At 38.5% G+C, this 121,896-nt stretch overlaps 4 protein-coding genes across 5 annotated transcripts; 1 reads left to right on the forward strand and 3 right to left on the reverse strand.

The window, feature by feature from the left end:
* Positions 1-53,089: 53,089 nt before the first annotated feature.
* Positions 53,090-67,724, reverse strand: CAAP1 (caspase activity and apoptosis inhibitor 1; the record flags this gene model as incomplete). The annotated part of the gene is made up of 6 exons (XM_079548957.1): positions 53,090-53,433; positions 58,508-58,578; positions 64,518-64,593; positions 65,450-65,534; positions 66,993-67,193; positions 67,611-67,724. 6 exons carry the CDS (start codon positions 67,722-67,724, stop codon positions 53,090-53,092), a joined length of 891 nt encoding a protein of 296 aa, XP_079405083.1.
* Positions 67,725-69,816: 2,092 nt separating this feature from the next.
* PLAA (phospholipase A2 activating protein) lies at positions 69,817-87,197 on the reverse strand (the record flags this gene model as incomplete). 2 transcript variants are annotated; one of them, XM_079548193.1, is made up of 14 exons in its annotated part: positions 69,817-70,382; positions 71,739-71,903; positions 72,893-72,988; positions 74,241-74,312; positions 75,762-75,830; positions 77,596-77,815; positions 78,722-78,879; positions 79,835-80,004; positions 80,534-80,669; positions 82,586-82,753; positions 83,054-83,174; positions 83,267-83,367; positions 85,125-85,318; positions 87,049-87,197. In XM_079548193.1, the coding sequence occupies 14 exons, from the start codon at positions 87,195-87,197 to the stop codon at positions 69,817-69,819; spliced, it is 2,385 nt and encodes a 794-aa protein (XP_079404319.1). The 2 variants fall into 2 exon arrangements, with proteins under 2 accessions (XP_079404319.1, XP_079404320.1); XM_079548194.1 differs by lacking the exon at positions 74,241-74,312.
* A 551-nt stretch (positions 87,198-87,748) lies between these two features.
* IFT74 (intraflagellar transport 74) lies at positions 87,749-118,897 on the forward strand (the record flags this gene model as incomplete). The annotated part of the gene is made up of 19 exons (XM_079548928.1): positions 87,749-87,865; positions 89,299-89,434; positions 89,955-90,003; positions 90,793-90,891; positions 91,048-91,108; positions 91,586-91,645; positions 92,617-92,678; positions 100,562-100,700; positions 101,612-101,674; positions 102,602-102,745; positions 103,407-103,447; positions 104,562-104,641; positions 108,171-108,224; positions 109,010-109,107; positions 110,024-110,150; positions 113,606-113,769; positions 114,353-114,478; positions 116,790-116,850; positions 118,782-118,897. The coding sequence occupies 19 exons, from the start codon at positions 87,749-87,751 to the stop codon at positions 118,895-118,897; spliced, it is 1,797 nt and encodes a 598-aa protein (XP_079405054.1).
* Positions 93,856-99,400, reverse strand: LRRC19 (leucine rich repeat containing 19; the record flags this gene model as incomplete). The annotated part of the gene is made up of 5 exons (XM_079548929.1): positions 99,332-99,400; positions 96,590-96,682; positions 94,863-95,373; positions 94,471-94,677; positions 93,856-94,181 (listed from the first exon to the last, which is right to left on the reverse strand). The coding sequence occupies exons 2-5, from the start codon at positions 96,671-96,673 to the stop codon at positions 93,856-93,858; spliced, it is 1,128 nt and encodes a 375-aa protein (XP_079405055.1). The 5' UTR covers positions 96,674-96,682; positions 99,332-99,400.
* Positions 118,898-121,896: the final 2,999 nt, after the last annotated feature.

A 121,896-nucleotide genomic window follows, 5' to 3' on the forward strand; every position in this document is an offset into this window, starting at 1 on the left:
GTATAAATTACAGAAGTAAAAGGAAAGAAAGATGGTTAGAAGGGGAAAAAAAGTCTTCAGGAGGGGAAGGCACTCTTCTTTCTGTTTATTCCTCGTCTATCCTCTGCTTCGTCAGAAAACATTTGAAGCACTCCTGATGTTTCTTTGTCTCTTCATGCACCCAAAAATAAAGATGGTAAGTACTGGTGGGAGTCCTCTCTTGGGCTAACTGAACACTCATACTCCATTCTCCTTGGCCCCGTGTAAAGGCAAGTGCCCACAACAGGTGGCAAGCACTGCCAAACACCACTGGAAGAAGTCTCACTTCTACCGGAAGAAGGGAGAACCCAGACCTTTTGTAGAGCACAACTTTATGATGTTCAGAAAAGAAAACTTGTTTGTTAATTAGCCAGCCAACAAATTCTGCACAATCTGTGGCTTCTGTGTAGATGATGCTCCATGAAGAACTTACTGCTCTTGGCAGACAAGGTGACACTGCCACAGCTTCCCCCAGTCTGGATGGCTAACCTGTCATCTGATGGCTGCAAGATATGAGCCATCTCACAGTGAATCTGTTTCTAATTTTCAGCTTTTTAAATTATGTTACTTGTTTTGATCCTTCCTTCTCTCATTTTTTTCCAGTCCCCAGCAATATTCACACACCATGGCTGAAGCCATTGGAGAGCATTGCCCTTTCAAGTCAGAGAAAAAGAAATCCCTTTTACAACCTCTCTTTGGAGCAAAGTCTCTTACAACCTAGATGCACACCTATAAGCTTCCTTCACACTATTCAACTTGAACTTATCTTCACATTGATGAGACAGCCTGAGCTTCATACAGTGTACTATGATAGGTCTAGTTATTTTGGTGGCATGGGGACAGAATATTAAAAAGCCTGAAAATGAATGCAGTCCTGAGGCATTAAAAGGTGTTTGCAACAAAGACAGCAGTGATAGAAAACAGGAGATTTGAAGTTTTTGTCACAAGCAGTGAATACTCACAAAAGAGAGCTCTGATCTTTCAAAAAGCTTGCTGAATAAAAACAACTCCTGAGCCACCTCTGGCTTCATCTCAGCAGAAAAATTGCAGGCTTTATTTTCAAACTAGCTGAAGTTTATTTACACAGAGGAAACAGCAGGTTTAACTTCTTTGATGTCTGAAGTACGGAGATGATATTTTAGCCATTGTTTGGGTAGACTGAGCTAAGGAGTACACTCACACTATCTACTGAGAAACCAAGCACTCAACCTAGCATCACTGCAGTGAAAAATTCCCAGAGTCATACAGCCACTGGTGCAAGACAGAATACATTTGAGGCTGGGTTTTTCTTTTACTGGCATGGAAATCAACTCCATTCTGAACCAGAAGACTGTTCTAAAAAGTTCTAAAGGATTTGCTTCCTTTTTAACATCAACAAGAAGAAAAAAATAAAAAGCAGTTAAAAAATGTTTTCATTTTTGAAAGTAGGATTCTCTGGGTCATCAATAGTAGATGAAGGGAGGGTGGAAGGAGACAAACAAAACAAACCAAAATATGCATTGACTGCACTGCTCAGCTTGGTGTCATTTACAAACTTGCAGAGGGTGGAGTCGATCCCATTATCTATGCCACTGATAAGGATATTAAGGAGTACCAGTTCCAAGACAGACACCTAAGGGACACCACTCATGAAATCTCTCCTCTCAAACAAAGATGTCAGCAGAGAAACCTGAAATTGCACTCATGCATATTGCTATTGTTGGCAGTGTAAGAAAGGTGAAAATCAAACTCCCAGGTCTTTTCAGGCACAGCTAGTTTCTCAAAGCATCCGTATTTTCTCACATATAGTGAAGGTATAAGACATAGCTGATTAACAAATGCATTATAGCTCTCAGGTAATTCCTCTATTCTTGTTATTTGTATACAAGATACTCTGCGTTTTCTAAACACTCTTCTTCTTCACTGGTCACAAAAGAATTTTACAAGATCTTTTCCACTCATCTATACACATCTTGACTATAATAAAATAAAATATGGTAAATTATATCTTTTTCATTGAAACTCATTGTGCCATATTCCATATTCCATACTCCAGCAACATCCATCACACACAGAACAGTAACAAACTGATTTGCTGTCACGCAAAAATTATTTTGAGGCACCCTCTCTGAATGGGAAAATAGCACAGAAGTGCTACGTAGAGCAATAACACAAAGAAAAAAATGGAAAAACGCTGCCCAAATCCGGTCAAGTCATTTATCCTTCCATTTTACTTCAGCATATGCTTTCAAGTAAAGAAAAAAGGGTTAAATAAATCATTATTCTGATTTCTCATCTGAGTCATTCCATCAGCAGTGTCCACAAACCCCCCTGCCCCAATTCTTCTGCTTCATTATTTGTATTCCTGTATGAAAGAACATTATTGTACTCAATCATGTCCCTCAATTAAATATTTTTTCTTTATCCCTTACTTTGTTTGTTTGGGTCTCCTCTGAATTGTTGGCTGACAAGTCTGTAAGTATTAAATGCTACACAATTTTTACAAAGAAATTATTTAAACATTAATATAACAAATATATTGCCAGTTCTGTTGTCTTTTGAATGTTTAGTCATGTAGTTGAGGGGGAAGTCTTCACAAAAGTCTGTCCACTACCTCTTTACCATAGGAAAATGATCTCGGGAAATTAGCATTTACCCTTTACAGCCTCCTTTGAAATACCTGGTCTCCCACCACAGAGCAGTCTGCTGCTCACTGTCATCCACAGAGCATGAGTCAATTGGAAAGAAACTTCATCAACTTATAGGGTTAGATTAATTTCCACCCTCTTGGGGCTGGTAGACAAGTTGGATAAATTTGCTCAGGACTACAGGGTCTTTCACTTATTCCCTCTAAAGAGAATCTGTTTGTTCATGTCAAGTACATGAAATTACAGACATCTTCTGCCTAGCTTAACACATCAAATCTTGGCCAACTGATGCCTTAACTGCCTGCTCAGCACAATGTGGTTTGCTTATGGAGAAGTACTCAGTGCAAGTATTATCCCAAATTCTCCACAAGCATGGATAGACATGACCCTGTGAAAATAAAGTTTGGCTACTAATAATAAAAATACAAACATCTTTTTTTTTTTTTTCCCAGAAATAAGAAAAATTCACATCATCCTTAAAGTGTCCCCACGTTGTGTTGTAAAGCTAGTTTTAAAAATGCTAGCAAACATAGGGAACTAATTAAGAAGGCAGCCAAAATTTTAACTAAGATTTATTACCTGATAATTGATGTAAGAATGTACTTCTAGAAAACAACAACAAAAAAAAGTGTCTAATTACAACTTAGATATTTTATCTGAATCTCACTGCTAATTAAATTCCATGCAAAACATGACAAATTTACCCCATTTGCACAAGAAAAGGAATGCTGCTTAACCATAACAACATGGCTCATTCACAATTTGGCCACATAGATGCATAAATTAACAGTGAGATGTTCTGTAATTAAATCCTACCATTTGAAAGTGATGTCGTTTTGTTGGGCTTAGTCAAGTTCTCTTTTTGTTTTTTTTTTTTTGGGTTTGTGACAGCTTCTGCTAATAAGGTCAGTTGTCATCAAAGCAAGACAAAAAATACTGGATGAATTTTTCTCAAGTGGGAAAATATTTCAACAATTATGAATCAATTTAAAGACATAGGTTGCTTGGAAAATGTGTGGGATAAAGTTTGTGATATGGCTGAGCTGCTACATAACAGTTCATTTTCAGAAACTATTTTTCATGTTGTTTAGTAGTGGAAGATAAGATATAAAAAGCTTTTGTTCCATATAAAAGGAAACTTTTGACTGACCGAAATAAATAAGAACAGTAGCTCTAAACAAATCATAGAATCATAGAATCATAGAATCATAGAATCACCAAGGTTGGAAAAGACCTAAGAGATCATCCAGTCCAACCGTTCACCTATTCCCAATAGCTCCCACTAAACCATGTCCCTCAGCACAACATCCAGCCTTTCCTTGAACACCCCCAGGCTCGGTGACTCCACCACCTCCCTGGGCAGTCCATTCCAGTGCCTGACCACCCTTTCTGAAAAGTAATACTTCCTCATGTCCAGCCTGAATTTCCCCTGGTGTAGCTTGAAACCATTCCCCCTGGTCCTATCACTAATGACACGAGAGAAGAGGCCGACCCCCAGCTCACTACAACCTCCCTTCAGGAAGTTATAGAGAGCAATGAGGTCTCCCCTGAGCCTCCTCTTCTCCAGGCTGAACATTCCCAGCTCCTTCAGCCTCTCCTCATATGGCCTGTGTTCCAGACCCCTCACCAGCTTTGTTGCCCTCCTTTGAACACGTTCCAGGGCCTCAATATCTTTCTTGCAGTGAGGGGCCCAAAACTGGACACAGTACTCGAGGTGCGGCCTGACGAGTGCTGAATATAGGGGAACAATCACCTCTCTGCTCCTGCTTGCAACACTGTTTCTGATGCAAGCCAGGATGCCATTGGCCTTCTTGGCCACCTGGGCACACTATCGGCTCATGTTCAGCCGAGCATCAATCAATACCCCCAGGTCCGTTTCCTCTACGCAGTCCTCCAGCCACACCGCCCCAAGCCTGTAGCGTCGCCTGGGGTTGTTGTGGCCGAAGTGCAGGACCCGGCATTTGGCCCTGTTGAAACTCATCCCATTGGCTTCAGCCCAGCTCTCCAGCCTGTCCAGATCCCTCTGTAGGGCCTCGCTACCCCCAGGCAGATCCACGCTTCCAGCCAATTTGGTGTCATCTGCGAATTTACTGAGGGTGCACTCGATGCCCTCATCGAGGTCATCAATAAAGATATTGAAGAGGACAGGCCCCAGCACCGACCCCTGCGGAACACCACTCACGACCGGTCGCCAGCTGGATTTGACTCCATTCACCAGCACTCTCTGCGCCCGGCCCTCCAGCCAGCTCCTCACCCAGCCAAGAGTGTACCCATCCAAGCCTCGGGCTGCCAGCTTCTGCAGGAGAATGCTGTGGGAGACAGCGTCAAAGGCTTTGCTGAAGTCTAGGTAGACCACATCAACAGCCTTTCCCTCATCCACCAGTTGGGTCACTAGATCACAGAAGGAGATCAGGTTGGTCAAGCAGGACCTGCCCTTCATGAACCCATGCTGGCTAGGCCTGATCCCCCGCTCATCCCGCACATGCCGCATGATCTCCCTCAAAACAATCTGCTCCATAACCTTCCCTGGCACCGAGGTCAGGCTGACAGGCCTGTAGCTCCCCGGATCCTCCTTACGACCTTTCTTGTAAATGGGAGTCACGTTGGCAAGCCTCCAGTCTTCTGGGACCTCACCAGTCAACAAGGAGCGCTGACAGATGGTGGAAAGCGGCTCGGCTCTCACCTCCGCCAGTTCCCTCAGCACTCTCGGGTGGATCGCATCTGGCCCCATCGACTTGTGACAGTCCAGTTGGAGCAGTAGGTCTCTGACTGTTTCTTTCAGAATCACAGGGGGAATGCTCAGCAACTTCAGTGCTATGAAATTTTCATGTGATGCTCTGTTCTGAACCAAAGCACTGTTTTCAAAAGTTTGGATTTTGCACAGCAGAGATAGAGAATAACGTTTTCTCATACCAGATGATTTTGGATTAGTACTTTTGCCATGACTTTGGTCAGCAGGTGAAGGTGAAGTAGGAAATGTAAATTGGTGCAAACATAAAATTAGTGACTCCTTGGTGTACTTTCCCAGCATCATTGATATGTGAACAAGGAGAGGATTGGAAGAGGAACATAGTTTTAGTATAAAGATTTCCTAAGCACACTCACTTTCAATAGCTTGATGTAAGAAGAGATTTACATAACAAGGGTCAGATACACAGGTTGACCCGTGTATTTTGAATCTTAGAGCTGCATTTCAGGTTCAGAGCAATACAAAACAGCCAAAGGACGCTTGTGCTGCTTATCTTAGTGATTTCCGAAGGCTGTGCAGTAGTTTTCACAGCTTATTGCACCCTCCTACAAAACTACTGAATGCTTTGCAAGTCCCACTGTTTTCTCCCATGGAAAGAAATATTTGTTGCTTTTTTTAAACACTGATAAGTACCAAGCCAAAATTAAGATGGTAATCAACCAGACCTGTTCTAGGCCCAATACAGATTTTAGAGAAGATCCTAAAGATATTAAAAAAGATCATGATTTCTTTAGTTTTGTTTTCTACAGCACCTTTGAACGCAGCATGGGATTTGGAGGTGGATGGACTTCAGTCACTACAACCTGAAGCAACACGGAAATAATAGCTGTGGGAGACACCTTTTGTCCAGTAGGAAAATTCCCTGCTTGCACTGGGAGTGATGCCTGGTGTTGAGCATATCTCTTCTCACAACGTAGGCTTTTTTTCTGAACTAAATTTTGCCTGGTGATTTTCCCTTACTGCTTGCATATTCAAGAATCTACTGCAGGGCACACTGTCTCCATATCTATTACAGCAGTTCTAGTCCAGATCCAGATTCTTAGCTATAGTAAACTCTGGATTTTCATACAGATTAATATAATCTGAGCAAATGTTAAATCATTACAGTGAGGTCCAGCACACATCATGTGGAAACTGCGTAAAGATGTGTCTCTTTTTAATCGAAGGTCAGCCGCAGGAAATCTGCACTGCTGGCTTTAAGAAAGGCTGTGAAGAACCATGCTTTTTGTCTTGCAAATGACATTTCTCGGGTGACGAAGAAGGATGCCTGTTAAATTTCACAGACTAGAAGGGAACCGCCGGGCTGAGGAAGTGTTTGGAATTGCAAACACATCTAGCAGCATTTCCTAGAAGCGCAGCACTTGCATCAGAGACTGATTAGCTCCTATTCATAACGTGTTCCATTAGAACTTAAGGGAAAATGCACTTTTCAAGGAAGAACAGCAGATGAGTAACACCGTGCCAGTCTGACACCAAAAAAAACAGCACAAAACACACCAAGAATATCCAGCTTTTCAGAAAACAAGCTGAACAAAAGGCTGTAACATGCTAATTCCCTCTGCATGGATATAGCTCTGTTTTACCTGGAGGAGGTAAACCTATTTACAGCACAAAGACTCCTCCATTACTGCAGCCACCTGTGAAGGAGAGGCCCACAAGCTACATGCAGTGCCCTGCTGCTGGAGCTGCAGGACATGTCATGCAGCCATGGGAGGGAAGAATTAGCCAAGATGGGTAGTCCTCTTCTTTCTCCAAACGTGACCTGAATGGTGTGTTAAACCAGAGGCTGCTCTGCCACTTGCAAGTAGAAGATAAAAAAAAATTCTTGGCCTTCATACTAGAGTTCTTGGCTTAAGGTGTGAAATTTGGAGGTGATATCTGAAATGTACACAATCATAGAATCACTACAGCTCATCAAGTCCAGCCCCAACCCAGCCCCACCATGCCCACTAACCACATTCCTCAGTTCCACATCTATGCATTTCTTGAACAGTTCCAGGGACAGTGACTCCAACAACACCTTGAGAAGCCTGTTCCAAAACTGGATCACTCTTTTCAAGAAGATTTTCCTGCTACCTAATCTGAACCTTCCCTGACACATCATGAGGCCTCTCACCCTATTTTCAGGAAGTTATGAAAGCAATGAAATCTCCCCTGACCCTCCTCTTCTCTGGACTAAACAGTCCCAGAACTGTAGACACAGGGGTGTCACAGTGAAGCAGAATGGGAACCATTCACTTCTGTCTAGCAATCTCATAGCAAAGAAAGCACTGTCCTGGGTTACTGTGACCACCCAGAGAGCTTTGCTGTGATGACGAAGTTTCAATCCCAGTCTCAGAGTAGGCACAGGGGCTGGCAGTAACTCCTGTGCAGTTACGATTTTAGTGCATCATGATTCCCTCCTGTCAAACCAGCCCTCTGCACACCATCAACCAGTTTCTTCTACTGATCCAGGGCAAAACTGTTGTCCACAATCAGCACTTTGTGCCACAGAGCCAGTGCTGAAAAGATACACACGTCCACCTGGTTGGAAATGATGTGAGCTCACTTTTCAGTTTTAAGAGCAAAGCCTAGTCAATGCAACAGCAATGCACAAAGTACAGGGGAGAAGAAAATAAGGAAAAAAGCTCAGAGATAAATAGGCTGGAGATGAGAACAGCCTTCCTGCTTAACAGTTTACTTTTCAAAGGCAGCACAAGGACAAAATGTTTTGTGCGAGGAAAATTAGTTTCCAAGGTGTGTGCTTTCCACACAGAGTCAAGTTAATTATTCAAAGCAGAAGACCATGAATTCTCACAATTCAGTCATTCTGTTCTGACACATTCAGGCTCAGTGAGCTGCTTCTTATCACCAAGACTTTGATAATTAGCATAGACATACGAAATAAACTTTCTGGAGAATTCAGTAGCAAGCAGGTATGACATCCTAATGGGGGTTTTATTAGGCATTTTTCTGCACAGTAATGTATTAGCAATCACTGTGACAATTTCTGCTCTGAGGGGTTTTGGTCTTGCTCATTTTTTATACTTGCAGGGAAATAAATTTATTCATGGTAGAGATCTAATCCAATACACTACTTTGTTTACTCTGGTTTCTAAAGTAGCAGTTCTCTCAGAATTAATGAGAAGTGACATATACATCATGGAAGAAAACGCAGTGTCTTCAGTCTGGCATCACTGAATAGCAATGATCTCTTCTGAGTCTGCAGACTGTCAGAAAGCAGTCCTAACTACTTGGCCCTCACATCACAGCTGACATCAGCACAAAACAGTTGTGGTTCCTCCTTTCCAACCAAGCCAAAAATTCTGAAAGAGAGGAGAATCAGCTACTATTATTATTATTATGGATATTGCTCCCTATCTTCAGAAGAGCACTCAATACTTTCCTAATTAAAAAATGCGCAGTACTAACAATATGATGGGACCTGCTGTGCTTTTCTTAATCTTTTCACTGTAAGCTGCTACAGAGTTAATTGATTCTCCCAAAAGGAGACAAAAGTGTAATATCTCATTAACCTATTTCAGCCTCACATGTACTAGTAGTGCACAATCAATCAACTTGTGTTCAGTGTGATATGGTCCTTCCAGCTACTCCTTTATGGTACTCCACATCCAGATGAATGTTTGAATTTACACTTCTGGGACTCCATATGCTAACAGTGAGATTCTGCTATATTTATCACTAAAGCAGTTTTGTCTATGTTTGAAATAGTCCTTTGAAGTAAACACCTGCCATTATTGCTTAGCAAGAGGGGAAAACCAAGGTAATAGTGACACTAACATATCAATTTGTAGAGACTGCCCAGTTGAGGGTAAGGCAGAGAAAGGTATTGTGTTGTATTTACATTGCCCATTATGATACCTTGAGTAGAGGAGAAGACAGAGCCAAAGGAATCAAACAAACAGACATAAATGCTATGAACGCTCTTTCTAAAGGATAAACAAACACTTTAATATCCCTTTTACATAATGCTCTATACAGAGGAGTGCATATAATTTGAATTTTTGACCAGCCAGACCAAGTAATATTTCACTTTCAGGTGACATTCAGAGCAGGGAAAAACAGATACAGGAAAGTGTAACGTCACCTGTAAGGATGATAACGTTAGTGAGCTATCAGGTGGTTCAGCTATCAAAAGGTGTTTAATTTTAGAACCCTTTTGTCATGCAAGTAATACTGCTCTCTCAGAAGATTTTCAGTTTTTGTATTTTCTGGGGTTTTGACTGAAATGTCAGTCATAAATGTGTACATTACAAAAAGGTAATTTCAACAAATAATTATAATAGTTTAGGTATTCATTGCAATGACATCCTAAAATTTGCAACATTCATGGTCTCTCTTAAGCCACTTTCATGCTAACTTTACAGAAGCTTTCCAACCTGGATGCTATATGTGCTCAGCTGTGTGTTTTCACGAATGATAAGAATTGAGTTAATCATACTGTATTCACCCTCCATAATAACCTCAAGTGCTTTTGTGAACACAGCTGCTCTAGGACGATTTACAGTATTGGCAACCCCTACCACCTCACTTGTGAATTAATTTCCTTTCCTGCTATTCATGATGTTTCCCCACCTTCTTTGCTGGTGGCTCAATTCAAGAAAGGTGTCTCTTTCAGCTGAAGATCAAGAAACATAGGTGATCTAGAGATTGCTATGAAACATTATCCAAAATTAGCAACTGGAAGACATTTGGACATCTCACTGTGGATAGACATTGTCACAGAAAATGTTATTACTTCAGTGCCTTGAAAAATGGAGGAGATGGCTACATGTTGTTTTGGAGTCTTTGTGTTGATTAAAGTGCTCAGAAACATCTGACTTTTTTCACCCATTATTCTGGTCCAATGGCATGGATGAACAGTACTTCATTCATTTCATTACTTCAGTCATTTAATAGCTAATTTTGAATAGGCATTGTTCTACCTCTACTAAAAATAAAAGCTATTAATACACTCAAACACTCTGACAGTCATGGTTGTTCGTAATAGATACATTTGTAACTCAGAATTCTTCAAAACTGCAAGACCCCTACTCATTTCTTTCTCACTCAAGCCTGATCCATAATGGAATTAATAGTGCTGCCTTTAAATTTGCACAAGCACTGTGGAAGACATTGCATAAGGATAAATAGATCATATTGGTGTCTTATATGTGTATATATGAACATAGATTTGGTAATCAAAAATCCTGCTATATTGCCATATACAATAGAAAACACTGCATTACTTTATTAGTACTGTACTAAGGCCATTTTTCCAACTTTTCAGAGAAGAAACCAGATTTCTTCTTCCAGAATCAGATTTCTTATGTGTTCTCCAAGAACTCAATGAAACCTCACTGTAGTAATGGCCTCAATACAAGAACAGCTGACAACAATTCGGCTACCAAGGCCTTTAAAGTGGCAACACTACTATGTGAACTGATGTAGCATTTTCTCCTTGAAGCTATCAGTCAGGGAATGCATGTCTCTTGCTCTTGCCTTTCTACTTTTTCTGGAAGTTTCCTCGGGTGGGAGCCATTCTTGTGATGCGATCACATGAAACAATTCAAGAGTAATGGGCACGTGAGTACAACAGTAATAGCAAAAAAAAAAAAAAAAAAAGATAAGAAAGAAGTAACAGCACTTTTGCACACAGTGTACCATATCCCTTTGTTAGTGGTGGAAGACATTAAGTTTCACACATCCTTAAATCACCAAACACTAGACTACCTAATATTTTCTTTTTATGACTACCTTTGTAGCATCATCAGCTTAGAAACTCTAAGCTGCTAAGTGTGGATTATTCTAAAATTTCAGTACAAGATTTATGGATCGTGTCAGGGCCAATTGTGTTCATCTCTAGACCAGAATCATGATATCTAAGACAAATATCAGACTTCAATAGGTATTCACCCATTTAGGGTCAAAAGGTAATTTTCCCAAAAATATATATGCTTTCAGGTTTTAAGGAAGTAATGCTGTGTTCATTCAAATTTATATAAAAACTCAACTTTCTAGTGGTTACCACTAAATAATATTTATTGGTTAACCTTGTGTCCTTTGTTGAAACTGACAGTGTAAATGCATTTTAGAATAGTGCGAGGCTAGAATTAAGAATAATAATTAAGAAGAACATAGCAAGGTTTTGTAAAGTACTTAGTTTGGCAGTTCTTTTGGAAGTAGATGTAGTGTCTTGATTACTTGTTCCTGTTTGTTTATGTATTTACTTACAGTCCTAAATTAAAGGTTATGGAGTGCCTTTCCTCCTTATTGCACAGTGTTTAAGAAGTTGCTATACATAGTTTACATCAAACAGCAGTGATAGCAGGCAAAGGAAAAGACCCAATCTCTCTTCACTTTTTCATTGTTGAGGAGGGCTTGTTTTATGATTGATGGCTCAGTTCCCTCTTTGAAGTGTTCTGAGTCTCCTCTAAGCCAGTTCAGACCACATGTTTGTATGATAAGAAACATGGGACACCAATCAGCAGTTCAAACCTGCAGTGGAGCCAGAAGTGCCACTGGAAAACTGAAAGTTCATAGACTAGGCCATTTAAGAGGGACAATAAAAATATCTTTCAAAAATACCTCTCATTTCAACTTCCCTGGCCTCATGTATTTTCTGAGACATTCAGTTCCTTTAGCTCCTTGCTGCTTTGCCCAGCAAAATCATAGTTAAGTCATGATATATGCCAGTCTCCTTTTCTAATGAAAACAGGTTCATCTGAAATAATGAAAAATGTTTGAGGACTCACAACATACAGACATTCAGAAGCAAAGAAGTGAAAGATCATCAGACTCATGGAGGTGCTGAAATGATGAATATCTTCATAAATCTCATAGTACATGACTTGTCCAAAGTAATACAGGAAGTTTGCAGCAGAGCAAGAACTGAATTTTTATTTCCCAAGTCCTTTATTATCACCCAGCCACTGAATCTTAGTAATTTTTAAGTGATCCCTAGATAGGCTGGATTCAAACTAATGACCCAAATGTGAAAAATTCTTCACCCCTATCCGTGGGTTTGTCTCATTAATGATCTCCTAAGCCATCCAGTGTTCACAAAAATATTTAGAAAAACAAAATCATATGTGGATATTGCTGTCTGATGAAAACCTTCTCATCTGCACCTACAAATTTCCGTGGAAAGATCTACACACAGTAACCTGGCAGGGAGAGGTTTCTATTTGCCAATACATTTTCTGCTTCACATGGCACAAGAAAGCTTTCTTAATAGAATGTGTCTTCCTCTGTTGCTGCAGCATTTGTTTATGGAAATGAGATAATTTGTAAAAGCATTCCAGAAAGTCCTAAGTAAAGGCAGAGGCATCTCTGAAATTGAGAAAAAAAAAAAAAAAAATTGAAAAAAAAAAAGAAAAAAATGACAGAGCAGAAGAATACGAGAGAACTAACAATAAACAGCAAAGCTCTTACTTGAGCATTTAGTGTTCAAAGTAAATTACCCTGACTTGTTCACAGTACATCCAGATTGTAATATTATAGAACACTCGATTCCAGTCAAATGCCAATAGGAATAGCAGTTGTTTGTAATAATTTTTACAATCTAATAGTCATGACAAATCTAGGACTTTTTTTGTTCTGTGGATGAAATAACAAACCCAGAAGAAGATGTACCGGATCAGAAGAAGAAAAGCAATAATAAAATGTCATTTGTACTACAGAATATGATGATTAAAAAAATAGGGCATCTAATCCTGTATAATGGACACATATAAAATCTCAAATTTTACTGTGGTTTTGTCTGAGTAAGGACTGAAGGAGCAAGACTCACAGTCTGTACTTTTCAGGCACCTGAGATATCTATGGTTACAAAAAGTATTCACTCTTCATCTAGAAGAGGTAGTTTCTTATGATGCAGTGGCCAAATATCTGCTTAAATCTGTATGCATCCTTTTCATTTGTCAGCAGGTAAACTGGCAAAATGACATTTGAAATTCCCAGATGTATCATCACTGAGTTTTTAGGCACTATATTAATATGTACTAATTTGAAGTACAGTTTCAAATGGTTCAAGGAAGCTGAGAAGTAGTCATGGATGCAGGAAAAATAGCCAAAACCAGATACTCTGTGCCATCTTCGCATATATTCAGGCACAAGACCTTTGTCTCCATCCTGGTTATCAGTATCCTCCATGAAGTCCTGGCACGAAAACCTAGTTTCAATAGCAATTGCCACATACAAGACTCACTAGAAATCACATTAATAATGGTGTCAACTTCCAACTCCTTTCCTAGGAGCAATCTCTGAGCTGCATGTGCAAGCAGGCAAAAGGTAAATTTAAAGATTTAAAAACTACAACAGAAAAAAATCTAAAGAGCTGAATTCAATCTAAAGCTGAAGAAATTGTGCTTTGGGAAGAAATCACTGAGATACAGACTCCTGTATGGTGCAAAATAGCAGCTGATGAGGAGGTCAGTATTTTAAAGGAGAAGGAGATTCCCTTGGCAAAAAGAAACTGGAAATCAATAGCAGAATTACTAAATGATTGAATTTATCTGTCTTCAGAACACATAATTATAGCAGCAAGGCAGTAAGCATGTATCGTTGTTTCTGTGCTAAGCACTGAAATGCTAAAGCAGTAGTGGGGAATGATGAAGAACAGAATGTTGTCAGCAAGTAACTAAAACAACAGATGATGAATTTCACCAGACTCTAACAGGAGCTCAAAAATAGACTAGATCTGTTATCCCTCACAGCAACCATGGAAACTTCCCTTGCTATAAGGAAATTATACTACTACTACTACTACTACTACTACTACAACTAATAATAATAATAATAATAATAATAATAATAATAATAACAATAATAATAATAACATAAATTTAAAAGGAAAAAAGGAAGCAAGCTAGCTTTGTAACACATAGCAATTCAAACAGCAAATGTGATCAGAGGAGGAGAAAAAAAAAGTGAACTCTTTTCTCCATACGGACCACACAGGAGCAAAATTAAGAGAAATTAATGCTCTCCACTGCCTACAACAGAGACATCTGGAGTGAGACACCCGATACAGGACGAGACACTTCAAGGTCAGTGCACAACAATGCAAAAGTGAGCATGACTACAGATATCTGACAGCAAAAATGTTGGTGCCTTACGAGAGATCAGTATCTTACATTTTAGGAATCTAGACTTCAATTTTAGGTTCACTGTATCCACTACAGAGCATTCAAAAACAACTTCTACTTCCTCACATCTAGATGCTCCCCCTACTTCAACATAAGGGCTAAAACGGAGAGCAAGTGAAGAGGAACCTATTGTCTCACCAAGCAAAGTCTAACTGTGTTGTGAATCAGAGTTACAATCTATTTATATTATGGTAGATGAACAAATCTGGAGTCAACACTTACTTATCAGTAGAATAAGCAATGTAACTATAGAGAAAGTGAGGTATGGCTGGTGTTACTCATGCACAACACATGCCTACTCATCACAATCATTTGGGAATACACTCCGCAGAATAAAAAGCTGTATAGTCTCTACGAAGTTTTTCTTGCAAGAATACATGAAGGAGAAGATATGTGATGCTGTGTGATACCTTCCATATATAATTTCTCAGCCAGAAGAATGCATTGTATTTATGGAAATTAAACAAGAAATGTGCAATATATGTGTGGATTCAATTCTTATGTCCATAAATATCTTTCCTTTTTTTCTTCTGAAATACTTTAGACCAATTTCTTTAATTCTAGAGGTTTGTTGAAACATTAAAAAGGCTGACTATGGCACAGGGAAACATGAAGAATAGATACATGTCATGGTTCTATGGTTTTTTTTTGTTTTTTGTTTTTTGGGTTTTTTGGGGTTTTTTTGTTTTGTTTTTGGGTTTCGGACATAGATTGATCTGGTCAACTCCGTGACAATACATCACCTAAACTAAATTCTAACAGTGCACATAATATTTTTGCAGGTTTGTTTGTTTGTTTGTTTTTTTCTACTGTGGCTGCAGCAGTTGAAGTAGTGATAGCAAAAGCAAAGTCTCAAATTAGCCTGTAAAGTCCACAAAAGTGTACCTCATTTGCTCTATACAGGTTGTAATAGATCAGAAAGTTCTAAGGATTAGAGCCCAGTCTGATAGATGAAAGCTTAATAATGTCACGGGACATCTCAGAGGGGCAATGGTTAGGTAACACAAAACATTTTTTCAGTAAAATAAATAGCTTTGTTTAGTCAGCAACAACCAAAATTACATTATGTAGCTCGCTGTCACTAACATTTTTCTGTGTTCAGATAAAGAATAAAGGTTAAATTCCTTATATTTCATCTTGCAGTTTTGTTGCCAAATGTAAAATATTTAATCATTAAGCCCGTCATTATTCTCCTGCTGTTCTGCTCTGATTAATTCTTATAATATTAAACAGTAATTCATTTTATCCTTCCATATCACAAGTCCAGCTGAAGGAGATAAGTGGCTGATAAAAGATCTCCAAGAACAGTTATAAATGATTCTCTTTACAAGAATAATAAGGCAACTATGTAGAGCTGAGTAAATCCTCCATAAGTTATACATAACTAATTTTGTTAGAAAACCTCCGCAAATTGCAGTCAATAATCTTCACTTTTAACCTGCTGTTCTCAAAACTTTTGAGCAGAAACTTCACTCTGAAATGCAAGTGTTTCATTACTTTTTAATGGTGAGCTTTATTTTTGCTAAATTCTGTCATCTGTCTCAATTATTTTCCTCAATTTTTTATAGTTAAAGTAATTGTCATTTCAGAAGATTTATTTACCTTTATTTCTGCTCTGCATTTTATTCTTTGCAAAAACAGACTTCAGTGGAATTGGTGTTCCTCTGTTTTAAGTTTTCCCTGTAAGTCAGCACACTCCTTCTCTAGAGGGATCTGCTATAGGGACATTGTTTAGTGACCAACCACAGGACCTCATCACAGCCATTTCATCCTGGGACATATGGTTTAACCCAGCAGGTAGCTGAGCACCACACAGTCATTTGCTCCTGTCCTTTCCAGTGGGATGAGAGAGAGAATCAATAGGAAAAAAAAAAAAAAAAAAAAAAAGTAGAACTCGTGGGATAAAACTATTTACAGAGACAGAGAAAAGGAAAAGGACAGTAGTTCTGACAAAAGGAAAAAGGATAGCAGCTATGACAATATATGTATGTATATATGAATGTTTATAACAAGTGATGCATAAGCAATTGCTCACCACCCCACAACTGATGCCCAGCTCACCCCCAGAGCAGCGGCAGAGAGAACACCCATTGCCTGCAAAACTTTCCTTCCAAGGATATGGAATATTCCATACAATATGGAATATTCCTCTGGCCTGTTTACGTCAGCTGTCCTGATTCCATTCCCTCCCAGCTCCTTCGGCCTCCCCTCATTGGTAAGACAGCAGGAGAATGTGAGAAAACAAAGTTGTACTTGGCTCTTTACAGCCCTGCTCAGCAACAGATAGAAACATCGTAGTATTATCAACGTTCCTTTTCCTACTAAAACCAAAACATGGCACTGTGAAGAAAAGCTGTTCCAGCTGATTTTAGACAGACAAATAGGCCAAACTTGAGGAATGAGGATGAGGAAGGAAACTGGTTCTAAGCTGGATCTATGATACATTACTGAAATAACTACATAAGTGAAAGGTAATGAATCATGTTATTTTGATAAATAATAAATTTGTAAATAACAGATGGCAGAGAATGAGAAGTATTGGCAAAAGAATTTAGACATTTTATGAGATGTAAGAAGTAAGATACGTGCTGTCATGCTGGGCAAAAAACAAGTGACACGTCCTTGGTAACTCTGAACAGCAACAGTCTATGCATTTGTTTCTTATGCTGTGCTGAAAATAGTGTTCAAATTCAGAAATAATTATAGAGACAATTACTCACCCTACACATATTTGCCTCCTTAAAGTATCTAAGGAGTGTGATACATCTGAAAAGTTCAGAAAAAAAATTACTGTTTGTTTCCCTTTCGCTAGGCCATCACGAAACTGAAATTATTTGAAGAAATATGATTTCTTTCTTCCTTTATATTTGCTCTAAATAGAAAAAATATTGCGGCATTATTTACTGAATTGTTTTCTAACATTGATTAGTTCATCATCAGGCAGATACTGTCACGGCCTATGTCTGAGATTTAATTCTTAATGATGTGAGCACTATATCTGGTACACTGGCAGTTTACGTCCTAAACCTAGAGTCTGAGATCAGAGAACTGAGAGGTTTCTGTTCATCTGTCCATCCCCTTCGTGTCCATGACTGTCTGAGTGAGTTTGTTTACAACTCACTAGCGTCAGTAGTAGAAGAGTTCTTTATACCGTGAGACCACTCAAATGCTCCTGGGTCAATTTAGAAGACTATGACTCATTTGAAAGCCTCTGGTTCTTTCAGACAAGTGCAAGGAAATTTGTCCAGCAAGCCTTTTCCACCTGATCCTGCCAACGAGAAGAAGGATCTTGAAGTTTTTATAACACAAAATTATCAAATTGTTCTCATCCAATTATCTTTATTGAATGCCTCAAACACCACAGGAACCAAGATAGAAAGGCAGACTCAGGCAGTTGGGTACTGTTAGAGGGAAAACGTGGGAGACAGGCAGGCTATGTCCCACCAAGGCCCCAGTCGTATGTTAATCCTGTTCTGTTACCAGCTGCAGCGGTTGCTGTGGTCACAAATGCCAACCAACCAAACAGGGCAAAGAATTTGTAGAAGCTCTGTGGAACACAAAGCCTTTGGCACTTCATGAATCAGCTATCTCTGTCTCCAAGGGAACACTATTACAGTGTAACAGTCAGTCAGTGCCTGATTTTGGCTTAGCCTCTTAGTAAGCAACTGAAATATGTTGGAAATTAAATAAAAGCAATTTAATTAATTTAAAGAATTAAAAAAATTAATGGAGAAAAGCATCATATTGAGTTTTTTCATTTTAAATTTAGATACTAAGTCCATGAAAAATCTGTAGTAGAGTTATGATATGACACAGTTTGGAGTATGCATAGGTCATATGCCTAATTTATGTATTAGAATGGAAGAATTACTCCCCCATTTGATACAAACATGCACTGAATATGAAAAGAACACATCCATTTCACATCAATCAAAATTCATCTTCCACCTTGTAAATGTGATCTTCAGCACAGCATTCAGTTACCATGGGGATGGGTGATATAGAAATGAAATTGTATGCAAAAACGAGTTGGTGGTCCATGTCCATTTACATTAGAAAGATGTCCTGCTCAGATATAGCTGTGTTTGGCATTTGTTGCCAGTCTCACTGGGCAATAACAAGAGCTGGGAGGGTGAGCAATTCCACCACTCCCAACAGCGATCCTATCAAAAGAATGTTTGTTCCATACAGACCTCCTGTTCTGCTTAAGCAGTCGGCTTCAGCTTCAAATCACGTCAGTTCATCGTTGTCCCCAGTAGCACATATACACATATGCTGGGCGGGGGGGGAGGGCAGAGGGAGGGTTGTGTCATGCTTGATTTCAAGAAATTGAACTTCTGCTATCAGTTACAAGCAGTCAAGTCCAACAGGAAGGTCTCCAGATAGGCACTGAGGAGGCCACAGCTCCTTGGCAATAGAGCTCTCTGATAACCTTTGCTCCCTGGAACCTCTTCCTCTGGACCTGAACAGAATTATTTTGTGTCAGAAAGTGACTAAGAGGATCTTTTTTAAAAATAAATTCTGAAATTTCTGGATTCCTGCACTGGTGGCTCTTTCAAGCAGTCTTACTTCCACAAGGCAGTTTCCCAACTCCAGCTCTTACAGCTTTCTTGAACTGTGCACTCCAAAACCAGATAGGAAGTAAATTCAATCCTGTTATAATAGTGAAAGAAACTTCACTAATCTCACACAAGAACATCTGCGAAGACAGTCATTATCCCTATAGTTGTATGATGCTGTATGGATTGCAGAATTTTTTGCTCTTTGCCCTTTCCATCTCTTCTCATTTAATGCAACAACCACCATAAACACAAAAAACATTTTATGTTGGTTCCTGATATGTAACATTTAATATCCCATAAACATGTTATCACAAAAGAGTTTATGGGGCAATGAATCATGCTCTTGAAGTGCAGTGATTTACAGGTATATGTGCCAGTCCTTCTGGGAAGGACTCTTGTGAATTCTTGTACTACCAGCATTTGAAGGTGGTGATTTACTGAGTGCAGCTGTATTTGTCAGAACACTGAGCCCACGCTCCGTTCCTTTGAGATGTCTCATGGGACCTTTCAAATACTCTCCATGAAAATATCAATAGGAAAGAAAGAAAGAAGAAGATTATACATCTGTCTTTAAGGTTCTTCCTCTCAAGTATTCTGACAGGATGTTTCCAGAAAAGACAAGAAAAAAACCTCATATAGTAGATACCTTGTAAAGGAATGGCAAGATAAGGGAATTAATACATCACAAGAGGAAAAAAATGTTATGTTTTTTTAGCTTATAAATATCTCTAGATGTCATTGAATCAATGCTTTGTAGAATGTGTTCTCCATTAGTTTTCCAGTCAGGCAATACTACATAGAAGATTAATTTTTTTGCAGCGGAATGCATGAATCAGACAAAGAATAACATGTTATGGAACATTATGCTTCAGTTTCTAGCATGCTGTCTAGTGAGGTGCAGATTTTAACTTCAGGCTGTGATTTTTGCAACTAGCATTTACCTTCACAGAGACAAACAACATTAAAAAGCATTAATGGTATGAATTTTGCAATACAAAAGAGGCACTCTACAGATAGTCCCATTCGTCTCCATTTCCTATAAATACTCTTCTCCAGACTAATGCTTCTTCCCCAGTTTCAGCTTATGAGATGTTGACTGCTTGTTGAGGTACAAAAAGATGTGTGGATGTGAGTTATTTAAAGAGTTTCAAGTAAGCTGATAAGGTCTTCTGCATTAGATTGGAGGTCTCAAGTCTTAGACTTGAGTTGCTAGGCTGCCTTCGTAGATGTAACATTACAATTATTATGTGAAGTCACTGAAATTCGACAGTAACTGGCTATGTAAATTAATAGAGGAAAATTAACTATGGTTTCATATTTAGACAGAAATATAGCAGAGCTACAAAAAGATCCCTCAGTTGTAGGAAACAAGCTAAATGCACTAGATATAAAGAAGCCTCAGAGACTCAGGAATCTCTATATTCCCAGTTCATACCAATATTTTGTGCTGATGATCAGCCAACATGGAGAAGATGTGAAACTGAGAAGTGATAAATTCAACCTTTTGCGATAATGACTTCAAGTGATAAGAACATTCCTTCTCTTCTCTGATTATTTCCAAAGGCAACGAACAGGTTCAAGGCCTTACATTACTGAACTTTAATTAGGAGACAAGTTTGCATACATTTTAAATGTTAATCACTGTTTCAGCAAACTGGTGAACTTTGACAGATCACAGCCTGCTCACCACTGGAATAGTCTGTAGCTCTCACTGCCTGTTGGTGATGATGCCAGAAGCTAAATAGTGGAAGTTATGTGGTGGAGAGCATATCATCCTTTTTAGAAATGCAAAATCATTACAGTGGTAAAGGTATTAAGAAGAATTTAAGTGATTTGAAAATGACTTACTTCTGAACTGAAATGGCAAGTTGCAGCAGATAAACTGTGCAGAAATTATTATGTTATGCTTACAGTGCGTAGCAATGAGTAGCAATACCGACAGTGCAACTCAAACTGTGGAGTAAAAGCTGGAGAAATTCAGTGTCACAATAAAAATTTATGGGCAGCTTCAGTTGCTCTTGCCTCCTTTTATTTTAAAATTAAGTAAAATAGCATTTAAAATGACATGTTTCTATGTTTTGATACAGCCAGGCTGACCAGGAGGGACATACACTTGAAAAGGGAGGTTACACGAGGTGCTTGAAGATAGAAATTATTTCCTTAAAGTGTTTAATCATGCTTTCCAAAACCATTTCCTCTGGTGACCTAATCACATAAATCATAGCAAAAGGTTAAAGATGAAGTTCGATTGCACCAAATTATGTGTGATAGTTTCTCTGAAAAGAGAGATTATTTTCCATTAAGGAGTGACTCATTCCAAATAATCATGTTCTTTGCACAGCCGCAGGGCTGGTGGTCAGTACGTTCTCACACAATTGCACGGATGGACTACATGCCTCCTCAAAACTCTGCTGCATGGGAAAATAACAACCAACTTGTGGGCAGGGTTCACATCTGAGATAAACTTTCTAATCTCAGATTTCCTTCCATCTGGTGAATAGCAGTTTATTGGGTCAGATAATAGTGCGCGCTTTTAAAAATGCATGCCCTTTACATGTATTCTGTGAAGTCCATGTGCTTTAATCTATATTTAAAAAAAAAAACAGGGACAACTTACAATGTTAATGAGGTGTTTGAAATAATACTTTTTTTTTTATAGAAAACTTCACTGAATTGCCACCATGAATTACAATGTGAAACAATCCTAGGACAATCTTTCTGAAAAATCAGTAACAGATTGTTGCAATATATAGAGAAAGAAATACTCCCAGAACAACAGACTTTTCAGGCCAAATTTAGCTGGAATTTTCACCATCCAAACAACCCAAAGAAGCTCCACTGCATGTGAAAATCAAGCCAACACATTGGCAGGTAACCAGGTCTCTGCTGGTAGCCTCCTAATTACAAAGTAGTTTCAGTAGAACACTGTAATTATTAACAGTTAATTAGGACTTTATAATGTAGCTTTGATAGCACTACTTGAACTTAATTAAGAAAAATGTAAGAGGCTTGTTCCCATAGTAAAGAGAGTAAATACATCATTAAAGAGGAAACCACATTAAGAAATAAACTAAATATAATTGTCATTCAGATAGCAAAATTAATACCAAAGGTAACAAAGGTCATGACAAATTAATAATATAAAAAAGATACTTGAACAGCCCACCACTGAAAATACAGTTGCAAAACATGCAAATCTTCTATCTGAGCAACTCTGATCACAGTTCTGTTTATTCCCTAGAGGAAGCTAGATCCAGCTATGTGTGCTGAGTTGATTTGTTCAAGATAGCTGAAACATTTCCTAGAAGCCTAAGCACTTTATGGAGACACAATTATTATTTGGACCAGTTTCCCCACTTTCAGGGGAAGAAATGTTCTTTACTTTTGTTTGGAGACATTTAGGGGAGGTGGGATGGGTGTAAAAGAGAAAGAAAATCCTTACTCAGCTCCAAAGCAGGCAGACCAGAGATTTGATTCCGGTCTCCAAGGCACTATCTTAGCTTTGAGCTGAAGAGTCCAAGAGCTGAAAAACAGATACTTTAATAAAAGTCTGTGTTCTTGAAAGCTTTTTAAAGCCCTGTATTTTGACTAATGCTGAAAGAATACAAATTATAAAGATGCTTAAAATAGATTTTTGTTGATCACATCTGAGCATTTTTTTTTATAGTTGTGTGTCTTTCGTCTGCTGTAAGAGCCCATGAATATAACTGTATTTTCATTCTAGAAAACAGTAAAAGCCAGGATTTAATTCATCTTTGATGTGCACCAATAGTGTCAAAGAAAGGCTGGAATAAGGATGCCTCTGGATGAGGCTGCTAATACGCCCTTAACTTCTGTGTCTACAATGGGCAGAGTCAATGAATTACAGGTTTGTTTGTTTGTTTGTTTGTTTTTTAATGTAGATCTTTTCTTTGAGGTCTCACTGTTTCACTCATGGAATTTTTGATGTCATTCCAGTGTTCAGAGTTAAAAGTTTGCATCCATCAATACCCAAAAGCTGAAAACAACCCAACCATAATTAAAAGATTCTAATTAGAAGATCTCTGATTATAAGATGATCTCCCCAAAAATACTTGCTATATATTGAACAGACACTAAGAACCTTTTCTGTACTCATTTGAGGAAAAGCTTATTGTGCTCCATTTTACTGGCCTCTTATTATGCTTTCAGTATAGTTTCACTATAGATTTCCTGTAGATGCAGCCCAGGCAATAGCTGAAAGATAAGGGAAATTAAACCTTTTGGTACTGGTATCGGAAACATTTTCAGTACAATTTCCTATACCCCATTTATGTATGAGTAAGTCTCTCTGAGTGTTGAAAAGTACCTCACAACCCCATAAGATCATAAAAACTCTGTCAGTATATCACACTTCAGGGAATGTGAGTTGAATTCAGGCTTCTGTAGGGATATTTTTTCCAAAATTTCCATACATACTAATAAAATTGAACCATTTTACCCTCTTTTCAGTTTGGCTGAGAAGGTTCCATAACACCTAGCGAGCTTTTAGCACATGGAAAAAAAGTGGGCAACACTTGGCTCGCTGGTGGGATTAAAATTAAATATAGTGACAACATGAAGTGTGACAGTGAGTATTTCCAGTCTTCCTAGCCAAGAGGAAGCTTCAGGCTTCTGCAGCAGAATAGGTAAAGTACAGTGTGGCCAGATGCACCAAATCCTGGGTCTACTCCAGCACTATGACACTGTGATCACCTCTGAGCTCTGGATTTCTCAGCTGAGTTCAGGAATTTTAAGTAAGTGTGAACCTTGAATTTCAATATTCAGTCTTTCAAGTGCAGCTGAGCAGAGTAGAGATTGCTTTTCAGAGACCTTTTCTTCCCTGACTGATGAGACAGCTTCTTCCAGTGACAGTTTGATGGTGAAGAACATTGGATAGTAGGCTAATCACACTGACAACTTTCTCTAGAAAATAAGAAGTAGTACAGAAAGCTGTTGCATTTGACCCAACTGTAGCTGCCTTCACATAAGGATTATAGTCTTGAATTTACCTGGTGTTTCAAGCAGAAAAATTTGAAGTATCAGTGCATTCTGAGCAGCTGGGCTTCCCTATTGACTTTTTGCATCTGATAGCCTTTACGGACAAACCCATGCTCATATTTTTTGCAAACAATTAGGTGGTCATTTTGCACCAATTTTTACAGGTCCCAAAAATACCATGCTTAAGGTAAGACAGAAAGGTTTGCCAAAAAGACCATGTCAGGCTAATGAGGTGACACGTCTTTCAGACTGGTATTTATTACTATCAGTTGGCAGTGAAGGTAATCACAGAGAGCGTGAGAGAGACTGCAGCTGCCAATGAGGGAAATTGCCAGCAGCTCACAGTAAGCAGTGCTAATAGATGTATCCTTCCTTTTGAAATAGACTTTACGCGAGTTCACATGGCCAGCACTGACTTTCCACATAGCACAGCCTTCTATGATTACCAGCGAGTAGTCCCTATTGTATTCACAGCCTCCCTTTGTGACTAAAAGCTTTTGAGCTTATAGAAAATTAAAGGAGACAACCTGAAAATTTGGCTAAAAATTCTCTTTTTCAAACAGCCTTAGGTCATTCTACCCTAACTCCAAGTGAAGCAATGCAGATGATGACAAGCACAGCATACACTGTGCACTTTTCAGACAATTATAATGCCAAGTAGGATCAAAACAAATGAAAGAATCCAGTGAAAGAGGATTCAGAAGGAGTTTAATGGAAGGTGCTTTGCCTCTGTGCTCCATTTTACTGGCCTCTTATACCCTTTCAGTATAGATTTCCTGTAGCTGTGGCCCAAGCAATAGCTGAAAGATAAGGAAAATTACACCTTTTGGTACTGGTATCGGAAACATTTTCAGTACAAGTTCCTATACCCCATTTATGTGTGAGTAAGTTCTCTCTGAGTGTTGAAAAGTACTTCACAGCCTCGTAAGATCATAAAAACTCTGTCAGTTTACTGCCATGACCCCTGCCCTGGAGGTTATTCCTGACTACTCTTCAGTGAAGAACCCTTTCCTAACATTCAACCTGACCAGCACTGTGCCATTCCCTCAGGTGCATGAGAAGAGCTCGAGGATGCAAAATTTACAAGCATTCAAGGTGACAGACACACACCTGTGCATTCACATACCCCGTCATGCAAGAGCAGAATGTGATTCTTCCATCCATACCTCTCTATTTCTGTATTATCATGTCCTTCTTTCTGACCACAGATACAGCCTTCAGCCTTACCAGGCACACTGTTTCCATGAGGAGCATGACAGTTGGCTCTGACTGGTTCATTTTGCCTTCAAACAGAAAAAAAAAGAGAGATTTGTCCTTTACTCACCTCTTTGTCAAGTTCGCATGTAGCACTCCAGCCTGGAAGGGTATTTCTCTAGTCTCACCAAATTTACTAGCACTACACAAAAACCACATTGCTTTGTTGCCACTTTGGTGTGGAGAACTGACCCTACAAGTGTTTCACATGTCAGTCAGAGTACATAGAAATGGCCTCCGAGCACATGAGAAGAGCTCTTCGGCATATGTGATATTCTGCTTCTCACCTAGTGCTGCTCCATGCAAAGAACTGCATACCCACAGAAGATCCAATGTGCTCTGTGTGCATCAGACCAAGCAAACAAACCAAACAAAGGCACTCACATATGTGTGCTGCAACTGGTCTTTCAGTCATGTATGTGCTCAGATCAGTAAGTCCAGTGATGGGATCATATAAAGCTTATTGTTTTCGACTCAACTAGCTGGGACTAATCCTTACGTTTTGTGTGCTAAATCATGATGCACTCAAAATCTAAAAATACAACATTGGCAAAAGTAATATGCAAAATCAGATGCTACAGAGAAAGGAAGTTCTTGGGAGAGCTATTTGTGCTAAGAACTTCTTGAGGAAGCATAACACTCTCAATTACTGTCAATTTCACTTTTTTATAGCACTGAGCATCTTTATACTCTTTTTCTGCTGCTATCTTATGTTACGCTTGTCTAGCAAACCTTTCACCACAGAATGTATATTTTTTTTAGTTCTGAGTCTAACACAATGAGTACAGCTATTGTCTATGCTGACAAGACACTGTTAGTTGTAACATGAGTAGTGATGATTTTGGTGCATACCTGTGTGTTACTTCGATTTTCCTGATTTATAGCAGCATAAAGGTAGTCTGAACTTGAAAACACTATACCCATTTGCATCATCTCAAGATCTGGCTCAGGAGATCATAGAACCATAAAATCATTTCTGCCAGAAAAGACTTTTAAGATCATCAATTGCAACCACCAGCCTGACCTGTTAAGTCCCATAACTAAACCTCATCCCTTAGTGCTATATCCACACATCTCCTGAATGCCTCTAGTAATGGGGACTCCACCACCTCCCTGGGCAGCTTGTTCCAAATCTTCTCTATTCTCTCTGTGAAAAAAAATTCTTCCCAGTATCCCATCTAAACATCTTTTGTTGCAACTTGGGGCCATTTCCTCATATCCTATTGCTCGTCACCTGAGAAAGGAGATCAACAACCAGCTTGCTTCATACCTCTTTTAAGGAGCCATAGAAAAAAGATGAATCTCTCCTCAGCTTCCTCGAGAGTAAACAAATTTAGTTCCTCCACAACTCCCCTTCAGACTTCAAGATCCCTCTCCAGTTTCACTGCTGTCCTTCTCACACACTCGAGCAACTCAGTGTCCTTATAGTAAGGGGCCCAAAACTGAACACAGTACTCAAGGTGCAGTCTCACTAATGCCATTTTCAGAGGGACAATCACTTTCCTCATCCTGCTGTCCACAGAAGACACAAACCAGGATGCCACTGGCCTGCCTGGCCTTCTGGACACACTGCTGGCCCACTGCTGGTTCGTGACATCTAAGACAGTGCTTTCTACCTCTTTCAGTGCTTTCCAGCTTGTCTGATCACCACGTTTTTCAAGCTTTTAATTCCTATGCCATTGCTGTGGTAACACTTGAAACAGTTTTTCTTTGTTTATGGATGTCTGTCAGTGCTACCTCTCGTGCTACAATGCATCTGAGAGGATATTCAGCGCATGGTAATGCAGGGGAGTGGAAAAAGATCTGTGTCTCAAATCGCCAGAGTAGGTCATAATTAGGTCACTATTAAATTGAGCAAATTCTGATCTTTAACTCTGATTGACTTCAGTGAACTCTGCCACATAACTGCTTTGAAGCACTGGAAGGAATGACTGGAACCTACAGACGTCATTCTGTGACAGAGGAACCAAGGAGAGCTTACGTCATTAGAAGAGTGAGAGCCCAACCAAACTCCAAACAGCCCCCCTGAGGTAAAGAACTGGAAATCAGATCCTTTACACTTCTACCTCAAACTGTAAACAACTGAAAGAAAAAGAAAAAAAAAAGTGAATAAGTGAATGTAAATCGAAGAGCTGTAACAACTGAAATAGATAATGGTACTTCATGTGGGTAGAACATAATCCAAATAGTGCAGCTTACTTCCTGGCTATCCAGAGTACTTTTATGAAATGTTTGCCTTCTGGAAATACATAGCTTGTAATAGCTGAGTGGGTGTGACACAAATGCTAACATCACCTTTGAAATCATAATGTGCTGCTTCATAAACAAAGCCTTTCTACCCAGTTAAGAGTAAGGATTTTATTACAAAAGAGGTGTGTGCTTTTCTGATTTCAAAATGTTACATTTAGAAATATAAAAGGGAAAGAGATTACCCTGTAGGTACGCTCCAGTCTCAGAAGAAAAATGTCATGCCAACTCATTCTTCTTGGTGTTATTAGGTTAGGAGATAGCTTCTAAGTGAAAGGCATCCACCTGTAATAATCACATTACAGCAGAGTGCATTAATTAAGGATGAAGTCTGTTTTTATTCACTTGTGGTGTCAGATGAATAACTTACGGCATTTCCATAATAAAACCAAACTTCAGAAAAAGAAAGATTTTTAAAAGTTAATTTTGGCCTTTTATAATTAAAAAAAGAAGAAGAAGAAGAAGAAAAAAGGCATGCACTATATACTTATATAAACATAAGTCAGTATGGCTCCACTGATATTCTGTGTATGATGCTTCTTTCTACCTGAGGATAATCTGCTCCAAAACACAGGATCGCCTCATTTAATCACAAAGTCTTGGATGTCAGGAAGTCTTTTTTACTATGAGAGTGGTGAGGTGCTGGCACAGGCTGCCCAGAGAGGTTGTGGATGCCCCACACCTCTTGAACCAGGTGTTCAAGGCCAGGTTGGATGGGACCCTGGGCAGCCTGGACTAGTATTAAATGGGGAGATTGGTGGCCCAGCCTGTCACGGGGGGGGGTGGAACTTGATCATCCTTGGGGTCCCTCAAACCCAATTATTTTATAATTCTATGAAATACTTCCTCTAAATAATTTGTTTTTAAAAGGAGTCATCAATTTTCAGAGTTTCATAGGAATTTAGACTTAAAATTCTAGCAGTTAGAAGGTTTAAAATGCTGCCCCTAGTTTCATTTGATAATTTTTTTTTAATAAAAACATATTTTCAGTCTTATTTTAAACTGTATAAGCACACATTTTTCCTACAGAGATTGTAACTTAAAAATCTCTCTTGCTTCTGTAGATAGATAATACTCACAGACAAACTGAAAGTCAATTTCAAGTTTGTTTTACTGCTCTAAGGGAGAGGTACATGAAATAGAATTTTCAGGTCACATACCACTCTTCCTGATATAAAATTCAGCATAAAGAAATGACACTTTTTGAATTTATAGCAGCATTCATGGAACCAAAGAGGTTTACTGCTACTATTTGAACAAGAATAACTACGAATTTAAAACTAGATCTAAAATCCCACCAACTGTATCTTCTAACCCCATTAAATAAGTCCACCTCCAACATATACATTCCGTATTCTGAATCCTGGAGAAATGGTGTAATTTTGATTTGACCTCAGTGGTTTAACCTCATTTTAATCACAGGCAGTCTCATCTTGCTACAGACTGTACTCATTCCTAAATCTGCTCACCACCTACTTTCTTTATTTACTGCAGCACACTGCTCCCTAGCTGCCTCCTCCAGTAATAAGTAGCTCAGGCACAGACAGCTATAACTGATACTGCAGAGATGCATAAATTAAACCAAGTATTGCCCTCTGCTAGCTTAGATAAAATACTTTTCAGAACCAAATGGAAGGTGCTTTTCTGATGGCCTTCCCACTCCTGCAATGGGATTATCCCAGTGAGGGTTTTCATTTTCTAATGCCTCAGTCATTGTGTCACTAATGCACCTTCTGTTTTTAAAAAAAAAAAAAAAAAAGATCTTAAAACATTTGCAAATTACTGCAAAAAAATCAGTAGCGGGGTCTATTAGCACAGTTCCATGCTTTGGCATGTCAATAACATCTGTATTAAGACTGATTTAAATCTGTAGGTAGATATGAAGATCAGTTGATAGTCAGGTATACAGGAGTATGTACATATTCACTTGGCATTTTTATTTTGCATCATATCAGCTGGGAATTGTATGCATTTAACAGTTTAATGCAGCTCACTGTCATCCATATGGAGAAATTCATGTGAATGAAAGTAAATTGCAAATTATACCCAATAAAAAGAGTATCCTAAGTGCCAGGTGTAACTCGCTACTGCAAGCAAAGCACATTAGCGTCCAAATCTCACAGAAACTTTGGTGGATTCCCCTCTGATGCTTCACAACCAGTATTTCCAGATATTTTTTCAGTAGGACAACATTACCTTAGAGGGTTCAAAAAGAAAATACTGTAGGAAACCACATCATTTTCCATTAGCCGTCTGCCAGCCCCTGTACACGTGTCCTGCCTCTGCCATATTGTTTGTTGGAAGGCCAGTGCCTCTAAGGGGTAGGTCACTACTGTCGTTCACTAGAAGAGAAAATGAAGCTTTCTAATCTTGAAACTGGGATGCAGCTATGATGGACAATGGATGTTACTTTTATTTTCCCAGTGTTTTATTGTTTTTTTTTGTTTGTTTCTTTTTTTAAATACAAGGTGCTGTCTTATCTAAAAGGACAAGTTCAATTTCCCTTCAGTTCAGCTTTGTTAGTACGGCCCTGAGCAGAATTTATAAATCCACCTCTAATTTATTAATGCCTTTAGCAACCCCTTCCACTGGCTCACACGGCATGTACTTTTAAAAAATGATTCTATCATCTGGAATGAGAGAATACAAATAATGGAGAAAGCAGGATCGGTGACTGCATTTAATGGCTGGACTTCCAAGAAGCTTTATGGCAGGCATTACAAATACCCTGGTGTTTCACCAGAGCTGCAGTAAAGCACTGACTCGCCTGTGATGGCTCGTCTTCATCTTAATTAGCAACACCTTTAAATCAGAAGAGCTTCATCAAACAAGGGCTCTGCACCTCAATTAGTATGTGTAACTCTCAAGAGAGAGCAGTGAAGTGCTATGATCCCAAATCTGCTACTGGAGTCAAAAGAGGAGCAGAAGCACAAACTACATCCTTTTGCTACATAATTTTGTATGGCAGTCTATCACTGAAACTATTCCCAAGACACCCCTTATTCTGGGGCACTTTGCACCAGTCACATTCTTCTCCTTGAAATTTGGACCTTTAAGAACATGGCGTCCAATTTATTCAGCCTTTACATTGCCAAGAAAAAAATATGAAAATGAAAAGATAAAATAAATATGATAAATATACAGCAAAATTCTACAATTCTACATTTCTACAATTCTCCATTTGGGATCAGATGCTTTTCTTGTACAGTAGAATGAAGGGCATGAAAGCAAGCATCAGCAAAAGGGAGAAGGTTTTTGGAGAGCAGCACAGATCAGAAGTGAGCATGTTTACCTTGTGTTTGAGCTAACTCACAGTGACAGTAAGGTTAATGTATTGCGGGTTCAGTGACTGCTTTTCGCATTCCGCATAATGGAGCTGGCTCCCTTTGTGCTATGTGCCATAAAAACAAGAAGCAAAAAGAGAAAGGCTCAATACCTTTTAAAATGGGGTGCATCACATGCATTGTGTCTGCTGGAAGCATCTTCTCACCTTCAGGAATAAGAAAATAAAATCCAAAGTCACTTTTTGTATACATTCATACTGCAGAAGATTATAATATATTAAATAAAAAAGGAAGAAGAAAATTGTAAAGGTGCCTGCTGTGTCTTTGTAGCTAAAGTGTATTGAAAATAGACCTCAGTGTCCAATTAGCTTGAAATGGCTTTCAGAAGAATAAAGTAGGTCCACCAATCCAAAAGCAAATAACAGGGCATAAGTGTTAAACTTCAAACTGTTAGATTTTCATCCTATGCAGCAAAATGACAGCTATGTCACTGCTGGGGCAGATGTAACTGTGAGTGAGTCACCAAAGAGTTTATCAGACTCCTTGATAGACCCGATCACAGTGAAACCTTGGGAGACTGGAGTGTGAGACAGAGAGCAAAGGTTAAACAGGAGATTCTTCTGTATGCACTGCTAATCTTGTCACAATTGAGAAACCTTTTATCCTTTATCACCCCTGCTTGGGGGTAGCTAAGGGCCAGTTAGAGGAACTGTTAGAGGAATAGGAACTTCTTGTTTGTGAGTGAATGGTATAAAAGATGTATGTTGAACAAAATAAAGGAGAACTGTTCTGATGCCACAAGAAACTGAGAGGGCTCTCTATCTTGACTGAACTCTGACATGTCATGCCAATTACGTTTGCTTAAGAAACCCAAAGTGAAAAGTAAAATCAGCTTTGACTGTAGGCTGTCCCTGACATCTCCTGTTTAAACAAATATAGGCCTCTTGCCCTTATTTAAAAATAGATGGTGTTCATTAAAGTGACTCATTTGCATACGTGTTTGATCTCTATTTATCTTGGAAATTTCAGGAATAAAAATATATCCCCCTTTTTATCATTTTTTTTTCCTGTAGAGACTACACTTCAGTTCTGAAATAAATGTTACCGTTAGGATTTCTGTCGGATTTTAGCATTTGGGAAATTTTGCTCTAAATCCTTTAATTTAGAAAATAAAAAATCTTAATGACCAAAATCCAGTCATGCTCTTTTTTTCATAGGCAAGAAATGGATGTTACCAAGAATCACAGGATCACAGCAGGACTGAGGCTGGAGGAACCTCTGGGGATCACCAGCCCATCTCTCCCAGCTCAGAATAGGGCAAGTGAGCAGATCATCACCCACAGTCCCATGCAGTTGGGTTCTGAGTATTTCCAGGGATGAAGAATCCACAAGATCTCTGGGAAACCTGTTCCGTTACTTGAATATTCTCACAGTGAAAAAGAATTCTCTTCTGTTTAAATGGATTTTCATCTTTTCAGTCTTTCCCCATTGCCTCTTGTCCCACCAGAGAGTACTGATCAGCTGGCAACACTCCTGCTAGTGCAGCCCCTGGCATTGGCCTCTCTTGCCACAAGGGCATAATGTTGTCTCATGTTCAACTTGGTGTCCACCACAATTCTCGTGGGACCTAGGGATACTGGATGCATTAATTCTATCCTTCCACTCCACCTCTCTGTCACAACTGTTTTCTTCCCTCACTGTTGTATTTCGAAAAATAAAGTTAGGAATAATAAAATGAACTTAGTGACCATCTTTTCATTTTTATGAAATAAGTGTGGGTTTTTCTATGACGGTACAATATCTTTGCTGTAGCCATAGGAAAAACTTTAGAATTCATTTTATTCACCTGTTACTGCAGGTCACCAACTGAAGTACCTTCACCTCTCTGAACATTCTTGCTAAGTTGTGAGATGAGAAAGCAAGTATACACAGGCAGTAACAAAGCCAAAATGAATACATTCACAATTTCTTTATAGGATTTGATTGTGTTAGGGCTTTTTTAGCAGGTTGTTTTGTTGTTTCTCCCCTCAAACACATACTTTCCCACTGTGACATCACAGTGTAGATCTTACGAAAGTATTGAGGAACTTCTAACTTCTGAGCATCCCCCATGGTTCAAATTGCAGAAGAGAATTAAATAAACTTGAGTTTATGGTCCTGCAATGCAATGCTTGGATTTGGTTTTGTATTCCTTTTAGAGAAAAGATAGAGAACTATTTTGGAAGCTGATTCCAATATCCCCTAGGGCTTACAAGATAGAGAAAAGAAAATTAAGATACTGGGATTTAACTTCAACCCATGTCTACTCTCTTTTGGCATTGTGTTCTCTCCTGCATCATCCCAAATAAGGTACAGATTTATCAACCCAATTACTAATTTATATTATTCTCCATTGCATGCTCAGCTGTGCCTATCAGACTATTAACAGTTTAATAGGGTCTCTGTATTTATCATTACTAATTTCAAGCAGGAACAAGGACATGTCAAGCCATAATATTGATGCATTTGAAAATATGTTAATTGTCTTCCTCATTAATCATCCTACTTAGCTACTTTCCACTATGATTTTTCTAAATGCATATCATGAGAGATATTTAACATTTTAAAAACCTTTTCTGAATTCCTTTCAAATGCCAAAGTTTTGCTGTTAATTGAAAACAAAAGTATTGTAGGGATTTTTATGGAGGAATCACCAATCAGAGATAGAAGTTAATGTACATTTGGTACATGTTATCAGCTGCTTGTCAGCCCTACTTACTAATGAAAATTAGCTATCTGAGCTCAGCTGAAGTGCTAACTAGCTTTCAGTATGAGTCGTTCTCATCCTGGATCCAGAAGAGCTGCAAACATCTCGGTCACTCTTCTAAAGCAAAATGTCTGGGGTAGATGTGAAACAGAAAATGGCAAACCTGAGTAATTGCTGCTAATGCTAACACAGGCATGCCTCTGTACAATAATGACTGTGTTTTCCCCTCAGACTGCAAACTGACAGTCTTACAGCGTATTGGGGTTTATAAGGAAACCTTATGAACATTCACTGTGACTTAAGGCATCACTTCCTATTCTCTGTATGGAAATCTGAAACGTCAAATGGTCCAACTCCATTTGGGCTTTGAGGGGGACACAGAGTGGATTTCTGCAGAGGTGGGTGGAATAATGGTTTTTTGGCTTTCTGACCTCGAGTTCTCTGTTCTGATATGCTGATATTCATTGGCTGAAATATCTTCAGGACCACATGAGATTTTATCTACAAAAATTATATTTAGAAAAGTTCCGTTCAAGTGATTAAGAGAGACAGCAGCCCTTTGACTAACAAATCAATAAATGTCACATTATAGTGAATGCAAGCAACATGGGAGAACAGGGGGCTCAAAGGGGCAAATCTCTTTAAAATAAGCAACAATCATCATGCTAATTCTTTGTCTCCTCTACAAGTTTGTGTACCTTTTCCCATCTCTGACACTGTGGGGATTGATTCATTCAAGCTGTGTAGAAAAATCTAGTTTCTTGGCATACCAACCACACTAATTTTGCACATACTCATGTACACAATAAGCCAGTTAAGATGACAAAGAACTAAAAAAAATCATATTTCAAAGAAAAAATGGAAGAGGATGGTGTGGGTTCAGGATTTAGAATGGAGGCAATATTGCTCCTGCAAGCTGTCCTCAGATAAGCAGTATCTGCCACCTACAATTTCTCTGTGACCTAGGCAATTTAGCCTGAGAAAAGCTCAGGGGTCTGGTCTGGTACTCAGCTCCTACCAAGTTCCATGGAAATTCAACCTCAGGACATGACAGCCAGCGTTAACAAACCAATGCCTGCAGGATAGCAGTGTGTTCAGGGGCAGACCAAGGCTGGTTGTTTGTATGTAGATCACTCCAAAAGTAATGCCTCCTATTTATTTGTGTGGAAACCACAAAAGATACAAGGAGCGCAATAACACTGTCAGTAGAGCAAATTCTCATAGCTAATTTTCAGCTGTAACACAATTAGCTATGCATTTTCACCAGTGATGAAACAGAGTGACCCTCTGTCACTGCTGAAATGCAGCACCCAGCACCTCACCAAAGCTCACATCCACTGATTGATCTCCATAAATGTTTGCAAGTGCCAGAGAATGTCAGTGGCTGCCATTTTTTCTACATGGAGGAATTCAGTGATGCACCTTTGTTCTATATGCACTTCCATGTCAGACACCATTCTGTCAGATTCCCCTTCTGTTGCTATCTGCCACAAGGCAACAAAATGAAAGGGAATAGTGGCAGGAAGGACCAACCTCTGTTGCCAACATCCACCTCTGGTGTCACAGGGCAACATCATAAAGTAGGAGGCATTACTTTTGGAGGAGTCCTCATATCTGAAATGCTGCACTATGATTATATTGATTACCAGTAGTTGTACTCTCTCCATTCTACAGAAAATAAGAGTATAAATGACAATTTCTCACTTGTTAAAGATCAAAAAATCTGCCTCCATCTGAATGCACACATGAGTTAACCTCACAGGGAAGGTTGCTGGGACAGTCCTTGGACCTCATTCCTACAGCCATGTCACACTGGCAGACACATTTTGCTGCAAGCCCTGTCTCCAGTGAAGAAGTGAAAGATCTGTCCCAGGTTTCACTAGTGCCAGGGCTTCACAATCTTAATTTTGATGGCCTCTGCCAAGCACATTTAGTGTTCCACCTGCTGCATTCTTTACTCAATTTATAGGCTGCAATTACATTTAATCATGGCAAAGAACAGTAGCGGTGTTGCACTAGATCCCCCCAAACTGATTCAGCTACTGTTCAGGCCAGTTGTAATGTCATAACAAAGATGTGTGGAAGACAAAGACATTGCAAAAGAGTGCTGCAGACTGAAGGAGTGAAATGAAGACATGAGGACAGTGAAACAGGAATCACAAGAACTTGAGGGATAGGAGACAAAAATACAGATCATATCTCATCTCTATGCCACACAAAATGAAGAACTAATGACAAACCATCCCTCCTTTATTTCCTTGTGCACCATATACTTGAGCAGAAAGCTTCAAGTTCCAGATTCTTGAGCTGCCTGGACCATGTGCTTCATTTTGTTATTCCCTCCTCTATCAGTGATACCATCTGAGGACGTTAGCACTCAGGGCACAGGGCAGAGTCTTGCCTTTAGTCACTTTCCGATTCACCTGCAGGAGGAACCCTTGCTACCATTTACTGCAGAATTCTGAGCTAGAATGAGCCTTTGCCCTGTACTGATACTGAATGCACCTTGTTCTTAGCAGAACAATATCTTCTATAGGTCGCTCTCCAAGGAGCATGCCTATCTTTGGACAGAACCATGTACTGGGGCCTCAAAGCATTGTTCAGCTTTCAGATTTTACTTACTTACAGATTTTACTTACTAAGCATGTCAATAGCCTTGGACTGCAGAATTTCCTTCCATCTGCATGCAAAATATCTGAGATATTGTGTACTGATCTAACACATACCGATTTGAACTCAAAGGAATCAGTGTGGCCTGTTGTAGCCTCTGAATCACTGACTTTACTGTCAGTCTATAAAAGTATTAGAGCTCTTCTGGGTATTTTCTACATTTCTTTCACTTCTAGTTTAGCTATAGTAAAAAGGTTTCTGGTGGTACAGTGTAAGTTCAAGGTACTGTGATATAAAAATAAACACGTGTATAGAAAGGCATGCAGCTCCCAGAATATTCTGGAAACAGAGCATTTCAATCTGCAGAGTGCAAAATCCTTAGTAATTAGGAGCGAACAAACTCCCCAGTCTCTGGCCTTGCATTTGCCTCACTGTGCACCAGGGAGCTTGCAGTGATATTTCACTGCACACAATCAGCAGTTCTAACAGAACCAGAAGAGTTTCTGCAAATGACTGGGGAATAAAATATAAAGAGGCCAGGGAGAAAGTAAGGAAGGGGGAAAGAGAGAGAAAACATCTCCAAATGTCACATTTGGGTGCTACTGTAGGACCTGCATTAAGAACCAATATGACTTGCTATTGATATGGGCATAGAAATAGCTACAGAATGGGCCATGTCTTACCTACATAGAGCAGCAACACTACAGTGACATTGATTGATCTTGTTCTACCTGCGCTACTGTAGGGCCAGGACCCCCAAGGGTGACACAGGTCCCACAGCATTCAGTAGCATGTAGGAAAGAAGTCTTCCATGTCCTACTGCCCCAAGGGCCATCAGTCAGAAGAAAAGATCTATCAGATTTCTCCAGTTTTCCGGGAGCCAGGAGAGACACCAAAGCACTAAGGCAGCAGTTGCAGAGGCAAAGGATGTGGGCTGCTGCACAAATGCTCACCCTGCAGATCTGTGCTTAGCACAAAGCACAGCAGCAGCCAGGGAGCAGACTTGTTCCTTGGTGACACCACCTATGGTTGCTTCCTAACTGCAGGAGAAAGGAGAAAAGCTTGTGCTTCTTCATTTAGACAGACACAGACACAGAATAGTTAAAATAAGACAGACTGAATGTTTAATCTGCCAGAAACATACGAAGAGAGCAATCAAATCTGGGATAAGTAGCTCCAAATGAGGTATGCCTGATTGCTTTAGGCCATGCTGTTTGTCAGTCTTTTAAAATTCAAGTCATTACCAGATGCTGATCTGCTATAATATTGTGATATTTTATCTGATTACACTTATCTGATTGTGCCGTATCTGCTATTTGCCTACCCATTTTTCCATGTATATTAAATGCAGGTGGTTTTATTATTCAGAGAGCTAGAAAGTCTTGACTGCTCTGAATATAAATGGGGAAATTATATCATTACCCTGTTCTCAAAGCAGAGCCATTCAGCGTGTAAATCATATGCAAGGCACCTAGTGGAGACACAATAAACCATAATGTCTTGAGAGAGAAAGCAATGAAAAAGGGATAAGGAGATAAAAATTTAAGGCATTGTTAAAGAAGGATAATCTTCATAAACCTATTTAGTTCTTCCAAACCACCATTTGTTGATAATATAACCTTTATATTCAAAACTTTTTTAAAGTTCATAAGTATCTCTTGGTGAAGTTATTGCCACATGGAACATTATCAATAACAGAACTGGAAAAAAAAAAAACCAAAATAATGCCAGCCAAACACACATTTTAGCAGATCTCTAAAGGATCCAGGAGGCCTCCATACAGTTCTGCAGCAGCTCTGTGGATCCTTTCTCTCCCCAGCATAGTACTTGCACTGGGTCTTCGGGATTCCCAGGATAAATATGCATGTTCCACTTAGAGCAGACCAGAGCAGCAGGATAAAGGGATTGCATCTAAGATCAATAATAAAAGGTTATCTGGGACCACTTTTTGCTTGCTGGCAAAACTCCTTGGTAATTTCACTATGAAAAATTGAGAGCATGAGTAGTCCAATGGTGAGGATGCATAAAAGTGTAACAAAATAATAGTTTGGCAGAGGTTGGATGCAGCTCTGGAGATTGCCTAGTCCAACTCCCTCAATTAGCTTAAGCAGGTTGCTCAAGACAGCATGCAGTGGGATGCTGAGTATCTCCATGGACTAAAGACCCCCCATCTTCTCTGGGAACCTATTGCTATGTTCAAAATCCCACATAGTAGAAATGTGTTTTCTTACATTTCATAGAATCATACGATCATAGAATGGCTTGGGTTGGAAGGGTCCTCAAAGATTGTGAATCTCCAGCCTTCTGTGACAGGCATTTAAACGGTCCTTCTCATATTCCAGTTTCTGCCCACTGTGTCTTGTTCTGTCAAGAGGCACCACCGAAAACAGCCTGGCACTGTCCTCTTTGCACCCTCTCTTCAGGTATGCATGGACATTGAGGAGATCCCCCTGCTTCCTCTCCACCAGGCTGAACATTCCCATTTCTCTCAGCCTCATAGGAAAAGGTACTCCAGTCTTTTCACCATCTTGGTAGCCTTGTTCTGGAGTCTCTCCCATGTGTCCATGACTCTCTTGTCCTGGAATTGTCCGGAACGAATGAAAGCTGCAATACTCACTGGTAAGGGAAGATTTGCCCTGAAAAAAAATCAACATGAACTCTCTGCAGACATCTGCCATTCTCCTACAGAAAAACAAGGTTCCCACCCAAGCATGAACTATACAAGCAATTGCTAAATTCAAGATATTTCCTGTTACCACATCATTCCTAAGAACGCCATGGCTTTTCTTCAAGGTCTGCCAACGCCACTACCTGTTCTGTGTACAAAGTAAGACTAACTTCACAGCAGACACGTCTGTTGCTTATGAGCAGCATATCTGCTCATTTTGCTGGGCCTGTGACAGATACGAAGCAGGAGGGCAATGTTTCTTCTAGCTTCTTGCAAAGCTGAAGTGCTGGGAAGCAAAGTGCTGGTAAATTTTTAAATATAACTTCAGTAGCATAGAGCTATTCAGGACTGTTAGGTGTTGCCTTGGTTTAACCTTGTTTAGAGCTGACATATACAGTGGAGAAACTACCTCTGGAATTCGCTGTGAAAATGATAACTCGGAATATTGTTCACCAATGCAAGGAAAAAAGAAAAAAGGAAAAAAAAGAAAACAACCACAAAAGGATAGATCTGAAGGAAAACTGAAGAACTGAAGACAAATCTCCTGCCCAAGAAATTAAAAACCAATGTCTAAAAAACTCAAAAGCAAGGAAAGCCAATTTCTCTTTACACATTCTTTTCACTGCTTGGGAATTCTCTAGAAGAATTTAGAAATCTATTGCATTTATTATTTTTGCCTGGATCTTCCAAGACATTCAAAAACCTAAACTATGCCTAGGATTGCTGCATGAATAAGACCACGACACAGGGACAAAAATATCTTATAGAACATAAGACTTGGTGGTGATGCGGGATTTACAATGGTCCTTTTTTTTTTCAATTACATTATAATTTTTCATTATAGTATCTGGATCTTGTAATATTTTTATTCTTCTCTTAATGCAATTTGTGATATCTATGATGACTACCAGATTTCCTTAAGAGTACACCTTCCAATGCTTTCAAAGAGCTGCAGATTTTGGATGAATGTAGTCCCAAGTAGAAGGCTTGCTCTACTTTTTTGCTCTACTTTTTTGCGTTTGTTTGCTTGTTTTCCTTGAAACACTCTTTCCTTCAATGGCAATCTCACTCCCAGATTCCAAATGAGCTAATTCAGACCTCACTGAGTGAATCTATAAACCAGTATTGTAGAATCATGGAATGGCTTTGGTGGAAAGAACCTTAAAGCCCACCCATTTAGTGCAAAGTATGTCTTACTCCTGCAGGATCACAGGCTTCTCTGGGATGCAATCATACCAGAATGAAGACCTGAGAATCTGCCTCAGTTAATCTGCCCTTGGCTAATCCAGGTTAATCAGTGAGTAGATTACACAGGAATTCTGTGTGTTTAGAATCCTACTCTAAATTTCCACTATCCTGTGTTGTTTCCAGTTTTTCTTTCCCAGAGATGGCCTTCATTACTTCCACCTACTGGTAAAAATAAAAAACAGACTCTTCCTATTGATGTACATGCATGTGTACATGCTTGTGCATATACGCACACACATAAAATAATAGCAGCGTGTTCCAATTCTCTTTCTTCATCAGGAAACACCCTATTAAACACAGCAAAACCTTCACAAGCCAACAGTTTTGCTGCATTTCTGAGTTAGAAGAATATGCAATCCTGTAGTAACAGTAGGCCTAAAACCAGACAGAAGAAACCACTCCTCAGTCAGATTTTGCAATGCAACTGGCATACAAATTTAGGCAGACTAATAAATTATTTAGAGAGCTGCTCTTCATTCTTTGCAGATGGCCCAGCAAATTGCATTCAGGCATGACAGCAGCGCATTCATGAGAAGTGTTAACAAAATAAATATTTTCAGTAACTAAAATACATCAGATGAAACACAAATATTGAGCCAGAGCCTCATATGGTACAAACAGGCACAGCACTGTTCAGGCAATTATTTTTACTTTATTTGATAATATATGCACACAAGCTAACTTGCAAATCTCCTTGTTAAATGTCCAGAATGGAGAGTGATATGGTAGTCATTCAGAAATAGATCATCTCATGGAGCAACAGGGCATGCTGCGGGGAGATGACATAATACAGAAACTGTGATGTGGAGCACTGCAGATCTTCAAAACGAAGGGTGCTTAGCAGCTGTAGAGACACTTTCACTTTTCGGATCTTTAGGAAAAGCAATGTGGACCCTTTGATAGTAAAGAGATTTTTAATGTCATTTATTCCTTGTGCACTTCATGATTAGCTTTTCTTCAGGCTTGGAAATTTGCACCCTTTGGACAAAATACTGAGACATTTGTTTTCAGTTCTGTCAAGTCAAATATCAACTGCAAGCAACAGAAAAGTGACTTCTCTATACTGGAATCTAAGAAGAACTCTTTTGCCTTAAGGGGTTACAAAAGTATATCTTTCCAAATGTAGATGCATATCAGATGTTTTCAGTTTTGCTATAGGGACAGCATTATATCAATACACCAAGAAATGGGATTACCAGCCTCACTGAATGCAACAACCTCAGTCATGAAACCAACAAATTCTCTGTATAATATATATCCTCATTCTTTCCTTTTACAACACGTATAAAGCACCTGTTCAATTCCATTTTCCCCACAGACCAAAAAGCACGTTAACAACCTTTAGTTGCTGCCAATAAAATACTTGTTTTCTGTGAACAACACAAATCCTTTCTGTTCTCATTAACTGAGGGAAAGATTGGGCTCATTACAAATAGGCTGTGCTTCACAATGAGAGGGGAGAAAGGCCAATAAAGGGAAAGGGACAGGGAAAATGTTTGGAAGGTAAGGAGGTTATTTGTAGTTATTTTCCTCCACGGGAGCCTCAGGATTAGCACAAGAACTGTCAGAAATGCCAAAGACAAAGGAAAGATTTCTAGTTATCTAGGAAGTCACCTCAGGCAGACCAGGGGAACAGAGGAGTGCTAAAGGTGCTTTCACAGAAGGACGGACCCATAGCTTAAAACTAGAGAGATGGGAGCAAGGAGGTCAGATAAACAGGAGAAGGAATGGTAAAGAAAAGAGCAAACACTGACTTGAGCTCGGGGCTGGAGATAACAGCACTGCGTTGGTGCATGAGTTCCATCTCTAAAAAGACCTCATTAGTATTTCCTGTACCTGCTGCCGCATTGGAGGCAAGCCTGCAAGACCTAAATTAATGTGTTGGACTGAGAAGCTGTATAGATTTCAGTTTGCTCAAAAAAGAGCATCATTTTCTCCCATAGATGCAAAAGAGATATGTTCAGTTCTACTAAACAGAAAAAGAGCACAGCAGGAAATCACACAAGGAACAGTAACAAGGACATCCCAACCTATTTGATTGGGAAAATGAAAAGTAAGATGAGGTAATGCAGAGTAGCATCTAAAAATCTTATCAGTCTAATATTCAGAGTCACAATGCCCAGGAAGTTTCACAGATCAAACTTCAAATCTCTAAGCCTGCTGTAAACAAGATCATAAGATTGTCTTGCTCTGCAAATCAGTTCATTAAGATTCATGCTCATTCTAAATGAAGTAGGAAGAGGGACATTTTCATTATAAATCTAGTTGATACATGGGCAACTCAGAAGGAATGGCCTTTATATCTCAGTACACCCAAAAGCTGCCTCCCTCTTTCAAGGGCTTCTGGCCCCCATTGGATAAAGCCCTAATAACCAGGTCTGACCCCAGGGCTGAGCCTGCACTGGGCAGGGGTTTGGCTGGAGACCTCCCCAGGTCCCCAATAGCCTGAGGTGCAATGATTCAATGTTAGTAAATCACAGTTATCAAAATTCTGGAGATCATTTACGGAACGCTTAATGACAGATGAATGAAGTAACTGGAAAAGGTGCAGAGCAGGGAAAGATTTTAAGGATTTCAATCGTTTTACCTCATTAGAAGAAGGGCACTGATCATAGTCCGTATGTTCAGCTTAAGAAGCACAAGCCTAGTAATAGAAACAGACACAGAGAAAGTCTCAGATGGAAAAAAACACTAAAACACAGTCTTTTAGAAAGGTGAACATAATTATTTCATTTGTGAAAATCCTCCAGTCTCAACAGAATGTAAGCAGGTTCAATTCTAGTAACTTTTATTTTGGGAGCCTCAAGCAGTGAATAACATCTTTTTCAAGAAGAATGAACAGAAAAAAAAAAAGTAAAATAAATGAAAGATGCTTACCAGTCTTTGAATAAGAAGATGTAAATACAGAGTGTAGGAAGAAAGTCTATGGAGTAAAAGAAGCTTATGCCCAAAAGAAAAAAAAGAACATTTTGTACTTGTTCAGCTATAAACTGACATTGTACTAAAGATTTGTTCAGAGAGACTACATTAATACAATCCATTCTGGTTTTCCTGTGATACAAGTCTACCGAGATAACAAAAACACAGATCATCAGCAAAACAGGCCTTGCAACTCCGGTTTTGCAATGTATAACAAGAGAGAAATTTACATGGGTCAGAAACCATCTTTCTGTTTTAGAAAGGTGCTATGTTGTTAGCACTGCAGCTTGTCAGTGTCACTGTAGGAATAAAATTTGTGTTTGTTGTCAAGGTACTGCAGCAGCATCTCCAACTGACTGCATGCATAGCAGTCCTTAATTGTTTCCCTGTCTTAAACCAATTATTTGCAGAGCAGAACTGCCCTTCACAGCTTCACGACAACCAGGTGGAAAGATGAACTGAAAGGTTAGATAAGTGCGACAGGCAGATAACAGCTCTAAGAATTACAGACACGAGAGAAGAGAGCAATAATTATCTGAAAATATGGTACCAATAACTGTAGGTACAAAGCACAGTCATTTGAGGGGAACAGCATGGTTAGTGAGGTGCTAAAGTGTGTGAAGTTCTAGTGCTGAGCTACAAGTAGGAGCCACAGTCAGCACTTGTCCTAACAATGCAGTGGCATTAAGAGTAAGATTCAGTCTTTAAATTCATTGAAAATAAGTATCAAACATCTGTCCTCACATCATAGCCTATGTTGGATGTTTTTGTGGTTCTATTAGGAAGCTTAGCATGGCAAGCAAGTGCAGAAATGAGTTCTGGCAAAGGAAACTGTAGAGTTGATCCAAAATAATTAATTCCTCATAGGCGTGGTTTCTATTATGAAAAACCCTGAGGATGCCTTCTGAGCATTTAAAATCCCTTCCGTAACATTTACACAGACATCTGGGAAGAGCAGCTCTATCTTGAAGGGCAGGTATGTTTGAGTTCCCCTCTTTTGGTCAGTGTTTCCTGTTTCCTAAGAACTGTGTGCATTCTGAGCAGGTACAAGGCTGAGCTGCTCTGGAGGTCTGGGAGGTCAGTCCCTAGTGTTGCAAGAGGTCAGAGTAAGCAAAGATTTTTGCAACAGGCCACCAACCATAAGGGCAACTTGTGAAATGCCAGCCTCTCCTCTGCAGGGGTACTATACCAGCTGCTCCAATTATCTTTGATGGAAAATAGTCTTTTGACCAGATAGCCTATTCAGAACCACAGGCCTGAAATGAATCCAGTGTAAGAAACAAGCAGAATATCAGCACAGTGAATGCAATAAATCCTTCAGCCTGAATTAGGAGTGCAAGCTACAATCGCCCCATAAATTTCACTGTGGCTTTATCTTCAAGGCTGCTTTACCTTCCTGCAACTGGGCTACGTGATGAGAAGGTCAGAAAAGCTGGGTGTGCCCTTGAAGAACTGACCTATCTATTTTGTAAGTGGGTATACATCTGACAGCAAAGAATTTTAGTGAGAATGTGGCCTGTACTCATCCTGTCCTTGAATGATGAGTGCCAAGCAAAAGCCTGCTGAGATCATGGACACTACACATGATTCAGTATCAGCAGTTTTTCTTCTGCAAAAGTAAAAGAACTTTGCCTATCAGCTGGGTTCTCTTCCTATAAAGTACACTGAGTCACAGCTAGATGCCTCCTTGATAACTGATTTTGCAGAGATTTAGTTGGTTGGCTTTGTTTTTGTTTTTGTTTTTTTTATAAGTCAATGAGCAGCCCAGGTTTTGCTCAGTTGCTGCATTTTTATTTGTACTAATTCCTTGCATTTAAAAAGGCTGTGGTGACTGGAATAGAAAGAAGGCTGTTACACTATCAAATACTTCTCCTGTAGGCTGACAAAAGAAGCTGTCTCTTAACCTGATGGCAATGCGAGACAGCAAATGAATCATTGTTTGAGGAAACCAATTTATTTAGTCACTCTGTGTCACTGTTATTTATTACTTGTCAGCACAAGCTGTTAGTTCAATTAAATATAAAAACCTGAAATTCTCTCCCAGGCCTTTCCCTACCCCCATTTTCTAAAACATAGAGCAAACAAGAAAAATGACATAAATCTGTAGGGCTAAATCAGACCTCTTTGGGTTTCTTGTGCTTCTCTTGTTTTAATTAAGCTTTATTTATTAAACTACTGCAGCTAACATATGTAGATTATTAATCTTCAGTAGCTGAAAATAAAAGTTGGCAGAGAGAGAGGACATTGTAAAAATACTGTTTAGAGTTTTCTCTCGAGATACATATTAAGAAAGAAAAAAATAAGTAGTGAGACAAAGTGTTGACTATAACATTTTGTCAAAAAAAAAAAAAAATAAAGGAAGCAGCAAACAGTAATCATTTTCTCTCTTTGGCACACAATGGAATAAGAAAGTAAAACTAATTTTTAGATCTGGGCATGTATGTCATTTATCAAATTAGTGGGAAGTGTACATTGCAAGAAAACCCTTCCATCCTATCTTGCCTTCTGGGTGCCACAATGATATTTGAAAAGGAAGTCCCGTGAAGTCCCAAGTGAGTGGAATAAGGGCAACATTACATCCATTTTTAAGAATCATAGAATTACAGAATCATAGAATCCTTAGAGTTGGAAAGAAATTTTAAAGGTCATCTAGTCCACCTCCCTGCAGTGAAGAGGGGCACCACAGCTAAAACAGGTTGCCCAGGGCCTGATCCAGTCTGGCATTGAAAGTCTCCAGGCACAGGGCATCAACCACATCTCTGGGCAACCTCTTCCAGTGCCTCACCACCCTCACAGTTAAAGACCTTTTCCTTATATCCAACCTAAATCTACCCTCTTTAAGCTTGAAACCATTTCCCATTTTCCTGTCACAAGATACACTTCTAAAGAGCTTGTTCCCTTCTTTCCTGTAGCTCCCTTTTTCGTATTGAAAGGCCACTGTCAGGACACCTTGGAGCTTTCTCTTCTCCAGGCTGAAAAGTCCCAGCTCTCTCATCCAGTCCTTGTAGGAAAGGTGTTCCATCCCTTGGACCATTTTTGCAGCCCTCCTCTGGATGCACTCTAACAGGTTCATGTCTCTCCTGTACTGAGGTCTCCACATCTGGCTGGACACAGTGCTCCAGAAGTGGGGCCTCACCAGCATGCAGCAGAGGAACAGGATCACCTCGCTTGTCTTGCTGGCCACACTTTTGATGCAGACCAGGATATGGTTGGCTTTCTGGGCTGCGAGGGCACACTGCTGGCTCCTGTCCTGCTTCCCAACCAGCAATATCCCCAGATCTCTTTTGGGAGGGCTGCATTCCATTTTTACTTCCTCCTGCTTGTATTGATAGCAGGGGCTGCCATCAGCAGGTGTAAGACCTTGCACTTAGATTTGTTAAATCTCATGAAGCTCTCCTGCATCCACTGCTCAAGCCTGTCTAGGTGCCCTGTATGAAATACTCTTAAAATAGTGGGAGCACATAATTGCTGCAGTGTTTGTTAAACCTCTCCTGCAAAGCAGTTACAACCATCCCATTTTTGGAAGTTGTATGCAAGTTGGTCAGTGAAACAACTGATGTTCTAGTATTACGTGACCTGGCACCAGTATTCAGTAAGAATAGACAAGTCTGAAAGGCCCAAATAACCCCCAGATTTTAATACTATTCCTATTAGTAAGCTCTAGGTCTTAAGGCACACCCAAACAACACAAAACAATAGGCTCAGGAATTTAAAAGGAACTAGATTGTCTAAATAGGGCCCTACTCTGGTAGATGGTTTGGTAGACATTTTAACTTCCATTGAACAATATTAACATTTCTATGGTATTTAGTAAAGACTTAAGCTCCTCAAGAAACCTATTTCTTTAAAATGCCCTTTTATACACAGTTAAACAAAAAGTCAGTCCTCTATCTCTAATCTTAGGTTGGATATTAGAAAGCACTCTGTACAGAAAGGGTTGTTAAGCACTGGAATAGGCTCCCCAGGGAGATAGTTGAGACACCATCCCTGGATGTGTTTAAAAACCATTTTGGATGTGGTGCTGAGGGACATGATTGAGCAGAGGGTTGTCAGAGTTAGGGTAGTAGGGTTAGGTTGTTGTTGTTGGACTCTATGATCTTTAAGGTCTTTTCCAACCTTAATGATTCTATGATTCTAATTGTGCTGCTTAGATCCACTAAGTATTTAAATGGTTAGTTGAAATTAAAGATAGAAAAGACTTTACATGCTTTATAGTTCAAGAGGTTCCTTCTGTTCATTTTTTAATTCTGCATCCATTCTAGTTTCAGTATCTGTCATTATGAATGTTCTGACGAGGTCTGGCAAGTAAGAGGGAAAAGATATTAACTACTAATATCTAATACTAAACAACTAATCTTAATCTTGCTTGGGAGATAGAGCAGAGAGCTTCCTAAAGGATCGCCTGTGTTTGCAACAGAGCAATATCACAACACTGCGGGGATTGAAAGAAACTGATGCAGGTCAGCACCAAGCTGAGCTCTGTGTCCTTCATCTCAGGGACCACTTTAGGACCGAAGCAACCAGGATTCATTCATCTCAAGTCAGGACAATGAGTTCAACTATTCATCCTTAAACTTCAATATCTCATCTAAGCATATATGTAGTAAAATGTCCTTTCTCCTACTTTATGTTTCTCAAAATTGCAAATCATTCCCTTTTATTCCTTTCCAAACCCTTTTTAAGCAGGAAATAAATGTGCTTATAAGTTGTTTATACAGCTCTGGTTCTGCTCTCGATATACAGCATTTTGAAATTGACATTGTTAAAGCAACACAGCCCCCTAGTGTGGACACATTTTAAAAGCTTTATTTCCATCCAACCATGAAACATTATCCACACTGCACATGGTAACAAATACAATTACTCTGTTTAAAAACACACGAATAATCAGTAAGTAGCACATATACTGGGAAGTTCAATAGAAAAAATAATCTAAATTTGAAGTGGTTTTTGCTACTGTTCTCAAGTGAATATATCACTCCAACAAGACAGTATTAAACTGTGGACTTTATTTCTGATGCCTCAGATTTCAAGGAGTGGAAGAAGCTAGACTAGTTATCACCCTATCGTGAGGCAACCTAGTGCCATTCTCAGCAGTTAGGTTTTCACACAGGCTGTTGAAACCCCAGATCCCAAGCCCACACAACACACAAGCCCACACAGCACCAGGGCTGGTTATGCAGCCCTGGTTCTGCTTCCGCCTTCAAGCCTATCATTTCTTTGTGCCAATGTAGCAAAGTGGATTAAGGTGCTGACCCTGGTGGGGAGCAGTAAGAAAACAGTTAGGTCTGCTTTCTGATGTGGATTCCATTTAAACACTAGGGGCATAATAATGCTATGGGAGGGAGGAGATGGAGCAATCTAACTAAAATGCCTTCATAGGCACATTATAAGCATTTGTTCTTCACCAACTTCACATTCAGATTAAACACACTCCCAGTGTTCTACTTCTTCCTGTGTTCTTAGACAGGAAATACATTCCCTCAACACTTCAATATTTTTCTTACTGACCTATCTTTGGTGGTCACGTGTCACGTCCTGTGTTCCTCCAGTGACCTTAGAAGTCTTTGCATTTGTTCCAATGGATACATCTTCAACACAGACATGCAAAACTGCACCAGTTGTATGCAGCGGGTCAGGGGAGTAAAGCTGGGATTTGACAGATACAAACTGATTGACTCAAATCGCAAAACGGAAGGTGGGATGGAAGATCATAGATTCAAGAACAGTTTTGCAGTCATGAGATACAGAATAAAAAAATTTAAAAAAAAAAAAAAAAAACCTCGTATTTGAGTCTGGCAGCAATCAAGACAGATCCCATGGGAAAGGATTAAATTTTTCAACAGTTAAGAAAGTGATGGTGCACTGAGATGATTACTTATGCTCTACGATTTGATAACATTGTAATATTTATAGTTCTGTTTTCCCTACAGTTTGATCAACTGGTGGAAGACATCTCAGCCTTTACTGACCTCAGATTTTTCTAAGCCTCTTCTATATCTTGTTAACATATTTTAATGTTAATGGCAAAAAGAGGACCAGAAAACAAACAAACCTAAGAAAACAAACCTGCAGCATTTTTACATTTTAGCATTTTTGTCATAAAGAAGGTAAACATTTTTATCACCATGTCTTGCAGATTGATTTCGCAATAAGCATTAAGTGTTATATTACTGGGACTCAATTGGAGGACTTCATAATCAGTTTTTAATTTGGTGTTCATGCTGTGTTTGTGATGATGCTGCATGAATTAACCACTTCACCTCCCTTCCTTAGTAAGGAATGGGTTTCTCAATTCATTTTAAGTACCTCCTGTGTAAGGGGCATGTCTACCTTCTTCAATGATCCTATAAAGCTGTATCAGTACTTATGAATTTAACACAGGCGTATAAAATGCTATATAACAACTTAGCATGTATTCATGGGCACAAGAGTTTTCTTCATTACCTATTTTACAGAAAACCCCCTGTAAGTTTTATCCGCAGATGAAAATGAAGTGCTTTTAGTTAAGAAAACCTCTTCTGTAGACTACCTTTAAAGACTAATGCTAATGAACAAGCAAGTGGGCACCCCATCCCTGGAGGTGCTCAGGGCCAGGTTGGATGGGGCTGTGGGCAGACCGAGTGGATGGCAGCCAGTCCACAGCAGGGGTTGGAGCTGAGTGAGCTTTAGGGACTCTTCTAAACCAAGCCATCCTATGGTTCTCTGATCTTTGTAGCTCTGACTGTACAAGGACCCAGCTTGCTAGCAGATATTCTGTCCCATTGGAGGGTTCTCGGATGGTGGCTGCTCCTTCTCAAACCATACTCCTGCGATTACAGACAAGGCTGGTGATCACAGCAGCGTGATGAGATTCACAGCACAGTTCTACACTGCTCGTGTTTAAGACAGTAATTGAACTGTTGGAACGAGAACATCTTAAATCATCTACACAGTTGATCTGACATCCTATGAGATACCCTTTTATCTGCTTAGAAGTAACTTGAACTCAGCGATCAAAGCCTTTGTTCACTGTGATTAATAATTAGAACCACTTTAAACAGAAAAATTAAAAAAAAAAAAAAATTATGGCAGAGTCTTAAAAAAAACGTGCAAGGCTCTCAGTGGGTCGGGCAAAACATTTTCCTGAGAGAGCAAATATTGTAATGAAAAGTGTTAGCAACTCTACTAAATTTTTCTTAAGAGAGTGATTTGTCACTCCAAGCTGGCACCTGGAAGTCTAGTTATTATAGAAGCATATATACAGTGAAAGAAAGTTTGGCATTCTAAAGGGAGTCACACCAAATAGAAATACAATCAGCCCTTCTCCCCAGAAACACACAGAGCTTCCTTTTATAGAACAGACAAAACCAGATACAAACCATTTCTGTTCCAGTGCAGAATAAAATCTTTCTCCTTATGCTGACCAGCATAAGTGTACAACCAACCAATTGCCAACCAATTGGTTGCTCCTGTAAGATTAAGAATTCATACATAATTCACAACTGCATACTTTACATACAAATTGCCTTTTCCTCCAAGTGATGCATTAATCTAAAGGAAATAAAAAAATTAAAAGGGATACGTAGCAGTGAGCAACAAACAGTGGCATATTGTTTTTGATACACCAGCTTTCTTACTGTTATATTTTACTGCAGACTGATCGGTTTGCTGTGCACACAATCGATGCAGGAAGCACCTTGAGTCAGCTGATCTGATTTGCAGTCTGAGCAACAATAGTACAAAACCATAAACACGGATTAGCACTTCTGCCATCACTCGTACGAGGTCTCTCTGAAGGCATACACACATGTGTATTCATATACACACACGTGCAGCTTGCTCCAAAATTAATGCCTCCTCTTCATTTCCATAAAAGCTACAACTGATACGAAGAGCACAATCAGGCTATTTGATAAAGGAAACTCAGCTACAAATCACTCCTTCTCAACGCATCGTACCGTTAGTTCTGCATTTGCACCAGCAATGAACAGAGACTGCATGCCACACTTTTGTAAGCCTGCATCAGTGGATGAGACCCATTGTGATCACTGCTGAAAAGCACCACCCACCACCTCACTGTGCTCACACCCCCTGGTTGGACTCCATAAATATTCACAAGTATCAGTGAATGTCAGTGGGTGTCACTTTCTCCACACAGAGGAATTCAGTGACACAGCTTTGCTCCATATACACTTCCATGCCAGATGCCATGCTGCCCCTCTGCTGCCAGATCAGAAACACGTACCTACAACAAGTTTCCAGCAGACCTATGACTTCATTTATCATTACTTAAAACAGCAGCAAAATTCTAAGAAAGCAGTACTTAGTTCCAAATGGGAATCCATCATTCTGTGGCAACACTGCATGTACTTCTGGTGTATGAAAAAGAATTCTAATTAAACTGGATTTATACAGCCTTCCCAAGATGCTCCAAGTTATGCCTTGCTGAGGACTGGATTTAGCATGAAGTACTTACTGCCTACTGGTTGGTGGGAATACATCAGAGATGCACAGGAATCAAGGAATCACCTTTGTAGGACAAATTGACAAAGAAACCATAGGTATCAAAGGATCACATCCACAAGATTCATACCATAAAAAAATTGTTTTCTGTACATAAATACACACAAGTTAATAGGATTTTGATTAGCAGCCAAACAGAAAAATGGCGCTACTTCTCAGAGATCAGAATTCTTGAAATTATGTCATGAAATCACAGCAGGAAATTTTATTCTATGGTACAAGTTATTTACAAACAAATTCATTTGAAGTCAAAAATAAAGAATTACGATTTTGTATATAACAGTTACAAATAAATGGCTTTTCTAAGAAACAAGTACACAAAAATTAGATTTTCCTGTTTACAGGGAATGTGAAATGGCTGTATCAATTTAGTATCAAAAATAAAGGGTCTTCAAAGTAATCTAATGTACCACACTCTACCAAATATTATGCCAAATATTTAAAAAACAACACTGTCGAGAAAAAGACTCCATTTTCTTTATTTCAGTTATGATACAACACAAAAGTGGAAAAGAGGAACATAATTAAACAACCACCAATATAAAAACCCTGGTATTTGTCACTTACAGGCACTTTCAAAACTCAGAAAATAAGAAAGTTCAACCGTTTATTCCAAAGCAAACAAACAAAAAAACACAACAACATGTTTAGCAAATCAGCTTTCTAAAGCCTAGCCACACTTTTAACCTTCTCAAAATGAATCGCTATTTAATTTAAATAGAACATTTGCATTATCATGACTTGGACCCAAGGAGAAACAAGCACCTCAGATCACAGGGAAGAATGCTGAAGGATGTCACACCACTGCAAAAAGAGTACTTCTAATAAGCAACAGACAACTCAAGTTTCTCAACTAAAAAGATGCAAATAAATAAAGCGGTTATTTTCCAGCCGTGAAGATACACAGAACTCACTTCTTCTATTTTGTCCTGAAGGCACCAGGTTCTTCATGGCATAGCTCCATACACACTGTGCCTCCTTAACGATATAACCATGCACAGAGGCAGCTGGGTGCTCAGGGCAGCATCAAACCAACTCACTTGTGCTGCAGTTCATCTGTGCTGGGCATGAAGCAGCACACCAATGGCAATGGAAGCAGTGAACAGTATCATCAATATCTGAATAAGGAATGTCATACCCCAGCCCAAATACACTTCAGCACCAAAGAGAACAGAGCATTGGAAGGTAAAAGGGCCCACTGGAAAGTAAGAGTTGATTGATACTCAAGCACCACTTCCTCCAACCTCAATATCAGTGCATCTGCAAGAGCAAGAAATCAGACAAAGGTGGCAGAAGGCCTGCATGAATTAGCTAGGAGCTTATGGAAAAACTCAAGATAGAAAAAAAAAAAAAAGGTAGTGGAGTCTCTTTCTCTGAAGATATTCAAAATACTCCTGAAGACTTGGCTGTGCAACCAACTGCAGGGAACCTGCTTTAGCAGGGGGTTGGGTTCATTCCAACCCCTACAACTATGTGAATAAACACAACATCTTTCAAAAGATACTGAGAATTTATTGTAAACAATCTTAGTGCTGTTTTTTTACATCACCAGCCTTCATTAGAGCCTTAATAGCTCTGGCTCTCATTTCAAGCTCAAGGAGCTCTAGCTGCTGTGCTGATGGCTGAACATCTTCTAATGGAGGAACAGCTAAGCTTGCTGCTTTAGACTCCTTTGGGCAAGACTCTGCCAACCCCAGTATCTCATTCACACTTTTCTCAATGTCCTTCTGAAGGTCATCAATCTGACCAGCTCCACTCCTGACAGTGTCTTCTTGCACATCTGGGCTGCCTTCTTCATCACATGGACCCTCTATGTCACTATCATACGCATCTGCATTTATGCTGAGGACATCACTATCTTCTCCTTTACCTGCAACACAAATGCAACAGTTGCAGTCAGACAGCCAACAGCGATTTTTCTTTCCCCATTAAAAAAAAAATCAGTTCTGCTCAAAACACTCCTCACGGAGTGTATAAAGGGCAGCAAAAAAATCTACGAATTTGAGACAACTAATTCCCTTTGTTTTTCTTACTCATCTTTAAAAGCTGATCTAATTTACACAGGTGTAAATGCATTTTTATGCCAATAAAAGAATGTACAGTATAGCAAAGCTGCACTACTAGGGAAACATATTCCTTCATATGGATGAATTTTACCAATTAAAATGCTATAAGGTTTTATAATCACAACGAAGCAGAACTGATTATTGTTTGTTATCTTTAAAGTAAGCTTAGTTTTCAAAATGCAGTTTTAAAAATAACATTTAAGAACTATTTTATTTAGTTTAAAAGGAATTAGGCACTATGTCAAGAAAAGTACTGAAAGTTCATAGAAACTCCTACTACAGCATATAAATTCAAAATCTACCACAAAAGTATTTCAAACATATTTAACTTACATCAGTAAAAACATAGGAAGAGCTATGGTATTCACTTTTAATGTCAGCTAAAAGACATAGCTCATTAAGAAAATGAATTACAAGAGGCAGCGCAATAAATTAAAAGATAAAATAAAAGCCAAACTCAGAGTGTAAATGATCTCAGAATTTGGCTGTAGAAAAACTATTGCTTTGATACTTTGGCCTCAGAAATCATTAGTCTGATGCCAACATTTGTATCTTTGCAAAACTACCATTCACTGCTTCAAATAAAAAACATATGGCCAGATGATGATAATTACTGATTCTAAAGGCTTTTTAATTGCACAAGGCACAGCTATGTTCCCTCTTAATGAATAATGGGGATTTAGCCTCAGTGTTTTTGAAATATATATAATTTACCATGAATATTCTAAAAAAGTTTTCATTCCTGTATAAACTACTGTAATCTATAATGACTTATATGTAGCAAAAAATTGCTTATTAAGTATTTAGACAGTATTGCAAACCTGGTTGTAAAAATTTCTCAGCTCAGTAGAGCACACTAATGACAACATAGCAATGGCCAAATAGTAAAACACATGAAATTCCACATGAACACAAAAAAGCATTATTTTATATATATATTTTTTAACATGAGGGTAGCTAAACACTGGCACAGGTTGCCTGAAATAGTCATGAAGTCTCCTGTCATGGACATATTCAAAGCCCACCTGCATACAATCCTGGGCAATCTGCTCTGGCAGCAGGAGGATTGGGTGCAGATGACTTCAAAAGGTCGCTTCTCTAAACCACTCAGTGACTCTGTGATCATTAAAACTAATGTCTGCACATCTGGCTTTAAACGGTTGTCTTTCACCTAACTTTTAGTTTGGAGGAGAGCTGGTGGTTGGGGTTGCTAGTTTAATCCATCTGTAAATTTGGTTCCTGAACATTTATCTGTAGGGCTAGAAGAATCATTGACTGTATGCATCATATAACAACAGAACTACTGACACAGACAAAACCCAAGCAAGTGATCTCTCTGTGATTGTTGCCTTCAAATACCAGGCAATTACAATTTCTTAATAACCTGAGTATTACTAACACTGATAGTAAAGGTGTTTAAGTCATCCAACTGCACCTGAAGCTCCATCTCAATGAAGGTGTTTGTGGAGGCAGTTGTCGGCTTGAGCCTGCAGGAGTTGTGTGAGGGCAGCACTGTCAGGCAGCAGTCGCGTGACTGAGGCAACATCTCCAGCTGCTCTCACCTGCTTCTGAAACCAGCATGTGGTTTTCTGCACATGAAGGCAGGAGCCCTCACAGAAGATGTCGAGGAGGCTGCCTCCTGTTTCCCCCTCAGCTCATCCTGAGCATGGTAAAGAAAGCAGAACCCCCAGCAGCTGCTCTCCTGCACAGGTGCACTCCAGTTCCACATGCAGGCAAGACATCCTTGCTGGCACTTCCTCTGCATCATCCAGCTCCAGGTGGAAGGTGTGCCCTGAAAAGGCCTCAGGGGCTGAAGCAGGAGGTAGAGAACATTTTCCCCATGGTCACTCCACCTTTTGTAGGTGCAGGCCACTCCAATGACCCTCTGCAGCTGGGGTGTGAAGCTGCAGGAGCTGGGTCTGTGACAGGTCCAAAGAAGACCATCCACCAGCCCTTTTACTAGATAGCACTTGTCAGCCATGTGTGGTGCTACTGGGTGCTCTCTGGTAGCATTACATGTCTCCTCAGGTGTTATGGCCTGAACACATCAAGCATTTAGAATTTCTGTGTGGAGACGGAGCTGGACTCAACGATCCTTGGGGGTCCCTGCCAAATTGGCATTTCCTATGAAATAAAGAACCCTGACTTTGGCCACTCCAGTATCCTTGGACTGTGCTTCTGCTCCCAGCCCTCCAACCACAAGGGACATCTGATGGCATCCTCCCCTTACATACCAATTTGGAACACCTCAAAATATTCTCAATAAAGGGGTGAACTAACATCATTTACAGACCAAGTTTCTCATGTTATGCACAGAGACAGTCCAAATGAAAATAAGATGACAGAGAGAAATACTCAGTGTGTCAACTACAAACCAATACGGGTAGTTGTTACATGGTGTTCATTAAATGACTGGAATAGTACTGCTGCTGATTAAAGAAAACTGTTTCCTTACACAACAGGTAACCAAAGGTGTACCACTAATTTACCCACTTTTGCACTTTCTGTTCTGCCAATCAACACAGTGCCTGTGTCTCCCACTGCATTTTTGCATTTAAAAAGGAAAAAAAATACAGAATCATGCCTCAAAAAGATGAAAATTAAGGATGCTTGCATGCATCAAAGATTCTTTCAGCAGAGGATGGTGTCACGATAGGACATGACTGCCATTTGCAATGAGGCAACAGTGCTTCATCACGGCAGGGACCACTGAAGGCAGAAAAGAATGATCCCAAAACCTCTGTAAATTTTACATTTGGGGGCTATGGGAAGAAGAAATTATAGTTTAGAGATTCTAGATTTAGGATTGCCACCTGTATAATCTCAACAGGTAAGTTTGCTTCCTGCCAGGGACAAACATCAGAGACATCAATAATAGCTTAATCAGGCCTGATAAACAGGTTGACTACTATCCACTCCTTCTCATTCAAATTGGGTCCCAGATGGTTGTTGTAAGGAAACCACAAAACATTAAAAGAGACTTTACATCCCTTGGAAGGACAGTGAAGGAAATAGGAATGTAAGCAATGTTTCTCCTCTGCCCTCTCATTTGGAGGCTGGGACCCAAGAAGAAGGAATAATATAGGTCGGGTAAATGACTAGCTGCATAACTGGTGTCACAGTCAGAGATTCAGTTTCTACAATCTTGGACAGGCCTCTGAAAGACCAAAAACGTGAGCATGAGACAGGACAAAAATTGAACAGGAAGGACAAGAATATTCTGAAAGCCAGCTGGACAGATTAATAGAGCTTTAAAGCAGATTTGATGAGAGAAGGGGACGGAATTCTATGTGAGCAAGAAGGGAATGTTGTCACTTTAGGAAACAGTGGGGGGAAAAAAACTCAGAATTGTCTCAAGGGATCAGATGAGGGCTCCTCTGAGAAGGTAACACTGCCGACAGCCTGTCTTAAGTGCATTTACATGCAGCCTGGAAAATAAGCAGGAAGAGCTGGAAGCCACAACACAACTAGAACACTACGATCTAACTGTGATTACAGAAATGTAGTGGGATGATTCCCATGATTGAAGAATAGTAATCAAGGGCTACAAGATTTTCAGAAGAGAAAGACAGAGAAAGAGGGTCAAGGGAATTGATGTCTGTGTTAAAAATGGATGGAGTGCAAAAATCTACCTTTGAGAAACTGCCATGAGCAAGTTGAGAGTTGGTGGGTGAAAATGAGGGATGAGACCAATAAAGAACAGCTGGCAACCAGAGTCTACCACATGCCAGCTGAGCAAGGGGAGCCTGTGGATGAGCCTTCTTGCTTCATGCCAGGCTGCGAACAATCCAGGACATTCCTGGAATGAACTGAGGACAACTTCCTGGTCCACATTAGACCAACCAGAAGAGAGGTGTTATTGGAACTGGGGCTCTCATCAGTGCAGAGGAGCTCATTAAAGAGATTAAGATTGGGGCTATATTGATTATGCTCCGGGAGAACAATTGGGTGAAATCCCCTGGGAAGCTGTCCTTGCATAAAAAGGAGAGAAGGAGAACTGGCAACTCTTTAAGGATGCCTTTATGAGAACACAAGAGCTCTTTGTCCCATGGTACAGGAAAACAAGCAGAGGAAGCTGGAAACTGGCATAGCTGAACAAGGACCCACTGGTCAAATTGAGAGAAAAGAAGGAGTGGGAGCAGGGACGTGCAGCCTGGGAAGAATACAGGAATGCTGTCTGGAGAAGTAGAGGTGGGATCAGGAAAGCCAAGGTGCACAATGAACTGATTAGACAAGGGAAGTGAAAAACAACAAGGAGGGGTTCTACAGGTACATTGTTCAGAACAGACAGACCAAGGAGAGCATACCCCCTCTGATAAATGAGAAAACTGGCTAGAACAGACACGGAGAAGATATGGAGAAGGATATGCAGAACAAAGCTTTCCCTCTGAGAGATCTGAAGATTTGAACACTTCTGAAGGCAATGACTTCAAGTAAAAGATAGCAATCACCACTCCTCATGACTGCTAAGCAGCATTTCCATAGAACTCAGCTCTCCATAATCATTCAAAGCAAAGTATCAAAAAGACTGAACATGATTAAGTTACAAGCAGTTCTTCAGCAGTTATCATGTTCTTCTGTGAATGTCAAAACAGACTAATGCAGTCTCACAATACAAAGTAAAACCAACTATCAAATGGAATAGATGGTAAAAGCAGTACTAGCCACCCCCTGCATAAAAAAAATTGAAATAAACCGTGTTCCTCTTCAGCTGAAACATGAGATGTGAAGAGTCAATGAGCCTTGCAAAAGCATTCAGCCATTTTCTGGAGGCCAAACTACCAAATTTTGAATAGCCACAGTTTGTTTGTAACCAGAAAAACATTTTAAAATCTCAGTCTTACAGAACTGAAAAGACAAATTTTCTACTCTACATACCTTGTTTTGATTCCTGACCTTCCAGCTTGTCTTCTCGCAAAGAAGAAGTGGAGTCTATGCTGTTGTCCTGCCTGGAAGCAAAAGAAAAGACATTCCAATCTAAGTTTTTCACAATGTAAAGAGTACTTTTCAAGAGTACTAAAGAAATTACACGGTGGTAAAGCACCCAGCTTTTCTAAGCATTTGAAAATGAGCTATCATTTGTTACACCTACTGAGCTGCAAGGATGAAGTAACTATTTTCAGTACACTGTTGTCTTGCACAATACCAATTCTCACTGATAGTGTCTCCCTAACCATAGAAGTTTGTCTGTAAAACTCAGCATAAAATGTCAGAGTTAAATCACTTGAAAAACTACAGTTACAGTTGCATTCAGATCATATTTACTCTCTTCATTTGAATTAAGAAGCTGTTTTCATTAAGTTATTGTCACCCTACCACCACCCACCTTTTCTGTAATACAGTATCACTTTTTCACTAAGGGCTGCTTCTTAAAAGGAAACGAAGCTCAATTGCTAAGTAGTATTCAATATACATGTTTGTTTCTTCAATTTACTGGTTTTTGCTGCAAAGTTACACATGCTTTATGCATGGGATAAGGAAGATACACTTGTGTGAAGCGTTCACATTCTTCACACATTCTGTACACATTCAGATAAAATGAAAATAGTGAAATATACACAGAGAGAATGAAGGACTGCCCTCAACAAAGAACTCAAAATCACCGAAGTAGTTCAGTTGCCATGTTCATTGAGCATTTTGGCAGTAGAACTGCCAAATTTTCTACCAATTTTCTACCCTGAACGTCAGTGTGGCTTTGGTTTCAGACAAATGCAACCATTCCACCTGCTGGATCTAAACAGCACTATAGAAAAGACAGGAAGATTCTGGTATCATAGATTTAAATGTAATGACTTCAAAAACTTTTCAGTAATACCCTGTAGGTACTGGGGTATTACTACCCCAGTAGGCCTGTCCCATAATTGGAAAAAAAAAGAAAAACACCTGTTTTCCACATGCTCTCAAAGCTGTTTTTTCTCTCAGGTGTCCAATGAGCAAGTCAAACAAAAAAGAGAGTGCCATAAAAGTTCTTGCCAACACGGTCTGAGAGACTGTTATTTTGACAGCTGTTCCCTTTCCTATGTTAGTAGATGTTAAAGGTCAAGAGATTCATTGCTTCTCCCTTGTTTTCTCCCAATGCATCTAAAATGTGTGTGGAATAGTGCAGTTATTAATTGGAACGTGCCTGTTTTAAAAAAAAAAAAAAAACAAACAAACTATAAAACACCTGAAGAAAAGCCTCTAAAAGTTCTGCATCTTAATTAAGAACCCCTCAGAAGAAATTCACTGCTCAATGTCATTATAATAAAATAGGAAAAAATTATTTACCATGATACATGTCAGTAGTATGCATCCTTTAAGTTCACTTTCCCACTTAGTCAATGCAAAAAGTACTCTCCCAATCCTTCCACTTCCTCAGGCCTAAGCAAGGTTGGAAAAGACTCAATGCAAACTAGATGTTCAAATGTCAAACAGGAAGTTGTATATGCATGGCAATTCCTTTACAAAATAATTTAAACTTTGCCTCTTTACAAAGAAAGTTTGCTTATTTATTTTCTATCCAAGTCATCATCTCGTACCAGAAAAGCCACAGGTGCCATCACCAGCTAGATAAGGTAAGGTAAATGCAGGAATTCTACAAATAAATCAGGTTTGCTGTATGCAATGGTCTAGCAAGTCCACACATACTACTATGGGGAAAACAACCCTTCCAGCACCAGGTTCAGCCAGCAGCTCGGAACCTAAGCCTCATTGGCCCTCTGTTTTTTAAGGCCAGATGTTAGCACAGATCACCAGTTAAACTTGTCCAAGACACTATCACAGTGCACTTTCCCATAAATTCCAGGTTTTTGCTCTCCTACCACTTTCTGAACTCATCACACTCAACTCCTGATTGTGCTCTCTGTCCACCAGTTTATGCTTTTAACAGTAAGCTGCCATAAACACAAAGATCCAGTGAGAATAACAATGGCAAGCAGACAAACAACATGATCTACACAGAGGGATCATGTTGTTTGAATCGCTTCTAGAGTATTCAGAGGAAAGCAACCAGACAATCTACTTGGTAAGAGTAGTAAGGCACCTTGCAGCCTGCAGTGAGGTTCTGCCTGCAGCAGCAAGGAGTTCGTACAGGTGGTTGGGGAAGAACATTTCAGGACTGTGTAAAACTTGGAGCAGCACATGTTTAAGGGGACTGTGCGGGCCATTTTACAATGTTTGGAGAAAAGATCAAAGGCAAGGAAAGAGAGAGATGAGGGAAGGTTGGACAAGAACAAGCACATAGAAAATAGAAAAGGAGGTGAAATGGGGCAGGTGATCACCAGCTGATTTCTGAGCAGTACATACATCTTGCACCTGATCAAGTCTACTCTGCCCCCTTGCTGAATTCCAGTGCCAACCATTTTCCCAAATGGCAGGAGTCCACTGTCTGTACATCTAACTGCTAGCAACTGCACAGAGCACTACACTTGACAAGTATCTGCAGAACTGTGCTGCCATAAAATATAATGAAAAACATGCATACAGTACCTCAGGCTAGTCTAGCTATCAAATAGGATGAGATATTTGAGAGTCATAATACCAAAGAGACTGTAAGATTAAAGGCCAAATTCCTGAGAGAGACACCAGAGCCTGCAAGCATTCAAACTGATGGCCCACAGCCCTGATAGAAACCCAAGAGATTAACAGCCTAAGAGTCAGCTAGCATAGCACAGGTCTGGATGAACTGCTCCAGTTCATCTGAAAAGTTCTCAGAACTGAAAAGTTCTCAGAACTGAAAATGCAAAGAGTGCTGAGCAGCAACAGAAGTGGGGCTGCAAACCTTGAAACTTGCATAGCAAGCAGCTAGAAGGACATGGGAATTGTTACAGGCCTGCCTCTGGAGGGATCCATTTCTTTTTTTGAAGCAACTCCTTACAGGTTCTTTTTCATTTTTTATTTTTTTTTAATATTTAGTCACTCAATTCCCAACCAAAATAAGGTTGTAATGTCCCCGTAACACCTGCTGGTCACTAAGAGCTGTTCATACTCCATCCTCCCTTGCACATTCTTCATTCTTTTGAACTATCTTGTCACCTCTCTACTGGATAGCAATGTGTTAAGTGGAAAAGTCTGAGCTTGCACAAAAAGTGGGGAACAAAAGCAAGAGATTTCACATCCAATATCCCCCAGAGCTCTGAAGCCAAATTTCATTGAGGAATTAAGATCACTCATTTCTCAGAAAAGAGTGACCTCTATGGGTTTGAACAATTGCTTGAACTTACTTATATCCATTTGAACAGCTACATAAAAAGAAGTTATTAAATGGAAATCACACATCCAAAGCTGTTGAAAAGTTTCTTCCTGTTGTCTTGACAGGACCACTGATTATGGCAGAAGCATATTCTTACACAGACTACTGTCAATAAAAAACTCTGGATCCTTACAGTGCTTTCACAGTAAATTTTGTGTTTTTTTGTTTTGTTTTGTTTTTTTAATGTCCCAGAGTTGGCTGGACTGGACTGATAGTGAACAGTTTACTGTCTCATTTAATAGGTAAGCATTCCACACCATTTTGTGGCCAGTCAGAATCAGTTCAGTTCACAGTTCAATTTCATTCTCAGTTGGTTAATCTTGCTTACATGGCTTATTTACAATATTTTGCCTAATAATCTATTGTGGGGCAAATGTTTAAGGGCAGTGCAATATCATGCCTCCAGTAATGTTAGCAGAGGACATGCTGATCAAAAAATAAGGCATAGCAAATAAATTTAAAATCCACTTCTTTCATGCACATTAGATTTTTCAAAGCAAAATACTGTTTGCTCACATTATACACATGAACATGAACAATCACTGTAAATTATAGTAACATGTTTCTTTGGTTACTACGTTTTATTACTACTGTCAATAATTTAAATATTACATCTATTTTGCAGTAGTAAATATCTTTTGAATTAGATTTTTACAAAAAAAAAAAAAAAAAAAAAAAAACCCATAACATTTCTTCAGACATCAAATTCCTGAACATTTTCAGTGTTTTCTTTAGCCAACAAGGTTGTCTTTCCATTTAATTCCAAAGTTCACCGGCAAAACATAAATCATCAGTAAAGAGATAAATACATTTGAATTACTTACATAAATTCTATTTTCACAGTTAATATTTTCAGTAACCAGCAGAGGGTTAAAGACCAAAAGATAAAAATAGTCTCACTAAAGGAGTGAACTGACAGCATTCACAAACCATGTGAAAACAGCAAAGCAGGGAACACAGTCTCAAATCAGTTCCAAATAGAACTTCAGATGAAACAGATTTATGAAATATTAAATCACAGGAGAAATACTGGAAATTCACTTCTCTCACTCAATTTTCTAAAAATCTGATGTGTGATGAAATACGATCAAAAGAAACAACTTTAATGACTTTATAACTTGTTCTGAACAAAAATGTGAGCCTTCTGTTGAACCAAAAATACTGACTAGACCTGGAATTTAAAGTATTATAATTATCTTTCCCAAATCTGTTTCTATTCAGTAAATTTGGATGAACTTACCAAACCAGCAACTAACAAGTACCTTAACAAGCAGACACTAGTATTAAGACCACAGTGTTTCAAGGCACTTATTAAGGTTGTGTACTGAATGTGTGGACCATCTTTACAAAGATGATCAGGGTGCTGCAGCACCTCCCCTATGAAGACCAACTGAGGGAGCTGGGCTTGTTCAGCCTGGAGAAAAGAAGGCTGCGGGGTGACCTCGTTGCAGCCTTTCAGTACCTAAAGGGAGCCTACAAACAGGAGGGGAATCAACTCTTTGAAAGGGTTGATAACTGCAGGACAAGGGGAAATGGTTTTAAGTTGAGGGAGGGAAGATTTAGGTTGGATGTCAGGGGGAAGTTCTTTACAGAGGGAGTGGTGAGGTGCTGGAACAGCTGCCCAGAGAGTTGTGGATGCCCCATCCCTGGAGGTGTTCAAGGCCAGGTTGGATGGGGCCCTGGGCAAACTGGTCTAGCATTAAATGGGGAGGTTGGTGGCCCTGCCTTTGGCAGGGGGGTTGGAGATTCATGATCCTTGAGGTCCCTTCCAACTATGGCCATTCTGTGATTCTGTGACCAGCTGTAAACAAGTCAGCAATCAAAACAGAGAATCTTCTAGCTTTCCTACATGCTTATTGTATTGTATTATTGTATCTTCTACAGATTCCTATGGACTTAGATTCCTAGAATTTGATACATTGTGGGTACATTGTGGGTACACTAACACTCTTTTCCCCTTGACTACTTTTTTTTAGAAATTGTCAGACAGAGGTTACTCTTTCAATGTAGAAGTCACTTAGTAACATACTATGCAAGACTTGCGTCCTTAAAAACAAAGAAGTATTTCTTTTTTAAAGTTAAAAACAAACAAACAAAAAAGAATGGCCTTTGCAAAAGTGCAGATGCCAGCCTAAGAATGAGCAACTACAAACATCAGTACTTGAAACTCCAGACATTATGCTACATCCTCAACAGGAACACAGGAACTGTTAAGTGTCAGTGCCGCTCCAAGTGGGAGAGGAATGAAGGACCAGAAATAAGGATGGAAGGAAAGCAATACATGTCAGCCCAAAAACTCTTTACAAGAAGTTCACGGATTTCAGTGGGAAGGGTTATTCAATCCACTGTAGTTCAACTGAAGAATGTTAACATGAATCACACAATCTCACTTTTGCAGCATATGTTCAGTTATCGCAACTGAACTGATGGGAAGTAATGCCAGTGTGAAACTCATTTACCTAACATTATCAAAACACGTTTGGATGCCTAATGCTTGCTAGCACTAACAGCTCACTGCCATTTTACCAAAGTAATTATATAATAAGGTTAAATCAATTGAATCTCTAAACGCTACATTTGATCACTCTTCATGAAAAAAATCCCAATTTTGCTTTCAGTATTTCTAAATTAAGTTTTGAACTGTTTTCTTTTACTCACTGACTGACTGATTCACCTCCAGTCTTGTCTTCTCCATCACCATCCTCGTCAGTATCAGAATCAGCTCCACTCTTGCCTAGATATACACAATTTCAAACATGCAAGTTTAGGTACCTAGCACAATTAATGCTATATAGTAACCTTAACAATTATCTCTACTGAAATCTGAAACAGTTGGAACAGTTGTTCTAAAGTCAGACATGGACAGAAACAAAAAGCTTAATCACAGGACATCTGCTAACACATGATTAACATTTTTCAGTTACACATTTTTCAGTACCACAGTATGATAGGCAATAAGAATAAAGCACAGGAGACATAAGTAGTACAAGGTACTCTCTACTGTTCAGGATTCAACTGTTCCACTTGATTGAGAAGACAATAACAATAAATTCTGGAGACCTTAGAAACTAAGAGGAAATCCAGGAAGATACTGAAACACTGCAACATCATACCCGTAATAAAAATGTATGAACTGTGTGTCTCAGCAGAGCAGAGACACGCACCAAGAATTCTTTAACTACCCTGAATAATCTAGTGCAACTGTTAATAGTGTTGATCTGGTATTGTGGAATACAAGACTTCCCTTGCAGAGAACTAGGAGGTAACTTAACATCAGTTTACCCAAAGTAATGGACTCCAAACAGTTCTTCCGAATTCCTGGCTTTGCTTCATCACATTCAAGCCAAAACTTTTGTTCTTAGTTTGGGTACTATGGAAAGGAACATTACACAGTCATTTTTGAACATGTCCCTAACACCTTCAGAATTACTGGATGTTTTTACCCAGGATTAAAAGGTCAAGACTAGTATATACATACATATATTTATACATACATAGCAGTACCTGGAAACACAGGCGCAGTTAAAGGCAGACTACTTTTGCTTTCCTTATGCTCTGTGTACAGTGGTGCCTAAAAGTTTCATTCATACCTTCAAGTATCCTCAACAGTTTTTTTTCAGACAACATCTCCAACTGCTCCAAGCAAAGCCTTTTGATTTCATCCATGGAACAGCTCTAAGAAGACAGACAGACAGACAGGCCACAGGCTAGTAAACATTTCTGAGGAAAGAATAATTACAAACGCTAAGTAGATCTCCAGCCCTACATAGTAATTCAGAATCTATTCACTGTTCTAACTTGCTCTGATGCCACTACTGAAGAACATTAGGTAGCTGATTTTGGTGTAACAACCACCAAAAACAGTTGAGGATTTTCAGTTCATTTGTGTTTTGCTCAAAAAAAAAAAAAAAAAAAAAAAAAATCAAGCAATACACAGTATTAGTTACTTGATCGTTGGGACTTCTCACTGCAGCTGTAACACTGATCAGTACAAACAATGGGACAGAGGTCTAAAGCACGGAAGAGCAAACTGACTGCAGCCCAGATCATTGGTATTTTTCTGTCATTCAGGAGGAGGTGAACTACATAATTAAGCCTGCAAAAACCAAAGTCAATTGCTGAATCCAAGTTCACAAATGGAAGTCAACAATGGTACTGACAAAGCACCAAGAAGAATTACGTATCACGGTTTAGCATAAAAAAAGAAGCCATAAAAATACATAAATTGTGATTAATTTCTCATGCTTGATATCACACATTTATTTAGCCTATGGATATTCCAGCTACTTCCACATATTTTGTATTTCTTGGTGTCCTCAAGGTGAAATGATAATTTTGCATTTCTAAATGAACTACAACACCATTTACACGTACGAAAATTAATCAGTGCTGAACATCTGATCTAACACACGATTTTACTGTCACTTTCATCCCAACACTACTGTGTAATTTCTTTTCCACATCAGTTCTGCCTTTGCCTCTAACCACACTACTCCATTTCTCTCAGATAAGAAATGAGTTACACTGCATGCAACTTACTGAGCTTAAAACGTCTGTCCTGCCTCACTTATACCAATATAGACTTATAGATTAAAATAAAAAAAATAAGACAAAAATTGAAAACCTATTAGTTAACACTAAACTAAAACAGCACAAAAACAGCACTTCACTTGGAGCCTCCCTCTCTGTACAGACTGCTTTTGTATTTTCACCAAGTCCTGCTCTTCACAACAGTCAAAAAGCATTCTAAGTCAATAAAATACTACAGGTACGCCTATTAAACCCCAGAAAAGTAACAGCTTCGAGAAGCTGTTTAACTAGAAAGGATTTTATTATTTTAAGAAACTTGGATAGCTCAAACACAAATCAAGCTTTTATTAACACATCAGAATACTTACCACTGAACATGACTGCCCAGTTCAGTTACAGCAGCACGGAAAAAAAGAGTAAGCTGTGGAACAACCACATGAAACCTTTACAAAGTCTCCCTTTTTAAGACTTGATGTAATCTTTATTTAAGAAATATATAGGCAAATTTTAAGCTGAAAGTCCACTACACCTGAGAAAGAAACGCGTTTTGCTACATGAGCATTCAAGCTTCTGCAAAGCACACACAAGAAGACATTTCAGTACCTTTAAAATGTCAGGCAGCATCTTCTGTAGTTTCTTCTCCCCTATGACACAGAAACACTGCTGAAGCATTTCCTTCTTGTCTGCAATGTAGAAACTGACTGGTTTGAGAGACACACTGAGATCTAATCCCCCTTCCTCTACATCACTGAGTTGCTCGGATTCTTCTATTTTTTCTCCAGGTGGCACATTGCATTTTTCTTCCTGAAATCAAAAAGACAAGTACAGCTTTCATGTCTTCCAGAAACTCAACACTTCACCAGCGACAGTGACAGGTTTTTGCTTCACACTCGTAAGACATCTCGAAATGGAATTCCAAGTTTTCAAATACCTTTTTAACTTCGGGAGCATTACAAAAAATATTACCAAAAATTGCTGCGCTAAGCGAAACGGAGCAGCGCGGTGACAACACAAACAAAGAAATAAACCTCCCTTCCCACTAACTCACAGGCTGCCAAACAACTACAGGCATCTCCGCAAGGAAGGTCAGCCCGGACCTGCAACGAGACCACACGAGCCGCTCACCGACCAGCCCCGTAACAGCGCGGAACGCCTCAGAGGAAGAAAGGCAAGGCGCGAATTCCCTCCCGCCCTCCATCTCTCCCGCTTTCTGCCCGTTACCTCCGGCGCGCCGCGACCAGACTCGGCGCTGCGCCGCTTCCTGTCGCCGCCCGCCGCTCCCTCAGGGCAGCAGGAGCGGGAGCGCCGCCGCTTCTTCTCCTTCCGGCCCGGCATGACCCCGCGCCCGCACCCCGGGCGGCGGCGACGGTCGGAGCGGCCCGGCCCGGCCCGGCCCTGCCGCTTCCGCCGCGCAGCCCGCCCTTTCCGGGGTGCCGCTGCCCGCCCCGCTGCCTGAGCGCCTTCTCCTTCCGTTTCTCTGCGAGGATTTTGGTGTCGGCGTGCCGAACGCCGGGCTGGATCTTTTAATGTACGTTTTCTTGTTATTTCCAGAGTGTGTTTATGAACAAATAACTTTTGGTCTGTGAAACCAGGGCAGTTTTCACGTAACAGAGAAAGACCACGGTAACAAAATCAAAACATGAGTATAGATTTCTTAGAATAGCGCTTGTACAAACAGCTACAGAGTACAACATGTGGAAGCTGGAGGGTCAAGAACAATTGTATACAGGCACCTGAAATACTGAAGTATTTCCTGAAGGTAGCATTCTAGGATGGATTCCTAGGGGTGGTTTGATTTATTGGTAAACTGTTTAAATCCCGTGTAATGCCATGATCTGTCTTGTACTTGCACCCACAATCGATCAGCAGTGAGAGACAGTGATGAAGGCCCTGATCAAGGCTGTTTGTGATTGTATGTATCTGAAAATTCATCAGAATTGCAGCAGGATGCATGCAGCTATGGAGCTGAGAATGTGTACTCATCTGACAAACAAGTTTGCTGGAAACACAACGCAGTTGAGCTGAGATGGAGCAGAAAAAGTGAGAGCTCTTGGTCACAAAATCTGGCATAGATGATGCAGACATGTATTGCAATGAAGAACTCCTGTGCCGGAAAAACTTGACCTTTTTTTAATGATTTCCATTCTGGTAATATAATTACTTATTTTAAAGTCACACTGAACTTTGGCCATCCTAGCTCTAAACAACAGTGGCACATGTGTGGGAGTTCTGCAGTTTTTCATTCCCCAGCAGGCACAGGGTAACAGAACTATCACTAGGATCTGTGAAGCTGATTAGGAGCCTGACAAATTTCCTGTACAAGGAAAGGCAGAGACATGGTTCTCTTTACCCTGGAGGAGATAAGACCAAGGAAAGATCCTATCACTGCTTACGAATATCTAAAGGGCAGATGTGTAAGAGTTTTGGGGACAGGCTCTTTTCATAGGTGAGCAGTGATAGATTAAGGAGCAACAAGAAAATGTTGGAAAGCAAGATTTCCACACAAACACAAGGAGGAACTTGTAAATTCCCCTTTTCAAAGACACCACAGTGATTTTTATGAAATCACTTCATAAAATTTGACTTCACTGGTTTCTGCTATTGCCTATCACATTACTTTCATTTAAGTTCCTCCCCCATTCTCTTAAAATAGTCTCATTTTTATCATCTAATGCATTCTAACACATTTTGAAGTAAGAGTTTTGCTATAAATCAGTAGAAGTTAATCTAAGAAGCTTGTTTAAGCAATTTTGTAAACTGACAAATATTTACCACTGAAGCACTGTCTATATAGCAGTTCAAGATTCCACTCTTCAAAGTCACTTAATTCTAGATTTAAAAAAAAAAAACAAAAAAAAAAACAAAAAAAACCACACAGGATAGAAGATACCCAAGTTTTAAAAGAAGTGGAAAAAAGATGCTGGAAATCATGTGCATGTCACTTCCTTACCATCATATTTTACCAGTTAGTATAGTCAGTGTTAATTAACAAGTTGGTAAAAAGCACTATTCAACAGACCCTCTATCATCAGGACCCTTTCTCTGCTGGCAAACAGCATAGTCAAGAAACAGTCATTGCACTGAAATGTGGAAACATGGTCGGGTGAGGGAGCTGGCATCTCTGGATCACAACCATCTCTTACATTACATTTCTGTCTAGATAATGTTTAAGGAATGAGACTTTTTGACTTGATGATCTACTTTGATCTGAGCTACAACAGAAGGGCTTTCTGAAACAGCTCTGCATAGTAGACTTCAGAAAAGTAGTCAAGGGAAGAGAGTGAAAAGTTTTATTTGCTCCATACTTCACAATAAATCAAGTTTAAGTCATCCACAGTATTTTCTCCATTATATTCTGTCACAAAATATGAACAAAAGCATACGTTCTTCTGTATACGGTGTGTTGCTCAAGTGCTAAGTAAAACAATTACAACAGATTAAGAACAAACCTACAGCATTCCTTTACTTTAGCTGGTTCTGACACAGACACATACTTCTTTATTTGAGAGTCAACTCCAAGAGACTTAGCTAATTGCACAGCATTTTTATCATCACTGATTAGTGTTCCCAGAGCCACAAGGAGTCTAAAAACAGCTTCAAGATCTTTAACAACTTCCATAACTGTGCTGATAACTGATAAACATTGAGCTTTGCCCTCAATGTTGTTCACTTTATGTAAACATACAGCATAGTTCAATGTCAGTGTTGCAAGTGCAATGTGGACATTCTTATTATTGCCTGATTTCACTTCTACTGCTTGTGTCATTATTTCATCCCTCTGTTCCATCAGGAGCTTCTGGCCTGCTTGGCTGACAAAGCAATTGCAAAGAGCTCTAAGTGCCAACAGCTGGTTTGCTGGCTTTCCTTGAGGGTTCAAAAATTTGAGGAGGAGATGAATAAATTGCACGTGAGCCTCTTCACCACAGAAGTTCTCATTCACAATGGGATGCCTGACAGACAATCTAAGAATGTCAAGGGCTGGGAAGACAATATCTAAGAAACAAGAAAAATATGTTTCAGTATTAAAATATTTGCATTAGGTGTGAACATGCTGGTGAGTTTGCTTCAGTAGCAGACACTTTTAAATCCCTAACTTTGGGAACACACTAACATTTAATATATAAACTATATGTATATATATATGTCATTAATGGCTTTTTATATATAAGATATAAATATACATATATATATTTATGCTGCTTAAGTTAGGATAGACTCCACAGAGTTTCTCAAAGCTTCCCAATGACTGAATACGCAGATACCATCACCATTTGTCTTCGTGCTGTATCTCAGAGTTTAGAATAGATACAGAACTGATTGCAGGAAAAGCAAGGTTGTTTTTAGGCCAACTTCAACTCTTACATATAGTTCAGAAGAAAAATAAAATACATTCAACTGATTAGCTACGTAACTATGTACCACTATAAGGAACCTATATTTACAGTTTGTTCAATACTTCCCTCTCAACTTCCCTAAATTTCAAATATGTTTGGCTCCTAAGCTCTGTTACCAGTATCCTAAGCTTACACCCATATCAAGGAAATTGAACCTGCTTAGCAACTCACTGTGCATTTTTTCCCCACAGATATGCAGTAACTGTAAAATTAACACATGATATCAGACTTCCTGTAACGTACACAGACATTAGCCATAACAGCTCACAGTTCTATACTGTAAGCAGTTTTCAATTAAAAAAAGTATTTTTCCTGTTAATAAGCTTTTAAGACTCATTTTAAGAAAGCAGTTCATCTTAAACATTGCATGTTTAGGTATTTGTATATGTAATGTATCCAATTCTTCCAGGATATATGTTCACAAACAAGATAGTCTTTCCAGCCAGTCATCAGTACTGACAATGTTATCTAATGACATTGTATCACTCCACTTGCATTCATTCATTCAGAATGCCATTTAACTAATGCAGACTGCATGACCTAACTTCAGTAACTCCCATCATATTACATAGAAGACGTTTTGTGATATATATTCACATGTATTTAAATACAACTCATTTCCATAATTTTACCTCTCATTTGATAGAACTCTAACTTTGCTTTATTTCCTAACAGGCCTCAGAGCTTCTTGAAGAAGCTCTACTAAGGAAATAACTGTGACTGATGTTTGTATCAAATTTCTCTTTTACCTTTGTTGTTGTGCCAGCAACCATCTGACAACTAATTAACAGTTCTGTTGTTCATGCTGCTACCCCTGTTATGTTCTCCACTGGGTCCTGTCTGAGTTATAAACTCTTCGGGACAGACTTTGTAACTTCCAGCATTAACAAGAGTTCTGGTTCATAGTGAAGTACTGATGAGACAACAATATAAAAAAATAATCACAAATGTCTACCTTCCGGCCAGTTAATCGCTTTCCATAAAGTTTGCATTTGTTGTGCTGTAGGCATTTCTGCAGAGGTATTGCATGTTGCAGACAGTAACTTTTCCAGGATTATCAAGTCATCTTCTGTAAGTTTCTGTTCTTCAGCAGCATTGCTATTAAGTTCCTTTAGTTTACCTGTAAGACCAATTGAAGAGGTATAATTTTCAGCTTAACAAAACTCTTTACAAAAAACTGGATTTGCAGTATTTTACTGAAGAAGCTACAACTGCTGTGATCATTTAAGAACATTACTTCTCACAATTTCAGGTTTCTAATTTCAATCATCACAACAAATATTACTATCAAGCCTCCTTAATACTATAGTGCTGGTTCAGAACTCACATTTTAGCCTACGTGCAAGCAAAGATGCAGAAGAAATGAAAAAGATTTGAATAAAATAATTTTAATCTGGAGATGTTTGAACCAGGTACTGTATTTTCCTACAGCGTGAATACAAACTGGTTTTACAAAACTCATAACTGCGTTAAGGCACTCTACAAGAACATACTGTAAAAAAAAAAAAAGAGACAAGTAGAGATTCTGTGGAATTGTGAGATTATGTTACATTACAGAACAAGAATATGGATGGATAAACAGAAAAAGACAACAGCAATATTCATCAGAAGTGTGCATTACTACTAAACACTGTGTATCATTTTCTGTACCGCAAAATGTTCTGATTAAACACAGAAGAGACGACTCTATGAAACTACAGAACACCTTCAACATAGCGCAGATTACACTGTACTAGTGTCTAGTGCTTTTAAAACTTTCATAAGCAAAACTGGAAAGGGATTGCATATGACCCACATACCCAGCAGCTAGGAGAAAAAAAAATCTCAGTGCTCAGATGTACCAGCTTTGTAAACAAAACACCGAACGAAAGCAGACAGCAGGAGAAAGAAAAAAAAAACAATCTGCATTAGATAGGAATTCTTCTGAAGTTTACTCCCCTTTCTAAGCCTCCTAATACATTCACCATTAAAGCAATTACTTTAATTTTAAAAGGTCAAAACTGAGAAAGAGGAGGAAAACTATTGGAAATATTTAGATTTTTGAAGGAAAAAAAAAGTTATTTCTTTTAAAAAGATGAAAAAAAAAATCCTTGAAATTAAAATACTGACCCAAAATCTGTGTAGGATTGGCCTGGTCGAAGGTGACAGCATCCTTCTTAGGAAAATAAATGTTTTCAGCTTCAGCTGATTGGTAGGCACCCATTCCTACATAAACAAAAATGAGAAGTTTAACAGCATACCAAAGCATCTGATACAGATTATTACCCTACCAATAAGACTTTCCCACTGTTCACCACTCAGACATTTTTTTTTTTTTTTTTATAAAAACCTTAATGCTTAAGCAATAGCTGTCTTTCTTTACATTGTTTTATGCACATTTTATGTGCAAGGGTTAAAACCTGAAACAATCCTTCACAAGCTGTTCTTCCCCCTATGACAAATTTGTTAAGTACGAATTTTTATGTGATACCTGAATTACATTGAAACAAAAATACAGTCATAGGAATTGATAATGCAATTAAGGCATGAAAATTCTCTGGCTTTAGAATAAAAGCTTCTCCTGCTCCTCATTATTTTCATAATAAATAGGCAGAGATCTAAATCTGCAGATATGACCAAGTTACATCACATGCAAGAGTAAACCAACATCACAATATTAATAAAAAGCTTTATGATTTTCTAGAATCACAGATGAACTGATAGATTACATTGTATAATTTCCACTAAAACTGCATATATTTATTACTTTGTGCAACAGCTGCCAGCACACCAAGAATTTTCTCAATAAGCAGATTCCTAATGTATATTATAAAGCTTCTGTGCATGTGGCACTACAGCATGGTCACTCCAAAAGGAATGGTTTGTGCTTATTTCCATGAAAACTACAACAGATGCAAAGAGCACAAGAAAACACTGTTTAATAGAGCAAATTCTCAGCAACAAAACACTCTTTTTCAACATAGCCACCACCACTGACTATGCAATTTAGTCACTGACGAACAAGAGTTTGCAGACTACACTCATACAAGTCTGCATGCAGCTGTATCAGAGGAGGGTCAGGCTGGGTCAGGTTCTTCACCAGAGTGTGATCAAGCTTCCCAGCACAGTGCTCAAGGCCCCAAGCTGCTAGAGTTCAAGGAGTGTTTGGACAATACTCTCAGACACAGGGTTTGAATTTTGGGTGGTCCTGTGCAGAAACAGGAATTGGATTTGATGATCCCTGTGGGTCCCCTCCAACTCAGGGTATTCTACAATTCCTAAGTGTAAAAGAAGGCTTTATTCCCCTTGGTTTTTTTTTTTTGTTGTTGTTTGTTTTTTTTAATAATTTCTGAAATATAAGCAGTTTTAATCTGCTTGTAATGCTTAAATATAAAATTTATAACAGCATGGAATCCACATCAAAACAACCAAAGAAGAAGATCAGCAATGCTCTTTACATGGCAGGCCTCACTCTTACCTGTGTATGGATCATGCCCACCCTCTAGAGCTGCTGCATTTGATGCTGAACCAGGAACATAGCGACCAGCACCTGAATGGAGAGGTTAAACTTTTTCATCACCACCACTGGCAAAGAGGTAGTGTATATGTGCTTTAATTGGTAGTTTTGAAATATCACTACTAAGAGTATTATTTTGCACTGACAAAATTAGAAAAAAGTCCTCTAACTCTTCTTGAAACTTACAGACCTTTTTTTTCCTCTCTCTCTCTATATATATATGTGTGTGAGGGTAGTGCTGGTGGCAGTGATGGCCACTCAAAGCTAAGTGACTATTCAGTAAAATTCAGGCAGTTTCTCTGGCACCACGGATGCCAAACCCCTTGGTACAACTCGCTGTGACCATTAAGAGCTCGAGGCTGTTACCCAGGCCTGCCTTCTCCCTCTGCCTGAGGCAGCGATGGCCTCTCCTGAAGGACGGTAGGTTCTGAATGTGGTGCCAAGTAGTCAGGTGCCAAAGCCATGAACCACCAGCAGAGTTCAGGAGACAGTCAAGGTTTTTAGAAATGAAAAACTGAGACACAAAAAAAAAAAAAAAAAAAAAAAAAAAAGGGAAGAGGGACAGCTGGAGACCACAGTAGAGAGGGTATGGAGGAGGACTGTCAAGATGGGAAATGCTTTAACTTCAAGCAAGAGCAGGAAGGCTTCTGCTCCACATGGACAAATATACTTGGCAGTGATGAGGACAAACACACAGAATAGGATGCATCAGAGCCAGCTGAAAGTGTAGCTAGCATGTACAAAAACAGGGAATGGAAAGCAGAAGGGATGAGATTTCTTCCAGCAGGTCACTAAGCCACCTATCTACTGATCTGACCTATTTTCTTGGGAGGTTTGTTGTTTGCCGGGAGTCAGGATACAGGATGTCAGAGGGACTGCCACAGCTTGCCTGGCCCTCATACTTTAACCCCTGCTATTCTTCGACCTACACATCAGTGATGCTGCCAAGAAAGACTTGCAGAGCATTAAAAGTAGTTAGAGAGCTTTGAGGGAAGGTCTATGACTGCGTGACCCTTCTCTGAGGATCAAGAGCTACTAGGCAGGATGAGATTTCTTTACAAACAGGCTTATTACAAATGAGAAGGATTTTAAGCTATAAGAGGAAGGATTAGAATCTAAAATTTAGCATATATAGATACCAGTAATATTCACATAAAGAGAATAAAGAGATAATGAGAAAAAAGAAAAGTCTTCTATGAAAATGCCCGATCCTGAGCTGGCCATGGCTATAAGATTGGCAAAACATGGCATTTAATATCTGACTGCTTTGCTGTAGAGGACAGAGTGATGCAAGGCAGACCAGACAAGCAAAGGGCTTTCTCCTATGCTAAACAGAGCTGGACAGGCTCCACACAATCAATCAACTGCCCCACAGTGCTACCCCAAGTGGAGGAGAGGAAGAAACAGGACTCAGGAGCCAAACAAACTCTAACCGAACACTGGCAAGACAAAATACAGTAAAGTTTATTAATATTATATTACCTGTAAATGGATCTGCTGCAGGGGCTGTATTTGACAGAGATGTAGAGCCTGGAACATAACGCCCAGCACCTAGTGAAACATACATACCTTGGTGTTAGTAAAGTATCAGTATTTTCAGACAGATGCAACTGAAAAATGAAGGCAAACATCAAATTTGTCATAATGCCACAATAAGTCATTTCCATGAGATGCATCTGAATCTGATTGATGGCCTCTAAAATAATTTCTAGTTCACTGCAAGGAAAAAAAAAAAAGACTTAGCTTAGTTATTTTCATGACATTTTGTTCCTACCTACAACTTTGTGGAACTATTTGAATAGTGGGTTAGTTTGTAAAGCAACAGAGAGGACGTAATCAATTAACAAAGTTCAGCTGTTGAGTAATTAACTTTTAAACACGCTTTTTAATAAACTAAAAATAATAGTTTTCATTTTCTTCCGGACAAGGAGTTACTTACTTATCTTACTCAGTTTCATTTCTCTCTCCAGTTAAATTTTTGTATTTTATCCATTGCCTTAATACAATCTGGCCACTGTTAGCCCAATTGGATAAAAAGCTGGATTTTCTTACATTAAAAAAGAAAGATTAGACTAAAAAAAGATATAGCTGGCTTGATTAACATTTTGTTCAAAGATTCGCTCTGACAAAAACCTCACAGATTTTATAAGCTTCTTGTCAGATCTATCTGTGCCATGTCCTCCATCATTTGAGGACAGGAAACAAGTGCAAGAACTAGGACATTGAAGTCTTGATGATCAGTGAGATGGACATGAAAACATGTCATGAGGGTGACATCAGTGGCACAACATCTAGTTAGAAGCTACTAAGTGGCAACAGACCTTACATGTCAGTTATTGGACCTAATCCTCTTTCACACCTTTGTTAATGACCTGGATGATGTAGTACAGTGTAGATTTGCTGATGGTACATTAACAACAAAATGCTAAAAGTGGCTGATATCCAGAGGGCTAGTTGTCTTACCACCTAAGGGGACTTAGCTAAGCAGGAACCTCTTGAAATTCAAGAAGGAAAAGTTCAAAGCACTGCACCTGGAGAGAAACAACTCCAGGCACCAGTATGTGCTAGGGACTACTAAAAAGCAACTTGGCAGAAAAGGACGTCACAGTCCTAGTGGACACCAAGCTGTTTATGAGTCAGCAATATGACTATACTGCAAAGATGACTAATGGCATCCTGGGCTAACTTGGCAAACTTCTGACAGCAGGTGGAGAGGTGAGCCTTCCTCTCCACTCAGCACTGAGGAAGCTGCCCCTGGGGTACTGTGGCTAGTTCTGAGATCCCCAATACAAGGGAGATTGACATATCAGAGAAAGAGAATCAGGAGCCACAGGATGCAAAGACAAGAAGTACAGTATCTTCCAAGGGATGCCCAGTAAAAAAACAAACTGAAACACAGGAAGTTCTGTTTGGACACCAGGAAACACTTTTCAGTTGTGCACATGACTAAGCAGTTGCCCCGAGAGGCTGTGGAATGTCTCATGCTGGAAGTATTCAGGAGCCATGTAGATGTGGTCCTGAGCAAATTGGCTCCCCCTGTTAGACATGGTAATCTCTAGAGATCTCTTCAAGCTTCAACGATTCTGCAACTCTCAAGTCTGCATGTAAAGTGACCTACAATACCAGGTAAGCATAGCTGGCTTACAACAGCATTATAGAATACATAATGCTCTAAGCCATTCTACTAAGTTCATGCCCTAGCCTTGTGATGGAATGTACTTAGAGAAAACATCAGAGCATACCAAGAATATTTAGAAGTACACATCTTTATCTCAGATGCTTAACTTCTTGATTGTGCCCAAGTTTTGTTTTTTACCTGTAAACGGGTCTGAAAATTCAGTATTTGTATTCAACGGTGCTTGCCCCTTAGTGTTGTCTATAATAAATTTGGCCACCTGATCCAGAAACATTGGATTTAGATCATTCTTTTGCAGGAAGTTATATGCAGTCAGCCAAGGATCATCAGAAATGTTATATGGCAGTTTGTAGGAAGGACCACTTTCATTTACATCAACAGTGAAAACATAGTCATATTCCTATATGAATAAAAACAAAAACAAATGAGGCACTTGTCAGCACTTTTTTTGCATAAAGACATCAAATACAGACTGATAGTGGTCCAGGCCTAAGCTGAAAAACTTTAAAACTGCAACTTGCAGATTGTATCAACAGTAGTCGCATAGTCTCATACTTGTTGGAGCTTATGTATAACTATACCCTACATTTTCCATAATTCTGTATTTTGACAAAACCAGGCAAGAACAATATACCTGTACATACACTGTCATCATATATTATAAAATAACTCACAGACAGCTCTGACTGACTGTGAAGGTATAGGGCAGACAGGCAGCTGAAAAAAACATCAGGACGAAAAACACACTACTACTAGAAAAGAATAGAGCCCCATGATTTCTTAAAACATACAAGAGAAAGTTCTTTGCTATGCAGAAATTTTTCTGTGTATGCTTCAGTAAATGAAATGATTACTTTTCAGATTACCCATCTTTACGTTCCAAAGTTAAAAAAAAAAAAAAAAAGACAGGGAAAATCTGGGACTTAGAATTTCAGATGGACCCAATGTTACACACTACAAGCTTCTCTCTCTTTGCAAAGGCAGTTATATGTAACTTTTCCGTGTAGTAGTAATAAATGGTAGAGATTTTGATTCTTTTGTTACTAGCTGGCAGGTGGCCTTCCTGCAAAGTAACTTCAATTTGTTTGCTGATTTTACAAAATGCATTTCAAAAGTAGAACAGAACCTAACAGTCCTACCTGTAAGTTTTATTAAATCAAAAATGTGCAAAAAGAAAAATAAATGAATAAATTCCTATTTTTTAATCTGTATTATACTTAAGTCGTGATCAGAATCTTTTTTTCTCTAATGCGAAATCCAGCGTTTAACTTAAAAAGGAATAAAGCCTATTAAATGTTGTACATACTTTTCCTTCGAATAAAACTTTTCCAGATGTTTGTTGTATGCCTCCTGAAGAGCCAACAACCTCACCAATCTTTATCCATCTTCCTTCACTAACACTCCACTGATATGCTTCAACTTTCCCATTATCTTTAATCAGCCGTGTCTGTCCATCTCTTGTTCCTGCAGGCATGAATATTTAACAGATTAAAGAAATTTAAGAAATTTAAAAATAAAATTTACTTTAAGAAAGAGAAAGTGTAACATAGAACTCAATTACAAAGATGAAGAACTAGTCCAAGATTTGAAGTCACAACACAGAAAACTAGATAGTAAATGCTGCAACAAAAATAGCAGAATACCTGACAATAGCAGTTTATGGTTATAGAAATGTTATATTCCACCAGACAGTTGCATAAGCAGTCCTTAAGTATTTCAAAAGTTCACCATTTTCCCAGGGAGGTCACAATTAAGAAAGGTGATATTCTCTCATGGTTTAAAAAGATAGGAAGCTTTATATGATTCTAAGACTTATACAACTTGCTGGTTAGAATTGACAGCATAAGTCACTGACTCATCCACCTGGGAAAAAGTATTTGCATATTTAAGAGTAATCTTAACTACCACTTCTCCCTCTACTTTCCTCAGTAACCTCCTCAGCACTTGGAACGTGTACACTCCAGTTGATTGAGCAGAACTGTTTTTCAAGCTGAGAGCTAGAATGTAATCTTTTTTATTTTTAATTTGTTCTTAGGGGGAGGGGAGGGAAACTTAGCAATCCTTTTGAAAGTTATATGGCTGTCTCTTTTATTTTTGCTATAGCTAGCATAGTAGATCCAGAACATCCTCAACACACTGCAGCATACTGAAAGCCAGCTTTTTCTGAATTATTTTGCAGAATATTTATTTTTCACCTTTTTAGTATACAAAAAATACACACACATACAGAAATATTTACAGCTCCAGTCTTGCCAACAAAAGAATCAGTGCAAGGAAAGCAGAACAAAATCAAGCTTTCTTCTTTAGCGATTCTACTGAAAGTGATTCAAACCTTTATTTGGAATGGATGGAAAGTTTCAGTATATCAGAATCAAGATCTGGAGGCACCTCTAACATAACAGAATTGTACATAACTTACCAGGATCCTTAAGGTGTTCTCTTCCAGGAAGATCATCAGCATTAATATCTCCTAAATCACCAGTTTTAGGGTCAATGGATGTTTGGGAAAGCTCATTCTCAAAGGCCTGTATCTCTTCAGCACTTGCTGTTCTTTCCAAAGACTTTGTAAATACCCTTATGATTCCATCACTGAATGCAGAGAAAACATGCAAAGAAAAATAGTATATTAAATATCAAAACTACATATATTCTGACAGTGACTTCTACATCATGATAAACCACAATTATTTCCAGCAATTCTTCCCCTGCCCCCCTAACCCCACCCCACCCCACCCCTTTTTTTTTTTTTTTTTATTAGTTTGCTCTTATTCTAAAAAAGGTCTACAGGACTTACAAAAGTTACCTTGAAACTCCACAATACAAGCCAAAGTAGGATATGCCTATCAAATGTGCTATTCACACAGTATAGTCTCAGTATTACCACATTCCCAAAGAATTCTTTTTACCTCTGCATTTTGCATATCAATGCAAAATATCAACCTTTATATCATATCAACCTTTTGGCTGAAACACAGCACACAAATTTAATTTCTACATGCATCTTCACAGCTGTATTTTTAAATATAGTGGGAAATGATAATCAGAGGAATGCACACCATTTCACCTGGGGTTTTTCAGATCTAAGTCTGGAAATACACTGAGAATAAGACGTGGATACCTTGCACCAACTACAATGTCATCATTGTCTAACACACAGCAGCACCATACAGACTGAGCTGGGAGTCTGATTGTTTGAATGCATTCCCCTTGCTTCCAGATTCTAAGAGATCTATCTTCTCCAGTAGTTACAAAATCTGAAAAGGAAAAATACAAAAGCTTTTAAAGCTGATTTTTAGCATACTATGTTAGTAGGTGCCTCTCTACAACTCGTTATCTAAGAATTATAACATCAAAAGTCACTACATAGTTGTCTGGTCAAAAGAAAAAAAAAGAGAATAACTTGCAGGCTGAGCAGCCAGACAGGGAAAAAACAGTTGTTTGCAACTCAAGATTGCTTTCTCCTTCCAAGAGTTTAAACAAAGAACTTGAAATTATAACTGCTTTGTTTTAGAGTTTCCAGAGCATGACTGTTGTTATAACTATCAGATTTTTTCAAGGTCAGGCTGCTATTTCAGTAAACATGCATAAAGCCCGCTCAAAAACCAAAATCTAACTTCAGGCATGTCCTCTTATGAGGAGTTTTGGTGCAGAAGAGATTTGAGATACACAGCCACTTTATCTGATTAACAAATACTTCATACAGCAAACAAAGTTCATTGACTGAATTTATTTTTCAGCTGTCTGCAATAGTTAGTTCTGAACTTCCAAACTTCTCAATCTTAAAACATGCATGCACTGCATACATAAAATCGTTGATCTAAACTATTTCTAAGATACTTTGAAATCACAGAATGGCTTGATTGGAGAACATCGAGGACCAAGTTCAAAACCACTTGCTGCAGGGGTGCCAACCATTACATCAAGTACCAGATCAGATTGCTCAGGGCCCCATCCAACCTGGCCATGAATAGCTACAGGAATGAGGTATCCAGAACCTCTCTGTGTAGCCTGTGCCAGCACCTCACCATCCTCTCAGTGAAAATCTAAATCTCCCCTCCTTTAGTTTAAAACCATTCCCCCTTGTCCTATCACTAACTACTCATGTAAAAAGTTTGTTTTCCTCCCATTTATAAGCTCTGTTTAAATACTGGCAGGCCTCAATGAGGTCTCCCCACAGCCTTCTCTTCTCCAGCTTGAACAAGCACAGCTCTGTCAGCTTGTCTTCACAGGAGAGGTGCTCTAGCACTTGGGTCATCTTCATGGCCCTCCTCTGGACCCTCTGCACAAGCTCAACATCTTTCCTGTGTGGGGGATACCAGACCTGGGTGCAATACTTCAAATGGGGCCACATAGGTCAGACTACAGTGTGACAATCTCCATCCTGCCCTGCTGGCCACCCCTCTTATGATGCAGCCTAGGATACTGTTGGCCTGCACACCGCTGGCTCTTGTTTTTTGTCCACCAGAACACTTAAGTCCTTCTCAGCAAAACCACTCTCAAGAAATTCTTCTCCCATCTCGGATACATAGCTAAGATTACCAAGTGCAAAACCTTGCAGTCTGCTTTTGTGAATCTCATTAGTTTCACGTGAGTTTATCAAGGTCCCTCTGGCAGTATCTGCTCCTTCTGCTATGTCAGCTGGAACATTCAGCTTGCTATCATCAGTAAATTTGCCGAGGGTGCAGTTGATCCCATTATCTGTGTCACTGACAGAGAAGTTGAAGAGTACTGGTTCCAAGATGGACCACTCACCACTCACTCCCAGCCTCTTCCTTGACATTGAGCCATGGACCACAACCCTTTCCTGACATTCCTATTAATTCCTTATTCACTGAAATGTATGTAACCTCAAACTGCTAAGCCATGCATGCTATTTAAGTTCTCCACAGCCATTTGTATTTCAGTACTGCTATCTGGATGGTAATTTTGTGCATGGCTTTATCAAAGTTTCCTGCCTATGAACTTTCATCTTATTTGCTATCAGATCAATTCCGCAGAAGACATGGTTTGGAGTTAAAAAAAAAAAAAAAAAAAAAGCAAATTGAAAAATGTACAAACAAATTCAATACTGAGTTTTTCGGTTATGGCAATTTCATAAAGCTACAGACTGCCTACTTTGCCATTTCATTTTGGAATTGTGCTGGCTAATAGTCACGAAAGATAAACTTACCTTCACAGTGAGGGAAGGCAGATACGCTGTATATATAGTTTGTATGTCCATAATATACATGCAGACACTCGCCAGAGATATGCCATCTTCGAACACTAGCATCATTAGAGCACGAAAGGAATTCCATTTCACTGAGAATAGCTAAACCTCTTACACAATCTTCATGTCCTGTGTAGAAGAAATAAATCTTTTTCAATTACCAGCAGTACACTATTTCTATTTAACTCACATCTGTATCCTGGCAACCAATTTTCATTATAGAAGCACTGAAAGAAATTTGAGTCTTTTAAAAGTAATGGGATAGTTATGATAGAATAAGATAGAATGAGTATACAACTCAAGAGATTGTTAAAATCCTGCCTAAAAATCGTTTAATTTACAGAAGTCTTAGTGGTTTCTGATTATATTTTCCCTGTTTTTAATAAAGTGTATGACCTTGATTAAATTACCATCTGCAGCAATATTTACCAGTGAAAGTTCTTTCACATCTGCCTGCCTTCCACAGTTTAATAGTTTTGTCAGCTGAACCCGTCAACATTAATCCCTGTTCAGGCAGTATTTTTACTGCCCATATTGCAGCTGTGTGACCCTGAAAAAAACAAAAACAACCCCACAACACTGTTAAACTTGTTAAAGTAAAATTCAGTACCTATTTTATATTCATGCAGAGTAACTTCATACCTGTAATGTCATCATACATCTGTCATTCAACCAGACTTTGGCAGTTGTATCCCATGATCCACTTAATAGCGTGCCAAATTTCCCAGAAGAAAGGCTGCAAACTGAAATGTATTTTCAGATTAACAACAGCGTTACCTGTATTGTCACAAATCTTATGCCAGTACTTTTAAATTATTTAAGGAGATAAATTTGGCATTAGCAGCATAGCTATCACTGAGGAGCTTGGAGAAAAATTAAGCAGAAATGGAGTTGATAGCCACCTAGAAAGGAACTGCTTACAAATCTCATTTTAGATGTTCACTCCTTTTTGTCATTTATATATCTACATTTTAAGTTTAGTATTTGAGCTCAAGTCAGAATATGTTCACCAACAGCACAGATAATTAGTCAAGAAACAGAATTCATGCAAAAATTTAGTTTTACAATTACAGAGAGAAACAAGATTTCACCAACATTATTAGCTTACGTTCTCACAATACAAGTTTTCATACCAAAAATACTTAGCTCATCTTCTTGGAAGACAAAATACTACCACCAAGAAATTATACTGACATACAATAAGTTATTTAACAAGAATATAAACTGCAAATGCTCCAGTAATGCACAGCTATAAAACTCAAGAGGCACAGCAGCAATAAGGGTTACTCAAAGTATACAAAAAGAGCTAAGTTAGAATATGTTATTCATCTGAGAATACATTAAAGAAAGTAGGGCCTTATGTTTCTCACAGCAGTCAGAACTAGATAGTATTCTGCTCACGTCTATTGTTAGTCATGTCTCAGTTTTTCCCCACTTCTGAAACAGATTTAAAGTCATAATTAATATGACTTTACATTTAAAAAGAAAAAATTATGTTTTGCATTACTATAAAAATTGCTATAAAAAATACTTTCTGTAGGGAAATCCAACTTGCTTCGTATAACAGCATGTCTTTTTATATACACGAAGGGAATATACTGTTCTTTTATCTACTCATTGAGCCCAGATTTCACATGAAATATGTAAGGCATTCCACACCTTCCTACACAATGACATTATTTAATTTCTTTATCATGGCAAGTCAAGTCATTTATAATGTAAATACATAAATTTCTGGTGTTGTGTAGCAGTTGAGGTTGTTTCCAAACTGATCTCCAGAATCCTTAGAGACCTTAAGAGATCCTGAACATCCAAGATTTGCAATGTTTACTTCTGGAATTCCATAATGAAATAGTACATCACAACATGCAAGCAAACAAACAAAAAACAAGAAAAAAAAACCCAAAAACCTTTGCATTCCAACATAAGGATTGCTGAATCTTTCATTTCATGGCTTAAAAAGGGTACATAATATTGTTTTTATGTCACATGTTGCACTGATTTATCTACGGAGGTGGAATTTCTGCAGTGACATTTTAGAATTCAGCAGATTTTTAAAGCACCAGTAAATACTGCAGTTCCCTTAGGAAATAAAATGAGCACTGCAAGTTTGTTTATCCCAGGAAGCTTCATTGTACTTCTATGAACTCAGACACCAAAACTAAGCTTAACACAATACACAGAGGATTAAATTAACTGCTTCTTAAAAAAATGTAACTTAATAAAAAGGATACATTCTGTAAATTGCCCTGTGATCAAGTGTTCAAATATCAATCAGCATAAATTTTGTAAGTCCTTACATCAAACTGCCTTTACGTGAATTGAGATTATAGAATGCTGCTTGTAGAGGCCATAATCAAACAGCTCACATAGTAAATATCAAAGAAATCAAAATTGAGTTTTACAACCTCAACTCAATTTCCTAATAAATCACATTAACTTCTTGTTGAGTAACAAACTCAAAAAAAAAAAAAAAAAAAAAAAAAAAAAGAGTACATACCTGTATTCTTATGACTCTTAAGGACGTAAAGAGGAGCTGTGTTGTCTATTGTGAAAATGCAAATATTATGATCATTGCCACCAGTTGCAATCAGCCCACGAGGATAGAGGTCACTTGGAGGTATGATGCACACACAAGATACAAAATTTGAGTGGCCACGCATACAGTGCATTTCAGTAAATCCCCTGTTAAGACTAAACATATACGATAATCAGACCAGTGTCAAAATAGAAATAGCACTTACCTGAGGTGCTGAGTTACAACAGCTCTAGACTTACTAACAACCTTTGCAGTGTGCTTACTGTGGATGAAAAACTTTGAGGAAAACTATACTCCAGCATTCCGACCCAGAAAGCAACATTTAAAGCCACATATTTTTTCTTTTAGTTAAAAGCTACTACTCCCTGCCCTACCAATACATTTCCTGCTGAATAGTCACTCCCTCCAGCCTTTCCCTTTCAGGTACTGGAAGGAATTTAATAAGAATTTAATCAGAATTAGTTGCAGTTTGCCTTCGTGAAACAGTCTCCTGTGTAAAATCTCAATTATCTACTCCAGTATAACCCAAAATAAAAGGCTAAATAAATGAAGAAAGCTTGCTGACTGAAAAATCTGTTCATTGGAACATATAAGCATTACATCCAATTCAACCAGTACCCTTGATTTTTCATTATAATACAACCTCAAAAGAAAAAGAACGCTACTGAGTAAATCACCCCTTACCTCCTTCTAGCAACCCTCTGACATCAGGGGTCAGAATGAAACTTCCTTTCTTGCAATAAATTTCTATGCAATTTTGGAATATCTTCTTGAAATGATAAGAGACCCAACAAACCACACTTAGTGCAATTAGATGTCCTCCATCTCAACTGCAGGGCTACAGACACCAACTGAAACACACGTGAGCACTGACACAAATCTGTCAACTACCTCTGCTTCACAGAAAGCCACTGGAAAATAACTTCAGAACATAGTACTCTCAGAACTGAAAGTAGAAGCAGCTGAGCAGGTCTCATTGCTGCCTCCAGCACCTTCATCATCATCTCACACTGCTTTGCAGGACCTGTTCCCTGAGGAAAATACCTTGCAGCAACGCAGAATCACAATCGTAGTAGGGGCTGGAAAGGGACTTCTGTAGATCATCCAGTCCAACCTCACCAGTAAAGGAAGCTCCCTATGCTAGGTTGCCCAGGAAGGTACCCAGATGGGTCCCAACTTCAACTCCAGACAAAGCAGACTTCACAACCTCTCTGGGCAGTTTGCTCCATTGCTCAGTCCTCCTCAAAGTAAAGAACTTTTTCGTCACATTTGCATAGAATTTGCTGTGTTCCAGTTTGTGCCTGTTATCCCTTGTCCTGCTGCTTGGCATCTCCAAAAGAACCCGGCCCCACCCATTCAATTTCTGCACTAGATATTTACAAACAGGGATGAGATCCACCCTAATCTCCAGGCCATGCAGTCGAAGGTTTCTCAGCCTTTCCCTGTAAGAGGAAGGGCTTTCCTCCAGGCCCCAAATCATCCCAGTGGCTCTTTGCTGGACTCCCTCCAGAAGATTCCACCTTCCTTGAAATGAGGAGGCCAGAAACCAGGAACAGCATTCAAGACAGCCTCACAGTGTTGTCTGCCCAAGGAGAATAAACAAAGATCCCTCAAAAACATTCAAAGTACACTGCTTCGCTGTTAAAACCGAGACGTTTCTAAGATTACTTCTACACTGCCTGAGAGGAGAAAGCACTTTGAACATCAGCCGGTTAAAGCCTCCCACGTTCGCAGAAGCCACCACCGATATAACCCTGAGAACAACAACATCAGCAGCCCGCAGAGCCGCCTCTCCCCATAGCGATCCTTCAGCCAGCCGTGCGCGTCCGCTGTACCCCCCGGTCCAGCCAAGGGCCGCCAGGCCGCGGAGCGCTCCAGCACTCACCCGTCGGGCGTCCAGAGCCGGGCAGTCCGGTCCCGAGATACGGACACGAAGCCGCCCTCGGGGAAGAAACCTCGCGTTATGCCCCGCACGTCTTGTTCGTGGCCCAGCAGGGAGCAGCGAAGCCGGTAGGCGCCGCCGTCGCCCGCCATAGCGAAAGGTGGGACCGTTCTGACACGGCACCCGTCCCAACCGCCGCCGCCTCTACTGCCGGAAACTGCCTTGCACCGCGCCGGAAGAAATGCCGCCAGACACGCCGGCGGGAGGAGCTGAACTACAAGTCCCAGCAGGTGCCGCGCCGCAGAGAGAGAGAGCAGCGGCCGTGCCGCCGCCGCGATGCACTCTGGGACATGTAGTCCCTGCTGACAGCGGGTGTTGGGAATGAGGTTTCTAGGTATCGCGATAACGGAGCGCCGCAGCCGAGCCGTTGCTGAGATACCGCCGCCGTGGCCTGAGGAGGCGTCGTAGCTGCGCGGGGCGGAGGGGAGGGGGCTTCCGCAGCGTAGGAACAGGTCTGTGCCTACTCGGTCCGCTCTGAGCACGCTCTTGCTTTGTGCCCCGCTTCTGAAAGGGCAGCTGCTTTGGGGGATTCGGAGGAAATGTAAAAAAAGATGAATGAAATTTAAGCGAGTTGTTCTGTGGTCGTTGTGAAAAGACTGTTGCTTATCCTTCTTTCCAGGGAGAAGTTCAAAGGGAAACAGGCATGGCGAGCGGCCACAGAACTCCCATAGGCCGTCCTCCTTCGAGAGCAGGAGTAGGGCTGCCAGCAAGGCCGTCCTCTGCAGCAAGGGTTCCATCAGCAGCCAGGATAGGAACAGGGGTATGTGAAAAGAAAAAAAATAAATAAAGTTAACTGGGGTATCATTACTTGTTACTCAGACTTTCATAATTTTTCAGGAGGGATAAACGAAAAGCATAATACTGTAGAATGGTTATAGCAAATGGGGTTGCATCAATCTGGTGCCTGGTCAGTAGTGGGGATCCCCAGCCTCCATTTTAGGGTGAGTTCGCTTTAACGTCTTCATAAATGGATTAGATGTAGGACTAGAAGGTGTTTGGAGCAAGTTTGCTGGTGATACTGACTTGGGAGGAGCTGTTGACTCTGTCAATGACAGAGAGGCCTTGCAGAGAAATTTAGACAAATAAGGGTATCACCAACTGCGTGAAGTTTAATAAGAGCAAGTGCCAGTTTCTGTACCTGGGAAGATGCAACCCTAGCTATAAAGACTGTATGTGTATATACGGATGGAGGGGATGAGACACTGGAAAGTGTCTGAAGAACATATGGGGTCCTGATCATAGCAGGTTGTACACAAGTCAGCACTGTGCCCAGGAAGCCAGGAAGGCCAACTATATCCAGAGACTGCCATTCGGGTGATGGTAGGAACTGTCCCACTCTATCCTGCACTAGTGTCTTCAGTGCCCGCACTCACCTTGAGTACTGTGTCAAGTTTTGGTGCCGCAGTACAAAAAGGATGTGAAAGTTTTAGAGTGTGTCCAGAGAGAAACTGCAAAGATGGTGCTGGGTTTAGAGGACTAGAGGTGTGAGGAGAGGCTGTGGCTCCTCGATTTGTTAAACTCGGGGCAGAGGAGCCTGAGGGGAGGCCTCATGGCAGCTTACGGCTCTTCATAGGAAGCTGCTTTCTGGTGCCAGCAACAGGACTTGAGGGAATGGCTCAGAGCTGTGTCAGGGAAAGGTCTGTTTGGATATCAGGAGGATGCCAGGTACTGGAACAGCTTCCCCAAGACAGTGGTCAAGGCACCAAGCTGACAGAGTTCAGGATGATTCTGGACAGTGCGTACAGACATGTGGTCTGATTTTTGGGTGGTGCTGTGCAGAGTCGGGAGTTGGGACTTGGTGATCATCAGGATGTTTTATGATTGTATGATTCTGTGATATTTTCTCAGGAAGAATTGAAAGATTTTCATTCAGTAAAGAGTTTTTCTTTGTAATTTTGATGGAAAGAGGCCAGTGAGGTCTTGCATCATGAGTTCATCTGGGAAATCAGGATAGTATCAGTGTCATTCACAAGCCACAGTGATTAACTCCTCAAATCAATCTCTGACCTTTCTGCAGCAGATGTTTGACTGAAGCTCTATTTAGCTGAAGAGGCATAGACACTGAAAGATTCTTATATGAAGATTTTAGAGACTAACTCTTAAGTTTGTAATTGCTTTGGTGATTGCATGAAGATAAAAAATTCGTAACTCAGAGTTGGTTTTTTTTGGTGGGATTTTGTTTTGTTTTTCTAGATGCCTCCCAGTACATCAAGACCTGGTTCTCGTGCTGGTTCTTCAATTGCAAGTGGAATCTTGTCACCTCACATTAAAGTGGCAGACCGCCCAGTCACACAGCAGGGACTAAGTGGAATGAAAACTGGAATGAAAGGTATTTTTTTCTGTAGAAAATAGGTATCAAGGTGTCTGAAAAAATTTTAAGGGAGCACTTAAAGGAAAATATTTCATAGGCATACACACCTGTGAAAAATTGTGAACTGATATGACTACAAGGAGGGAGGAGAAGGAGAGGAAAATTAAAGCACACCCTGTCCTTTGATTTTGGCTGTCAGTGTAGACAAAGGCTTTTCAATGCCTGAGCTTGCCTAGGACTTTTGAATCTATTTAAATATAATTTAAAAGGAACAATAGGATAAATTGTATCTTCTTCCAGGGATGCAGAGTAAGATTCTGCAACGTACCTTTGTAAATAAGGTGTTTAACATAGCTGAAAAAGTATTTTGTATCTACACAACATTCTGAAAGGAATTTCTGCTTTCATTTGTTTCAGTGAAGTAAAATCTATTCAAGAACACTGAGAAGATGACAGTTCTCTGTGTGTAAAATCTGCAAATTATTAAATCAGAATGAGTTATTGTATAGTGAAATGTCATTTTATTCTCCTTTGCCAGGTCCTCAGAGACAGATAATGGATAGAACTTATTATCTTGGACTGCTGAGGTATGCCTTAAACTCAAAGTGCAAAAGGTGTAAAGCTCTGTTCCCTCTTTTCCCATCCATTATGCTTAACAGTAGTGTGGGATAACTGGTGTTAACTGATAATAAAATCTGTCCTGTCTGAGACATGAAAGTCATTTTGCTGGTAGTTTGTAGCAGGAGAGGAAAGTTATGCTTGCATCCAAGTAGAACATTTCTTCGACATTTTGTTTGTAGGCTAGCTAAGTTCATTTATTTCCCACAGCATTTGTTACAGAAGCATCAGTGATTTTTGAGCTTCCACCTGTGTCATTTAATGTAATTTAATGGGTCTTCAGTTAGCTTCAGTTGTAAGAGGTAGAATCACACATTTTAGTGTATACTTCTAGCTTGTACTTTTAGGTGGCACTGATAAAAACACATGCTGCTTTGTCAGCAGATTATATTACAGGATTGCATGATCAGCCCTGAAAGGCAGTGTTGGTTTTTTTCATATGGATAATAACCATATTCTGTGAAAGGATGCTATGATTTTTTTGGTGCATTTCAGAATCATTCATGACTGCTTCAACCAGAACAAAAAAATAATGAAAACATTAAATTTCATAGCCAAGTTTTCTAACATTTGCTTATGACTTTATCTGGCAGAGCTGCTTTAATTTTTCTTTATTTATCTAGCTTTTCTTAGAAATAGTTCATTGGAAACATGGTACTGTGTGAGAAAGATAGTTTTTCCACGTCGCATGGAGTAAAATCTTGTTTTTCACTGTTTTAATTGTGTATTTAAATGTAATTTAATTTTATTTTTTGCAGAAGCAAAACCAGTGAACTCACATCAGAAATTAACAAGCTGCAGGAAGAAATAAAAATGTACAAGCAAGAGAAATCTGCTTATTTGTCGTATGAGAGAAGGTGAGCTCTGTGGTAACTAATGTGAAGTTAACTTTCTCAGTCACCAGGCTACTGTGCAGGCTTCAAAGAACCATTAAATTAATCTTTCTTTTTATTATTTCATTTTTATTATGTAACACTTCCTATTTTAAGTTTGGCTTCTTGTTTTGTATTCAGGGCAGAGGCTTTAGCTGGTGAAATCAAAGAGTGGCAAGGTCAGCTAGAAGACTACAACATGGTATGCTACATTCAGCTTTTGACACTGAAAATACACTTAGCCCTTCTTTCCTTTGTTTGCTACTGATTTTTCTTTGCTTCAACTTCTTTTTTCACTGCTGTTTCTCCTTAAAAGTGTAGTGGTTAATAATGATGAGTTTATTCAGTTACCAGAAGAGGAAAAAGTAAAAGCTAAAGAGAACAAAACAAGTTTTAGTATGTGTTAGGATAAGCTGTTGCATATGCAGTTAAGAAATGTGTGCTGTATAATATTTGAGTTTGTACAGCCATATTAAATGAGAATTACTTCTATGAACTGCATGTAATCTGTTCAGATTTAAAATTCAAATGTTTTTCTGTTTGCATTAATAGTTAAATACTGTATTTTCACAAATGCTTTATGATTTTTCTGAATATTTTTTTGTGTGTGTGTGTGTAATTATTGTTGTCTTTTTAATAAATGAGAAATCTTACAAGTTGGAATTCTGTCTATTTTCAGGTTGTGGATCTACTTAACACCAATGCAGACATAGCAGAAGTGATTCGTGAATACAATTTGGTAAGGACTAGGATATTTGCTATATTTAATCAATGAAATGGTATATATTAGATATCTGTGCTTTGAACACATTACATATATAGAAAAGCACAGTACTAATTTACATTGTATACTTTCTTCTCCAGTTTAAATTGGACCGAAATCTTGGCAACATCATGTGCGTGCAGTGAGACAACTGTCCAAAAGTATGGACAGATGATAGTCCTTCTGTGATGATAGTGAATGTGTCTTAAATTTGAGAAGGCTGTGTTCCCAAGTGAAATTGCAAGTGTTACCGACCAAAAAGCACAGAACACTATGCCTGATGAAAGGCAAATTCAGTTGTCTGCACTGCAACTTGAAGCTTCCTAATGCTCTAGAAATTTTAGTTCTCTTCTGTTTTCTGTCTTTTAAATAAGTCCAGTGAAGTCTGTGATGTGGCCAGTGACAGAATCAATCAGCTTTGTTCTTTTTAATTTTCTTAATTTTCCAAGAAAGTGAGACAATTTATACAAGTGCCTTAAAAGCATTAGGCATTTTCCATTTCTTGAGATTACTTTTTCTGTTATTTTGGTAGCTTGAAAAACCACCTATGTTTCTTGGCCAACTTTTTTTTTTTCCACGTTTCATTTAAAAATAAAGTCTCATTGTCTGTGACACAAAGGGAAGAGTGCTCTGTTAGATTTGCATTCTATCTATGGGCTTAAACACTATTTTACTAATGAATGCCATAGTAATAGTTTGCAAATTGGTTTGCTACAGCCTTGATTGCACTTGTTTTTCAAACACAGAGTTGCAGTGGAAGACTGGAATTTCAGAAACTGTTTCTTCAGGCCAGCATGAGAACAAGAGCAGCAGGCCTTTGCTCTTCCTTTCTCTGTTGCATTCTGAGCAGCTTCTTTCTCCATTACAGAAAACCTTGAACTTGTACATACAATATGTTTTCTTCTTATATGTTACATTCAAATATATTTTTTTTCTTTTTTTTCTAGTTAAAAGTTCAGAATGACCGAGATGCTCAAAGTGTGGATAAAATTTTCACAGAAAAACAAGCGTAAGTACACAAAGTGTATGCCTGTCAAATACTGCCAACTCTTTACCTGACAACAATGGAGAAATTACTGAATTCAGGAATTTGTCAGCAGTCTGATCTGTGAAACAAATGATATCCAAACACTTTTCATATCATATACCAGTATCAAGTCAAAGCTGGAGTTTCTGTTTTTAAATTCTTCTGAGTAGCTGCTGTGATAGTAACTTACCTTTCATCCAGAAAAAGATGGATGGCATAGAAGTCTCCTGGTTTGTGGAAACCTACTTATGGCAGATTGAGGATGTTGTGTTGTAGTAGCAGAGGAGAAAAAGTAAGCGTAAGTGGAGACTAGAACAGCAATTCCTGCCTGGTAGGATGTATATAAAGGAGTAAGTATGCAAATATAAATGAATAAGGATTTATGTAAAGGAAGTGAGCTGTTTGCAATAGGAATTTGTAAGTCCTCAGAACAGTATGTGTGGTGATAGGCTGCAAGGTTGAGTTTTAAAATAGCAATTTGGCATTTAATAACTCGTTTTGCAATGTTATTGTGGTTTTCAACAGCTCATAAATATGTCTGATTTATCTCTAAGTACAGTCTAAGTGTTAACAAAGTGTGCAGAGACTTGGTTTGATCAAGAACTAAGGCACAAAGGCGTCAAATAAGTAGCGCTGGTTATCATTTTACTGTATGTAGGCACATTTAAGTTGGCCTACTGATTCAGCGTAAATATTTGTAGACATTTGTTTTGCCTGTTAAACCACTGAGCTATGATGCCGTTGATTTGGGTTCAGACCCCAGTCTGACTGTGTTCTATTTCAGATGTTTAAAAAAGGAGTTTTTTGTCTCTGACTTCTTCATCTTTACAGTGTCAGTAATTATATCAGGCTCACAACCTGCTTTTTAAGGACTTTGTCATCTTAGGCAGTGTACAGTAAGCTCTTTTCCTCCCATAATTTGTAGTGTTTTTTCTAAAACATGGATGATCAGTATTCTTTCATTTTTCAAAATATTTGTTGTGGCACTAACATGTGAACACGACCAAATTTTTAACCTTTATGACTCGTGCAGCAGTACACTGTTACAAATTTTTTGAGATGCAAGGCTGCTTAGGTTCACTTTGTACTGTGTTTAAATAGTGTAATGTGGAAGGCTGAATAGATTGAAAAGTCAGTTCATTGTCCACTGCGTAAGATATTAGCTCTGCTCAGTTACATAAGTATCTATGTATTTGTCCTCAATAAATCCATCTTCCTCAGGTTCAAATGTGTTAGTTTTGTCAAATATTACTATGGGATCCTCATTGTCTATGTCTGATACTGCAGGAAAGGAACTCATGTCTGCTGAGAACTCCTGTTCAAACATCTCAGGGTCGTTTTCTTCCAGACGACGGTGTCTGTAGCTCATCAAATACTGATACCATGTTGGGCATTTTATGGCAGTGAAAATCAGGAGTGTAGTGCTTAGGACAAACCCTAGCACTCCCACGAGGAAGGTCCAGCTTTTGCCGAGAACTGGAAGTTCTTTTCAAACAGACAGAAGAAAAAAAAATAGTTATCTTTATGTGTAATAGCTGAAAGAACTCTAGTATGAATTTCTTAATAGTTAGATTGAGAACACATAAAAGGTGATAGGGGGATAACTGAGTTATAATAAAACCTGAAAATTCACTTGTTCTAATGCTTTGATGAAAGAATAACTGTAGTAGGAATGTAAAATGAATGAATATGAATTATGAAGAAAATAAATATGAATTACGAAACAGCAAATAAAACAGATTGCAAGCAGTGAAGAGAAACAACAGTGTATTACCTGCATGTGTTCCGTTGTTTCCAGTGATGTTTGAAGTCAGAGCTGTTAGAAAGACTGTGCTTTGATGCTTAATGGCATAGGTGGAAGGTATAGTGGTTTCTTCAGAAAGTTTTTCAGTTTCGCAGTCAACTAGTTGAATAGTTGCAGTCTTGATAGAGACCTTTTGCTTTATGTTTGGGAATGTACACGTAGTGTTGTTTTCATTTTCTGTGAATAGGAGCAATAGAGATAGTTTGTAAATACTGTTAGCTAACTGGCATTAAGATCTTAAAAAATCAGTGATAACTAAAACACAGAGAAGTTGATGGTGAATTTTATTAAGATCAGGAAAAAACTAAGGTAAGACTGTTTGAGGCAAACAGGTGTGAAATGCTGCTCTTATGAGAACTTACCCATTGTGACTTTAGAAGCAGTTAGCCACATTTGTAAATCAAGGAGGCTGCAGGAGCAGTTCCATGGGTTTCCATCTAAGGTAATTGTAGTCAATTTAAAAGATGGTTTTATATGAAAAGATTCCAAAAGGTTATTCTGCAGATTCAAAACTCTTAGATTTTTTAGAGAAGAAAATACATCTGAATCTAATTGAGTAATCCTGTTATGGGAAAGATTCAGCACTATCAGTTGATATAATCCTGCAAATGCTGCTTGATGAACTGTATTAATATAATTGTTGCTGATATCCAGAATTACAAGTTTTGTCAAATTGCAGAAACTGTTATTCTGCAGTACAGTAATCATGTTTTCATTCAAATGAAGCTTAGTGAGGTTAGGAAGCTTTATAAGAATGTTTTTGTCATTGTGTTTTAAAGTAATTTTATTATTTTTGAGATTTAGTTCAGTAACATTTTGCAACAAATCAGTGGGGATGCTAGAGAGGTTCTTTCCAGACTCATCACAAATGACCTGTTGAAAAAAGATAGTATCAACAATTAAAATACAATAGAGATGTCCAGTGAAGATGTTCCAGTGATAACTGTTAATGGGAATAGAAGAATACTTTTTAATGGCTGCCATTTGCAAGAAAAGTTCTACTGGTCTACATGCTGTTTTGTTAATGTTTCCATAACGTTCTTATAGATTAATGATACAGGGAAATGAGCTGTGTTAGTGTGTAAGGATCTGATGGTCAGGACACTTAGTTCTTAAATTTTGATAGAGTTGCAAGGCTTATGTGTTATCGTTCTAAATAGAACTGATCTGGCATACCATTTTGGAGTTCATAGGGCTATTTTGAAATTCTGATGTGAGGACTGATAGTGTAGAAAAGGATTCCTTACCACATCGTCAAGAAACCACCAAGCAAAGGCGACACAGAGAAAGTGGATTCAAGTCTAAGAATTAACTAAAATTACCTTTTTCTAATGTATCATTTTATTTTAGAACAGCAATGCTTACTACTGAAAACATCTTTGGAACAGGCTTTCAACCATCTTTAGCACATAATTTTATTATATGTATAGCATTTAAATTAATTTTGATTTTTCGCTGCTGAAGCTTAGCATTGCTGTACTCTTTTCAGGTTTGAGAATGTTTATACCTTGAAACATTTTTCTCCTCTGAACAAAAGTAGATTTCCTAACGCATCGCTGCAGCTTACTGCAGTTACTAATGCATTACTGCAGCTTTGTTGGCAGGGTACTTGCACTGGATTTAAATGAGATTCTGATTACTAGGAAGAGATTGTTTATGTTGTTTCTCCTTCTAGTCTATGTTCAAATTGTTACTGCTGAGACCAGAGTGTATCTAGTTCGCTTTATTAAAAACAAATTAGATTAAGGGTCTGTTCTGTACTGTGTATATCCTTTGGGAGTTCTTTTTTCAAATATTTTGGAAAAATAGTGTTTGAAATAATATCTTATAATATCTTAAAGAATATTAGAAGGAGTACTTTTAAATATCTTACACACATTTGATCCTGACTTAGGCAAGTTTTGGCACAATCTTGCTTACACTTGAGCAGTCATTGGTCTTGTCCTGTTGTGATTTAGGCCTGTCCCAAAGTGGCAGAGAGAGATTTGACCAATATATACATGTTTTAGTGTTGCTCCACCACTTAATATGATTTCCAGGAGCTAATTCCTATTTCACAGCAAACTTGGATGACTTACACATAACTTACAGTTTGAGAAGTAATGTTGCAGTCAGCAGTGACTTGATTCCAAAGCAGCATTCCAGCCCAGATTATGAGCCAGGACATTTTCATCTTCAGAGTCTGGTAAAAAACAACGCTTTTCAATATTGAGATCAGAATCATGGAATCATGCAGTGGCTTGGGTTGGAATCCAGGATCATTGGGTTCCAATCCCCTGCCAAAGGCAGGGTTGCCAACTGCTAAATTGAGTCCTGGATCAGGTTGCCCAAGGCCTCATCTAACCTGACCCTGAACACCTCCACGGATGGGACATCCACAACCTCTCTGGGCAGCCTGTGCCAGCACCTCACCACCCGCTCGGTGAAGATATCAGTGTAGTAGTAGTTTAACATATGAATAAGTAACTCAGTACATTTTGATTTACAAAGGTACTGTAAAATGTAAAATTAAGAGTAAAAACATGTTATCAGCTGTAATGCATTGAGCTTTCCCTGGATTGGGGCAGATCTAAAATCCAGTGGGCAGTACCAGCAGACAGAAAATGGTTTCATCTGAACGTTAATAGACAACAGATCCACAAATGGAATAGGCTGATGTATACTTATTAATATCCCTTTAAAGCAGTTATGGGTGCTGGAGGACTACAATAGGAATCGACTGAAGAAAGTATTCAGGCTTTCATGCCCTCATGCCCAATTTCTTTTGTTTCCTCTGATTGAGGCAGAATGCTGTATTTGGTTTATTTGGACAGATAGCTCATATATTCTTATATGAATTCATAGTTTTTTTGTGAATTTTTAATGATTAGATCTTTTAATCTCTTTATTATCCATAGTATAATATATGACATAAGTAGTGTCCTTTCGTTTTATGAAGGCATAGTTGTTGCTAAGGAAGCATGCTTCATTCTCTTGTGCTGGAGTTTTTGTATAGATTTGTTCCATATTTTTTGAGAGTCAGGAATATTTTTGATAAATATTCTCTGCAGTGTTAACTTCTCTCAGAAAATGTATAACATATCCATTTTCTTGTTTTACCTGGCCATAACTTGCAAGATCTACTAAGCAGGAGTGTTAAATCTTGACTTTTACAAGTTAAAGTGATCCACGTTTATGCAAGATTTGAAGTAGAATTTTAGAATAAGAAGATTTATAGATAAGAATAGATTATCCCTTTTGTGATGTTTTTAGTCTTTGGTGTGTATGGAGTCTCATGGAGAAAAGGTAATAGACTGAGTGAAACCTCAGTATCTCCTTCCTCCATTTCAATCTTCTAGATTAAAGAAGATAAAAAACAAGAATTGAGATATTTGCTTAAAGTGCTTCTTGCGGAGTTTTCACTGAATTTTGCAGGGTCCGATCTACTTAAGGAAGCTCAGTTGCACAAATAAGGAAGAATAGTAAATGTAGGCAGCCATAAAAAGAAAAAAGAAATATATCAATCCTTGAAAAGAGTGCCACAAAGCCTTTGATAAGTTGGGAGTAGATGAAGTCACAGGCCAATTGGTCACATCTGATTGCTTTTGTGGGTTTGTGTCTCTGAGGAGTAGCTTCGTTCACTTACCTGAATCATTGTGTACACTTCTTTGACTTCCTCAAAAGAGGAATGCATACTACTCTGAACCACTGTATATTTTTGCTCTTATTGGAAGTTTGCATCGAACACAAAAAGACACAGTAAGTGGCAGGGATGAGGGGTACTAGTAACAGCAGTGGTAGAATGTTGCTGTGTTAGGAACTGTTGTAGTCAAAGGCTGTCTTGAATACTTTTTGGAGGCAACTTGTGTATTACTAGTGGAAAACATGCGGGGGTTTTTGAAAACTCCCCATATCAACTGCATTTAAGTTGAAACTTAATGGCACACTTGGACTTCAGAGATACCTCTTCAAAGATGCTCAGAAACAGAGCAGACATTAACCATGTAATCTAGAAATACGATTAATAGCATTATCATATCAGATTTAAAAAAAAAAAAAAATGCTGTCATTAATAGAGTGGGGAAAAAATATTGGATATTATTTTAACAGTTACTCAGTTTGTAAGTTAATATCAAGTTAACAATGAAAATTAATTTAAATGTTTTTCATAAGTTCAAGGAAAGAGTTAACGTATCTGAGTAACCGGGATGGCATTAACAGGAAAAATCATTTTTCTGTCAAAAAATTCACTGCAAGTATGTCCAAGTCAAAACGCAGTTCCCATTCTTTAATATCTCTTTGAAAACTTGGAGTTTTTCTTACAAAGTTGATTTCCTGCATTTATACGGGGGAACAGTTGTAAGCAACCGAAGAACAAGGAAGGATCTATGATTTTAATTGCAGCGTAGCTTTTCAGTAAAACCAGAATTGCTGCTTAAGGGAGTTATTTTGGAAAGAAACTGAGCCTAGTAATACATAGACAGAACCCTGACATGTCCTTGTTACTTCAACTCCAAAATGTTTTATTCAGAAGATTTCCTTGGAGGATTCTGTGCAACTTGTACCATTCAGGGGTAATGTAACTCCTGTTGCTTTTGTTACATATGTAAAGAAAACTGCAGATCTGGGAGGCAATGAGGTCTGTATAATCAGGCACTCTGCTTTTTAGAAGTGAATCAGGCTGTACTCCAGCTTTTTACTGAAGCACAATTAACAACTTCGTACATACAAGGTTCGTAGCAGTTCCTGAACTTTTAATGTATGTCAAGATATATTTGTTTCCAGTCTAGCAGAAAAGCTTTAAAAGAGAACCTTTGCCTACATTTTGAAAAAGATGTGCCAAGTGTCTTACCTTTCTGTTGCTTCTTGGAGCACCATATACCCACACAGACTTCTCACTGCACTGACAAGAAATAGTATCATGTAACAGCACTTTGTTTTTTTTCAACCTTTGTACCTAATGAATAAGCAAGCCATGTAAAAAAATAAGGAAACTGGAATATCTTAGCAAAACATTGACTAGGTTGAGTAATTTTGTATAATCATCTTCAATTTAATTGGTTCTGCAGCCAATAGGATAGCCTGATGGTAGTATGCTCAAGTGTCAAGTTCCAGATCATATAGGAAGCACTGAGTTAGAATGCCACTGGATATTTACAAGCAAGGTGGATTATTGTCGATTAAAGAAATGTTGGAGATGGATAAAAGTTTGGACTTTTTTAATGTGATTTGTCAGGACATTAAGAATTTTTTGAAAGATTCGCATACTGAGGTAAAGAGCTGTGCTTAAATAGTTGCTTAAGTCTTTGTTAAGTTCTTGTGGTTTAGAAGCATCAAAGAAAAGAAAAAAAAAAAAACAACAACCTATGGAGTGTTATAGATCAAGTTCAGTATTTATAAAAATTACAAGCATTTAAGGACATGGGCTGTAAGGCAGGAAGAAATCCCTAAGAAGAAAAGGAAGATACTTGTTCTGATCAGAAACCATGTTTATATGCATATTTATAAAGACATTATCGTGATACACAAACATTGTGTCCTGTAATTTTTTCTCCTAATGGTGCTCATTCTGCAGGCTTCATTTTACCCAGTGTAGAGCTTGAAACTGGAAAAGGATTTGCCTTCCTCTCATTCTCCATTCTCAACTATGTAGATGAGTAGAAACCTTTTTACTTCAGTAGCTCTCTATTGTGTTGATGCCTCGATTTTTTTACTTAGTATCTCAAATGTTTTGTGACTTCCAAGCCTCAATCCTATTTCAGTTGTGCTCCCTTGAATAATGAATCCTTTGGGACAACCATTGCTAATATTTTTATTGCCTCTTAAAAAAGCACTGAGCTTTAACTTTCTTTCAGAACACAACTACCAGAGACAATGCATAACAGCAAAGTCAATCGTTTCTGGTCTCATAGAGATATTGAGGTATCTAGCCCAGAGTCCCTGTCATTAAGAACTAGAGACTTATTAGAGGTAAAGGTACTACTCTGTAATGTGTCTTCTCCTACTTTTTACATCAGTGGGGTTGGAAAAATAGTAGTAGAAAGAGACTTCTAAAAGTCACAAATGTGTGCTATTCTTACAGCACAGAAAAGTTAATTCAAGCTGTGGAAGAAGATATCGAACGTGAAAAAGTTGCAGCAGATGACATAATAAAGGACATGACTGAGGAAAATCAAGTTAAGTATATGGAGATGAAGGCTGCAAATGAAAAGGTGTCCCAGGTTTGTTTATTTCTTAGTATTTAACCTAAAAAGTTTCTTACCCTGGCTCCGCTCATTGTAGGTACAGTTTAAATATTCAAGTAAAAACTGAGTAATACAATAACAAACTTGCCAGTATATTCATGAATTGTAGGGGTGCCTGAAAAATACATAGAAAACATATATGTCACATTTTAGAATTTCTTAGAAACAAATCGTGTTCATCATTTTCTTTTTAAATTTGGAGACCAGCATGCAGATTTTAAGTCTTCTGTAGTGTTTAGGTGCTCAACCACATGTGAAAAGTGAGCAAAAGGTGAAAAGCAATCACACTGATTTTACATGCACTAAAGCGAAATTTTCTCATCCTGTGCACAAAAATAAATCTGACTGGTTTTTTTTTTTTTTGCTCCTTGTTCTGTGTCTGGATGTATGACAGCAGTAAACTGTGTCCTCTAAAATTTTTACTGTTTCACTGGTTCTAATGTTAACAAAAGCAGTAAGATCTCTAGGATTGGAATAACCTCACTGAACTTCAGGCATGCAGTCTTAGAAGGTTCCCTTATGAAGCCTGTATGGGGAGTAACATCTTTGAAGGCCAGTGCTTCCCAGCTATCTCTAGATGAGCTGAATCGTTAGTCAGGACCTACCTGTTTCTTCACTGTGAATAAGCTGTGGTGGCTTGTTCAGGTTTTAAAATCTGACTTTTTTTGGTTATTACCCAACAGCAAGGAAGAGTTACAAGAGTTAATTTCAGAAAAAAAGCTTCTCCAATTAAGTGAATATTATATGTAAGCTAGTTGGAGAAGCAGAGTTTATCCAAAGAAGATGATGTTTCACAGCATCTTCTGGATACTAGACTGCAGAATGAAAATTAATTTAATCAAGTGGTAATTTTAATCTAAATATTGGTGTTTTTTTTTCCTGTTTAGGAATTGTTTGCTCAGCAGCAGGAATTGGATGCATTAAGCATAAAGGAGGTGTCTCTGAGAGCTGTATGTATGATAAAAACAAGCCTGAGTACCAATGTTTGCAGAATTCCAGTGTAAAAAAATAATACCTTCCTCCTTAGATTTCCATTTGCTGTAGGATTATGCCTTAGAAGTGGATATCAAAGCTGCCTCTCTATTTTCCACCAATCATTTATAATCAGTTGTGGGTTAACATGTTTCTTCTAGATCTCAAATACAAAATTTGGGTGGCAGTAATGAGGTTTCCAAGTGTTAGTCATTTAGTTGTCAAATGTTTTGTGTGACTTCTGGCTGATTTGCAGTTATCCTCTGAAGATAAGTGTGAAATTACCATTCACATTCTTAAGGATTTGTGAGATTTAATTTTTCAACATGATTTCAGGATGTGGGAGAATGATTTTCTTCTTTCACAATTGTGCTTCAAGTAAATGACATTTGAGTATGAAATTTAAAGTAGTATGTGCTAAAATTTTTTTTATCCCACATAAACAACTTTTTTTCATACGCTGTTAAAATACTAAGCAAAAAGTTTCTCACATTAGCTTCCTTACATATAGAAAAGGATCTGTAAGCTGAAACATACAGTCGTGTCTGTCTTCCATAAGTATCATTTTTGGATACCTGCAAACATTTTTCAGGTCCTTTGGAATGATCTACGTGGTTTGTGTTCCCTTAGAAATTATAAAATAGCAGTAAGCCTACTCAGAATGTTGGCCTGGGGATGAACCCTCAGAGCAAGAAATGCTGACTGGTATATTCCACTCAAAAAAATGCAATGTTGATTCTAGATTATAGAGTACATTCTTTATACTACTTCTGTACTATTTGTAACAGTCAAGCTTCACTTTCTATATAGAGACAATGAGCAGTGCTGTTCAATTAGAGCATAATTTCTACAATGTTCTTTTGCAGTCTGGAAGTTGCTAGTAGATGCTTTGTTTTTCATAACAGGAAATAGCACACTCCCAGGTGAAACTGGAGGCAGTGCAGCTGTGTGAAAAGCTCAGTGAGCTTGAAGAACATCGGAATCAAATGATTGCTGAGGACAAGAACATGGAATCTCCACAGGAGGAAAGGGAGAGATTACTAAAGCAGGCAAGAAAATAAAATCATATGATTTAGTGGAATCTCTGAGTGGAGATCATATGATTTAGTGGAATCTCAATCAGTGTATTAAGGAATGAGAATATTTGAACACACTTCTCTTTGAGTATTGTCGTTATTTGCTCTTTAACTAGCACAAACCATGTGATTATATACATGAAGGGATGAAGAGATGTTTCAGGTTAGGCTAAAACAAAATTAGCACAGTCAACTTTTCATCTGGTCGACTTTTTCCAGTTCATCGTTTCTTTTGTTATGATGAAAGCTGATCCTATCGAACCATACTATAGCATAACTCCAGACAGTATCATTTTGAGATGGCTTACAGATGTACTGGTCAAAGAAAAGTTTGTTACTTTACAAGGAACTTCACTGCGTTTATATAGCCTTTCATGGGTTGTTATATTGAACGTTACTAATGAGTATATCACATAGTTAAGAGAGTATTCAGAAAGCGAAGGAGCACTTGGAAGAAATCAAGCATAGATTATTCCTGTTTTATTCAGTGAAGAGCTGTTGCTGAATAATTTTTGCAAGTTTTCATAGGCCGAATCTATTCTCTGCTGTAATGAATAACGAAATAATTTTATAGATTTTTCCTTTCTTCATCTGTAGATTTTACTTCATCTTCCAAAGTTGTACTTTTTTGCAGGTTAAAGAAGAAAATCAAGAAATAGCAAGCATGGAAAGACAGTGAGTAATCCCATTTTTTTGTTGCTGTACATTTCATTTAGCGCCTAATGAGAAATAATTGAATCCATCACATATTCATCACATGCTGCAACCTCTACATGTCTTAACCTTCCCCAGGGAGCAGTATATATTCTGCTTCAGCTAAATAATTTTTGTAGTGATCAACGGTTTAGGTCTGCATAGAATATTTTTTATCATTACAGACATGCCTTAAGAACAGTAAGTTCTTAATAAAACTGATGTAAACTTCTTTAAGGTTGTAAAACACATTCATCCCTAAAGAGTTATCCATTGTAGACACTCTTATTTTTTTGTTATGCTCTCTTAAGACTTCAGAGTTACAAAGTTGTTTACACAGATTTCAATTCTGAGGAGTAACCGGGCATTGCTTCTTGGTTTTTGGATACTACATCTTTCTGATGGTTTGCCATAAGCTCTGGTTGATAGTTTTTTGTCATTTTGAGCCTTATGTTTTTTTTTTTATTCACAGAAAATTTGACATGATACTTTAACTGTCCTAGAAACAATTTAAAATTCTTCTAAGCGGTATTACTGATTTTAATCATTGGTTAATTTTTAATACATTGACAGCTTTTGATTGGTTAATAAGTTATTTAACAGAATTATTCATAATATATACTAACAGAGAATTGTATGTGGGAACTTACAGAAAAATGTTTGAGGTAAATTTCTTTCTCGTTTTGACTGATTATCTCATACAGTGTTTAATTTGGCAATTTCTTAGAAGATTTTAGTGATCACATTGATGATTTTTACATTTTAAAAGGTAATTTTGTTGTAGTTTGCTAATTACATTGCATCTCACATCAGTTGCATCTCTTGCAAAACTGGCCAGCAGAGGGGCCAGTTGAGTAAGAGAAAAGCTACTGATGACTCACAAAAAAGATTTCAATTAAAAAGAGTAGTAGTTCTGACACCGAATGTAGACTAGCCACATTACATATACCTTTTATAATAATAGTAATTCTAATATTGCTTTGCCTTTGTGAAGCTATGTTTTGCTGGTTTGATTCTAATACTTCTCTCTATCTTAAAAAAAAAAATGTAATTTACAAAGTGGTTTTAACTTTGGATTTCGTTATCTGCTTATTAGGCTGGCAGAAGTAAGAAAGAAAACAAACCATTTTAAAAAGGTTATTCAACAACTTGACATGGATTTGGACAAGCATCAAGGTAGGATCACTTCACAGTGATGTTAGGTGACACAGACCTACATCTGGAAAATATACCATGTCATGACATACATACTTGAAACTTCTGTGCTCATGCGCACATTCATTGTTCACCATCAGAACATGGGCTGGTGTCTAGAGCTGCAGACTTCTCTTTCAGAGAAGCTGAAAAATGAGAAGCTGAGAAAGCAAGAAATGACAACATGATGATAGGAGCATTCATCAAGTTTGATTGGTAAAACCATCGAATTGATAGTAGTACAGCTGTCTGGCTTTCTGTCCAATTTTTTATCAGTGAACGTGGAACTGAGAAGGTTTGAACTGATGCTAATGTGCAAAGCAGCCAGAACTCAGCTATTCTTTTATCTGACATCTCACGCTGATGTCAGCAGGGAGAGCTTGTGAGTTGCCTGAAAACTGTGTTAGCTTCGAAGCTTATCTGCAGCAAGCAACTGCTGTAGTGTAGCAGCCTATGTTAGATCTGGATTTGTACTAGCACTGAAAGTTATAGTTGTTAAAGAAATTGCTTAGACTTTAAACAGCTGTGGAAGATGCTCTATAAAATGGAAATTCCATAGGAAACCTAATTATAGACAATTCTGTTTATATAGATGTTACAAAAACATGTGCATATATTTTGAAGAACATTCTGACAAATTCTTTAGCCTCTATAGAACTGATAAATTAATGTGTTTGGGAATTTTTTTACTTTATGCATTTTCATTAGCAATCATTGTGAATTTTAACAATGAATTTCTTCTAAGTGAGTAAGTATTTCTACAATTGAGTGTAAACAAGTGTTGGATATGTCTACCATCTTTTGCTTACAAAGTATTTCATAGTTTTCCAGATATTTCATTATTTTTTGTAAATAATTTATAGAGTGTATTATTAACATTTCTATTTCCACATTCTATTTTACAATCCTGCTCTTATGTTTTCTTTTTTTTCTCCCTTCTCTTGTGCAACTCTCTTTGGTTTTGTTTTTATTTCTTTGGAGAAGTGCAGAAGGTTAGAATTGAATTATTTTTCACAATTTATAGTAAGATTCACATATTGTGAGTTATTCATTACTAATCTGTACTTCCTTCACCTTTCCAGAAAAAAAAAATTCTGTTGGAAAGCAGGTTTTAAAGCACATGTAGGAGAAAGCACTTGCTCTCCATCAACATCTTAAGTAACAGTTGGGATATGAAGAAGAAAGCTACCTTGTCATCTTACTTGAAAGAATTTTTTGAGTAACAGTTTGTCAGTATATTGTTGGAGAAATAAGTCTGTCTTTCTAAAAATAACAGATGTGCTTAAAAAGTAATGTAGAAAGGGTCATTCAGCTGAAGGCACTGCAGCCCATACATTTCATTCAGGCCTGCATGTGAGGACAAGAAAAGGCTTAGCTTTACTGCTGGCTTCTGAAACAGGTGATTTTCTGCTAATAAAAGCCCAAATAGCAAGTGAAGATCTAAGCTAGGTGAACTTAGGACAGAGGAATGTTGGTATCACCCCAATGGGGCTGAACGTCTCCAGATCGGGCTCCATGAAAGGAATGGTGTTTTAGTGGGCATGGTGCTGATGGGTTGATGGTTGGACCTTCTGATGTTAGATAACGATTCTGTAGTACTTTGATTCTCAGTTTAAAGCACACCAGTTGCAACCTGCAAGTAGCTGCAGCTTTTATATACTTCAGTGTAATAGATAAGGGATAGTCCAATGTCTTGTATGTCTATGAAAGGGGCAGTATGTTTGAGTGGGAAAGCATTTGTTTTCAGACAGCATTTGGCTGTCCTAATGTTTGAGACTGCTCCTGACATGTTCATACTACACAGTCTGGCTGTGCTGACGTTGTGCTAGTAATCATATCATGGAATGGCCAGGATTGAAAAGGACCACAATGCTCATCTAGTTCCAGCCCCCTGCTAAGTGCAGGGTCACCAACCAGCAGACCAGGCTGCCCAGAGCCACATCCAGCCTGGCCTTGAATGCCTCCAGGGATGGGGCATCCACAACCTTCTTGGGCAACCTGTTCCAGTGCCTCACCACCCTCTGTGTGAAAAACTTCCTCCTAATATCTAACTTGAACTTCCCCTGTCTCAGTTTAAAACCATTCCTCTATGTCCTTTTGCTATCCACCCTTGTAAACAGCCATTCTCCCTCCTGTTTATACGCTGTTTATATGTAATGAGTTGTATTCTTCTGGTTTTTATCTTTTGTTTTAAACTTTGTTTCAGCAGAAGGATTGTTTGCCTATAGCAAATTTATGGAAATTTATAACATGTAACTCAATTGTGTATAGTGAATGGTGTGCATGGCAACAAAAAGAATAACCAATGCATTCATAAGTTGGTAGCAGAACTAATAATTCTTTTATGCATTAAGGCACTTCAGATTCTCTCTTGTCTTCTTCTTTGTCCTTGAAATTCCTGACCTCCCTCTTCCCCCCAGATCAATTTCTGGCTCAGTATTTAAATTGCATATTTCAAAACGCGGGTCTTCCATTTTATTAGTATTCTTTACAGCATCACAGAACTGTAGGGGTTGGAAGGGGACGCTGGAGATCAATCCAAGCCCTCTGCTAAAGTACATTCCTGCAGGAGGTTGACCAGGAGAGTGTCCAGGTGTATCTTGAATATTTCCAGAGAAGGAAACTGTGCAACCTCTTTGGTCAGCCTGTTCCAGTGCTCTGTCACTCTGTCGGTAAAGAAATTCATCCTCGTGTTTGTATGCAACTTGCTGTATTCCAGTTTTTGCCTATTGCCCCTTGTCCTGTTGTACACCACTGAAAAGAGCCTGGCCCCATCTACTTGACTCCTGCACTTCAGATATTTATGAGCAGTGATGAGATCCCCTCTTAGTCTTCTCCAGCTCAGGAGTACCACACCTCAAGTCAATTGCTAGACTGAAAAAATGGACTGAATTTTCTGTTGTATTGTATTCTTTGCGCCTAATGGACAGTGAAGATCTGTTGGAAAAGATCTTTTAAACATAACTGTAGAAAAATTTCTGTGCATTTTATTCTCCTATCCCATTGCTTGTAGAGTTTCCCTGCTTATTTTTCCCTGAGGTTGTCACACTGTAGCTTAAAGGCTACATGTCCTAAAGAAAGTCCATTTTAATACAAGACAGTGTCAGTGAAATGGCCAATATGTTAAACAAAGCTGCAAAAAGTTTAACAAGTCATGGTACCCAAGGACAGGAAAGCACATTTTTCTATTATTGAAATTCACCTTACTTCAGAAAAACCCTGCCACCTTCCTCTTTCAAGCCAAGTACCTATCCTACTCTTATTTATCAAAAATTCTCATTTCCAAAAGATTTTTAAAACTGCATAGAGACTGGTTTATTAAGCTAATTCTCTTTTTTAATATTAATGTATGTATTTTTAACCACTTGATGTGACAATACTAAATGACATCGAATGAATTTTCTATTTTTACATATTATGATTTTTTTTTTTTTTAATTGACATTTTTTCCTACCTAAAGGGATCCAGGACTGAGATGATAAAACATTAATTCGATGTTAATCTCTTGTAGGTGAGGAAAACTGGAAATATAAGGAGCTGAAGAAGAAAGAAGAAAGCATGGACAGTAAGTTACCTAATATACATCAGATAGGCGTAGTTCCATTAAAATACAGGCTTTATTGTATTGTTAACAATAAAACTAGAGCTGAAGAAAAGCTATCTCCTGGTCTTTGCATAGAAGCTTGTAGTCTGTCTCAGGACAAGGTAATTGATATCTTAAGGCTTGCAACACGTTCACAAATACTCAGAGCATCTTTCAAAGCTTTTCATCAAACATCATAGGAACACATTACAGCTGTCTTGTCAGATTCATGTGCACGCTTACAAGAGTGACCATAGAAGACTGAGAAGTAGAAAAAGGACAGTCAACAACAAGAAAATGATGATGCCAGATGGATAGTAGACTCATGTCTTTATCAGAGTTTGTTATTTAGTCCAAGCAAGTGGAGACAGTAAAGTTGCCTGTTACCTTTAGTAGCTTGCCTATTTTGGTTGCTTTCAGAAAAATGAAGACCAGCAAGTGCTGGACTGGACATTCAAAAAAGTATCAAAAGTGATAGTGATGAAAGTCCTGTCCTCTGGAATGGAAACCCTCAGCTTAAACCTAATGGTGACATGATATCATTAGGCAAATATGTGTACAGGGAGAAAAATGGCTGTTTTTCATTCCAACCCCTTGACAAGTTTCAAAGACTGTACCACCTGCTTTTTTTAGTAGAGTGCTAATATCAAAGTAGCCTGTCATGTGCATCATATCAATTTAATATAAAGCTTCAAGAGAGAACTACAAGGTCTTATGATGTATCCCTGTAAATAGCGGCCTTCTTTATCATCTTTGTTGATATGTAGATTTTCTTGAAACTTTTGAAGAGGTGAAGAATCAGGAACTGGAGCGAAAGGCCCAAATAGAAGCCAGTATTATTGCACTCCTGGAGCACTCAAGTAGGGTAAGTGCATTTCCCTCTTCCTGTCTGAAATAGGTGTTTAGAAACATGGAACAGTAGAATGAATGGGTAAAGCAAGGTGATGTTTTTAGTATTTTTTTCCCAGTAAGTATCTACATAATAATCTCTTACAATGACCAAACAAGACAAACTACCACATAGAGTTGTACTACAAATATGTATTTAATTTCTCTTTATTTCTGGGAAACAACTTTTGAATATTTGTGACCAGAAAAACAAGTGCATATGTAAGTACTGTATGTGCTGTAATGAATGTTATTCTATTCATTATAAACTTCTCAGACTAGAACTGCTGCAGTATTTTGTTTATCTAAAGTCTATGAATATATTAAGTTCAGATATGCTTTGTCACCACTAACCAGTAAAACTGGTAGTATTCCTGTTGTCCCTCTGATGTATTTAATTATGTCTGATATACCCTGCTATGTAATATTTTGTGTAAGTACTTTGAAAAATGCTCCCCCTTACCATCTGCCTTTCTTTGCATTTTCAAAACACTTTTCCTGTTAACATTTTTGGTTCCTGTAGATTTTTGTTGTTGTTACAGAAATATTTCAGCTGAGTAATACTTTGCATCAACACTTTAATTCTCTTGTTTCAGTTTAGTACACTGTAAGGAATATGTCAGGCTGTAACACATGCTTTAGAATAGATTGACATGGCAACACATGTATTCTTAAAACTAGAAAGATAAACTTTTGTATAATCTTCATTGATCTGGCACTACGTCTTTTACTGAAAACTGACCGAATGAAAATTCATTACATTTAAATCATTCCACCGTTTCAGTCTCTGTAGTAGAAAGGCCAATTAATAGACAGAGGAGGCTTTCAATTGCCCAATTAACATTTGTAGATTCAAAGATAAAGTGTATTCTTCTTGTTGGTAATGCACACAGAATGTGAACCACATGAAACAAATTTCATCTGTTACCAATCAAGAGTTGAAGATTATGCAGGAAGATCTCACTTTCAAATCAACTGAAATGCAGAAGTCACAGAACACTGCTAAGTATCTGATTACAGGTGAGATCAGTAATGGATTTTCAAATTCATTCCTTTAAAAACTAAAAATGACCTAAGTTGTTATATTAATAATTGTAAGATCAGTGATCTATAAATCTTGAGAAACACTGTAATTTAAACTCATGTGAGTAACAAGTTATTTATATTTCTCAAAAGTATTTTGTTTATTCTTGTCTATAAATTATCAGCTTGTTTGCTCAAGTGTATTTTAAACATTTTAATGTATATGTATAAAGTTCTGTAAGCTAGAAGTCTGATTTTATTTTCACCTTGAAGTAACTTTCTTCACAATCTTATATTCACAATCAAATATTTGTAAATGTAGTTCTTAGTAGCACTTAGACACAGACTGTGGTTTTCTAACAGGGTCTGTCCCAGGGGAGAATTAACAATGACAACAATGGTGAATACCACAAATTCACATTCTCAGGCTTTGATTTTGCTAGGTGAATATTGATTTTTTACTTCATTTTGGAAATACTCAAACACTTAAATTTTAGGAATTTGCAGGACCGTGCTTGTAGTTTCAAAAAGCAGACGGTGCTTTTCTTTAATATCTGCATCAGGTATCTATTTAGCTCTTTATTAATACAGTTTAGAGTGGAATTGTTCTCGTAATTCTAAGCCTCTGCCGATATCATTATTGGTTCAGCAAGCTTTTCCTTATTTGTTTGGCTGAAAGGAAGGGGAGGGAATGAAGAACCATAAATCATTTTGTTAGAAGGCTATTACATGCTGTACTTGTTAGAAATTTTCAAAATGGGAGCCTGTGCTGTTACTGCTAAGCAGATATTTGTAAATTTGTTACACAAAAAATATTACATAAATTGATTATTCTGTTGTCCATTTGTACATTTAGCATTCACTTGCCTGCAAATATGCACTTTGTGGCTCTAGCTTAGTTTTAAAAACCGATCCAGACATCACAGCTTCTAATATCATTTTCTTTCACGTGAGCAGCAATTCTTATATTTTACAGTATAAGGAAACACAAGCAGTGTAGAAGAAATGGAAGAACATGGTTCATTCTATGTGAGGGGAGCAAAGAAGGCTACAGTATACAATTTTCAGCAGATAATTTAAACTTACAAGTAAAGTTCTGAATGCAAGCAGTCACAGATGCTATAATAAGCAACTTCAGATTCTGTAAAAAATATAGTGACTGTTCAGTTTGCATAGCTTCAGTTCTTATTAGCCCCTGAGTTATAGGTTATAGCACAGTCATCTTCAGGATTATTTTGTTGTTATTAAAACCTGGATTTTTGTGCCATAGCAAATATATAAAAGGTGCATCAGCAGAGTAATTAAAAAAAAAAAAAAAAAGCAAGAAAGGAAACCATGAAGAGTAAACAAAAGTGCTGATGGCATAGTTTCCCAAAATCATTTCCCTGGGTCACCATAGTTTGGTCTCAGGGTTTGCTTCTGTGTACACACAGCCTGCAAGATGCTGCAACTGCATGGCGTATCAGAAGGAACTGGGCTGCATCCTCTTCCTGTCACTTCCCTGAGAGAAGTTTTGAGGTTTTTTAAGTTTGGTGTTTTGTTTTGTTTTCACTGAGGCTGCTGCTAGATAAGAATAAAATTTGCCCTCTCCACTTTCTTGCCTTTCCTCAAAAACTGTGAGTGGGCCAGTGTAGCCCATTGCTGTGTCGCCCTAGATTTGTCAGTACACAGACAGAACAGTCTGAAAGTCCTTCAAGGCATTTTGGCACATGTGATGTTATTACTCTTTACATGTAAAATAAATTCCATTAAGTCAACAATTTGAAAGTAATAAAATGTTAATAGTAGTGCAACTGTGTTAAAAGTGAAAGTGTTGTGATTAGGTCTGAGTAAGTATTTAAAATCTAAAGATATTTTGCAGCTATTTCCCTCCAATTTGAATTCTTTATATACTTTTATTTTTTGGTGGTTTTAATGCTAAAGCTCTGGTTTATAGAGGTTCATAAGTATTTGTTTTAAAACCTCCAGTGCCATAGAAACGAGAAAAAGTGTGGTGGTCTGTTCAGTTTGGGTTTGGGGTCTCGCACTGACCAGTACCAGCCACCACCAAGTACAGACAGTTACAGAATATTCTAGAAAGTGTTTTCTTAAGTCGGAAGGATGCATAAACATTGAATCAAAGACAACCAAAGAAGTTCCAACCCTTTATTTTTAAATCCTCCTTTTTGCCAGAATGGAACTTTTTAGAATTTATGTAAATGCCTTTTGCATATAAGGGACCCTTTCAGTTTTACCTTATTTACCTTAGGTTCCTCTGGGTATTTGCATGTTCAACATAAAAATTTTGGCTTGCGTTATTTTTTTGTGGTTTATTTTTTTGTTTGTTTTTGTTTTCAAATTATTTAATTATTATTGTGAGCAAAAAATTTTGAATCCAATATTTCACTCTAAAGAAATGCATATATGGCGTACCTACAGAGGAGAAGAAATACATACCAAAATCTTGTTTCATTAAGGTTTTGATGAGGTAAGATTTTCCCAAATAATTCTGCTAAGGAAAACATACCCAGAGTTTCTGGAAAAGTGAGCTCTTCCTCTTTCACACGTGCGTTTCCACTTCCTTCTGCTGTAGTGATCTCTACTGCCTTGGTTAAGTTGGGAAAAAAATATTCCTACTCTTTTCCTAGCAAATCAGCACAAACCTGAATGTGGAGCACGATGCTCAGCCTATGCCAGGAGTTCTCATCTCTTCCAGTAGCTCACTTTGCCCGATGCTTTAGAATGCAGAAAGATCTGCATTACTGATATTCTGAGTGAGGCACAGCCCTGTCATGTAAGACTGCATATCCATGTTTTTAAACTTTCAAGACTATAAGGAAGACTCAAGAATGAGAAGGCAGACAGCTGTCCAAAAACACATCTACCCCTATCTAGTCCTTCTATACTCCTAACTTTGTTCATTACCTGTATTGTTCCTTTCTAACCGTCAGAAGTAAATGCTGTGTGTTATCTCACATGCTCAGTTTGTAAGCTGTGGCAATTCTGGTTTCTGTGGAGATATGAAGAATTTTCCTTTGCTGAGTCAATGTTCAAAGAAAAAACTGGCAATTTCATCTCATAAAAGGAAGGCTTACCATATAGAAACAAGCAAACAAAAAAGCAATACCAGGCTAAAAAACTAATATAAACAGATCTTTAAAATCGCATTATTGTAGTCAGCTTTTGGTAAGGTATTCCCACTGCTTTAAAACTTTAAATTGACAGATACTATAAGCAACTTTAAAATAGAAATACCACACTGTGATACAGAAAATCACTGTATTTCCATTATTCTTCACTTATGGAATATGATGCAATAATTTATTAGTTTGGAGCTCAGGATGAATGTGAAGATTGAACTTTGTGCTTTCATTCACGTTAACGTTTCCATGCATGTCAAAATCAGGGAGATATGCAGGACCTATTTTATTGCTCAACAAAACTCACCAGTGATTGTGCATTTGGTGTTACAGAAAGTCAGAAGCTGCAAATGGACCTGCAGAAGATGGAACTTCTGGAGGGCAAGATGACTGATGAACTGGCTTCACTTAAAGAGAGAATTGAAAAAACCACAGCAGATTTGGAGGTTTATAAAGATCTGCCAGCTCTGAAAGCATCAGGAGAAGAGAAGAAGAAGGTAATAATAGGAGTGAAGCTTGGAATTATACAGAATACATGGGGATTCTTTGTTTACAGGCACTTAGAAAACTGTAATCCACGCTTACTAATGAGGTACATGTGGCAGACTATGAGCTGGATACCTTGTGATAACTTCCTTCCCACAGAACTTCCCTTTTATTTTACTGGTTCTTCTGATCTTCTCTGCTGTAACTTCTGACTACCTGTAAGCTTGGATTTAGCAATCTAAACAAAACTCGCACAAAGAAAGAAAATAACTATGTTGTCCATGATTTGCTTGGAAACAAACTCCGTGTGGAGCAGTTCCTATTTCACTGGAAATAGGATAAATTTCCTACAAATTCTTAAGGTTGGATTCATACTTGTCCAGATACAGTACTATTTGGACTTACAACTTGTTCATAACTGTTAAATGTTATCACTGTGATAGGGCATACATTGTTTACAGAAAAGTAATATGACTTCTTTAGGAGTTCTAGAAGGAGGAGTTACCATCTGGAAAGTTGAATGAAAATGATTTGTCTCTAGCCTAGAGCAAATGAATTCACCCATTCATCTGTTTGTATTTCTTTTTCAACTAGAGACTACAGGAGGAGAAGGAAAAATTAACAAAACTTAGCCATGGTTTCAAGAAAATAATGGAAACCTTGAATGCAGAATACGAGACCCTAAAAAGAGAGCTGCAGGAGAATGAGACCTATTCTCAGGTACAGCTCAAGCTACGGATCGTCACTTCTGTTGTTTCTATCCCAGTTTTATTTCCTCATACACATGAAGCATGAACTGAATCAATTTATTCCTTCTCAGGAAGAATTTGAAGCATGCATTGCAAATGCATAGCCAAATTTTCCAATTTTAAACAGAAATTATTACTGTAGCAATAAGTTTATTGTAAGCTTTGGATTTCAAAATTACTAAGGATGAGTCTTTCAAAGCTTAAAAATTTTGAATGCTTTATTTAAGTGTTGCCATCAGTTTTGCTCAGAACTCTCCCCCTCCCACTGTTTGCAAAGTTTTGAGAACTCATTTAGGAAGAAAGTAAAAAGAACAAAAGAAAAAAAAAATTTCTCATTAGTTAGATCAGATCGCTTTCCTTTCTGAAGTTCTGCTGATAAGTTTTTTCTTTGCAACCTATACTGCTATTTTTCTTTTTGTAGTCCTTGTGCTCTTGGCAGTATGCTGAGCTTATAGGGTTTGTTAGGGCTTCCTTAAGCGCAAGCAAATTCAGTGTATGTGTACATTTCAGAAGTGAGTCAAGAAGGAAGCTGTTTTCAAACTCGTGAGCAGCTTTGATTCTTCCATTATAAGCTCTCATTAATTCTTGTCATTTTGACAAAAGAAATGTACTGCCATACAGGTGTGGATGCACAGAAGGGAAATGGACGACCTCAAAATAAAATAATCTGGAGAATGGGACTTGTTTATTTTCTTTTTCACTCAGTTTTATTGTTTAGGTTATTGAGAACTTACTAAGTTCTAAGTGAGTAAGTAAAAACTTTATGGATCAAACAAGTGAAGACATGAAGGTGGCTCCAATCAAGAAGATGCACATTACACATACAGCATGCGATTATTGTGGTGATGATACAAATCTCCAAAATCTGCAAAACTTCAGAACATCATGTTTTTAATACCAGAATCGGATTTTAAACACTTGATAGGTTTAAGATACTTTTTGAAGAGTGATACCAAAAAATATATACAGTGGTCATTGTACATTATTTTTCCAGTTTGTTAGGCTGCAGCCATTCTATTTCTGTGCAAAATGGATTTGTCTCTTTGCTTTTTATGTCACACAAGTGAAAATCACAAGGACAAAGGTATAAACTGGAAGCAGCTGATCAGTTGATATGCACCAAGTATTTAGAAGCACAGTTAGCATTTACATATTTTGAGGCTTGGGGTAATTTTGCAAGCAGTGTTAAGTTCTGACCTTCAAGGAATTGGTACTAAGATGCACTGAATATTTTCTTTAATGTGTATCTCGCAGTATTTTAAACTAGTCTCTGTTCCTAGCTGTGTTGTGGGTGGGTACAGCTATAAAGATGCAGTAAAGACTGTTAGTCAGAAATACCATGCAAATAAATGTCTGCCCTGAGCGCTGTGAACCGGGGCGCTAGAAAACCAGTTCTTCACTATGAAATTTGAGTAAGATAGGAACTGTTTCAGATCCTCTAGCTTCAGAATAAGCTTTGAAGTAAAATGTAGCAATAGTTTCCTAAGCTCTTGCTGTAGTTTCCACTGAAGTGGAAATTGAGTCTGAGAAAGATTTTCGCTTTTTGTGTTTAGAAATAACATCTCCTATCTTGAAATGCAGAATCTTGAACAGTAGCATCAGAAAAACAAATATTATAAAATCGCATTGTAAGGAAGCAGCCATCGATATAATGTCCACATTAGCTTCCTGTTGATGCTGAACGTATTGAAGAAGTGCCAGCAGTTAACCCACACTCCTGCAATCTTTTCCCTGCAGATCTGTTCTTATCACAGCTTCTGGCATCAGACAGGAAACTTAACTATGGAAGAAAGGAAGTTTCTTCCCTGTAGCTCAAAGTCCAAGACAGTGTCAGGAAACATTGTATCTTTGGTGATTTTAGATCTCACTGATTATAAAAAGAGATCACTTTAATGATACAAAGTATGAGAATTAATATCTGTCTGTAGTGCTCATCTTTTTACCTCAGACTTACATTTACCTGCATAACTACAATCTCAAGTTCTCAGTCTGTTTTTTTTTTTTTCCCCAGGTACTATTGAATCTCTATGGAATGTTTCCACATAAATAGCAAAAAATAAATGTCTGAGCTGCCAAATTATATACAGGTCAACCATTGGGAGCTTAAAAATCGTTTTGCCGTTGGGTTTGTTTGGTTGGTTTGGTTTTCATTTTTTGTGAAGTAGCCTTGATCTTATCAGGTAGTAGACTGCAAAGTACTGAAGCTTTTTTGCCTGATTCTTTGTACAAGGTAGATGTGTAATTATTTTCATTTTTGGCTCTTTTTTTTTTGTTGTTTTCAGCTTATGAACTTGGAGAGGAAGTGGCAGCACCTAGAGCAAAATAACTTTATGATGAAGGAATGTATCCTTTTATTTAAGAAATGCAGTAAAATTCTCACATTGTATTAATTGAGGAAGAAGTCTGTTTCCTCCAGCAAAGTAAGGCAGGACGGAATGGGGTGCAGAAGACAGAGAAGGGAGGGAAGGGCTGTGCTTTGCAAATATCTGGTGTTATGGCAGCTATTATATGTAGCAAAACTTGTATGTGTGGCCTGAAACTTTAATGTGTCCTAAATTTCAAGATTTATCTTGCAGACTCACCTTTTTCCTGTGGGGTCAGTTTTGCCACCAGGTTTCTTACAAAGATCATTTTTATATCTCTGCAGTCTGAATTCATCTGTCAAGCATATTATTGTTTTAAAATTTATGTGGCATGGTAAACGATAAAATGTAAACAACAGATTTCACGCATTGTAAATATTTCTTATTATAAAAGAGGAAATGTTCAATGGGAGGTAAAATAGTGATACGGTGTGACAAGGAGATGATGTAGCTGCTAAATGGATTCAAGTGGGAGAACTTCAGCGCTCCTCCTCACTGCATGGTGCTAATTAGAGGTGTGTTCCTCTGTTTCTGACTAACCCTTTCCATCCAAGAGCTTCCAAAACTCCAGTAAAGCGTTATTTGCTGTAAGTGACTTTCAGAAGATAGCACTGTGTTTTTGGAAATGGATATTGCTAAACACCAGAGAAAATATCAAAATAATGTGTTTCAGACAATTATATAGTAGTCTAGCTGTCAGGACACCACCAACAACAAAAAAGCAATTTAGGATCTGTATTTAGTCTTGTTTTTTCATATATCGGATATCCTATTTCTTATACCTGATTCTGATGAGTACGCTAATTCTTAGAGAAAGACTTAGTAGTTCTTGGACAAAAATATATTCTTTATATATGGTGAATTTATTATATATCTTTATATTTTGCATTTTAAATTCTTTAAAAATATTATATGGAAAAAATGCATTTGTTTAATAATAGCATTTGAAGGCCAGCAGAATGACTTAATTTGAGTGAAAAAATAAATTCCTTTTTACATGTGAAACAGCTGATAATAGGTGGTTCAGATTGGCTTAGACTGTTCTTTTTACTCAGCAGTGAAGACCAAATGCTAATGGCTTTGGCTTTTCAGGTTCCTGCAGAAGATTAGCTACCTTATGATTACAGGTATCTTTGATCTCTGGGCATCCTGCTGCTCTTTGAGATAGGAGTAGGTAAATGTATACAGACCTTTCCTAGGCTCATAAAATAAGGATCTGTTTTTTTAGTGATGTGAAGCTCTCTGATGAGCTGCAGCTCACCTCTGCATGGACATGGTCACTCCTTGGCAGGTCATAGGACTCAGCAGAAGAGTTTGCTGATAATAGCAAAATAGAATTGCAGCCCTTTCCCTCTGTGGAGGAAGCTATGCAGGAATATTTTCTTAAGGCAAAAAACATTGATCCTATTATATTTTAAAAAGAAAAGCTTTAAAAGAAACTAAGAGGAAAAGAACATGCAGGATATTAAAAGCTCTTCCTAACGTGCTGTAATGTATTACCTGCTTTTGCAAGCAGATTCTTACACAGAGTTGCACATCTGCTTCGGCTACTGTTTTCTTGCACAGGGATTTTTCTGCCCACAGATCTGAAGTGCCAAAACAAATGGCTTTTAATAGCCAAGTGCCTTGGAGCGGTTTTGTTTGCAGCATAACAGTGGGCAGTCTTCCACATGAAACCTATTGCCTATGTATATGAAAACAAAATTGACTTGCCATCTCTTATCATATTTGGCACGAGATGGCAGCTGGTAAATTGGTGCAAATCCTTTACATCCAGTTAGAATTTTTTCCATCATTTGCAACTCTTGATAGTTTTTGCAGAAGGAAACTTACTGTATTATGTTTCCCTTATGATCTCTAATTATGCTAATATTTATACTGGCAGCTTGTTTCCTTAATTCTTTAAATCAGTCATAGCAACAAAAAGTCAGGAGAGCAACTACCAGCCAGTAAGGAAGAACGTGAGAAAGCTGGTCACAGAATACAACAAAGCACTCATAGAAGCTTTACAGAACACCAAGAGCTGAACCCCAGCACTTCCTTCCTGACCCAGTGGACCAACAATGAGTGATGTGCATAGGCAGCTCAAAAAGATGGACTTCTGAGCTCATTAGCTCACCACTGCTGTGATACATGTTCTTAAAAATATTTTTCCAAGTTTATAGAAATCTTAAGATTTAATAGTTCTACTCTTTCTGCAACGTTTGAAAATATTCAGAAATAAGCTTCTGGATTTAGAAACATATAGAACTAAAAAGGAAATACTCCACAGTAACTGTGAAGTCACCATAATATTTTACCGAGGCCTGTTGCTGGATTGCATCTCAGATGTGAAGCCTCAGTCTGCTTTACACAGTGGGTGTGTAATTATCTTTTATATCAGTAAACCTTCCCTATTTACATACAGTTTATAAAAATAAAGGAAGCATCTAAGGACAGCAAGCATCCTCTTAAGTCAGAACTGTTTCATGTTTTAAAGACTTAAAATAAAAGCAGATGTTCTTTAAGGATCTGTCTGCAATTTTTCATTTCCCACTCAAGAACTCATTAACTTCTAAGGCATGTCCTTATTACATCTTCAACATAAGAACATGTGGTAAAATTTGCAAAATGCAGCTACCATTAACCTTGTGCAGAGCTCTTTGATTTTGTGGTATTCACCAATAAAGGAAGTATTTTCTGTGTAGTTTTTTCTTTGTCAGGTTTCAAGCTGTAGTGTCATACATAAATTCAGTTTCTAGAAAAAACACGTTGAATAGAGGCTTAAAATATCTGTAATATAGTTATAAACTGCTGATAATTTGATCTACTTTGCACATTGCAAAATAGTGCTGAGCAGAGAAAAAAAGAGTATTAAGTGTGAATCCCAGTCATACAGTAATCTTAAAGAATAGTTCAAACCAAAAGAGGGGGGGCTGTATTACTACTGACTTTGAAGAGTTCTCCTGCAAAAGAAGTGCAGCGTGTGCTCTACTTCATAAAACTGTAGCAGACAACATTCTGTTAAAATAGAAGTTGTGTGTTTTTGTCTTTCAATTTCTTCAAATCTGTGATTGCTGTTTTCAGCATATGGGAGAAGTATGTAAAACAAACATTCTGATGATTCTTGCTGAGAACACTGTGTTTCCAAATTCAGCTCAGTAAATGCTCTCTAAATTTATGTCTGTATAATATTTAGTTATAATGGAACAGGATTTCTATAAACTAAGGGATGTTATCTAGGGGAAATTCCCACTAATGTCTCTTCCTTCCTGTCAGAGTTTCAGCTATTCCAGAGAGAGCCCGTTATTTGTTGAGATAAAGTTGAAGTCTAATATTCTCACCAATCAAACCATCAACCAGTGAGATCGTCTCCTGAATTCCACTTGTTCTACAATAACATGGTTTAATGAACAATGGAAAGAAGCAGCATGCTGAATAAACAGGCTGCTTTAAATTCCCTTTTACTCAGGGCAGGGAATAGTTTTAGTCCTTGGCAGCAATTCTGTAGGATAGTGGGGTAAAGTTTATAGGTTTTTGTTGTGTTCCCCAGGAGATGCCTGTCATAAAAATGTTTTCTCTAAAATGCTGATTTGTTTCTTGTTCTGTTGGAAGTATCCAGATTGCCTGTTTCTGTCTGGGAATCTTCTTGATTGTTCCTCCATTTAACAAATCACTCTTATAGTCTTAGTCATACTTCTTATATCCCTGGCTGAAAAAACTGACAGGTTTGGAATGAATGAGCCACAAAGGGAGCATTTTATCTCCTGGTGGGAGATTAAATGTACTCATTAAGAAATCATTCCCAGTTGTGACCTGAGATCACTGCACCCATATCTAGTTTGTTTCTAATGTCGCACTTAACCTTGCTGTTCTTTGCAGTCAAGTTTAAATACCAAACACACAGCATTTTTTCCTCCAGAGCTCCTTGTATATCAAGTCTTGTAATTCAATGCATGGTTCCTGCTATATGACTGTCTGTTGTCTATTTTATGCTATGCCTTCACAGTGAGGTGATGTGGATTAAGTAGCAGCATTTATGCAGTGAAGAAATGTAAAAACTACTCTGCTCATTTGTCTTACAAGATCTGAGTAAGGGGAAGGATCACCTTCTGAGCCCACTGAAGGCAATGGTATTCCTAATGCAACCAAGGATTCTGTTGGCTTTTTTTTGCTGTGAGGGCACACTACTCTCTCCTGGCCAGCTTCTTGTCCTTCAGAACCCCAGCAAAGCTGCTTTCCAGCCATTCAGCTCGCAACCAGTGCCGGTGCCTTGGCTGCTCTTCCTCAGGTACAAAAATGAGCATTTACTCTTCTAGAATTTCTTGATGTTCCTCTCCGCCTACTTCTACAGCCCATCAAGGTGTTTCTGCCCAGAAGCATGCAAGCCTATCAGCCATTTCTCCCAGATTTGCATTATCTGCAAACTTACTGATGGTACACTCTGTCCTATCATAGAGAACACTTTAAAAAAGGATGGTATTGGCACCATTGTGCACCCCAAGAGCCTCCCTCAGTCACCGTGAAATAAATGTCATTCACCAGCTTCTCCATGACTTGCAGGTGCTTCCAGCAGGCCCCACTGATTCGTGGACATCCAGTTTCCTTAAAATCCTCCTCCTAATTTGGTCCTTCTGCAGGGAAATGCCACTTGGATGTTAGGACACTAGGAACGATGGTCTTTCACTCCAAATCCCACTTTGGTGACACACTGCATGGAAACAGCCATTTCAAACTTAACATCTTGCAACATCTTGTCCTCAAGACCCTTTATAGCCCTCCTTAGGATGCTCTCTTTTTATGTCCTTCTTACATGGTTCTGCTAGGTACCTGCTGTGAGTGAGCTCCTTAGAAACATATTCACCTCATACTGATAAGGCACCTGGGTGGGTTGAATATGGCAATTGTCTGCAATGAAAAAAAGGGATCCTGAAAAAAATGATAAGACCAAAGTTTGCATGATGAATACATCCACAGTATATTCCAGCTGAATACTACAGACAGTAGTAGATGGCAGCTCCAGCCAAAGCAGCATTACAAAATGCAG

The sequence above is a fragment of the Tetrao urogallus genome, assembly GCF_951394365.1.
Source record: "Tetrao urogallus genome assembly, chromosome: Z".
In the NCBI taxonomy this organism is placed as follows: domain Eukaryota; kingdom Metazoa; phylum Chordata; class Aves; order Galliformes; family Phasianidae; genus Tetrao; species Tetrao urogallus.